Source organism: Mobula birostris, chromosome 26 (genome assembly GCF_030028105.1).
Source record: "Mobula birostris isolate sMobBir1 chromosome 26, sMobBir1.hap1, whole genome shotgun sequence".
In the NCBI taxonomy this organism is placed as follows: domain Eukaryota; kingdom Metazoa; phylum Chordata; class Chondrichthyes; order Myliobatiformes; family Myliobatidae; genus Mobula; species Mobula birostris.
The window spans coordinates 33,254,714-33,378,994 of NC_092395.1; the positions used below are offsets into that span (position 1 = coordinate 33,254,714).

The window sequence follows — 124,281 nt, forward strand, 5'->3', positions numbered from 1 at the left end:
AACGCATCTGGCGCAGATATGGCTGTCCAGGAAGCTGGGAGTCTCCCGGACTTCCCACATCTGACACCGAGCACAGAACACCAGCCTCACACACATCTTGTCTGTAATCTACATAGATAACTTACCTCGCCTCGACGCTGTTATTGCCGAAGCCCCGTTGAGCCAAAGCCTTTCTACTGTCTCCCTCTACTCTGTCACCCGCTCTAAAAAGCTGCCTCCTTTTAAATTCTTTTTGCTGTTCTCACTAGCTGATGTCCACACGCTTGCGCAGTTCTGCCCCGATCAAACCGCTGAAGAAATAACCATCTCCTTTTAAACTCTTCTTGCTTTTAAATTCTTCTCGTATTTAACACTTTCAATACTGACAGCTTTGGCAGATGGAGAGCAGAGACAAACTAATCTTGCGTAGGAAGTCAACCTGGTAAAGTTCTCCTCAGAAACATCAGATGACTGATGTATACATTGGGAAAGCTGCCCCTCATATGACTCAAGCAACAGGTGATACAGTCAAACTTACAGAATCACTCCTCTAGACAATATAGATTCCTCCATCACTATCTTAAGTACATCTTGCCCCACAGGCAGGAAGGAATAGCTCATTATGGACTCTATATCCATGAGGTTGCACAGCATCTGGTCAAACGTGTGCATGAAAATGTCCACCTGATTTTCATAAATTATGTTCACTTTATGTTGAATACTTCAAAAAGCACTGAAAGTAGCAGGGGCACAGAATGTACTCTGGGTGAGTGGCTTTACTGACATTGCCAGGAAGGTCTGAGAGCATGACAAATGACTGAACACCACGAGACAGATATACCTGCCTAAATAAGTCTGCAATATGCAGCAAGCGAATCAAAATGAAGGTTAAACCTACTTGATCTTGTCCTCAATAACTTATCTTCAGTTTATATATCTATCTACTGAAGTATTAGTAGAAGAGACCACTATACATACCTTGTGCCGACTTCACATAGAGGATATCTTCATTGAGTCAATCTGCTAAAAGAATACAAAGCTCAGCTCCTTAATAAACAACTAAGCTGAGTCAATAGACACTGGCAAAAATTAAGTTTTAGTTGAATGCAGCTGCATTGATCTTTTGAGCTTAGCTTATTATTAATTCTATCCAGAGCTTGATCTGCAGTAGCTTGAAGACAGTGTTGGTTGTATTTCAATAGCTCAAAAAAATAATGAAAAACATTTTTCATTTCGTAAATGTGTTGCATGCATTTTAAAAATAATTCACAAGTGTATTCAGATCTCATTTATTTTAATATATACAAAGACTGAAACTCTTACATTACACTTAAATACAATATAGTAACCGAAAAATCTATCAGAATCAGTTCCAAATTAGTTAGGTTTAAAGTTTATTAGAAACTACTGGAATTTCTACATTAGTATCATTCAAATTTCTTCTGTATGTAGGCACCAGTTCAAGAACCAAGACTTGAAAGTCTTTCAGGTAATAAGACCTTGCAGAATTGAATCAATACACATCAAATTATTGCACTGTGGAAGCAACTTACATATATGCTGTGAGTTCAAAGGAACAAGCATCTTCTATCGCCATTCCCACACTTGCCTTTTTTTTGGGTAACCAGCTGTGAGTTCTTTCTTTTTGGTGGTCTTTCTCTGTCTTTATAGACTGATAGTATTTCATTGCACTTATGTAATAGTTAAGCACACAGCTGTGCTGAAGATTAGGGACAGGGTGACTGATTGGAGGAGTTATCGTTCCAACTGAGCTCAGACCACTAATGCTCACTGAACAGGATGCTGCTCCTTGCCCTCCATTTGTTTTGGAAACCAATTGAAAGCCGAGGGATATTTTGCTTTTACAAATGAAAACGCTTGATGTAATAGTATATCCCTCACACTTATTGATACATTTTTTGTGAACATTTTAAAAGGGCTTTCTGATAATAAACTGCCAGACTGAACAGCAAAAGAAGTTAGGAGGTTCACGAAATGCTGTGATCATTTCTCTCTGTGTCTGAACTATTTGAAATATTAGACAGGTGTTCACGGTCCATTTCTGATTGGTCAAAACTAACATCACTAGCACGCAGAGATGAATGCACATAGGTCTTACTGTCTTGTGTGGGACACAAGTCCTGGTGGTCAGTTTTAATGAGAACTGCCTCTTGGTTCTCAGTTGCACAAGAATTAATTGTGCTGAGGTCCTCTATTGTTTGAAGATCATCACTGTGTGAAGGCACAGCTTTACTTTCTTCAGAACTTAAACTAGGTTGAGCATGTTCAACGGTACTAGAAGCATTTGGGACATTTGAACCATCACTGCTTAATGTTTCATTCATATTGTTGGAGCTCCGGGCAGAAGTATTCCTTTCTGGAGCTGCAATGCCTTCTGATATGATAGCTGCTGTTTCTGCCACCCAATTCAGATCACCACTTAATGGGGTCACCTCAAGGCTTGCATTCTGCATACGAACAGGCTGAATGCTATCTGCTAGGCTGGGAGCATCGTTTAACTGGGCTGGACCAGGAGTAGATTCAAGAAGATTGCCTGGATCCATGGGGTTCTGTTGAACACTTTCCGTGGCAGTGTTGTTGTTGAGGTTATCCTGGAGAGTTGTCTGGTTGGCTTGGCCAGCCTGTTGGTTCTGTAGTAACATCTCTTGAATGCGAATCTGTTGAAGGATGGCAGGCAACTCATAGTGATGGAAAAAGTATATCATTGAATGCTGGAAAAGAAAACAGCATCTAATTAAAGACTTGCAACAATGGAAAAGGCAAGTAACAGTTTATTCAAGCCACCCCCTTGTGCAGATCATAATCACAAAACAATTAAAATGCAAAAAAAAGCATATAAATTTTGTAACTTGATCTATGGTTGACAGCAAGCCTTGCTTGGCTTCAAGGAAAGAATTATATCCTGCAAGCGAGCATCAACTGCTTTATCTGTGGCTTTTTAAACAAAGAGTTGTCACAGCATCATGGTAGTGTAGCGGTTATTGTTATGCTATTACAGCTCAGCACATTCCGGAGTTCAGAGATCAATTCTGCTGCTGTCTGTAAGGAGTTTGTATGTTCTCCCAGTGAGTTTCCTCTGGGTGCTCCGGTTTCCTCCCACAGTCCAAAGATGTACTGGCTGGAAGGTTAAGCGGTCAATGTAAATTGTCCTGTGATTAGGCTAGTGTTAAATAGGTGCGTTGCTGGGCAGTACGGCTCGTTGGGCCAAAAGGATCTGTTCTGCGCTGTATCTCTAAATAAACAAACAAACAGGACTGAGTGTACTGGCTGGTCTACTAGTTCTCTCCTTTAGTAGGTTATTCAGCACCGTTAAAAACTTCATACTGAAACAATTCAGCTGTCATTTCTATTTTAAAACAATGCCTTCACGTTTTCTGCATTTTGTATTTTACTTTATTTTAAATATTTATCTTTTTTAAAAATTTAAATGTGAGGAAAGGTTCGTCAGAGAAATAAACATCCTAAAAACTGCCAGAGCTTAACCCAGTGCAAAAGAATACACAAAATTGACAATCACCTAACTTGAACGCCCCAGATTTCCAATGTCCAACAACAAAATAATCTCTTCAGCTTTTGGTTCTAAAACCAAGGTGCATCAACAAGTTTGAAATAGACAATAAATTAGCAGAGGTATTAAGATCTGTACTCACAAAAATGACATCAATGGAATTGTTTTTTTTAATTAATCTAATGGAAATTCCTGGAAACCTCCAGTACAAAAAACATAATTGAACTGTCCTGTACAGAAGGCAATGTCTACTCTAAACTGACACATCAGCACCATATACATAACATGCCATCATCCTCCAAAGTCTCTCCATTTCCATTGAGCTGTGCAGAACTCACGCACCTGATTCTGTCATAGTCAGAGAATTAACCAGCCATGGCTTTTCTTCCTTCATTCACTAGTTCTGGTTAACTCCAAGGTTATATCCTTGGACACAAGATTCAATTCATCAGCTCCCAACAGAACAATCTCATCAATCCTATTCCCAGCTCCTTATTTCCCTAACATTGTATTTCCTCAGATATTTCTTTTAAATCGACTTCTTTGACGAACCCTTCTGTAATCTGCTCGGCATTGCCTTATGTGACTTTACATTAAATTTTACATGATGCTGAAGATTTGAGTTGCATCAGAAAATATTATATCAATGACATTACAAAGACAGTTCAATGGAAAATGAATCAAGTTGCCAAATCAGATGGAGCAATTGTAGGAAATGATTTAGTGATCTGGCATTAAATAGGAGGGCTGAGCGCTGTTCAAAAGTGATCACTTTTCAGTAGGTTAGCAGATTCAGCAGCACTGCTTTCCACATTACAAGGTCCAGGTTCACCAGTGAAGAATGATATATATATATATATATAAAATACTTGCTTATACCTGTATAAACAGCCAAGACGTTACCAAAGCCAAACTGCTGTACTGGCCATTGAAACGATAATGATATGCATAAAAGGCAAAGTGGTACAGGTAAAAGAATCTGCAAAACACACAAACATTCATTTTTAAATGATTGACAGGAATACATTAAATATAATTATTACAATGTAAAATGAGGCCATTTGAACTATAAAGTACACAGAAGCTCAGCTGAACAATTCCATCAGTCTAAACCCACCCCCCACACACTGTGTCCTATTTCCATGTAACATTACAATTTATTCTTTGTCACATGTCAAAACATCGACTGTTTGTTCATTTCCATAGATGCTGCCAGGCCTACTGAGATTCTCCAGCATTTTGTGTGTGTTGCTTTGGATTTCCAGCATCTGCAGAATGTTTCATGTTTATAATTTCCTCTTTTTGATCCTTCTGCAACTTACCTATACTATGGGTAACTTACTGAAGCCAATTAATTGACCAGCTTGTCTTTGGGATATGGGAGTAAACTGGCTCATATGGAAATCCACACATTCAGGAATAAACATGCACACAGACAGCACCCAGATCAGGAAAGATCCGGGTTTTTGGAGCAGTGTGTTAGCAGCTCTACTTGCTGAGTCACATCCAACCTTCCTCTGGGGCAAAGATTGGGATAAAACTTGAAAGGACATAAGAAATACCAATGAATTTAGTTGAATAAAGAATATATGGAAACCTAGTTTACAAGTTCTGAAATATTGCTTTGTGTAGCAATCTGACAAATAATATTAAAAACTAACAGCTTTATTATCTAGGGCCCCAGCATGCAGACGTCACTTTTACTGCATCAAGGTTGCCTGCCAATTTACTCTCTTCAGCTTGGCTATGGATGAGGAAATTAACCAATGTTCTTGATTTCATCACTGTCAGAAACATGTCCCAGCGTTTGCATTTGGGGTGAAGCATGGTTTATTGTCTATCACAATTAAACTAATCATGCTTCTATAAAGGAATAGATATATAGAAATACATGAGTTAAGACTACCATTTGATTTTTAATACCCAAGATCTCTTTAAAGAACCGCCATTTCTCTAGCCCAAGTCTCCAACTGTTTCAACGCAGCTTTTCTGGAACATAAAACTGCTAGTTTTTCTTTGAACATTTGGGCTAGGTATATAGGGATACAGTGCGGAATAAGCCCTTCCAGCCTTCTGGGGTGTGTTGCCCAGCAATCTCCTATTTTATTCTAGCCTACTAACCAGTACGCCTTTGGACTGTGGGAGTAAACTGAAGCTCCCAGAGAAAACCCAAGCATTCCACAGGAAAGACATACAGAGGACACCAGAACTGAGTTCTGAACTCTAATGCCTCAAGTTGTTGTAGTTGCACTGGCCACTATGTTACTGTGGCAAAATTAACGACAAACGGGATACACAAAAATACAATCAAAATTTTCCTTATAACATGACGAATCTGTACTCATCATTATGGTTGCATTTCTAAATTTATAAACAACACACACACCTGAGCCAATGTCGTTTGCCTGTGTTAGTGTGACAGCAAATTGCATCATACTGGTCTGCCAGCCAGACAATTAAAATAATATAAAATGCTGTGGTTGTGTCATTGAAGAATTCTGACATGATGGCTTCCATCCCTGGAGGAAGAAAAAACAATCAAACATTTAAAAGGATTTCATAAAAATAAAAACAAGAAATAAACCTGCATAAAATTCCACAATTATAAATTGTTACAAGCAAAATTAGATAGATACGTCATGTGATATAAAAGTATCTCCCCATAATTGCATTTCCTAATTCAGAATCAGGCCATATACATGAGTTCAGTGGCCACTTTATTAGGTACATCTGCTCGTTAATGCAAATATCTAATCAGCCACTCAATGCATAAAAGCAGACAGACATGATTAAGAGGTTCTGTTGTTGTTCACACCAAACATCAGAATAGGGAAGAAATGCGATCTAAGTGATTTTGACCATGGAATGATTGTTGGTGCCAGATGGGATGGTTTGAGTATCTCAGAAACTGCTGATCTCCTGGGATTTTCATGCACAACAGTCTCTAGAGTTTACAGAGAAAGGTGCAAGAAACAAAAAACATCCAGTGAGAGGCAGTTCTGTGGGTGAAAACACCTTGTTAATGAGAGAGGTCAAAGGAAAATGGCCAGATTTATTCAAGCTGACGGGAGGGCAACAGTAACAGTGGTATGAAGTAGAGCATCTTTGAATACACAACAGGTCAAACCTTGAAGTGGATGGGCTACAGCAGCAGAAGACCATGAACATACATGCAGTAGTCACTTAATTAGGTACACTCTTTAAGAAAGGAGGGAGGCAGAAGAAAGGAAATTATAGACTAGTTAGCCTGACTTCAGTGGTTGGGAAAGTGTTGGGAGTCTATTACTAAGGATAAGATTTTGGGGTACTTGGGGGCACGTGATAAAATAGGCCAAAGTCAGCACGGTTTCTTTCAGGGGAAATCGGGGACATCTTGCCTGACAAATCTTTGACACTTTTTGAGGAATTCACAAGCAGGAAAGGAGAGACAGTGGATGTTGCTTACTTCAGAAGGCCTTTGAAAAAGTGCTACACAAAAGGGTACTTAACAAGATGAGCACCCATGGTATTACAGGAAAGACTTGCTGACTGGCAGGACGCAAAGAGTGGGAATAAAGGAGGCCTTTTCTGGTTGGCTGCCAGTGGCTAGTGGTGTTCCACAAGGGTTGATGTTAGGTCCACTTCTTTTCACGTTATATGCCAATGATTTGGATGATGGAATTGATGGCTTTGTCCAAGTTTGTAGGCAAACTAGCAGAGATAGGTGGAGAGACAGCTAGCGTTGAGGAAATAAAGAGTCTGCAGAATCACTGAGACAGACTGGGAAAGTGGAATAAAGTGTAGGGAAGTGTATGGTCATGCACTTTGATTGGAGGACAAAGGTGTAGACCATTTTCTAAGTGGGGGAGGACATTAAAAAAAATCAGAGGTGCAAAGAGATTTGGGAGTGCAGTATTTCCTAAAGGTCAATTTGCAGGTTGAGTCTGTGATAAGGAAAGCAAATGCAATGTTAGCATTCATTTCAAAAGTACCAGAGTACAAAAGCAAGAATGTAATGCTGAGATCTTATAAGGCATTGGAGTACCGTGAGCAGTTTTGGGCCCCTTACCTAAGAAAAGATGTGCTGGCATTGAAGAGAGTTCAGTGAAGGTTCATGAGAATAATTCTGGGAAAGAGTTAATATATGAGGAGTGGTTGATGGCTCTGGGCCTGTACTCACCAGAATTTAGAAGAATGAGGGAGCAATCTCATTAAAACCTATCAAATCTTGAAAGGTGTAGATAAAGTGGATATGGAGAGGTTGTTTCTTATAGTTGGGGTGTCTAGGAATAAATGGCAAGGCTCAGAATAGAGGGACGTCCATTTAGAACAGAGATGAAGAGGAATTTCTTTAGCCAGAGGATGATGAATCTGTGGAATTCACTGCCACAGATGACTGTGGAGGCCAAGTCATTGGATATTTTTAAAGCGAGGTTCTTGATTAGTCAGGGCATCAAAGGTTGTGAGAAGGCAGGAGGATAGAATTGAGAAGGACAATAAATCAGCTATAATGGAATAGCAGAACAGACTTGATGGGCTGAATGGCCTAATTCTGTTCCAATGTCTTATATTCTTATAGGAGGTACCTAATAAAATGGCCACTGAGTATATTTTTTTCCACTGGAGTTTTTGAATTTTCAGAGACTTGCCAAGACACCAGATGTCTTGTTTTATCTTTTGGTACCCGATGTCGTTTCATTGAAAGTTAATGGTCAATAGGAAACCTACAATAAAGACAAAAATTACAACACACTTTATTTGAGAAGGAAAAATATTGCCCTAAAGCAAAATTACGTAATGAGATAGTGAATAGAATAGAAAATGCAATGAAGAAAAACAGGTCTGCTTGGAAACCATGCGGACAGAGAGCAGGTGATCCAAGCAAATGCCAAGCAAGAAACATCTTCCTGTAAATCTTGTAGAAATCTTTCCATTGTTATTAAAGGCATGCAGAAATCATGTAAAAGAACTGTGCTTCCCACACTCTTTTAGGAAGAGTTCCAAAGACTCAAGACACACAGAAAAAAAGAACCTTTCCTTCTTAAATGAGGAACTCCAGTATTTTTTAACAGTGAATCTGATTGCTAGATAGTCCCTCCCCAGAAGAGGAAGCACTTTCTCGATTTTGTATGTTTCAACAAGTGCCCTCTCACTTTTCTAAGCTCTAGCATAGGGGTCGCCAACCTATCAATCGCGATCCACCGGTCGATCTTTGAGACTTTCCCAGTAGATCCCAAAAAAAATCAAAAATAAATACACAAATACTGTTGTAATGTGAGCGTTATAAAAACAAGTAATACTAATTAGGATCATGGTCATATAGCAACATTTTTGCTACAAAGCTGTTTGTAAAGAGAGATTGTTTCTGGGTTGCGGGGTATTAGTTCTGTTCTTTCTGCCCAGCGCGCATGTGTGTAGCACCCCCGCCATGAACTGCGTTTTCACCGTAGCTTGTGCTGCATCAAAGTGACCAATTAAATTAGATACGCCATTGCCGACTGCGTCACCTCTGATCTGGGCCGACATTTATGTGCCAGGCGGCACCTAATTAATTAGCTTGTTTATTTCGGCCTTTTTTCTTAAAGGTATGCTGGGTGCGTTCCGGCCACCACTGTACCGCTGCATTCTTCGCGGCCTGGAGGTTGGGGACTACAAGAGTACAGACTGTCACAAACATCAATATACGGCACTCGCTCGTGATATCCTGATAGCATGGCTGAGGCTCCACGAAAGAAGGCAATAACGTACAAATGGGAAGAGGGATTTCTATTTACCTTAGTGAAAGACAAGTGTGTATGTATGTTGTGCCACCAAACACAAGCACTGACTAAAAGAGGGAATCTGGAGCGGCACCACAACACCAACCACCATAAATTTAAAGACACCGACCTCCCAAAGAGAGCAATTCGTGCCAAGAAAGTTGAGGAGCTGAAATCAGGGTTGAAGGCCCAGCAATCGTTTTTCACAAAACATGCTGCTCAAAATAAGGCTGCTATTGAAGCATCAGTTCATGTAAGTCACCTTTTGGCTAAACACAAGAAGCCTTTTATAGATGGCGATTTATTCAAGGAATGGCCATTACCGCAGAGACTGTTTTTAATGATTTTAAAAACAAAAACGACACCACAACCGCAATACATAATATATTGCTTGGCCCTGCAACAGTGACAAGGAGGGTAGAGTTACTGTCAGAGGACGTGGATATTTTTCATTACAATTCGATGAATCCCTGGATGTAATGCAAACAGCTCAGCTTGTTGTATTTGTCAGAATGGCTTTCCACGATTTTACAACAAAGGAGGACTTCCTCACTCTTTTGCAATTAAAGGACAGAACGAGAGGTGAGGATATTTACAATGAGTTTAAAAAATATGTCCCTGAAAATGACAACCCCATTCATAAACTGGTGGCAATTACTACTGATGGGGCCCCAGCAAGGCACAGTGTGCACGCTGGTTTTATAGCACTAAAAGTCAGTGCCTACTTCGGGTCAACTTATCTATGTGAAATTGCGTTTTCACAGATGAAAAATTATTAAATCTAAGTACAGGAGCTGTCTTACTGACAGGCATCTCACAGACTGTCTCAGACTGGCTGTCTGTAGTTATGAACCAAATTTCAAGGAACCAGCAATAAGTATTCAGTCCCAGTCATCACACTGAGTGCAACAGTCAATTTTTATTCATTTATTTTTCGTGTTGAAATAAAATTAAATAATGAAACTTAGAATTAAAGGTGTGAAGTATTATAATATTCTTAAAGAAAGATATGCTAGTTACAGTGTTTTCTTGTTTGAATTAATTTGAAAGTTTGACAAAAGTATTTTGTGTACAGGTGTCCCCCGCTTTTCCAACGTTCGCTTTACGAAACCTCACTGTTATGAAAGACCTACATTAGTACCGTTTTCACTTTCAGAAGGTGTTTTCACTGTTACGAAAAAAAAGCGTGCGATAAAAAATCAGTGTGCGAAAAATTCAGCAGGCGATAAAAGGCAGCACGCATCCTGAGCAGCTGCTCTCCCCCGGATTCGGTACGGCACTCTAGCCAGCATTGCTTAAACACGAGCCTGTGAGTAGCCGTTTGCAAGATGAGTTCTAAGGTATCAGAAAAGCCTGAAAGAGCTCGTAAGGGTGTTACACTTAGCATAAAACTAGACATAATTAAGAGTTTTGATCGTGGTGAACGAAGTAAGGACAACGTGAGTTTGGCTTGTGGAAGCTGACGAACATGATGTTGAAGAGGTTTTGGCATCCCATGACCAAGAACTGACAGATGAAGGGCTGATGCAATTGGAAGAAAAAAGGATAACAATCGAAAGCGAATGAGTAATGATAAAGTACGACTTTAATTTTTAAAGGGTACGTCGGTTTAGGAGATACTTACAGGATGGTTTGAGTCCTTACAAAGAACTGTGTGATAGAAAAATGCGCGAGGCTCAGCAGTCAAGCAAGCCTTCCACATCAACCACAGCAGACGACGAACCTCAACCTTCGACATCGAGGCGGGCAGTCATAGGAGAAGATGAGCTGCCTGCTCTAATGGAAACAGACGACGAGATGACACCCCAGAGTCCCACCACCCCAACTCCCAGGCCGCGGACAGATACTGTACCGATTCACGGAGAATGCAACGGTAGTCGGGAGGCACACAGCACATCGTTAAGAAAAAAGTTGAAATATACATGCTAATTAATTAGGTGCCGCCGACACGTAATTGTCAGCCCAAATCAGAGACGAGGCAATCGGAAATTGGCACTGATCTGGGCCGACAATTACATGTCGGGCAGCACCTGATTAATTAGCTTGTTTATTTCGGTTTTTTTCTTAAAGATGTGCTGTGTGCCTCCCGGCTACCGCTGCATTCCTGCATGCTTTGCAGCAATGTATCGCTCGGCGGCCTGGAGGGTAGGGACCACTAACCACTGCAGCCTGCGACGACTCAGTCTAACACACCATCATCAGTGTGCTCGGCAAACTATCTTCCCGATTCCCGTAAGTGATACGACACTGTACATACACTATTTCTACTTTATATTGGCTGTGTATTTTTACGTGTTATTTGGTATGATTAGGCAGCTTCATAGCTTAAAGGTTACTGGAGAGAGTGTTCTTGTCAACAGTGCTTGCGTGAGGTTTTCTGCCGACAGCACTTGCGTGAGATTTTCGCTACGGAGAACAGTTCAGTAATGATTGTGGAAAAGTATTTCTACTTTATATAGGCCATGTATTTATCATATCATTCCTGCTTTTACTATATGTTACTGTTATTTTAGGCTTTGTGTGTTATTTGGCATGATTTGGTAGGCTATTTTTGGGTCTGCGAACGCTCACAAAATTTTCCCATATAAATAAATGATAATTGCTTCTTCGCTTTACAACATTTCGGCTTACGAACCGTTTCATAGGAGCGCTCTACCTTCGGATGGCGGGGGAAACCTCTAATTCAAATACAATTAGCCCAAATAAAAAGCCTCAAATTGGCAGTACAATCTGAGCTGTTTTTTCTTTAAACGATTTAGTAGGTAGATCTTGCCTTTCACTAAGGTCGAGGTATGGGATCTTGGGCTTAAAAAGGTTGGTGACCACTACTCTAGCACAGACAAGCCTAAATGTCCAAACTTTCCTCATAAATCAACACAAAGTTGCCTGGTAAACCGTATCTAAATTGCTTCAAACAATAAAAATCTAAATAAGGAGACTAACACTGTATATAGCATTCAAAGTGTGGCCTCACAAGTGTTCTACAAAATGGAAGTACAAACTCCCTACCTTGTCTTCAACTCTCTTTATAATAAGTTCAAAGTAAACTTATTATCAAAGTTTCTATACCATATACAAGCTTGAGATTCATTTTCTTGCAGGTATCCAGAGAAACGTAAAGAAATACAACAGATTCCATGAAAATCCATACATAACCAAGTCAAGAGTCCCTGACTGGAAGTCTATAAGCTGTGGAATCAGTCCAGCACTAAGGCAAGTGAAGCCATCCAGCCCAGTCTAGGAGCACGATGATTATACAGCAACAAATGTTCCTAAATCTGGCGGTGCAGGACCCAAGATCTCTGCACCTCCTGCCTGATGGTAGTTGTGAGTAGAGATTGAGAGTAGCGATATTATCAGTCTCTGTGATTGATTAAAGCAACACACACAAAAGTTGCTGGTGAACGCAGCAGGCCAGGCAGCATCTCTAGGAAGAGGTACAGTTGACGTTTTGGGCCGAGACCCTTCGTCAGGGCTAACTGAAAGAAGAGCTAGTAAGAGATCAAAAATTGATTAAAGCAACTGATTAAATCAAAGATTGATTAAAGCAATCTTGGTTGGCACGGAATAGTGGTGTTGAATACCTGCTTGTTTTCTGCTCTTGGGCCTGAACACTCTAATCTGACCTAAAGTTCACCCCAGTACTTACTAGCAGAACCAGATCCCCTAGCATCTCAGAGATTCATAACATTTCATCATTTCAAAATTATGCTTTCTTAAATAAATTCTTTCTGCCAAAATGGAATACCCTGTAGTAGCTAAGGTTTTAAAAACTGGACATATTCTACACCAGGCATCTAGTAATTCAGAAACAATGGAACAAATTGAAGGGCTATGTGGCCAGTTAACAATTATAAAACTCTACAAGAGTGATCAGGGATAAACCCACATGCTCACACATTTATCTTTTTGATACATGTCATATGGTAAATATACAGTGGGCAGTACAGAAGCATAGTGGTTAGCGCAATGCTTTCCGGTCCAGACAATCTGGGTTCAATTCCCGCCACGATCTGTAAGGAGTTTGTATGTTCTTCCGGTGATCCCGTGGGTTTCTTCCTGTTGGTAGGTTAATTGGTCACTGTAAATTGTCCTGTGATTAGGCTTGGATTAAATCAGGGGATTGATGGGCCACACAACCTGAAGGGCTGGGAGGGCCTCTTCCGTGCTGTATCCCAATAAATAAATAAATTTATTAGGTACAGTAAAAATGCCTTGCTACTGAGAGGGGTCAGAGGAGAATGGTCAGACTGGTTCAAGCAGACAGGAAGGCAACAGTGGTGTGTAGAAGAGTACCTCTGAATGTACATCATGTTGTACCTTGAAGTAGGTGGGCTGCAACAGCAGAAGACCACACTGGAGTCCATTCCTGTACCAAATAAAGTGGCCACTGAGCACACATACCAGCTACATATTTGATATGTCAGTTACAGTATCCTAAATATCTAACATCATTTAAAACTAAGGTCTTCTTCCTCTTTTAATTGTAAAAACTCAGTAAAAATGGTGACCTTGCAAATTACATTATATATTTTGAGATGTATAAGTTTTATGAGTGACAAAAAAGTGTTTATTTATAAAATACCCCTATGGATAAAATGCCTCCAAAAATACATCGCTGTTGAGAGCCCCCTGCACCTTAGAAGGGAAGTATTCAAAACTGATAAAAGGTGGTACTCAACTTTTCCAAAATGGTCATTATTGGCAAAGTCACCATTATTTATCCTTAACTGCCTCTGGGAAGGTGAATGAGCCAATTCCTTGAATTCTTTCTGACTGGCTTTGGGCAAGCATTTCTGGAATTTAGACCCGGTGATGATGAAAGAACAATGACTACTTCTTATTTATGAAGGTATGTTATCTGGAGAGGAAGCTGTAGATGGTATTTTCACGTGCTTGCTGCTCTTTATCCTTCTTGGTGCTGGACGTTGTGAATTTGAGTGTCACTGTCAGAATGGCCTAAGTAACAGATGTACTATTTGTGATGGCAATAGTGGGAGTGGCCATTTAGGATTATAAATGAATTGCTGATCGAGTAGGCTATGCTGTCTTCGATATAGCCCTTACGAAGTCTACTAGAGCTACATTTGATCAGGTCAACAGTGAGCATTCCATTATATCCCCAACTTGCACCTTATATACTTGAACTATTAGAAACCGTGAACAACAGGAATTCTGCAGATGCTGGAAATTCAAGCAACACACATCAAAGTTGTTGGTGAATGCAGCAGGCCAGGCAGCATCTCTAGGAAGAGGTACAGTCGATGTTTCAGGCCGAGACCCTTCGTCAAGACTAACTGAAGGAAGAGTTAGTAAGAGATTTGAAAGTGGGAGGGGGAGAGATTTGAAAGTGGGAGGGGGAGGGGGAGAGATTTGAAAGTGGGAGGGGAGGGGGAGGGGCTCCATCCCTCCCCCTCCTGTCTTCTCCTATCATTTTGAAAAAGCCTCCGGGCTCAACATATTATTCTCCGTAACTTCTGCCACCTCCAACGGGATCCCACCACTAAGCACATCTTTCCCTCCCCCTCTCTCTCTGCTTTCCGCAGGGAGCGCTCCCTACGCGACTCCCTTGTCTATTCGTCCCCCCCATCCCTCCCACTGATCTCCCTCCGGGCACTTATCCTTGTAAGCGGAACAAGTGCTACACATGCCCTTACACTTCCTCCCTTACCACGATTCAGGGCCCTAGACAGTCCTTCCAGGTGAGGCGACACTTCACCTGTGAGTCGGCTGGGGTGATATACTACGTCCGGTGCTCCCGATGTGGCCTTCTATATATTGGTGAGACCCGACGCAGACTGGGAGACCGCTTTGCTGAACACCTACACTCTGACCGCCAGGGAAAGCAGGATCTCCCAGTGGCCACACATTTTAATTCCACAACCCATTCCCATTCTGACGTGTCTATCCACAGCCTCCTCTACTGTAAAGATGAAGCCACACTCAGGTTGGAGGAACAACACCTTATATTCCGTCTGGGTAGCCTCCAACCTGATGGCATGAACATCGACTTCTCTAACTTCCACTAGTGCCCCACCTCCCCCTCATACCCCATCTGTTATTTATTTTTATACACATATTCTTTCTCTCACTCTCCTTTTTCTCCCTCTGTCCCTCTGACTATACCCCTTGCCCATCCTCTGGTTCCCCCCCCCCTTGTCTTTCTCCCCGGACCTCCTGTCCCATGATCCTCTCATATCCCCTTTGCCAATCACCTGTCCAGCTCTTGGCTCCATCCCTCCTCCTCCTGTCTTCTCCTATCATTTTGGATCTCCCTCTCCCCCCCCACTTTCAAATCTCTTACTAATTCTTCTTTCAGTTAGTCCTGACGAAGGGTCTCAGCCTGAAACGTCGACTGTACCTCTTCCTAGAGATGCTGCCTGGCCTGCTGCGTTCACCAGCAACTTTGATGTGTGTTATTAGAAACCATGGTGTAGTTGTTATAAAGTCCCAATTTCTGACCTGTTCTTGTAGGCATATTACTTGCAACAGTTTCAGTTGAGTTCAGATGATACTATCATACACAAAAGTAGGTAGTTACATTCTTGCTGTTGCAGTTCGCTAACTCGTACTTGTGTATCACAAGGAGTTTCAAATCAGCAAACGTCTTCACTTCCTACTGCGAGGAGGCTATTATTGATAAAGCAGCTATATATATGAAGACATTGACACCACCTTAAGAAACTCTTGCAATGGCTTCTGGGGGACCTCCAACAACCACAATCATCTTCCATATTATGTGGCAAGATTCCAGCCACTGTAGTGTTTTCTCCTTGATGCCAGCACTATTTATTGCTAGTCAGTCAAATACTACCTACATATAAGTGACAAGGACTAACCTTCTGGTCTAACCCAAGGTTAAAATGAAGTTTGTAGCTCAGGAAACTGCAAAATCTAAACTGAACATTTGCATTTCCTAATAATGCATGAGGCCATTCATGAATCCAGCATGGATTTTTTGAAGGGAATGCTCTATTTGACAAACTTATTGTGTACTTTTGAGGATATAATGAGCGCAGTGGATAGAGGGGAACAGGTGGATGTTGTGCACCTGGACTGCAGCATGCTGTTGTGCAGGGGACTCTGGAGTGCTTGTGCAAGAATCACAAAAAAGCCTGCAGATACAACAGGTTATAAAAAAGGCAAATGGAATGTCGGCCTTCATTGCTAGAGGGACTGAATTTGAGAGTTGGGAGGTTATGCTCCAACTGTACAGGGTACTGGTGAGGCTGCTACTGGAGTACTGCATGCAGTTCTCATCTCCTCCTTGAGGAAAAATATGCTGGCTTTGGAGGTGGTGCAGAGGAGATTTATCAGGTTGAATCCAGAGAGGGGTTAGCTATGAGGAGAGATGGATAGAGTTGCCAAGGCCTATACTTGCTGGACTTCAGAAGAATCAGGAGATCTTAAAGAAACATATTAAACTGTGATCTAATCACAAGCAAGGGGAAATCTGCAGATGCTGGAAATTCAAGCAACACACACAAAATGCTGGAGGAAATCAGCAAGTCAGGCAGTATCGATGACAAAGAGTACAATCGACGTTTCAGGTCCTGCTGAAGGATCTCAACCCGAAATATCGACTGTATTCTTTTCCATAGATGGTGCCAGGCCTGCTGAGTTCCTCCAGCATTTTGTGTATATTAAACTGTGAAATGAATAGATAAGACAGAGGCATACCTGGTGAGACTGGAACTAAGAGGCATAGCCTCAAGATTCTGCGGAACAGATTTAGGACGGAGATGAAGAAAAACTGATTTTCCCAGACTGTGATAAATCTGTGCAATTCTCTGCACAGAGAAGTAGTAGAGGCCACTTCATTAAATATATTTAAGGTACAGTTAGGTAGATTTTTGCATAGCAGGAGAATTAAGGATTATGTGGAAAAGGGAACTCGGTGGAACTGAGTCCACGGCCTAATCAGCCACGATCTTATTAAATGGCAGAGCAGATCCTAATCTAGGTGCCCAACCCTGACACTCTTTCTTATGTTCTTATTCAGCTCATTAACTATGCTGGTTTAGAGCATATATTTCCCACTAATTTACCCTGTGTCTGTTTTTTCCTGTATTGTTATCAACTCTTCCAAAATTTGACCATTCACCTACACACTAGGAGCAATTTTTACAATGGCCTATTAACCTATCAATTTGTATAACTTTAGAATACGGGAGATGACCATAGCCTCTAAGAGAAATACACATGAATTAGGGAACTTTTGACTTACAAATTCCACACTGCCAGATTTGGAGATCAGGATTGAAATGAGATCATTGGAGTTGTAAAACTACATGATGATGCTGTCAACTACAATTTCCAATACTTTGCTTTAGACTCAAAGTATATTGACTGGGCAGTAATTAGTTTCATTGAAATTCCTTGATTTTTTACGGACAGGGTGTAGCCTAGACTATTTTCCACATCCCTGGTTTCTATCAGCGCTTTTACTGAAACAGCTTGACTGGGAGTGCAGCTAGTTTTGGAGTGCACTTAGGCTGTTGTTTATTCCCATTCTGCTGTTTCATGATATAATTTGAAATAAATCAAAGAGGATAAAGACCGATTACTGTGATGGTAAAGATTTCAGGAACAAGATAAGCAATCCATGACGTGCTTTAGGTGTGCCTGGCACCAATTCTGACATGTCATACTACACTTATGGAACTAAGTTTCCTGGTTTAAGTGAGACATTTGTTGAGTCAGGAGGTTACAGACTGTGGTGGACTACCATTCTGATGCTGATGGCAAACAATGCTTCACGAACGCAGGCTTCTGAGACACTGGATCACTGTTGTGCTTATCCCATTTGGTATGGCAATGCCACACAATTCCATAGCAGGGGCCTTTGCTGGGTCTATACAAGGTCTATACAATGGTCATGCCTACCGATATTGCCATGAAGAGGTGAATCTGCAACAGGTAAGTTGTTGAGGGCAAGGTCAAGCAGGTTTGGCCCTTGTATCTATTCTTTCACTTCCTGTCAGATTCAGCTTAGAAATATTGTCTTTCAGAATTCAACTACATCAGTCAGCAGTGATGTTACCAAGCAACAACTCTTGGTGATGAACATCTGGTAATCTTTACTGTACCTTTGTTACTTATTTTAGCTGCTGGAGTATTGTTTCATTTGCTAAAGATCAATTGGTAATGAATAGGAAGAGTCTTACTTGTCCGTGTTGATCTGAAACTGCAAGAACTCCCGGGGCTTTGAGTCAACGTCAGACTTTCAGGGCCACTCTTTCTCACTTGCATGCCATTATTCTACTACTTCTGGTGGGTCTGCCCAGCCAGTGGTTTAGGATATAAAATACAACTATCTTCCATAGTAACAGAATTGTAATATGGGCTGCAAAATCTGTGAAAGTCTCAATCACTGAAGTTTAAGTGTTTCCTCTGAATAAGATGGAGTCAACTGAAATGTAAACGACGTGGCAGCATAACAAGATGCTACAGTGATTCATCCACTTGCAGTAGAATTAGTCAGCCACAAACCCTGAAAGTAAAGGGATTACCTTGCTTTATTTCTGAAGGAATCATCAGGTAAAAGGTGTCAACACCCATATATATATAATAATTCCTATAATATTTGATGCACGTAGCATACTAAACAGATCCAAAAATACATGAAGAATGTACAGTAAACACAAAAGTGGTGGACAATCTTATTTAGAGTTATATATCACATTAAACTGAATAGAAACAATTATTGCTCAGTACTTCCTCTTTCTTAATTTATTATCCATATTAATGCTACGTATGTCTTTGAATATAGCCATCCTATCAAGAAAACTTTTTTTTTTATGAGGATGAGACTCAAGTTAATGAAAGTTGACACTTTTTACATAATGATTCACTATTTCTAATACAATGCATTTTCGGTAACTTTAATGACACAAGTAGAGTAAGGAGCAGGCTGGCATCCAAATCAGAGCACTACTTTTCAGTCTACTGTGGACATTACAGCAACATGGTGTCAACCTCATTTTCCGATTCTAATTCCCTACGTCATAACCAGGTTACCAACCAAACTATTAACCAGCCTTCCTCTTTTCAATAAGCTGCTATGTATTTTCAGCATATTCTATCTTAAATTTATTTTGTTACCTTTGATACTTCAGACATGTTTCTTTTCCACCAACTGTGTACCAGATAACACTGATAACAGTTTCAGGGAATTGTGAAGGATAAGGTGACCTGTACACAGTCATTCTGTACTGCAGCAACTTTCTAAAGATCATTTAATGAACCATTCTATCTACAGCAAACTCATACCAGTAACCAATCAGGTATATTCCATCAAAAATAAATGGTAAACAGCTAATATTAAAAAGTGAGACAGCGTGTTTTTTTTTCTTGTGGAGTCATAAGGAGTACCCTTATCAAACATTTTAGCCAATCTTTTCTTTTGGAAAGGAAAATGAATGAAAACTTTCACTTGAGCACCAAGATATTTCCTGCTATCAAACATGCTGGTTTCTATGTTTATATCAGGTTCTGAAAAGACAGCAATATCAACTAAAAACACAACTAATGACAAAACATTCTTACCAACTAATGCGAGTATCACTGTAAGTAAGGGAGCTGCAGGAAATGCAATGGTCATGTTCATCTCCAGCATCTGCAACAAATCAACTGTAAGAAAAATTACATTAATTGAAAATATGCCAGGAACATCTTTCAGGTTTTAAATTAATCTTCACTGCTCCCTTTAGATAAATTTTCCCTAACTTATAATGTACATCACTCACTACTTTTGGAACTAGATTACATATTGTGGTAAATATAATTTTGAGGTGTATTTTAAGATTCTGCCTATATTCATTATGCTTTCTTTGCAACTTTAATTATACTTCAAAAATGCTTAGTTCTTTGTTGTATAAATACAAGGCTGCCTTCTGACTCTAAAACTGTTAGGGAAAGGATTTATCATATACACCCATGAAAAACATGTAATAAATTTAGAAATAACATGAACTGGCATATAAAAATGCACATTTATGAACAGAAATAATACCAAATCCCCCAGACATAAAAAATTAGTAGACATGTGTCCAGTCACATCTAGTACATATTAGTGCCTTAGCAAAAATGAAAATAATTCAATATTTGGGCTTCATCTCATTTCTAGGAACCCTACTTGATTGATAAATTAACGAGTAACGACAATCATTTTTGATATAAGATTTTAGAGCCAAAATTGTCCGTTGTACCGGTCAACTAGTCCTCTTTTGTACCACTTATTTTGTAACTTGTATAGTCATTTTTATATAACAAATTTCATGATGTACAGTATGTCAGTGATAATAAACCTGACTGATTCAACTGTACAATACCACACAATAATGATTATTGTATTACAAAAGATAGAATTAAGACCAAGAGAACTGTACGGGTTGTTACTGCACATCCTATCAGTCTGTGGAGGGAGATAATGGACATGCAGTGAATATACAACTCAAAATATACCCAAAAAATTTAGAATCAACAAACAGAACAAAATTTTCTATAAATATTGTAACAGGAAGGGATGAGAGGAGAAAGAACAACAACATTCTTGAAGGAAGAGTGTAAACAAAAATACTGGAAAATGAACTTGGAATACATCTTTGATTTCAATTCAAGGAAGTCACATATTCAAACTTTCCCAAACGGCAACATATAAGTGCCTGAAATCGCACTGAAGTTGAAGCAGTAATAGCATTCCTGACATTTCTTCCCCCATTATTTAAATAGGAATATATTTTACATTGGTCACTTACCAATAAAGACAAAGATCTGATGATGAGAGTAACGTAACAGCATAGAAACTGACAATGTCTGAAGAAAAAGAAAGAAAAAGTCAAGCCAGCTCCATAAAGTGGAGATTAATTGAAAATTTCATTTTTTAATTATTTCTATATCCCTCTTCCAGGTCTGTGGCACCCTGAAATGTTACAATGAAGCTCAAAGCAAACTAAAGGAAGAGGCCTCATACTTCAACTAGTCAGACTACAGCCTGCAGAATCAAATTTGAGATAACTTGTTCCTTCTTTCTATTTGTACAGTAACTGGCCATATTTGTCTACAACCGTTATTCGTTTTACTTCTTTTCTATGGACTGGCCTGCTGGATATGCCCCAAAAGATCAGACCATACAATATTAGCAAAGTATTACACAGACAAAAAAGCTTAATCTACTACCCTTTTCTGCCACATTATTTCACCCTATTGGACAAGATTCCCTTTGTTCCACCCATTGCCCTGCTCCATATTCACCGCTACACTGACTAACTCATTCCTATCTTAGTTCTACGCTGGAGTGGAAGTGCTGCCCCGCCCATTGTGACATAAGACGGGAATTAGCAGAACTGCGAATGTGTGTTTCTTGTAGAAATGCAATTGCTGTATTTAACTGTTTGAGATGTGTGAACACCTTCCTTCTTTTAACAGGGAGATTCAGCCCCTTGACATTCCAGCTCACAAGGTTTAACCATGATCCTTTAAAAGAGATACAGGTTGATAGGCATAAGTGGTGTCAAAATTTTGGGTATCAGCTCTGAGGCAAAAATGTAAAACAAAGAGAAACAGGGCAGAAATAAATCCTGTATAACAAGGACTTCTAAGGGTTCTTAAAACAGTACTGGCATTGGAGTACCCTCCCCCCATCCCCCCAACTCAGAACAAGACAGCTGCCAGAGAGCATAGCAGCAAGCTCTTAAGAACAAAAATCATCCAACAGTACAACTTCCTTTCACTCGTAGCGTCATCTTCAACTCCGTTATTGTTATTTAAAGGAAACATTAAGGATTCAACACTCCTAAACTGACATTGTGCTTAGTGAGAGATAAAACAATTCCCCCAGTTTATTAAACATGGCTCTGAAAAATTAATCATAAAACAGAAATATAAACTGGTATTTGAAAAAAAATAAACAGACTTTACCCAGTGCTCTTCCCACAAAAGTTTGTAGAGTTCACTAAATTGGAGGTAAAAGGAAATACTCTCTCTCGAGACCAGTCTGAGTGAATATTATTCCACCAATCATGGTAATCACTACCTAACCCGGCCATCTTCCTTTGACCTCTCTCATTAACAAAGCGTTTTTGTCCACAGAACTGCTGTTCACTGGATGACTTTCGTTTCTCGCTCCATTCTCTGTAAACTCTAGAGACTGTTATGTGTGAAAATCCCTGGAGATCAGCAGTTTCTGAGATACTCAAACCACCCTGCCTGGCACCAACAATCATTCCATGGTCAAAATAACTTGGATCACATTTGTTCCCCATTTTGATGTTTGGTCTGAACATCAACTGAATCTCTTGACCTTGTATGCATGCAAGGTATGTACTGAGCTGCTGCCACATGATTGACTGATTAGATATTTGCATTAACGAGCAGGCATAAAGGTGTAATGAAATGGCCACTGAGTATATATAGGTAGGTGTTCCATCATTAATCAATCAACAAATCTTATTCTCCTGTACCTTGTCTCAGCCAGACAGATAAAAATAAATTATCTTGAATATTCAACATCACTTCATATGAAATTTCCAAACCATTATCCATTTTGTCCCCTCCTATGACAGAGGCAACAAATATTTCATATTCTGGAGAGACTTGTCATGATTTAGTTCCGTTTTTTTTTAAGGAATTCAAATAGGATGCCATTCATTATCTCTGTATATTTTTCTCCATGGATTGTGTGTTAGAACATGATCTACATCTAGCACCTAAAGCAAATTTTCATAATTTTGTTTGTCTTGCTGATATGATAGTGAAACGATTAATATTTATTAACATACTTACAAATATGACCATGATGACAAAAGCTGCAAGGTAGGAGGTTCTGGCCATCCACATACTGACAAAACGATAGTGTTCTCCTGATACAACATTGCGCAAAAACCCTAGTTTAAAAAAAAACATTTGAGACATTTAAGACTGTCAAAATTAAGCAAAATTTTAACATTTTAATTCTGACCATTTTAAAACTTCTGAAATAGATCAATTACAATCATCTATGTCAGATTACTCATTTGGAAGAGGGCACACAAAAGAAGTCGAGCTGACATTTGATCTTTGTATAACATGGAAAACTCAGCAGAAATAGTCTGAGTTCTCAAATTCCTGAAAAACTTAAAAGTCAACCTTACACCATTACGCTTCTGCAACTATTGTGAATAACTGGAGTCAATTATCAAAATTATGCTCTAATGATCACAGCACAAATAAAAATAAAAAGAACTGCAAATGATGGAAATAAGGGATTAAAGCAGAAAATGCTAGAAACACTCAGCAGGACAGATAGCGAGGAAAATGAGACAGTATTAACTTTTCAGATCAATAGCTCTTTATCAGAACTGAAAAGAGTAAATTAGCCTTAAGTTGCAGAGAAGGTGCTTTGCAAAGTGGTTAGTAAATCTGTTTGGTTTCTACAGTGCAGAAGATACCACATCATGAGCACTGAAAATAATATACTGGATTGGAAGAAGTGCGAGTAAATTGCTACTTCATCTGGAAGGACTACCTTTTGTCTGCGTAATGGGAAGGGAACGGGTAAAAGGTGAGATACTGCACGCTCTCTAGTTGCATGGAAAGTGATTGGTGAAGATGGAAGAGCTGTCAGTGGAATTGTGATGGGAATGACTATTCCTATAGATTTACAATTTCCATTTGCTTTAATCAATAAAATATCTATGTTTATCTATTAAAGCCTGCAATATCTTTCAAAGGCTGTCTATTCTGTTGATTTTTTTGTATGTTTATCTTATGTAATAATTGAGCACCAAGATGTTAAGAAATATATACAGTTCAACTCTGATCATCCACCATCTAATTTATCAGAAATCCCAGCAGTTTGGTATCCCGCTTCTCATACTTCGCTCAACACCACAGGGCCTAGTGTTCCTGTGCTCCCTTTAAGTTTATCAAATTCACTGTAAAATTAATTATTATACTATGTAACATTTTAAAGGAAATAATTAAAAGCGATTTTGTGTATTAATTGGAATAACATAGTCCAGAAGATCTAGCAGTCTGGTACCAAAGTCTGGAGCACGATAATGAAAGGAATTTTACTCTAGCTACATCTGGGATGGCATAATGATTGACTGCTTCATTTTTAAGAGATGATTACTGGATTACTACATGTTCAATAGTCTATTCCTGATCACATACTGGTGAAGGTCTAAATTTTCATCTGCATATCAATTATCTACATCTGCCATGTTTTCTATGATATGGATAACTATGACCCCTTAAAAGGGAATGAAACGCAGGGTGTTTTATTTAGTTTTCCCAAACCACAGCAGGGCTGAAACTGCTTTTTGCAAAACAACCTTCAATATTTGAATTACTTGAACTCACCTTTATTTTCTTCATTTTCAGCCAATGCTTTCACACTGGACATCAGTATGTCATCATAACCCAAAAATTCATCCAAAAGAAACCGACTAAAACCATCTCCAAAACAGAGATCTTTTGTTGGATCTGTAAACAAAATAGAATAATATTAAGTTCTTGTAGTACATAAGATGTGCTAACTGGAGATGTGTTATTAGGACAGCACGAAAGAGATTTCCAACTTTTACAAAAATAAATCCTAGATTATTAACGAAGAAATATTATTGATAAATGGTATGTGCACCCAGAGCAGAGCAAAAAAAAACTATTTCAAAGATGTAACTGATGGTTAAATTATACAGTAAATTTCAAATTCATTTAAAAAGTATCCAGGTAATCAAAGCACAGCTTTTAAATAATGAAATGTTGCTATACTTTTCTGTTCATTAATGGAATATTTTATCATTCAAATTTCCACAGTAGGGAGTTGTACAATAAATGAATTTTAACCACATTTCTAACATTATTCACAGAAAGTCACCAGTTTTACAAAGTTGTTAATTTCACAAACCACCAACTTGCAATGAAAAAGGTAAATGAATATAGATTACAAAGCAAGTGAATTTTAATTATAACCTCAAGGATGCAACTATACTCTCCCTCACAAGCTATGCTCCAATCTCAACTCAACACCAGAGCACTGTTCCTGGCTATGTGTAGTCCATATCATCTCAGGATTGCTATCCGTGCCATATGCTACTGAGGCCAGAACGAGGAAGAATATACAATTTAATATGTAGCTAAGGAGTTGGTGTAGGAGGGAGGGCATAAGATTTTTGGATCATTGGGCTCTCTTCTAGGGGAGGTGGGACTTGTACAGAAGGGACAATTTACACTTGAACTGGAAGGGAACAGAAATCCTAAAGAGAAGTTTTGTTAATGCTGCATGGTGGGGTTTAAACTATAGGAACCAGAGTGGCAGAACAGTTAGTGGAGAGGTTATGGAGGCAGATGTTGATAAGACCACAGATGAAGTTAGGAATCAAAAGGTTCAGAATGGTGCGACTAGTTTCCTGAACTGCATATATTTTAATGCAAGTGTCATAGCAAAAGTGGATGATAGTACTGAAGATGGAGGTTGCTGGTTTATAAAAAGAGGCAATGTGTAGAGAAGGTAGAGAGGAAAGGTTGTCAACAAGATGAGTTGCAACGTGATAGGCGAACAAAATCAAAAAAAGTGAATACAATATGTCATCCCTCCCCCCTCCTGTCTTCTCCTATCATTTTGGATCTCCCACTCCCCCTTTCAAATCTCTTACTAGCTCTTCTTTCAGTTAGTCCTGACGAAGGGTCTCGGCCTGAAACGTTGACTGTACCTCTTCCTAGAGATGCTGCCTGGCCTGCTGCATTCACCAGCAACTTTGATGTGTGTTGCTTGTGTGATAAGAATACACATAGATTAAGATGTTAGCTGTCCTGTGTGATCAGCAGTTGGTCTGCCACCTGTCTTCAGGAGAGAGAGAGATAAGGAAAACAATGGAGCAGCATTTGGAGATGTGTAATGAAGGGACGGGAGAGAGAGTAACAGAAGGAGGGGGGCTGTCAAGAGCGGCTCCTCCTTTGAACCCTGAACTGTTTGAAGTGATGGACAGGCGATACCCCAGCAGGGGGATAAAAAGGGACAGGTTCGCTAAGGCGACACACACGACACCCGAGGTAATGAGACCCTGGAAGCGGTGCGCCTCTCACAAGTCGGTGGGAAGCTTTTGGACGGCTGATCGCGGGATCAAGCCATAGACACTCAGGGTGGAAAGGCATGATCGGTGGGAACCTGGTGTGTGTCCACCCTTGCCTGGGTGCCAAGTTCACCGCAGGGAAACGATTCATATCTGGAAACGGAGGGGTCACGGTCAGTGACCTCAGATGACATCACAAAGGACTCGCCCAACAGCTGACTGCGAAGGTCTGTGTGTGGAAGCCGTTTGAATATTCATTCGTTTTTGCTCTCTCTCTCCTTCCCCCACACTGTCCATCTCCCACGGCAGCGGTTACTGCGAACTGAACTGAACTTTGCGTCACTTTGAAACTGGTCATTTGCCCCTAGACAACGATAGAGCTTGTTTGATTCTGTTATCTGAATTCTGTGTACATGTATGTTTATCATTGCTGAACTGTTGCATTTATTATCCTTTTGATTAGAGTACTGTGTTGCTTGTTTCTTTAATAAAACTTTCTTAGTTCTAGCAATCCAGACTCCAACTGAGTGATCCATTTCTGCTGGTTTGGCAACCCAGTTACGGGGTACGTAACACTTGAATTTCCAGCATCTGCAGAATTCCTCGTGTTTGTGTTTTTAAATACAATAAGTAAGTAGATTGGGAAAAACAGGTTGGTGCTGGATTCTGTGGGGGTTGGGTGGGGGGGGGGAAGAGGCAGATTTCTAGAATGCCTACGAGATGGCTTTTTAGAGTAGCTCATGGATGAGCCCACGAGGGGATCAGCTATTCTGGATTGGGAGTTGTGCAACAAACCAGAATTGATTAGAGCGCTTAAAGTAAAGGAACTCTTAGGGGCAAGTGATCATAATATGATCCAATTTGCCCTGAAATCTGAGGAGAAGCTGAGTCAGATGTATCAGTATTACTGTGGAGTAAAGGGAATTACAGAGGATGAGAGAGGAGTTGGCCAGAGTTGACTGGAAAAGAACACTGGCAATGACGGCAGAGCAGCAATGGCTGGAGTTTCTGGAAGCAATTCAGAAGGCACAGAGAAAAGAAGAGCAAGAAGTATTCTAAAGGCTAGATGACACAAGTGTGGCTAACTTGAGGAGTCAAAGCCAACATAAAAGCTAAAGAGAGGGCATAAAATAGAGCAAAACTTAGTGGGAAGTTAGGGGATTGGGAAGCTTTTTAAAAACCAACAGAAGGCAACTAGAAAAGTCATTAAGAAACCAAAGATGGAATATGAAAGTAAGCTAGCCAATAGCATTAAAGAGGATACCAATAGCTTCTTCAGATACATAAAGCGTGAATGAGCGGTGAGAGTGGATATCGGACCATTGGAAAACTATGCTGGAGAGGTAGTAATGGGGGATAATGAAATGGCGGATGAACTGAATAAAGTACTTTGCATCAGTCTTCAGTGTGGAAGACACTAGCAGAGTAGTGGAAGTTCCAGGTGACAGGATCATGAAGTGTGTTAAGTTACCATTACTAGAGAGAAGGTTCTTGGGAAATAGAAAGGTCTGAAGGTAGTTAAGTCAGCTGGACAGGATGGTGTACACCCCAGGGTTCGAAAAGAGGTGGCTGAAGAGATCTTGAAAGCAATAGTAATGAACTTTAAACAATCACTAGATTCTGGAATGGTTCCGAAAGACAGGAGAATTGCAAATGTCACTTCACTCTTCAAGAATGGAGAGGGGCAGAAAAATGGAAACTATAGGCCAGTTAGTCTGACCTCAGTGATTGAGAAGATGATGGAGCCGATTACTGAGCATGAGATCTCAGGGCACCTAGAGGCACATGATAAAATAGGCTGTAGTCAGCATGGTTTCCTCAAGGGAAAATCTTGCCTGACAAATTTGTTGGAATTCTTTGAAGAAATAACAAGCAGGATAGACAAAGGAGAATCGGTTGATGTGTTTGTGCTTGGATTTTCAGAAGGCCTTTGACATGTGCCACAAATGAGGCTGCTTAACAAGCTGTTATTACATGGTACTACAGGAAAGGATTCTAGCATGGATAAAGCAGTGGCTGATTGGCAGGAGGCAAAGAGTGGGAATAAAGGGAGTCTTTTTGAGCTGGCTGCCAGTGATTAGCGGTGTTCCATAGGGGTCTATGTTGGGACCAATTCTTTTTACGTTATATGTCAATGATTTAGATGATGGAATTGATGAATTTGTTGCAAAGTTTGCAGACAATATGAAGACAGGTGGAGGGGGAGGTAGTTTGAAGAAGCAGAGAGGCTACAGAAGGACTTAGATTCTGAGAATGGGTAAAGAAGTGTCAGATAGAATACAGGGTTAGGAAGTGTGTGGTCATGCACTTAGCTAGATGAAACGAAAGGTTAAACTATTTTCTAATCTAAATGGAGAGAAAGTACAAAAAACTGAGGACAAAGGATCTTGGGAGTTGTTGTGCAAGATTCCCTAAAGGCTAATTTGTGGGTTGAATCTGTGGTGAGGAAGGTAAATGCAATGCTAGCATTCACTTCAAGTGGACTAGAATATAAAAGCAAGGATGTAAAGTTGAGATTTTATAAAGCACTGGTGAGCCTCACTTCGAATGTTAAGAGCAGCTTTGGGCCCCTTATCTAAGAAAGGATGCACTGAAACTGGAGAGGGTTCAAAGTAGGTTCACGAAAATGATTCCAGAATGAAATGGCTTGCCATATGAACTGCATTTGATGGCTCTGGGCCTGTATTCACTGGAATTCAGAAGAATGAGAGGTGACCTCATTGAAACCTATCGAATGGAAGAGCAATGTCCTGTGGTTCCAAATTAGTTTCATACTGTTAGATATAGTTCTTAATTCTCCAAATGCCCATCCAGAACATGCAGGGTCTTTTTAAAAAAACAGAAATATATTCCTTAGTGGTTTCTAACAGACCTCTCCTCTCTTTAATTTATAGGTTGAATTTCTCGCACCTTTTATACAACAGAACTTGTTCTATGATACCAATTCCTGTTTCTAGAAATGTGGATGTCCACAACCATTGCGATCAAAACATACTGCAGCTCTGGGAACAGAATTGGAAACATCCTGCACAGCCATCATCATAGCCTAGGGAAGAGTCATTTCACACATATTTTTATGAGGTAGGTTGGTGCCTCTTACCCAATGTAACTACCATAACTGGGATGTTTAGGCGCTGCCTGGTGCTCTGAGATAGACGGAGGAATCCATATTCCAATGAGTATTCAACTATGTACTCCTCTTGTGGCCAAACTGTAATATTGAAAAACATTGAACATCAGCCATTTCTCTGAAATGACAAAACACATAATTTACAAAGACTTCTTAAACAGAGAATTTAAGAACAACACAAAAAACCACAACTAGAAATTGCAGAGTCACTATTTTAAAATAGTAAAAATAGTATAATTTCATAATATAGTTTTTAAAAATTGCATAAAAGATGAAATAGGTCTTTTCCTTTAAATGTAATCTCCAATTTTTTTGGTTTCACTTTATCCTCAAAATCTTCCTCTCATGCTTGCTCACTTTACTCCATTAACCTTTCATTCTTTTATTCCTCAACAACTTTCCCTTTCAAATATATTTGTGCTATTTTGTACACTCCATTTGGAAACACATACATGCATTCCAATATAAATAATTAGAATATCTGTAGAATGATTCAAGTCTTTGATAAAAGAAAGTGTAGATAAGCTATTTTGATGGACAGAAAGAAACAAGAGGACAAAGTTAAGGCAAGTGGAGAAACAACTGAAATGTGGATACATTTTTGTGCAAAAAGTAATGATGTGGTGTCCATTGCCTGGGAAGGGTAATGGAGGTTATTCAGTAACTTTCAGTAGGAAACCAGACACATACTTGGAGGGGGGATTCTTCTAAAAGTCTGAGGAAAGAATGAGAGTGTAAGCTAATTAGATAGTTCTTTCCATTACTTATTTTGTGTAAAGCAAAATTATTAGGTATAGCAAATACAACCAAACTGTTAAAACTTAAAGAAGGTACCTTTACTTTTTCCTTAATCAACTGTCTAATGTTTTCAGTACTACATTATGCAAAACAGATTTCATTTCATTGATGCTAGTAATTAGAAAAGCATTCATTACTTCTGGCATTATGCTACACATTGTTTACTTTTTAGTCGAGATTTTGTGTGTTCAATATTCTGAAACTGCAGGTCTTTTCACTACAAGATACTGTGTTGAATCCCAAGCCAAATTTATCATAAACTATTATTAGTGAATATTTTCCTCTGTCAGCATCAACCATCCTCAAATCTGTCCCCACAATTTCTACCAGATGCATTGCATTGTCACGTATTAAAGCAACATAATAAACATATTCTTCTCCCTTCAGAATCACTAGTGCTGATGCCACTACAAATTTGCATATCAGAAAAAGAGGAACAAGGCAAAGCCCGCTTCTACTAAATCATTCACTCATAAAAGTGGATCATTTCTTTTTTATTATACCATTGAGAAAGTATTCCATGTTTTCACAGTAAATGACAAGATGTTTATGAGTACTAAATGCAATTACTCATGGAATTTCATCAACTGCTTGAGAAATGACTCCTGCTAATGAGCTTGCTTGTCATGAATTTGGTTAGTATCCTTTCAAATGATAACATTAATGGTTAATGGGTAGAGGTATTTTAATTTCCTGACTTTAAAGCTCTAGTGTTATTATGCACATCAAAAATGATCATGACTAAAAATGAACTTTCACTCAGTTCCCAACAAACATTCCAACTGAAATCGCAGCTTGGATGCTATTTCTTTTCCATCAATTAATTTATTTTTTCACAAATCCGTTCACAGCCTATTTTCTGACAGATTATACTGTGTGTGTGTGTGGGGGGGGGGGGGAACAAACTCATTTTCAGTACACAGGCTCTGAAAGCCTGAAAATTTTTTTTCTGTCTTTGTGTTTTTTTTTCTGGATCTGGGCTTCACTGGTAAACCTGCATTTATTTTTCATCCCTAATTATCCCCAAGATAGTAGGGTACCTTGAATCGCATGAGCAGGTAAGTGCTATGCATTCTGGGTAAAGGTCGGTCGTCAATATTATTAGGAAGGGAATTCCAGCATTTAGACTTATTGGTGAAGAAAAGGAGGCAACACATTTTCAGGGTGGGTTGCCAATTGGAGGTGATTTCCTAATGCATCTTTTACTCTTGTCATTTTTGGTAGTAGAGGTTACGTTTTTGGGAAATGAATAACTGCAGTGCAATTTGTAGATCGTGCCCACTGTAACCGAGTATGCTAGTTTCACACTGACAAGCAATTAATGAACTCTGAACTAGCATTTTTTTTAAAGCAACATTTTCCATAGCATTTTTTAAATTAATAGTTTGTTCACATAGCAATGTGAGGCAGTTTTCTTCTCAGCTCAAAGAACAATACATTATCAGGGGTTACAATACCAAAGTGAAAGCTTTGCTAACAGTTAGATCTATCTCTGATCTCATGCAGTGGGGGCTCTTTGCAAGAGAAGAACTCAAATGAATCTGAAAGCAGGTTGGAAAGAAAAGGGAAAAAAAAACAGCTATGGTTTGAATCACTAAAATTTTACCTGCTCTTGTCAGCATCTCAAACTCAGAGACTGTTTCCTGGAGAGGCTGCATACCTTTACTAGGTGCCTCTGTGAATGAAAGCCCCTGGCTATCATTTTGTACCACCTGTGTCACGACGTCTGCTTTATTTCCAAGTGAAGGCTGTAAAAACACTTTAGGCTCAATGTCCAGCTCAAACTGCGAAAAGGAGTAGAGAATGCAAAAGAAAGTCACCATAAATTTGCTACAAAAAATAATGGAGACATGCATAAATTGCATTGCAGGTTGGTAGCACCTGAAAAAGAAAACTAGGTTAAGAATTTGGAGGGATAAGGGAAAGAGTTGGAAATCATCAATTCTGACCCACAAGAAAACTACTTTGGGAAATACGAGATTATTGTTATTTATTGATGACACTGTTTTCAGGTGTCAGCACCATTCTAGTTTGCAAAACACTGAATGATATTGCATTTATTATGGTCATGTGAGTATATTTGAGATTGTGCAAGTATGTTTTTAATTTAGTCCTCCTATACTGCAGCTGGAATTTATCCAATTATACCCATGCCCAAACCTCAGCCACAATAATCCAATCAATCCACAGAAGCCCTTTTCCTGGAGCTCTGCACTCTTCCTTGAAACATGCCTTAACAAATCTCTGCAACAAAAACAATTGGTGCTTCAACAACATGCTGTTAAAGAAATAGTGCCAAATTCTTCCCTTACCTTATTCCTTTTGACAACATCAAGCTGTCAACCAGTAGCAATACATAGATCCATCACTCCCAACTCTTCTTCAATACAAGCAAATCTCACTGAACCCTAATGCTTTTGCTGTTTGCCCATGTAAAGAAAGAGTTAAATGTGATTGGTATATGCTAAAATAACATGGAAGTCTGTAAAACAAAATGGTGTTAGCTTGGAGTGGGATTGTTTTGGGAAAGTACAAGAGAACCAATCCACAGCAATGTTTTAAAGTCAAGGAAGTACAAGTCTACAGCCATAATAGTGCAGAGTGGTGAAAAACATATTCGTCTGAGCTGAAGGTTGTAAGAGATAAGGAGTGTAGCTGGTACCACCAAGGGTATAAAAAGGGGCACTTTCTTTGTGTAAGGGGGAAGAACACGACTGGTGCTAGTGCTAAGACAGGGAAGAGTAAATCGAGACAGAGTTAGAGTCAGGAGACAGAGAGACAGGCTGCATGAAAGATTGCTGGATCGGTGGCTCCCCTCCGATATTGCAGAGATTAGCTTGTTTAGTGGATGTTATTTTGATTTCTATATTGCTACTAGTGTAGACATTTGCTTTTCTTTCTGTATTGCATTTGTCCTAGTTCTAATAAAGTGTTTTCTGATGGTTTATCACTGTGAAGTGTCTCCTTTGCATGCAAATGTATATGCAAACACCCAGAGCTCAATAAGAACACACAAAAAAATTGAAGTAATTTTCCTTACAGTCCATTAACCAACTTTGCATCCATGCTCCTGCATATGTTCCTCCTCATACATAATGATCTATATTAGAAGTTTTTTAGAAACTCAGAATGAAAAGTTCAAAGATGCTACATTACTTCTACATTCTCATTATGTTAATTTAATTATAACAAAAACTTAAATATTCTGCCAAATACTGCCAGGCCCCTTACTTTTTTGAGTATTTTAATAACCCAAACTTAAACACCTGATTAAATTTGCCAAAAATATAATACTTTTCCCTATGATTAACCATACATAGTGAAGTTATAGACTGTAGGGAAGGAGATGGGCAGAGTGTCAAATGGAATTTAAACCCAAGGTAATAAACTTCAGAGTCATAATAGAGAGTACTGTATTAATTAAGGGTAATGATATCACAATCAGTACCTGTTGAGAGTTATTTAATTCGAACCAGTATAGAATAATGGGCTGAATGGCTTCCTCTAGTGCTATAACAATTGCATGACCCTACTAAATAAAAACATGCAAATAAAGAGAATCTATATTCAGATTGTGCAGAAGTGTATCCAATTATGTGGCACTTCTATTTGAAGTATATCTTGCCTGTTACTTGTGTTTAGTCCATTCATGAAAGCTGTTCACCTTGTCTTTGTCCTTTCTTAAAATCCTTGAGGCATACTTTAGTATTGAGGCCTAAATTGTTTAAATTTAAAGCAAAGTACATTGCTCCATGCACTTGATCACTATAAAAAAAGTGGGGAAAGTTAATATTTCTAAAACAATTAAGACTTTACAACATAAGTTTACACAATGGAAATGTGGAGGCTGTTTACTGAGGGGATCTTTACAGGTTTAGCCCACTGAGGTACAGAAAGGATGGTAGGGTGATGGAACCATGGTTGATCTGAGATGTGGAACATCTAGTCAAGCGGAAGAAAGAAGCTTACTTAAAGTTAGGAAGCAGACAGGTCTCTAGAATTACAAGGTAGCCAGGAACCAGCTTAAGAATATACGTTGCAAAGCTAGGAGGGGGAATGAGAAGGCTTTGTGAGTATAATTAAGGAAAACCTCAAGACATTCTACATGTATGTGAACAGGAGGTTGACTAGTGTAAGGATAGGACCTATCAGGACAGAAAATGAAACATCTGCCCAGAGTGTGAGAAGGTAGAGGTCTTTAATGAATACTTTACTTCAGTCTTCACCAGTGAGAAGTACCCTGATGTTTCTGAGGACTGTGTAAAACAATCTGGTATGCTAGAACATGTCAAAGAGGATGTGCTAGAACTTTTGAAAAACATTAGGATAGGCAAATCCTTGGGGCCAGATGAGATATATCCCAGCATACTACAAGAAGTGAGGGAAGAGATTGCTGTGCCTTTGGCAGTGATCTTTGCATCTTTACTGGCCACAGAAATAGTATCAGATGATCAGAAGGTAGCAAATGTTATTTCCTTTTCCAACAACAAAGTGAGCACAGATAACACTGGGAATTATAGACCAGTGAGTCTTACTTCAGTGCTAGGCAAACAATTGGAGAAGTTTGTTAGAGACAGGATTCACGAACATTTGGAGAAGCATAGTCTGATGAAGGAGCTTGACTGAATTCTTTGAGGATGTGACAAAACATATTGATAAAGGTAGAGCAGTGGTTGTGACGCTTACAGTATGGATTTTATGAAGGTGTTTGATAAGGTTCCTCACGGTAGGCTCTTTCAGAAAGTCAGGAGGTCTAGGATCCAGGAAAATTTGATTGTATGGATTCATAATTAGCTTCCCTATAGAAGGCAGATGGTGGTTGTAGATGGAGTGTATTCTGCCTGTAGTTCCATGACCAGTGATGTTCCACAAGGATTTATTCTGGGGCACCTGCTCTTAGTGATTTTTATAAACGATTTGAATGAAGAGGTGGAAGGGTGGGTTAGTAAGTCTGCAGATGGCACAAAGGTTGGTGGTATTGTGGAGAGTGTAGAAGGTCATCAATGGTTACAAGGGGACATTGATAGGATGCAGAGCTGGGTTAACAAATGGCAGGTGGAGTTCAATCCGGAAACGTGTGAACAGGTTCACTTTGAAAAGTAAAATTGGAAGGCAGATTACAGGGTAATGGCAGGATTCTTAGCAGTGTGGAGAAAGAGGGATCTTGGCGTCCACATTCATAGATCCCTCAAAGTTGCCACATAACTTGACAGGGTTGTAAGAAAGACATATAGTGTGCTGGCCTTCATTAGACAAGGGATTGAGTTCGAAAGCCATGAAGTAGTGTTGCAGCTCGATAAAACCCTGGTTAGGTTGCCTTATCTTAGAAAGCCGTGGAAGCTTTAGACAGCATGTCTTATGAGGATGGGCTGAGCGAGCTGGGTTTTTCTCTTTGGAGCATAGGAGGATTAGAGGTGACCTGAAAGAAGTGTACAAAATGATGACAGACACTTTCCAAGCCAGAAATGGCTAAAACAAGGGGGCATAATTTTAAGGTCATTTGAAGGAAAGTAGAGGGGAGTATCAGAGACAAGTTCCTTTTTAAGAAAATAAACAAGAGTACTGGGTACATGCTGCCAGGATTGGTGGTAGAGGCAAATACATAAGGGACATTTAAGACTCTTAGATAGGCACATGGACGATAGAAAAGGGCATGCTTTGTGGAAGGTAAGGGTTAGATTGATCATAAGAGTCGGTTTAAAGTTCAGCACAATGCCATGGGCCAAAGGGCCTATACTGTTCAGTAATGTTCTAACCTTTGAGCTTGCATATCAGTCTTGGCCGCAAGATTTGAATTAAAGATTAGAGTTTTAACTTTTTAACCAATCAGGGACTGGTGTTTTAACTGAAGCAAAAAATTCACTTTGTATTTGATAAAACTGCAAATAAAATAGATTCTTCTTGGCATAGACCCCATCTTAGGTCACATGTCATCTTGCTCAGGTATCTAAATTCAGTACACTAAATAGAAAAAGATTTTCTATACACAGATTCAAGCCTTTTATCAAGCTGAAGCTACACCAATATCTGGTTTTGGTTCCTGTCCCAGAATCAATGTTATCCTTTAAAAACAGCTTCATTTCTTCAATCCTGGGCCAAAGTGGCATAAAACCTCTTGGTTTCTTCCCCTTCCACACTGCCTGCTTTTATGAGTGATTACAGGAAAAAAGAGAATGCTTTGCTCCAGTACTGAGAGTTAACTGAATTTCATGCCATGATTACCAAGTGTTGGAGCGAGAATTGGGAATTGAAAAGTAGACACCTAGGCAACAATAAAAGACTTTGAATGTACAGGTATAATCATTATGGAAATCAAGGGTTAATGCATTTGTCTAAATATATTTTAATAATCAAAGGAAGACAGCATCTCCAGCTGAATTTAAAAGAAACAATTCACTGTCAAGTATAGTTTTTAAAAGCTATAGATAGAATGATAGCGTACAGTTGTCTTTTTGCATTGAGAACCTATTCTGTTTCTAGTAAAGAATACTTAATAGTCACTGCAGCAAAGATAAAATCCCACATTACATTTGCAAAGATTCCGGACGAACACCTGATGTGCTTTTACTTATAAACTCACAAGACAAAAATCTGGTAAATTGGGATTAACCTGAATAACTCTTTTGCAACCAGCAAGGACATGAAGTGTAAATGTCAATCATTCAAAGTATCAATGTTGACCACTCTCATTTATCCTTTGTCTTTCTAACTTGTTCATAACAAGACTCTAAGGATTTAAAAGAAATTTATTTAAAGATAAGGAACAGGACTGAATGTTCCAAAGAACTGAAGAAAATTTTAAAGCTAGACAAAAAGGCAATAAATACAAATATTAATGGAGTTGAAAGTTAGAAGAATGGAGGAAAGTAAATGTAGCTAAGGTGTTACAAGTACTTCAGTAGGTTTGGATTTTAGCCCTCAACTTATCTGTAAAGTTCTTGTTGAGTTGGAAGTTTCTTAAATGAGTTGCTCATGTAAATAATTGAAATTTCTCATGTGTGACAATTACCACATTGCAAAAACACCAAGTTTTTTTAAGAATGCTTTCAGTATGAACATAAACAAGTAATTTACAGCAATTTTGTGTCTTTGCACTACACTGCTGCTGCAAAACAACACATTACATAAGACAGTGATAATAAACTTGATTCTAATCTGTAGAAGCGTATTCAGAGGCACAAACCTCTGAATACGCTTCTACAGATTAGAATCAAGTTTATTATCACTGTCTTATGTAATGTGTTGTTTTGCAGCAGCAGTGTAGTGCAAATTAACCACACAAACATGACATGAAAAACCAGAGATTTGGGAACAAACTGAAATGTGATGATCTGGGATAAGATGGAAATTTTTGGGTGCAGCTTTTTGCTAAATTCCTTTAAATCAAATTCATAGAATCATACAGTATAAAAAAAGTCCTACCAGAATTTGACCACCCAAAGTGCATTACTTCACATATGTTGGGATTAAGTTCCTTCTGCCATTGATCCACTCAACTTTGCAGTTTATCAATATTCTGTGTATCCTTAAACTTTCTTCACTATCTGTGACTGCACTAATTTTCATATCATCTGCAAACTTACCAATCAGATCATCTATGTTCTCATCCGTTATTTTTGTATATATTTCAAACAACAAGGGTTCTGGCACTGTTCCCTGTAGTGCACCACCTGTTACACAGTTCCAGTTAGAAAAGCACCCATACATCACTACTGTCTGCCTTCCATTACCAGGACTAATTGATAAACTCAGATGTACATTAAGTACAGAAGTAGGCTAGAAAATTAAGTAATACATTCCTGAAAATTGTGCTTGCATGTTAAAAACAATACCTCAGAGCTATTTACATCCTCCTTCCTGCTCACAACCTCAGTTTGGTCTGTATCATCAGTAAGCTTAGAACTATGATATTTCATTCCCACATTAATGGAGATTATGAATAGCCAGGGTCCTGCAGAACCCCCTATCAACTCAATAAATATCTATTTAATCCCTTTCTTTTTGTTTGATAACCCTTCCAGCTACTCTAATTTTGTTGTCCAAACTCCTGTATGGAACCTTATCAAAACGCCAGTGACAATCCAAATTCAGCTCATCCACTGGTTACCTATTCTACATCCTCAAAGTAGATTAGTCATGATTTTCCTTTCAAAAATTCAAGCTAGATCTGCTTAAACTTGTTCTGCTGTTATGTCCATTGTATGAATTTTATTCTTTTTCCTACTACTGATAATAGGTCAGCAGTGTCCCATTTTCTTGCTCAGTAAATGTGCTTAGGATAGTAAAGTTATGTCTGTTAGACGACCAGCCATGATCTTGTCAAATGGTGGAACAGTACCAAGGGGCTGTACAGTCTACTGCTCCTATTTCTTTTATTCTTATGACAAAGACAGTGGTCCAGCAGAGAGAAAAATGAATGAAGCTCATTATACAAGAGGTATAAGGATAATATTCTTCAGAAACCACTGCAACAAATGCACTAAACAAACCTAGCAATTATGCCAACGATTCAAATATTGACAATAACCTGCTGATTCAGCATCAGAATAGATTATCTCATAAACCTTGTCTATTCCTCACCCAATGCTAAAACAAAAATTAAGAATTTTAATGGCATTTCAGTTATCATGAAAAACACTTCTGTGCAACTGTATTGTCCTTCCTTATAAGCTACACTGAACAGCTTAATAGAAGTTTCTGATTAGGTTGTATTTAATAGGCTGCTTTTGGCTAATTTTGTCTCTATCTGCACACTTCAGCAGTTTTAGCATGTATTCCAGGCAACAGGAAATTTCTGAACAACATTCCTTTATATAATTAGACATTTATTCAATTTATTCAAAGATTGAGATTGAGAATGTTGTAATGAGGTGAAGCTCCTCTCTTTCTAGAATCCAGCTGAAAATTTTAAGTAACATTAATGGATGGGTTTCCAAGTTTCTTGTCTATACAGTGTATATAATTAATTCTTGAGATTCAAAGATAAACAAATCCATGCCATCAATTTTCACCAACCTTTGGTGCTGACACAAAAATATGTGCTGCTCTCCAATGAGACTACTGCATAGAAAAGGACAGAGAACCTCCAGTTCCAGAAAATTCAAGCAAAGAAATAACTAATAGATGAACAAATGAATTTTATTTAGAGAAATGGGGCCCAAGTTGCCCATCCTCCTTTATTTTCTTCCATGGTCTACTGTCCGCTACTATCAGATTCCTCCTTCTTTAGCCCTTTACTTCTTCCATCTATCACCTCCCTTCTTACTTCATTCCTCATTCCCCTTCACCTGGTTTAACTTATTACCTGCCAGCTTGTACTCCTTCCCTTCTCCTACTTTCTTATTCTGGCTTCTTCCTCCTTCCTTTTCAGTCCTGAAGGGTCACGAGCTGAAACGTTGACTGCTTATTCCTCTCTATAGATGGTGCCTGACCTGCTGAGATCCTCCAGTAGTTTGTGTATGTTACTCAAGATTTCTAGCATCTGCAGAATCTCTTCTATTTACAATGGCATATATAATTCACAACTCCAGCCCAACAATCTTTCTTTATACCCTTTACTGTACACTTTTCTCCTCAAATTGGGTAGGAGCACTAGCACAGTCCAGCTATGCTGAAAAGATTTTTTTTTAAGGCTCTCCCCACTTTTTGACTCAAAAATCTTCCCCAAATTCCTAATTATGTATTTGCTGCATGAGCATTTCAAATAACATTCTGATAATAACAGAACTTTAAATTATATTTTTGTGTAAACCAAATCTACCAAAGTATTTTTCTCATATTTTATATTTGGATTGCAATGTTCTGAACAATGATCACACCTGTATAGAGCTGTTGTCAAACATTTCTACGGTCAGTTCTTCTTCATCTTCTGCTGGCTCTTTCACCATGCCAGCAAAATTATCTGATTCGTAGAATTGAAGAAAAATGGGAGCACGGGTAGAATTACGTTGGATTTCCACACGGAGGATTCCATCCCGTGGCCACTTCTCACGGATGTGCTCCAAGCAATTGATTGGAGAACGTGAAAAGGCAATGTGAATGTAAGCCAAAATAAAAAGTACAAAGAGAGCCTGCAAAGGAAAGAGAAAAAAATTAATATTTCCTTAAAAATTACATAGTGAAAGGAATTTTGTAGAATATATTAAAATCTTACATCTATCCCACAACATGAGGGAGTAAAAATCTTTGCGTTACAACTCTGTCGCAATGTAAAGACATGTAAATTTTAATTTATTTTGGGGGTGTGTGTGTGTTTGTGTATATATACACACAAATATTCACATATTTTGCGTGTAATGTATAGGTAAAACTAACTTATCCACATTATAATGTAACCACAACTGAGAATATGAACAACAGGAATTCTGCAGATGCTGGAAATTCAAGCAACACACATCAAAGTTGCTGGTGAACGCAGCAGGCCAGGCAGCATCTCTAGGAAGAGGTGCAGTCGACGTTTCAGGCCAAGACCCTTCGTCAGGACTAACTGAAGGAAGAGTGAGTAAGGGATTTGAAAGTTGGAGGGGGAGGGAGAGATCCAAAATGATAGGAGAAGACAGGAGGGGGAGGGATGGAGCCAAGAGCTGGACAGGTGATTGGCAAAAGGGGATACGAGAGGATCATGGGACAGGAGGTCCGGGAAGAAAGACGGGGGGGGGGGGGGACCCAGAGGATGGGCAAGAGGTATATTCAGAGGGACAGAGGGAGAAAAAGGAGAGTGAGAGAAAGAATGTGTGCATAAAAAAGAGTAACAGATGGGATACGAGGGGGAGGTGGGGCCTAGCGGAAGTTAGAGAAGTCGATGTTCATGCCATCAGGTTGGAGGCTACCCAGACGGAATATAAGGTGTTGTTCCTCCAACCTGAGTGTGACTTCATCTTTACAGTAGAGGAGGCCATGGATGGACATGTCAGAATGGGAATGGGATGTGGAATTAAAATGTGTGGCCACTGGGAGATCCTGCTTTCTCTGGCGGACAGAGCGTAGATGTTCAGCAAAGCGGTCTCCCAGTCTGCGTCGGGTCTCGCCAATATATAAAAGGCCACATCGGGAGCACTGGACGCAGTATATCACCCCAGTCGACTCACAGGTGAAGTGTTGCCTCACCTGGAAGGACTGTTTGGGGCCCTGAATGGTGGTAAGGGAGGAAGTGTAAGGGCATGTGTAGTACTTGTTCCGCTTACATGGATAAGTGCCAGGAGGGAGATCAGTGGGGAGGGATGGGGGGGACAAATGGACAAGGGAGTTGCGTAGGGAGCGATCCCTGCGGAATGCGGGGGGAGGGAGGGAAAGATGTGCTTAGTGGTGGGATCCCGTTGGAGGTGGCGGAAGTTACAGCGAATAATATGTTGGACCCAGAGGCTGGTGGGGTGGTAGGTGAGGACCAGGGGAACCCTATCCTAGTGGGGTGGCGGGAGGATGGAGTGAGAGCAGATGTACGTGAAATGGGGGAGATGCGTTTAAGAGCAGAGTTGATAGTGGAGGAAGGGAAGCCCCTTTCTTTAAAAAAGGAAGACACCTCCCTCATCCTAGAATGAAAAGCCTCATCCTGAGAGCAGATGCGGTGGAGACAGAGGAATTGCGAGAAGGGGATGGCGTTTTTGCAAGAGACAGGGTGAGAAGAGGAATAGTCCAGATAGCTGTGAGAGTCAGTAGGCTTATAGTAGACATCAGTGGATAAGCTGTCTCCAGAGACAGAGACAGAAAGATCTAGAAGGGGGTGGGAGGTGTCGAAAATGGACCAGGTAAACTTGAGGGCAGGGTGAAAGTTGGAGGCAAAGTTAATAAAGTTAACGAGTTCTGCATGCGTGTAGGAAGCAGCGCCAATGCAGTCATCGATGTAGCGAAGGAAAAGTGGGGGACAGATACCAGAATAGGCACGGAACGTAGATTGTTCCACAAACCCAACAAAAAGGCAGGCATAGCTAGGACCCATACGGGTGCCCATAGCTACACCTTTAGTTTGGAGGAAGTGGGAGGAGCCAAAGGAGAAATTATTAAGAGTAAGGACTAATTCCGCTAGACGGAGCAGAGTGGTGGTAGAGGGGAAAATAAAGCGGTGGGGGCCAGGGAACTTAAAATCATCGAAAAGTTTAAGAGCGTGAGAAGTGTCACGAACATAGGTCGGAAGGGACTGAACAAGGGGTGATAAAACAGTGTCGAGGTATGCAGAGATGAGTTCGGTGGGGCAGGAGCAAGCTGAGACAATAGGTTGGCCAGGACAGGCAGGTTTGTGGATCTTGGGTAGGAGGTAGAAACGGGAAGTGCGGGGTGTGGGAACTATAAGGTTGGTAGCAGTGGATGGGAGATCCCCTGAGCGGATAAAGTCGGTGATGGTGTGGGAGACAATGGCCTGGTGCTCTTTAGTGGGGTCACGATCGAGGGGTAAATAAGAGGAGGTATCCGCGAGTTGTCGCTGTGCCTCGGCAAGGTAGAGGTCAGTACGCCAGACTACAACAGCACCCCCTTTATCGGCGGGTTTAATAATAAGGTTAGGATTAGTGCGGAGGGAGTGGAGAGCAGAGCGTTCGGAAGGAGTGAGGTTGGAATGGGGACAAGGTGCGGTGAAGTCGAGACGGTTGATGTCCCGTCTGCAATTAGCGATAAAGAGATCCAGAGCAGGCAGAAGACCAGAGCAGGGTGTCCATGAAGAAGAGGAGGGTTGAAGACGGGAGCAGGGGTCATCGGTGGGGGTGGAAGAGTCCTTGCCGAAGAAGTAGGCTCGGAGACGGAGACGGCGGAAGAAAAGTTCCACATCGTGGCGAACACGGAACTCGCTGAGGTGTGGGCAAAGGGGGACAAACGTGAGGCCCTTACTGAGAACAGAGCGTTCTGCCTCCGACAGCTGAAGGTTGGAGGGGATGGTAAAGACCCGCACGGATGACAGCTGGGGTCAGAGGGGGGAGGGGGGAGGCTGGGGGTGTCAGTGGAGAGGGGAGGGTTGGAGTGAGAGGAAGATGGAGCCTCCGAGGGCCCAGGAGTTGACGGTGGAATCTGAGGAAGACGGGGCTGCGGAGTGGGGGTGGGGGAGAATATGAAGTTTCTTTTTGTATTGCCCTTTATCCAACTCCAGACCAGACAATGTGGTTGACTCCTAAATACTTTATGAAAACAATATTCAAGGAAGTCCTATGAAGTTGGCCTTGCAAATGATGCCCAGATCTCAAATATAAGAATAAAACAAAATAATGTCCTTATATTAGATTTCAGAATTGGAATTCCCTGCATATTTATTTAGAGATACAGCGTGGAACAGGCCCTTCCAGCCCAATGAACTGCACCACCTCGCAACCTGCCTGTTATCACTAGCCCAATCACAGGACAATTTATAATGACCAATTAACCTACTAACAGTCTTTGGACTGTGGGAGGAAACTGGAGCACTGGAGGAAACCCATGTGTATGAATGTACAAACTTCCTTACAGAGGATGCTGGAATTGAACTGACCAGAAATGGCTGGCTACATTGGGAAGACTGATGCATTTGATTGCACAACAGTTGACTGGATATTGTTCACTTTGTGAATTGAGTAGTATTTTGAAGCAAATGAAATAAAAGAAATGAGAATTGAGTGCCAGCTTCATTGAGTGCATTGGATGGAAAAGCATACAGCTTGCTCTCACCAAACCAGCCGAAATGAGCTTTGCTGATGTTTTATTTTTATTTCTATTTCATTGAGATACAGCGCAGAGGAAGCCTTATCAGCTCTTCGAACCATGCCACCCAGCAGCCTCCAGTTTAACTCTAGCCCAATCACAGAACAATTTACAATGACATCTTTGACTATGGGAGGACACTGAAGCACCTAAAGGAAACCCATGCAGTTACAGGGAGAATGTACAAACTCCTTAGAAGCCTACTTTCAGATGGAGATGGAAGAAGAGTCCAAAGTATTTCTCACCATGAACACTCACGAGGGCTTATCTCTAAAATAGACTTATCTTTGGAGTAGCTTCTGCACCTGCATGCTGGCAGAAAGCTATGAACCAGGTGCTGCAAGACTGTCCAGCCACTCAGTGTTACCTGGATGATATCATTGTTACCAGTAAGGACAACAAGGAACATCTCCAAAATCTCAAGATAAATGCTAAAAAGATTAGAAGATTATGGGCTCAGAACATGAGGCAACAAGTGTGAATTATTTAAACCTGCTCTGAACTGAGGCTGTGGACGCAATTTTGTGAACTTCAGTTTTGAATGTTATTTGCTTACTTTTATTTTGTGTATTTTTTTACTGCAGGTTGCGCATTTGCTTGTCTTTTTTTATAATGGTTCTATTGGGTTTCTTTTATTTTGTAGCTGCCTGTAAGGAGACAAATCTCAAGGTTGTATATAGTATACATACTTTGATAATTAATGTACTTTTAACTTTGAACACTTACTGTGGTCACACTATGGACACATAATGATTACACAAATGCGTAAAGAAAGTTCAAGCAGTGGTGGATGCCACAAGCCAAAGGATGAGTCACAGTTGCAATCATTTTTAGGATTTGTCAATTACTCTTACAGGTTCCTGCCAAGCCTGACTACTGTGTTCCACCCCTTGAACATTATGACAAATCAGGAAGAAATGGCAATGGACAAAGCAGTGTGAGGTTTCTTCCCAAATGACAAAGGAAATGGTGACACCAGACACTGTACACACATTATGATCCACATCGTCCAGTAAAGCTTGCCTGTATTGCCTCGCTTGCTGGTACAGGTACAATCATGGCACATATTATGAGTGATGGAAGTGAATGCCCCATAGTCTTTGCATCACTGCAGAGAAAAATTATGCACATTGACAGGGAGGCCTCAAGTCTGATTTGGGGTATAGAACATTTCAACCAGTACTTGTAAGGGAAAGAGTTTCGCCTCATTACTGATCATCAACCACTAGCGTCCATTTTCAATCCACAGAAGGGTGTTCCACTAACAGCAGCAGCATGAATGCAGTGATGTGCTCTATATCTTGGAGGACTCAATTACAAGAGGATAACTAATGATGGAAATGCTGATGGATTGTCCTGTTTACCCTGAGAAACGGAAATTCCTGAAAAATTTACGATAGAAGACATTCCACTAGACATACTCACCCTAATGCAAACCGGAAAGTGTCCCTATTACAGCAAAGATTATCTAAAGGGAAAGCAAGAAAGACAGGAAAAATCCCATACTGTCTCAGGTCTACATGGCCACTCAAAATGGCTGGAATGTGCAGCAAAAACTGCATTTTCCCTATTTTTACCAGCACCGGGATAACCATGCCCTTGATGGGGTTGCCTTATGTGGGATTGAGAGTGTTACACCGAGAGCTAAAGTGTTGAGTAGCAACATGCTGGTCATCTAGGCATGGTCAAGATGACAGTGTTGGCTGAAAGCTTTGTCTGGTGGCCTGAGATAGATCAGCAGATCAAGCAGTTTGCATTACACTGTACGGGATGCCAACACGTCCAGAAGATGCCAACAGCAATGCCTCCCAATCCCTGGAATAGCCTGCATTGCCCTGGCAGAGTGACCCATCCCCTTGTCAGAAAAGACATTATCCCACAAGTGTAAGAAATTTTCCACAACAATTAAACATTCAGGTCTGAATGGGATAATTTTAAATGTATTGTCCTGTGGATATCTGTATAGTATAATCAGAATCAGATTTAATATCACCGGCATATATTGTGAAATTTGTTAACTTTACAGTAGCAGTACAAAAAAAATGACAAATAAATATAGAGGGAAAAAAACGGAGTCACATTAAGTATATATAATCGTTAAGTTAAAACAAGTAGTGCAAAATAGCAGAAATAAAACAGTAGTGATGTAGTATTCAAGGTTTAATGTCCATTAAGAAGTTGCATGGCGGAGGGGAAGAAGCTGTTTCTGAATTGCTGAGTGTGTGCTTTCAGGCTTCTGTACCTCCTTCCCGATGGGACCAGTGCGAGGAGGGCATGACCTAGGTGGTGGGGATTCTAAATAATGGACGCTGCCTTCCTAAGGCACCGCTCCTTGAAGATATCTTGGATACTATGGAGGCTAGTATTCATGACAGAGCTGACAAATTTTACAAGTTTCTGCAACCTATTTCAGTATTTCAATCTTGTACAGTAGCATTCGACCCCCCCCCCCAACCAGACGGTGATGCAGCCAGTCAGAATGCTTTCCACGGTACATTTGTAGAAGTTTCAGTGTTTTCGATGCAGCTTCATGCACCTCAACAATTCATCTTCTAAGGTCCTATGAAAGTTGTTTTGGTCGAGGCATGGTGCACATAAATAGATCTTTCTTGAGAAAAGCAGGCTCTGGCAGTAATATGACTTATTGTGTCTTTTTTTTAAGTAGGGCAACTCACCTCTACAGCCCACACATCCAATCTCATCTCATTGATCGGAACACCTAATTCCAAATAGTTTTGGTAAAAGGCATTACCCCAAAGGTTCACATTCTTTTTTTGAACTTAGACTGTGATTGTTTAAATGCTGTACTCAGTATCGACAAGAAGTAGTACATTTGTTTGTATGTTATTAGTTTAGGCTGATTGTGCTTATCTACTATTGTGACTGAGATGAAGACTAGACCACATTTTATGAGCAATTAATGCAAAAAATCTAGGAAATTGCAAAGGGTTCACAAACTTGTTCTGGTAACTGCATATACTGTAAGTTGAGAAGAATTCTATATTGAGTTGGAGTTCACAGCTAAGCAGGTAGTTGTGTATTTAATATTTGTATAATATTGTAAATACATTGTTTAAGCATTCCATGTTGTTTACATAATGCACGGCAGATTATACGTAAGAGTACATGAATGGCATACGTCATCAGACCACTATGACAGAAGTATGTCTCTTGCTTAAATTAAAAACGAAACTAAGGCACATTATTCCTAACTGTGCTTTTTTGCTTTCAATTAATTAGCTGTTTTGGAGTTACAAAACATAACACTATCGTCCTGCATCAGGACCATAATCCTTTCATCCATGCACTGTACCTATCTGAATTCCTCTTAAACGTTGAAATCAACTCCGCATTCACCTTTTGCACTGGCAGCTCATTCCACACTCTCACCATACTCTGAGTGAAGAAGTTCACATCATGTTCCGCTTAAAAGTTTCATCTTTCACCATTACTCATGACGTCTAGTTGTAGTCGCCCCCCAACCTCAATGGAAAAAGCCTGCTTGCATTTACCCTATCTATACCCATATACTGTAATTTTGTATACCTCTATCCAATCTCTCCTCAATCTTCTACATTGTAGGGAATAATGTGCTAACCTATTCAACCTTTCCCTATAACTCAGTTTTAACTGAGGTGATTTCATCTCTTTACAGTGAAAATTCAGATCATCATGTCACATTAGTGAAAATCTTAGCACATGAAATGACTTTATTCTTTTCATTAATGCAAGAGGCAGTATGATTATAGATCTCAAGTGGTGAAGACAAATTTGCTAACAGTACATCTGTAATTCAATTACAAATGTATCTTGTGAATGAAGTACATGCTAATAACATGCCACCTAATTATACTATATATCTATATATGACAAGCTATCTGAGGAAATAGAGAAAACAGATTTTAAAACACAATAGGTCATATTTATTGCTTTGTCGTAATACAATTGGAACCCTCTCACCGGGCTTGTATACAAACTTGGCTCATCAGCTAGCTCTGCTAGCAGCCATGTAACTCAGTGGTAAGGGGCCTTTCATAAACAATACATGTCTGGGGTCTATATGATTTGGGGTTAAACTGAACAGGAATATCATGATGTTCCAATTAAAGAAACCCCGAATTGAGCTAATGTTGCCCATGCAGAATTGTCAGTCGGCCAGAAATAACAGATCATATACCATATAAAATTATAAAGAAAGTACATGTACAAATTTCAGCTTTATCAAACAGTTAATACGAAAAAGAAAATAAAAGGGCCTATTATTATCAAATATGATGTCAGAATATAGTATTAATGGTAAGACTCTTGGCAGTGTGGAGGATCAGAGGGATCTTGGGGTCCGAGTCCATAGGACACTCAAAGCAGCTGCAATGAAATCTGCAGATGCTGGAAATTCAAGCAACACACATCAAATTTGCTGGTGAACGGAGCAGGCCAGGCAGCATCTCTAGGAAGAGGTACAGTCGACATTTCGGGCCGAGACCCTTCATCAGGACGCGCAGGTTGACTCTGTGGTTAAGAATGATTATGGTGTACTGGCCTTCATCAATCGTGGAATTGAATTTAGGAGCCGAGAGGTAATGTTGCAGCTATACAGGACCCTGGTCAGACCACACTTGGAGTACTGTGCTCAGTTCTGGTGGCCTCACTACAGGAAGGATGTGGAAGCCACAGAAAGGGTGCAGAGGAGATTTACAAGGATGTTGCCTGGATTGGGGAGCTTGCCTTATGAGAACAGGTTGAGTGAACTTGGCCTTTTCTCCTTGGAGCGACGGAGGATAAGAGGCGACCTGATAGAAGTGTATAAGATGATGAGAGGCATTGATCGTGTGGATAGTCAGAGGCTTTTTCCCAGGGCTGAGATGGTTGCCACAAGAGGACACAGGTTTAAGGTGCTGGGGAGTAGGTATAGTATGTCGGGGTAAGTTTTTATACTCAGAGAGTAGTGAGTGTGTGGAATGGGCTGCCGGCAATGGTGGTGGAGGTGGATACGGTAGGGTCTTTTAAGAGACTTTTAGATAGGTACATGGAGCTTAGTAAAATAGAGGGCTATAGGTAAGCCTAGGTAATTTCTAAGGTAGGGACATGTTCGGCACAACTCTGTGGGCGAAAGGGCCTGTATTGTGCTGCAGGTTTTCTATGTTTCTATTACAGTTAAATCAATCCAATATGCACAAGACTGTTGGAGCTCATACTGGAGTCGTCTTTCACTCAAGCGCTAGACGCACAGTCTGTGTGAAAGCACACATATCTCAAACTTCCCCTGAAGCCCTTGAACAAACTATTCAAAGTGTTCAAAGGAACATCTAAACAAGCCTGATGCATTTTGGAAATAAGTCCTGTGGACTGATGAAGTTAAAACAGAACTTTTTGGCCGCAATGAGCAAAGGTATGTTTGGAGAAAAAAGGGTGCAGAATCACATGAAAAGAACACCTCTCCAACTGTTAAGCACGGGGGTAGATCGATCATGCTTTGGGCTTGTGTTGCAGCCAGTGGCACAGGGAACATTTACTGGTAGAGGGAAGAACGAATTCAATCAAATACCAGCAAATTCTGGAAGGAAACATCACACCGTCTGTAAAAAAGCCAAAGATGAAAAGAGGATGGCTTCTACAACAGGATAATGATCCTAAGCACACCTCAAAATCCACAATGGACTACCTCAAGAGGCGCAAGCTGAAGGTTTTGCCATGGCCCTCACAGTCCCCCGACCTAAACATCATCGAGAATCTGTGGATAGACCTCAAAAGAGCAGTGCATGCAAGACCGCCCAAGAATCTCACAGAACTAGAAGCCTCTTACAAGGAAGAACAGGCGAAAATCCCTCAAACAAGAACTGAAAGACTCTTAGCTGGCTACAAAAGGCGTTTACAAGCCGTAATACTTGCCAAAGGGGGTGTTACTATGTACTGCCATGTAGGGTGCCCAAACTTTTGCTTCGGGCCCTTTTCCTTTATTGTTATTTTGAAACTGTAAACGAAGGAAATAAAAAAGTTTTCTTGCTTAAAATATTAAAGAGATTTGTCATCTTTAACTTTATGCCTTTTGGAAATTAGTTCATATTTTACTCGCTTAGCTATTCACAGAAACAGAAATTTTGACCAGGGGTGCCCAAACGTTTGCATGCCACTGTACATCTTCTTCTCATGAATAACAATCAAAAAATAAACTGTAATCAAAGATTTAGATTTAGAAGAACTGCTCCTTACATTGTGGCTTAATGAGTTGCACACTTAATTAAAATAAATATTCTCCTAAATATGCAGTGTTTCATGATTCCACCCAGTTGTTACCTCCTCAGTGTGAAAGACTGAATGGGAAGAAACAATTTGTTTAATGATGAAGAATTTAATGGATCACAGATACAGAACCATAATCAGCTTTATTCAGAATCTTGTGGAACTATGGATTTAATTCTCACTCCAAACATAGCAGATACCCCACATAAAAACAAAGTGTTTTGGAGATACTCAGCAGATCAGGATACTTTTCTGTCAGACAGAAACAGAGTTAATGTTTCAGTACTCTGATCAAAGGTCATCAGCTTGAAATATTAACACACTATCTCTCTCCACACATGCAGGTGTACGTTTATTGTAGTACTGTTTTTCATAATCACTCAAGCATGCAGATACAGAATTCAGTCCCATTTCTAAAATACAAATCTTCATTTATTAAAACACTAAGTAGAAGTTTTAAATCTTCCAATACCACTACACGCCACTCCACTGCTATAGTTCAGGTTTGCAACCAATCCTACTGCACACAACAATAATAGATAACTGTTCATGGCAAGTGAAAATCCAAGTGATATCAAGAAAAAATCAGTCAGACAAATTTCTAAGGCTTCTCCAAGTGTCAAAGCCAATGGATTGTGGAAAATAAAAGCAATGCGTTTATAAATTACAAGGAAGACAAAGACAAATGATGATGGAGACAGCAGCCAGAGAACAGGAAATGAATTCCAATGAATTGATCCAGTTGATCCGAAACAGGAATGCGTAGGCCATGACAGTCAAAGCTCAAACTGGGCACGGCACCTGATGATGATGATGATGATATAAGTTACACAGCAATTGTTAAAAAAAATCTAAATAAAGATTAAAATGCAAACTGAAAAGTGAGAGAATTCAAGGCAAATCAGGACACCGCTTAAGAAAACAAAGTAAATTTAAGAAGTACTTAGATGAGGTGCAGCAAGTAATTGCTCTGACTTCAGCTGCTGCACAGCACAATGTTAGGACCATTTCACTTGGATTCAGAAGTTAACGTTTGTAAGTGACACAAACCTACAATGAGTGGCATCAAACATTTAGAGAGAAAAGGGTAAGCTAAAGTTAAAGTGGGTTGCTTACAGATGGAAACTGGGAATAATAAAACTGCAGAGAAATTAAACAATTATTTTGCATACTGCTTCATGGAAAGAATAGAAAATAGTCAGCAAATATGTAAGACCAGAGGTCTAGAGTGAAGGAGGAGCTAAAAGAAATTAATATTATCCATAAAAATTTAGTTTATTTATCTATCACATGTACGTTGAACCATACAGCAAAATGGGTCATTTGCGTTAACAACCAACACAACCAAAGGATGTGCTGAAGGTACCTCAAAAATGTTGCTACACATTCTGGGGCCAACAGCACACATCCACAATGTTTAGCAGAACAACACAAGCAATAATAACAACACAACAGCAAAACAAACCCTTACTTATGCATTCACACACAGACTAGCCTCCAACCGCCAGACGCAAGCCCGGACTCCTTCGACTTCCGGACATGCTGATCCAGGAGCTTTGACCATCAGGCTTTGGTCATCAAATTTGCTGACAATACTGGTGCTGTCCTAGTTCAATGAACTAATCTCTACCTGAAGGCTGAATAACAGCTCTCAGGAACTTCCACATAGTTTCCACTGTACCATGACCCCACTATCGTATAATCAATACATTGTCTCCCAGTCACTGACCTCATTTACTCAGGAAATCTTCCGTCCACAGCCTCACCTTACTCCACAAAGTTTGGTTCTACCTTCTCTTCAAGATTCACAAGCAGGACTACCCTTAATAGATACACTGTTTCAGTTTGTTCTTGCCCCACAGAAATTAATGCTTGGCTGCTTTCTTCCTTTATTCAATCTGTTTCATTTACACATGTATCACTTCTGACAGTTTCCTAGTCCCTTTACAACGGATGTCTAATCCTTCTAAACTTTTATCACAAAAGGATGGTCTGAAAGCTCTTCACCTTTTTCTACAGGTTCAACCAATCTCCCCACTGAGACAGTTGTTCTTTTAATTTCTCTCATTTTCTCCAAATTAATGGTGTAGCAATGGCAACTTGCACATTCCTGGGATGCAATGAACAGTCTTCATTTTAATGACTGCATTGGTACCTCTTTTTGCATTTTTTACATTTGCTGTCAAGTTTCACCCTGCTCACACTTTCTCATCTCACCCTTCCCTTTCTTGACCTTTCCAGCTCAACTTCAGAAGATATACAAACAATGAATATGTAGTTGATTTTCACTACCACCTCAACTCCACCTCTTCCTAATCTGTGTGCTATGCTTGTTTGTATTAGTTGAAGCTACAGTATTTTGCAGAAGTCTTAGGCATCCTAGATTTTTTATATAATTTTTGTTCTTGACATTTGTTTTATGTCTTCTGCATCAAGTCAACTCAATCATTTTCTTATCTCATGATTGACTAAAGGATTTGGCGACCAGGTAGGCACCCCATGTTCAAGACGTCAAAGGTTCATCACCATGGCTGAAAGCGTGGTAGGGAGGGGGGTAGGGGGTACTCCAAGCCAGGCTGAAACACAGAGGAATGAGTGCAATTGCTGGAGAACAAAATTGAGGACCTGAGGGCAAGACTTCTGTATTGGATAGAACTAGCCATTTTATCCTTGATTGAAAGGTAGCTTTCTCCAGGCACACCAGATACAGTGATTAAACCCGAGGCTTCTCAATTTACAGAATGGATCGAACTGCTGATTCAGGAAAGGCAAAAGGAGGAGGTGTGTATTTTATGATAAACTCTTGTTGGTGTTCTGACGTGGCGGTTTTGTCAAACTCGTGTTCCCCTGACTTGGAATACCTGATGGTCAAACGCCATCCATTCTATTTACCTAGGGAGTTCGCTTCTGTAATCCTGACCAGTTCACATACCACCAGTGGCTGACTATAATCAAGTGCTCGTGATACTACATAATGCCGTCTCCAAAAAAGCAGTTCATCCTGACTCATTTCAAATCATAGTCGGAGACTTCAACCAAACTGGTTTGAAGAAAACCCTAACAACAGGAATTCTGCAGATGCTGGAAATTCAAGCAACACACATAAAAGTTGCTGGTGAACACAGCAGGCCAGGCAGCATCTCTAGGAAGAGGTGCAGTCGACGTTTCAGGCCCAGACCCTTCATCAGGACTAACTGAAGGAAGAGTGAGTAAGGGATTTGAAAGTTGGAGGGGGAGGGGGAGATCCAAAATGATAGGAGAAGACAGGAGGGGGAGGGATGGAGCCAAGAGCTGGACAGGTGATAGGCAAAAGGGATACGAGAGGATCATGGGACAGGAGGTCCGGGAAGAAAGACACGGGGGGGGGGGGAACCTAGAGGATGGGCAAGGGGTATATTCAGAGGGACAGAGGGAGAAAAAGGAGAGTGAGAGAAAGAATGTGTGTATAAAAATAAGTAACAGATGGGGTACAAGGGGGAGGTGGGGCATTAGCGGAAGTTAGAGAAGTCGATGTTCATGCCATCAGGTTGGAGGCTACCCAGACGGAATATAAGGTGTTGTTCCTCCAACCTGAGTGTGGCTTCATCTTTACAGTAGAGGAGGCCGTGGATAGACATGTCAGAATGGGAATGGGATGTGGAATTAAAATGTGTGGCCACTGGGAGATCCTGCTTTCTCTGGCGGACAGAGCGTAGATGTTCAGCAAAGCGGTCTCCCAGTCTGCGTTGGGTCTCGCCAATATATAAAAGGCCACATCGGGAGCACTGGACGCAGTATATCACCCCAGCCGACTCACAGGTGAAGTGTTCCTTCACCTGGAAGGACTGTTTGGGGCCCTGAATGGTGTTAAGGGAGGAAGTGTAAGGGCATGTGTAGCACTTGTTCCGCTTACATGGATAAGTGCCAGGAGGGAGATCAGTGGGGAGGGATGGGGGGGACGAATGGACAAGGGAGTTGCGTAGGGAGCGATCCCTGCGGAATGCGGGGGGAGGGAGGGAAAGATGTGCTTAGTGGTGGGATCCCGTTGGAGGTGGCGGAAGTTACGGCGAATAATATGTTGGACCCAGAGGCTGGTGGGGTGGTAGGTGAGGACCAGGGGAACCCTATTCCTAGTGGGGTGGCGGGAGGATGGAGTGAGAGCAGATGTACGTGAAATGGGGGAGATGTGTTTAAGAGCAGAGTTGATAGTGGAGGAAGGGAAGCCCCTTTCTTTAAAAAAGGAAGACATCTCCCTCATCCTAGAATGAAAAGCCTCATCCTGAGAGCAGATGCGGTGGAGACGGAGGAATTGCGAGAAGGGGATGGCGTTTTTGCAAGAGACAGGGTGAGAAGAGGAATAGTCCAGACAGCTGTGAGAGTCAGTAGACTTATAGCAGACATCAGTGGATAAGCTGTCTCCAGAGACAGCGACAGAAAGATCCAGAAAGGGAAGGGAGGTGTCGGAAATGGATCAGGTAAACTTGAGGGCAGGGTGAAAGTTGGAGGCAAAGTTAATAAAGTCAACGAGCTCTGCATGCGTGCAGGAAGCAGCGCCAATGCAGTCATTGATGTAGCGAAGGAAAAGTGGGGGACAGATACCAGAATAGGCACGGAACATAGATTGTTCCACAAAGCCAACAAAAAGGCAGGCATAGCTAGGGCCCATACGGGTGCCCATAGCTACACCTTTAGTTTGGAGGAAGTGGGAGGAGCCAAAGGAGAAATTATTAAGAGTAAGGACTAATTCCGCTATTAAGAGTAAGGACTAATTCCGCTAATTAAGAGTAAGGACTAATTCCGCTACTGTAAAGATGAAGCCACACTCAGGTTGGAGGAACACCACCTTATATTCCGTCTGGATAGCCTCCAACCTGATGGCATGAACATTGACTTCTCTAACTTCCGCTAATGCCCCACCTCCCCCTCGTACCCCATCTGTTACTTATTTTTATACACACATTCTTTCTCTCACTCTCCTTTTTCTCCCTCTGTCCCTCTGAATATACCCCTTGCCCATCCTCTAGGTTCCCCCCACCCTCCCGTCTTTCTTCCCAGACCTCCTGTCCCATGATCCTCTCGTATCCCTTTTGCCTATCACCTGTCCAGCTCTTGGCTCCATCCCTCCCCATCCTGTCTTCTCCTATCATTTTGGATCTCCCCCTCCCCCTCCAACTTTCAAATCTCTTACTCACTCTTCCTTCAGTTAGTCCTGACGAAGGGTCTCGGCCTGAAACGTCGACTGCACCTCTTCCTAGAGATGCTGCCTGGCCTGCTGCGTTGAAGAAAACCCTGCCCAATTACCATCAGCATATAACCTATAGCACATACTAAACCACTGTTATACTAAGAGAAGGAATGCCTACCGTTCCCTGCCCAGACCACATTTTGGTAAATTGGATCACTTGGCTGTACTTCTCCTAACTGCTTACAGGCAGAGGCTAAGATTAGGCTCCAGGGATTAGAACAACAAAGAGGTGGTCGTGGGCAGCAGAAGAGCTTACGGGATTGCTTTGAGTCAGTGGACTGGGCTGCATTCAAGTATTCATCTATTGATCTGAATGAATACACCACGGTTGTAACAGACTTAATTAAAACAGCTGTCGACAAGTGCGTCCCCACAAAACCATTCAGAGTCTTCCCCAATCAGAAGCCCTGAATGAACCTATCACCTCCTATAAAGTTAAATCAAGCCACATGTGAGACAGCATGGCTTCACTTCTGGATGAGCTCAATGCCTTCTAAGTTCCCTTTGACCGATAAAACATGGAGGATCCATCACAAACTCCCACATCCCTTGATAATCCTATGGTTTCTTTCTCTAAAGCAGATGGGTGAGCTGTCTTTGGGCGGGTGAACCCACGAAAAGCATCTGGCCTCAAGGGGATACCCAGACACGTACTAAAGACGGATCAACTGGCTGGTGTGTTCACTGAGATCTTTAACCTCTTGCTTCAGCAGTGCGAGGTACCCACCTGCTTCAAGCAGGCTTCAATAATACCAGTGCCCTAGAAGAGTGCGGTTGCACTTACATCCACAGTGATGAAGTGTTAGTGATGAAACATATCAACTCCTGCCTGAGAGGCAACTTAGATCTGCTCCACTTTGCCTACCAGAGCAACAGGTCCACGGCAGATGCCATCTCATTGGCTCTTCACTCAACCCTTGAACATCTAGACAGCAAAGGTACTCTTTATCAACTACAGCTCCACATTCAATACCATCATCCCCTCAAAACTAATCAGTAAGTTCCAAGACATTGGCTTCAATAACTCCTTGCTCAATTGGTTTCTGGATTTCCGCACCTGAAGACCCCAGTCTGTTGGGATTGGCAACAGTATTTCCTCCATGATCTCTATCAGTTTCAGGTGCATCACAAGGCTGTGTGCTCAGCTTCCTCCTCTACTTGCTTTACAATATAACTGTGTGGCTAAGCACAGCTCCATTGACTTATTTAAGTTTACTGATGACACCACTGTCATGGGCCAAATCAAAGCTGGTGATGAATCAGCATACAGGTGGCAGACTGAAAATTTGGCTGAGTGATACCACTACAACAACCACTTACTCAATGTCAGTAAGTCCAAGGAGAGGATTTTAGACTTCAGGAGAAGGAAACCGGAGGTCCATGAACCAGACCTCATTGGAGGATCAGAGGCAGAGGGGGTAAGCAAATTTAAATTCCCAGGTGTTACATTTTGGATGACCTGTCCTGGACCCAGCACAAAGTAAAATTAAGAAGAAAGCACAGCAGTGCCTCTAGTTCCTAGGAGATTTGGCATGACATTTCTAACTGACAAATTTCTACAGATGTGCTGCGGGGAGTATATTGACTAGATGCATCACAGCCTGGTATGGAAACACCAATACCCTTGAATGGAAAATACTACAAAAAGTAGTGGATGTGGCCCAGTCCATCATGGGTAAAGCCCTCCCAACCATTGAGCACATCTACATGCAACTCTGTTGTAGGAAAGCAGCATCCATCATCAGGAATTCCCACCACCCAGGATACGCTCTCTTTTCATTACTGCCATCAGGAAGAAGGTACAGGAGCCTTAGGACTCACACTACCAGGTTTAGGAAAAGTTACTATCCCTCAACCATCAGGCTCTTGAACAAAAGGGGATAACTTCACTTGCCCCATCATTAAAATGTTCCGACAACCAATGGACTCACTTCCAAGGATACTTCATCTCACGTTTTCGGTATTTATTGCTTATTTATTTATACTTGCATTTGCACAACTTGATGTCCTCTGCACTCTGGCTGAACGCCCTACTTGGGCAGACTTTCATTGATTCTGTTATAGTTACTATTAAATAGATTTGTGGAGTATGTCCAGAAGAAAATGAATCTCAAGGTTGCATATGCTAACATATATGTACTTTGATAATAACATTTACTTTGTATTTCCTGTCAGTACAAAATAGCAAATTTTATATTTCCAAACACCCATTTTCCAAAAAAACTAAATGTTAGAGAATTTTTTTGTATTTCCTTGATGAGAGAATATACTTTTCAAATAAAATCTTGATTACTTTGTAGGCATACATCCCAGTGCATGATTAAATAAAGGTAACAAATGGGTGCTAATGATCAATGACATAATGAGTTGAATGAAATAAACTGATTAACTGAAACAGAAACCGATGTAGAAAGAATCAAACTGGTTGAAGGACAATCAAACTAAAAGGTGTGGCAGCTTAATCTTCAAATCATCAATTCTTACGTCATGGCAAGAGTAAGCACAGCAATAGGACACAAGGTGGTCATCCTCCATCAGCAAGGTCTCTCCCAAGGAGAAATTTCATGGCAGAAAGGAGTTTCAAGATATGCTATCTTAGGTACATTGTCATGCAGTTTTATAAGAAAATCGGCTGGTAGAGGAAGCACAAGGAAATGGGTAAGGTTGAGGACCAGAACACAGTGGTCAGCCATGGAAACTAAGCGCAGCAGACAAGAGATACATCAAACTGATGTCCCTTCTAAATTGGAAAAAGTCCAGCACTGTATTAGCTCTGAACTCACGGGAACTACTGGAACCCAAGTACACCCCTGTACTGTCCAGAGAAATCTTATCAGAAGTAGTCTTCATTGAAGAGTTATCTTCAGTGAAAAGAAGAACAAGGAATTCTGCAACAGATGGTTTGACCTCCACAGAGTCCCAATTTCAATATCATCAAAGCTATCTGGAATTACCTGGAGAGACTAAAGTAAGTGAGGTGGTCAAAGTCTGCAGAACTGTGATAAGTTCTCTAGGATGCCTTGAACCACCTACCAGCAGATTTTCTTATAAAACTGCATTGGGCGAAACTCAGGAGGATGTTGGTGCCTAACAGCAACTCCTTTGCTTGCATCTTCGGAAACAGCTCTATTTCTATGTTTAATATCTCTTTCTTTCCTTTTTAGGGTTATTTTGAAGAACCTGACCTGGAGCTAAACGCTGACTTCAGTTCTTTGTGGAAATGGGACCAGCTCTTGGGGCCCCAATACTGGCCGCTTTTTGATATGCCAAGCATGCAACCTAGAAGACTTGCGCACCTTTAGGGTGCCAGATTTTCGTGGCTCTGGAGGCAAGCGGACTCGAGGTCAGTGCCACCGCTTGGTGCATTGTGGAAGACGGAGATCGAAAGCAGCGAGCTGGCTGCTGGCTATGTTCCCAGAGACTCGAGTTCTTTGGGCACAGAGCTCAGAAAAAGCTGTGCAACAGACTTTTAACACCATAAATCGACGATTTGTTTGTTATGTCTCCCCTCTCGCTGTGAAACGGGGACACCGCTTTTTCCCTTATTAGGGAGACAGCCTGTGGTATGTCGAATTACTGGATGAACGAGTAGTCTTTGGGATACTGCAAGTCTGTGCCTTTATTGATGTTATGCTGCATGCTTGAGTGCTTGGTGGAGGATGCTGATGCTTTTTTGCTGGTGGGGGAGAGGGGTGGTCATTGCTTTGCTGCTGCTTATGTGTGAGGGGGGACCTGGGAGGGGCTTTGTGGTTCTAACATTTTACTGTCATTCATTCTTTGGGCACTCCTCTGTTTTTGTGGATGTTTGCCAAGAAAAAGAATTGCAGGATTTATATTGTATACATTTCTCTGACACTAAATGTACCTATTGACAATGTACCTAAGACAATTAGTGCAGTTGATGAATTGAGCCAAAGGATGGTCGCACGAAATATTTTTTTTAATTATTGAGATAGAGCTCAGCACAGGCCCTTCCAGCTCTATGAGCTGCACTGCCCTGAAATCCCTGATTTAGCCCTAGCCTAATTAGGAGACAATTTGCAATGACCAATTAACCTTCCAGTTTAAGATGGTCTGGTGAAGACCAGTGACCTACTGGTGACAAATAAAACAAAGAATACAGCTAAATACTTTATTAATAAACTTCTTTTTGCAAAATATATGATAGACAATCAGAACAACGGAGTCAAGTTGCGGGTCAGTGTCAAGGTGAGATCAAGACATACTCAAGCTAAGTCTGGGCAAGTGGAGCGGAGGAGAGGCAAATTCAAGGCCTGTCCACCTACGCTGGGCCTGAGGTTTAATCGATCTAAGTGCCAGGCCAATTTGGAAAGGTCAGAGTCCAGGTTTACAGCGAATTGATGTGACAGGGCTCAGGTTCTAGTGTGAGAAAAGACCCGATGTTTGGAAGATTTAAATGCTGGGCCAGATGGATTGATAAGGCAGGGCATCAAAACAAAAGGCGAAGGTTGGGCTGCTGAGCTGAGGCAGTGGCCTGCTCTAGACTTCATGTCTATGGACTCACTTTTCTTCTGAATGTTATTTGCTTATTTTTATTGTTTGTACAATTTTTTCTCTCTCTGTGCATTGGGTGTTTGACATTTTATTTAATGGGTTCTTTCGGGTTTCTTTGTTTTGTGGCTGCCTGCAAAGAAACGAATCTCAAGGTTGGATAATTTATACATACTTTGATGATAAATGTACTTTGAACTTCACCAATATTGATTTACTTCTACTGCTCATTACAGTACTTTTTGATATTTATTTAGAAACTTATCATTTCATTATTTTTGAAAGCATCTTCACTTCACAGAATTTTTTTACATGCACACTTTTGCATAGTACTGTATGCACCAACATACTCTGTTTTTATTGGTTCCAAGAAGAACCTATAGGCCAAAACAGATTTGCTATTCCACTGCATTTGCTATGTACTATAATAGAAATAATATTTTACATAATGACTCTAGATCAGCAAGTTCACCAATTTCAAGAGATCTTCACATTATAATACAACACAGTTTTACATCAGTAAAAATCAATGATATTACTAACATGGGATTCCTACAAGGGTAACACAATGAACTCAGGTGGACCAGAGGAGAATGGATATTTCCAGTTTTAGGTACTGCTAATATTTTATTAGTACTGTTATACTAAATCAAATCTTAGTCAGGGATGTTAAAAATGGTTTTATTGCAATATGAGCCACAAATGGAGTTTAAAAAATGGGAAGAACTTCCTTTCTGAGCTGCAAACTAGTAAGATAGAAAGTACACACGCAAGTTGATTTGCATCTGCTTCAATAGCCTTACGGAACTCAGGGATGAATAGCGCATAGCCTATAATTAAACAGGATTTCAGACGATTCAAACTAATATTTTTAGAATGGAAGTTTTCCTCAGGAGCCATGTGCTTGAAGGATCCAACCCTAAATAGGAAACAGTTTCAGGTTAAAGAACAATATGGCTACAATTTCACGGAGAAGGATGGAAGTTGAATCAACTGAAAGAAATAAAGGAAATTACAGCTTTTTTAAAAAACTGAGCTCCCTGTCCAGGTTTGATCCCGTTTTCACTTGCACATTCTTTCTTTAACTATTGAGGTTTTCCCAAGGTGCTTTGATTTCCTCCCACTTCCCAAAGATATACAGCTTTGTGGATTAATTGTATATTGTAAATGTTAGAATCTGGGGTGGGGTTGTTAATGGGAATGTAGGGAGAATGAATTATAGGGAAAATAAGCAGATAAATGGAATTACTCCATAGATTTAATGAGCCAAAATAGTCTGTTTGTCATTAGCAACAAAGTAACGTATGAAGCTGGTTGCAATATCCAGAAAAGCAGTAGGATATTATTTAACTGCAAGCTCCACAGCATTTGAATTGTGTAAAATGCTAAAGTTTCTTTGGTGGGAGGCTGAGATCAAGTGAGCAGAAATTATTTGAATTCCAGGTCAATAACAAATCAATAAGGTCAATGTGAAATAAAACATTAACCAATATGGATACCAATGTTTCCACACAAATATTTATATTTGTTTCCAGACAAAATGAGTCAATGGATAACTAAGAATAGGAAAGAACGGTAGGCCAATGTTTCAGTGTAAGCCTTAAGCTGAACAAAGGAATGTGGTTAAAATTTTTGCTAGCTACAGAGCATTGTGGCAGAAGGACTTTCTTGTTTTATTCTAGAATTTAAAGTATTTTTAAAAATTTTGTAAGTTAGAGTACAAAAAGGGTACTTGTCCTGTTCATCATTTTATGAACAGGATAAATTTCATTTTTCTTGTAGTGACTTCTAACCTTCCTGGAAGCTCTGAGTCATGCTGAAGATTTGGAGATTGAAAAATACCATCCATTCCCCCAATGATAACTAGATCACCACTGACAAGTGGCCAGAACGATAAGCCCACATATGCCCTTCAAACTCCAGAATATTCTGCGGGTACTTAATTGTGTGTTGCCTTTCAGCCGTTTACTGAAATCTTAGATGGTTTATAGATAACTGCTGTTTCCCATGGATCTGAATACTAATTAATTGTGGTTTGGTGGTATATTTTAATTTTACTGACTTTTTTTCTGCTTCTTTATTGATTATTTGCATAATTTTTGTATGACTTCGTGAAATCTAAGTGTTAATGAAATAACCTTGTGTGATCAATTTAATTCAACACTGCGTATTTCTTACATCTCGTTCCCCGACAATACAATCTGCTGTTGCATGTAAATTAACCAAATACAAAATAACAAAATGCTGGATATTGCAGACTGAGTAAATTAGTGGCAATATCAAATTAATGTGTGTTTTGTTTAGGCATTTCTAGAGAATTTTCTATTAGATAAGCAAGAAAGGGAGGGGAGGGGGAGGGAATGGAAATTGTTAACAGAACTGGCAGTCTCCCAACCCACCAATACAATTTAGTAGGAAGCTACTAAACCCAAGGAACCAAAACCAGATTATTTCACTTAACTCTTGATTGTCGGGAATATGGTTTCATCACCATATCAAGTATACTTATTTATGGAATGCTTGAGCAATTTGATTAGCAAGCAATTTTGCCCTCTGAAATGCAGTCAAAACAACATAATCAAGCACCTCGAAATGATACACATGATGAAAGGTTCACCTACTGATATTTTAGGTGGGGTCCTACCAGACTTTGACTCAATTACAAAAAAGGAATGCTGAGAAATCTTTAAAGCTACCTATGGATGCTGATATTGTCATGCAACTGCTATGTGACTTCGAAGGAAGTGTCATGCTGGTTCCCATGTTTTTTGAGTAAAGGTCACCAGAGATCAACTGCACATGAACTCCTATTCCTCTGGTTAGAAAATTCAGAATGCAAAACCTCTGACCTAACCCACAGTACTTATGCGCAGATCCATAAACTAACCTTGTCACCACCTCACCAGGATGTTGAACTCCACAATGGTAGTGCTGTTGCATGTTACGGAAAAGTACTTGAATCTCTCTTACTGGAATTGGTTACTGGCTGGCACTTCTGTGCAGTAAATATTGCTTGCCATTCATTAAGCCAATCACAACCTTGTTTCATTACAAATTGGGAGAGAATACTTCATTATCTGAGAATTCAAGGACAGAATTGCGCATGTACCTCTGGCTTCTAGTAGTCCTACTTCAACTCGTGTCCAGTTGGACACAATGACCTCTTGCCTAGACATCTAAATAGCAATCAGACTCTGGATATTTGCAGCTTGTTTTTTGCTTAGTTATTCTTAAAATAATAATCCTTTTATATAATTAAATATTTTGCTCCAACCTTTACCTGCAATCTACATAAAGAAAACTAGGTGGTTTCATAAACTTTACTGTGCTTCTAACCATATAAAACATTTACAATGAAAATAATATTGAAATATTTAATAGAAACTTAAGCATTAAGCCATAAAAATAGGCTTAATGGAATGCTTGGAGTGTAAATTTTAAAATATGTAGTCAGTGAAATTTAACGCAGAGGAAGCATTTGTTTCCGTCTGCAATACTTGTAATTTGAGGTAGTGCTTAATAATTTCATTCTTTTAATGACTATTGCCAGACACTGAAATGAAAAGCTTAAAGCAGGTTATTATATGAATAATAAACTAAGGCAAAAAAAGGTCACAAATTTGAATTGGAGACATTCCACTTTGGCTATGGTGAGAATGCCTTGAGGGAATACATTTGTAGCAAAGGCTTCACTTTGAATATTTGCCTCAGTCAATGACTAGTGTTCTAAGTTGGATACTCTGCCACATCAAAGAGTACCCAAGATCACCAAAACATCATGAGCAAATGGCTTGTTCAGTGCTGAACTGTTCTATCCTAAAACACAAAGAAAGAATCTGGGATAAACGAGTAGCTGGCAGTTTGCAGAAATTGATCATGTGCACGATAAGATGACCAGACCGGCTTGGACAGGCACCTAGTGTATAGAATAAAAATACACTGAAATGTTGCTAATCAGTTGCTGTCTGTGGAAAAAGAAAGAAAAATCAGAAACAGGCAAAAGACTGACAGTCACAGCAACAAACAAATTGCTAGAGGAACTCGGTGGGTCAAGCAGCACCTGTGGAGGGAAATGGACTGTTAACCTTTCAGGTCCAGACCACTCATCTGGCCAAATAATGGTAGTGGAGACAAGCAAGCTCTCCAAAATGGAATTTTATTAGGAAGCATGAGTCTGCAGGGAACTCAATAATTAGTTTGGAGACTGATAAAATTCATTTCAGGCAAATTACATACGAAAAGCTGCTTTTCTGTTGGCTAGGTTACATACATCTCTAACCAAGCTTGAAAAGATATGGAGGAGAGGATGGGGAATCCTGTCATTATCATGCACCAACTCAGGATGTGCTGACTGGTCTGTACAATATGGTAGAATCTGGTAAGTACTACAGTCAAGATTTATAATCACTGATTATGTCTGCCATGTACAAATTTGCAAAATCATAAACAAATGGGGGGGGAGGATGCGCAGTGGTAAGAAGCAATGCCATGATGGAAAGTCTGCAACAAAATCTTTTAATGGAGTACAAGAGGAAATACAGAAGATAGGAACCAAAGTAATATTAATAATTACTCAAAAGCAATCAAAGAGATCATAATAATATTTATAAATTGTGCATTAGGATCTTCAACTAACATTTGAAAACAAAGATTTTGCTTCCTGATTACTTTTGGCTGTATCTTACGGATTTTGAACTGCTGATCATGAAAATCACCATGGAATTTTCATATCACGCAACAGTTTAAAAAAAACTACAGTATATTTATTATTTCAATTCACAATTCAAGTTAGAATAACTGATACCAAGACCAAAGAAGGTATGTTTGGTAGTCTACAAATCAAACAGGTGAATGACAGACCATTTGAAGAACTTCTAGTAGGATCGGAGAAAATAGCATGGAAGGCATTCAAGGATGTTGATGGAAATTTTCTTGGTAACTATAGAGCACCAAACTACGTGTAGCTGGTTGACAACATGCTTCAAGCGTACAAAACTATTAAGTACAAAATGTCACTAAAGGTGCATTTTCTGCATTCTGGTTTAGACTTCCTCCCTGCAAATCTTGGCACTGTCAGTGACAACCATGGTAAAAGGTTTCACCAGGACATTGCACAATGGTCATGGAGAAACGGTATCAGGGCAACTGGCATCCATCAATGCTGGTTAATTATTGTTGAACACTTAAGCGAGAAGCCTCATTCAGTACAAACAAAAAGCATAACAAAACATTTTTAGCTTAGTTGAACTACTACAAAAGTCAGCTCTGTTATGCAATTAAATGAATTATATTCAATAAAAGTTAATTTCTTGTTTCTCTAGATTCCTGTGTGATACAAATGACCTGAAATTATATTCGTGTTCAGCTTCAAGCACTCTATCATGAACAAAAAAAAAATTCTGAGGCAGCAACACTTTCAAGAAAATTTGTTGTCCAGTGTAATGGATATATTTAATAATATAAACCTAGAAAGATAAATAAGAGATATACAAATAAAACAGTGGGTCAAAAAAAAACCAGGTTAGAGAATGTGGCCCCCAACAAGCATTCTTCATAAGGACCATGGATGTTAATTAAACATACCATAATCGTTAAAGAGACAAAAAAATTCAAATTATAAACTCTACAAAGAAAGGAGCAGAAATAATTCCAGTAATTTAGGGAAAAAAACTACATTAATAACGTCAAGATTTCATGACAGCTAAGTTGGCAGTGGAAAATAAGAGGTAGAGTTAAGAAATGGAAAAAGATTAACACCATTTTAGAAGCTGTGTACATGTAGCCTAGGAATAGCTGTGTAATGGTGGAATGTATAAGTACAGATTACTAGCCAAGCATGAAGCAAAAGAAGACAGTTTTAACAAAGAATTTTAATTTTCATGTAAATTAAGATAGCTGATGTCTATAGGATTAGGAATATCTTGAACTTGTTCACTACAGACTTCTACAATAAATTGCTGGTAGGTCAGGTGATATTAAATTTAGTAATGAATACTAAGACATTTTACAGCTCAGTAGTGTATAAGTAAGCAACTAAAAGTTATTATAGTACAATTAAGTAAAGTTATTATAGTACAATTAAGTTCAATATAGTGATAAAACAGTAACATGATGCAACAATCCTAGATTTGGGTAAGGCTTACCTTGGTGTGATGAGATAGATAACCTAAAGTAGACTAGGTAAACTTATTAATGGGTAAAACAACAGAAACTCACTGGGTAATTTTGAAGAATATACTGCAATACACCGTTTTTTCAGTTTGACCATGATGTATGAAGTTGAGCAATCCCACTGCCTACAAAAGTGGCAAAAGCTCAATTTGCAAAATCGGGCAACTAAAATTGTATGAGTAAGCAAACCTACAGCAGCACTGAAAATAACAATCTACCAATGGATTCTGGTAATTGGGAGTGATACAAAAAACAAAAAGGAAGCAAATCGCAAAAGTTGAGAAGAAACTTGCAAGGGATTTAAAAATCAACAAATTTTTACCATTGTATTGTGAAATTGAGCATAGTCAGGAGTCCAGATGACATCACAGTGATTGGATTAATTATAAATAACAATGAAACAGCATACAGAGAGAAGGTGCAGAAACTGTCTGAATGGTGCAAGAAACATAACCTTTCACTCAAAAGAAAGCAAAGAAATTATTATTGATTTCAGGAAATCAAAAAAGTATGAACTAACTCCACTACTCAACAATGAAGCAGTGGAGAAGATCTCCAGCTTTTAGTTCTTGGGAGGGAACATTACAGAGGAGTCTCTTGGACCAACACCTTCTTGACAGTAGGAAAAGCTCAGCAGTCTCTGCACTATCTTAGACTAAAGAAAGAAAATCTGCCCCAAAAGCTGCTAGTAAACCTTTGTCAACGTGTAATTGAGAGCATGTTGACCTACCGCATAACAGTATGGTACACTATCTAAAAGATCGACCATAAAGCACTTCAGCGAGTGGTAAGGACTGCACAGAATATCACTGGGGCACAACTACCAGATATGGGAATCATCCACAACTCATGATGCCTACAGCAAGCTCACAACATCGTGATGGACTCATCCCATCCCAGTAATCACCTGTTGAATCTCCTACCATTCGGAAGGAGATACAGAAACATCTCTGCATGGACAGCCAGACCATGCTGTCCCACAGCTTTTTCCCACAGGGCTGTCATGCAACTAAACAATGTTCCATTTTAGAGTTGTTTGTTTTTTAATTCAGTTGTAGCTTAGATGTCACTCTAAATAACTCAGAACTTATTTTAAATTTAGTCATTGTGTTTTCAGTAACTGAATTGCCAGTATGTTGTTTTAAACTGAATAAAGTAGCAGGGCAATCTCATTGTCTTATAGCAATGACAATAAAGCCCTAACTAACATATAAATACAATGGCTGCATGAGCAGGTCGAACTGGGAAGCTTTTACCATCTAATAATAATGGAATATTTGCCACAATATGGACAAAGGCAGCTCCAACAATACTCAAGCCATTCAAAACTACTCAAAACAAAACAGCTGATTTGAATAGCACCGCATCCGCTATTCCAAACATATACTCGACCTATCTACTTCCACACAGTGGCTGCAGCGTGTACCAACTCAAAACAATGCAATTAGCCACACCGTCCTCTGGTAGTGCCCACAAAACCTGCTACTTCAACCACCAACAGGGACCAGGTCTGCAGGTTACACTGTAAGTCACACAACTTCATGATTTGCAAATGTACTGCAACAGTGTGGACACTTACACCCTTGCTTGAATAATAGAGCAAGTTTTGAGCATAATCCTCCAGATAGGGACTAACCAATGCTGAAGCCATATTCCCCCTATTTACTGTAGTCTATTTCCCTTACAATAAATTATAACATTCTGTGAGTTTTCCTAATTATTTGCCTTGCCTGCACACATTTTTGCCTTACATCTGTTACCTTCAAATCTGTGAGAACTGAACTAGAATCTGCAGAATTTTGGAAAGAAACAACTAATATCTCATTGCCAGCACCTTCAAAACCATAAGATACAAGCCATCAAATTTTGAGAATTAATGTTATAGGATTAATGTTAATATATTTTGTGTTCCTCATTCATTCTACCACTTCCAGAAAATGGTTTATATCTTCTTCTATGAAGGAAGCAGAATAGCTATTTACTTTCTCTGTCATAGTTATTAAAAAACTATGACATTACAAACAAGAGAAAATCTGCAGATTCTGGAAATCCAAGCAACAGACACAAAATGCTGGAGGAAATCAGCATTTCCCTAAAAGCTCCTTAATTCCCATAATTTCATTATTAGACAATATGGTCCAAAATGGACTACCTGCTGTTTTTTATACACTGAATTAGAAAGCCATCTCAACTACATTCCACACTATCATTGCTCTGGTCTATATTCAGAGAATAGTCCACATGATTCCCCTTGTTATAAGAAGCACTGATTTTCTGATTCCCACTCTGCATCCCACTACTTGGGAGCCTATAAATAAGGGGGCGAACACAGTGCCAGACATTGTATTCTCTGCTTGATCAAAACTGATCCCACTTCTTAATTTTCTGAACTGAGATCTCTCCACTCCACCATTTTCCATTTTTACACCATGTTTCAAATCAGGGCTGTTACTCCTCTCATTTACTTGTATTTTCTAAAAATTAAGTATTCTGAAATATTTAGATCCTAAGCATGATCACTGCAGCCGTATTTACAGGACTGTACCCATTTACCTCTACTTGTCTTATTAATTTACTTGTTACAAACTCATTTTTTAAAAATAGAACATTTTACAATTTATTTACAGTAAGAGTCCATAAAAACTAATTACACCAATGGCCAGTAAATCCATTTTTTTGTGCTAATGTAAGAACATCCTTCAGGAGGGTGAATACATAGAAAACAACAGGACCAGACAATGTACCTGGCTGAGTACTGAAGACCTGCGCTAATAAACTGGCTGGACTGTTTACGAACATCTTTAATCTCCTGCTTTGGCAATCTAAGGAATCCACCTGCTTCAATATACCAGCACCCACGAAGAACGTGGTAATCTAACTTGGATCTGCTCCAATTTGCCCACCGTCACAAAATGTCAATAGCCGATACCATTCTATTGGCTCTTCACTCAGCTCTGGAAGATCTGGACAGTGAAGGTGCATACATCAGGATGCTCTTCACTGAGTACAGCTCATCATTCAACATTATCATCCCCTCAGAAATGACCTATAAGCTACAGGACCAAAGTACCACACCAGGTTCAGGAACAGTTATTACCTTTCAACCATCAGGCTCCTGAACCAGTGTGAATCAACCACTCTCAACAGCTTCTTCCCTTCTGCCATCAGAGCTTTGAACAGACAGTGAACCAGCCCATGAACACCAGCTTTCTATTCTTGCTCTCTTTTTGCACTAATTATTTTTAATATATATTTCTTATTATAATTTAGTTTTTTGTACACTGTACGGCGGCTGCAAAACAACAAATTTCACGATGTTTCAGTGATAATAAACTTGATTCTTACAACAAAAAGTCAAACTTCATGATTGAAAATTTCATTCAGACAATGAGAAACTGGAATTGCACAGTACCCACACTAAAAGCAATAACAGCAGAAAATTGACAGACCTTTGAGTAACAGTGTCGCTCAATAAACTGTACTTGAAAGTTGACTATTTGTTAATGAGTCTAGACATTACTCTGTTACACGTAACTATATATCAAGAGCCAAGAGACCATCAAACTGAAAAACTATAGATAAACGGAGTGCAGAATGCAACACAATAGAGAGTGGAAGGACAGCTATTCACCACTGCAGTAAAGTCTGAAAAGCCAACTTCAAAGGTAGAGACAGAATAAGGCACATTAGATTAGAAACAGTCTCACTTACATTTCAAAGTGTCATTGTTACACAGGTATGACAAGAGGTAAGCTACCTGGGATGTAATCGAGGAACAAGTTATTTTATTCTAAGAGTGACTGCAATGTTAAATATTCCACTGTTGAAATTTAAGTACTTTGGGTTCCTCAGTAGTAACATCACAAGCAACTTTTCTGGCTAAGACAGGCAGGATCTATAGCAATACCAGTAGCTGCCATACCAGTATCACTTATCCCTGCACAATAAAAGATACTATTTTCCAGTGTTTTTAGAATCATTCATAACAGGAATTAATACCAAAATCAGAAATCATAACGGTCAGTAATATCAGTACCATTTGTATGTCGCCACATTTAACGTGTTTTGAAGCCAATGCTACATCACAGTATCCCTTGTGCAGCTTTTAAAAGCTAATCCCTTTCACTTGGAGATAACACAGATGCCATAACTCACAAGAAGCTCTCGTCATGAAATATCATCTTCACATTTCATCCCAAATGCAATTAAGGGAGAAATTGGAACACCTGACAAATGGGCAGGGATGAATATATCGTCTGAGAGGCAAATGTAGGAGATTTGACATCCTTGCCAAGCAGGATATCGATGGTCTGAGCCTGCCTACCAGACCACCTCTGAGGGGACGAGATAGAAAGCAGAGCAATTCGTTAGCATTCAAACCTCTCTATCATTGTTTGATGCTCAGATCTGGAGCTGATGCAGTGAACAGACCCAAACCCTGCACCCGCCTCCCAAAACAATTTAGTTTAAATCCTTATCTACAGTCCAAATTATTCAATTCCCAAGTACTTAATCCAGCCAAATTCATGGTAAGATTGTCCTGACGGAAGGGCTCTCACTTACCCAGTGTCCCACAAATTGAAACCTATTTCGCTGCATCATAAGACCATAAGACAAAGGAGCAGAAGTAGGCCATTCGACCCATCGAGTCTGCTCCGCCATTTTATCATGAGCTGATCCATTTTCTCCTATTTAGTCCCACTCCCCTGCCTTCTCACCATAACCTTTGATGTCCTGGCTACTCAGATACCTATCAATCTCTGCCTTAAATACACCCAATGACTTGGCCTCCACTGCTGCCCATGGCAACAAATTCCATAGATTCACCACCCTCTGACTAAAAAAATTTCTTCGCATTTCTGTTCTGAAAGGGCGCCCTTCAATCCTTAAGTCATGCCCTCTCATACTAGACTCCCCCATCATGGGAAACAACTTTGCCACATCCACTCTGTCCATGCCTTTTAACATTCGAAATGTTTCTATGAGGTCTCCCCTCATTCTTCTAAACTCCAAGGAATACAGTCCAAGAGCGGACAAACGTTCCTCATATGTTAACCCTCTCATTCCCGGAATCATTCTAGTGAATTTTCTCTGTACCCTCTTCAACGTCAGCACATCCTTTCTTAAATAAGGAGACCAAAACTGCCCACAGTACTCCAAGTGAGGTCTCACCAGCGCCTTATACAGCCTCAACATCACATCCCTGCTCCTAGACTCTATTCCTCTAGAAATGAATGCCAACATTGCATTCGCCTTCTTCACTACTGACTCAACCTGGAGGTTAACTTTAAGGGTATCCTGTACGAGGACTCCCAAGTCCCGTTGCATCTCAGAACTTTAAATTCTTTCCCCATTTAAATAATAGTCTGCCCGTTTATTTTTTCTGCCAAAGTGCATAACCATACACTTTCCAACATTGTACTTCATTTGCCACTTCTCTGCCCATTCTTCCAATCTATCCAAGTCTCTCTGCGGACTCTCCGTTTCCTCAGCACTTCCGGCCCCTCCACCTATCTTCACATCATCAGCAAACTTGGCCACAAAGCCATCTATTCCATAATCTAAATCGTTGATGTACAATATAAAAAGAAGCGGCCCCAACACTGATCCCTGCGGAATACCACTGGTAACCGGCAGCCAACCAGAATAGGATTCCTTTATTCCCACTCTCTGTTTCCTGCCAATCAGCCAACGCTCTATCCACGTATGTAACTTTCCTGTAATTCCATGGGCTCTTATCTTGTTAAGTAGTCTCATGTGTGGCACCTCATCAAAGGCCTTCTGAAAATCCAAATATACAACATCCACTGCATCTCCCTTGTCTAGCCTACTGGTAATTTCCTCAAAAAATTGTAATACGTTTGTCAGCTCCAGATAAGAGGATCAATCAACGATACTGAGGTTTGAGTGCCAGAGCACTGAACTACTTTCTGTCTAGTTCCCGAATAAGTTGTCCAGTAGGTAGGCTAAACCTTATCCATTTCATAGATTTTATACTCCCCGTGCAAACTCATGTGATTCAAATGGTAATCCAGAAAGATCTGTGTTTTGCTTTTAATTTGGATGTTTATCAAACATTTTCCTACTAACAACTTCTTTTGTCCTATGCAGCTTTGAGCAGACCACAAATGGATCATTCCCCTCTTTTCCAAGAATCTGCCCAGACTGGATATGCTTAGTTCTAGCACAAAGCAAAAAAAACACTGGTACTGCAGCAAAGCATTCCAAATGAAGAACAGGCATGAGAGTACTTCCTAAATGATAAAAAGTCAGTAGCAGTGGATCTTCAAAGATACTTTGCAATCCACATAGATCAATGAAATGTCACAGGCATAAACAGAAAAATAATCATAGGGTGATGCTAGCTATTACATTTAAAATACTAGATCCAAGCTAATTTATAGCAATGTAAAACACTGGTTAGAGCTAGCATATAGACTGGGCTACCTCATCTCTGAGGAGTTAATAATAAGCTTCAAGACCACTTCAATACCTCCTTGTGCAATTGGATCCAAGATTTCCTCACTTGCAGATCCCAGTCAATTCAGATTGACAACAACATCTCCATCAGCACAGGTACACCACACGGCTGTGAGCTTAGCCACCTGCTCTACTTGCTTTACACTCATGATTGTGTGGATAAGCACAGCTCCAATGCCACATTCAGGTTTGTTGATGACACTACTAATGAACCAGCATATAGGAGGGAGATTGAAAATCTGACTGTGTGGTGTCTTAATAACAACCTCTTACTCAATGTTAGCAAGACCAAGGAGCTGATTATAGATTTCAGGAGAGGAAAACCAGAGGTCCATGAGCCAGCCCTCATCAGAGGACCAGAGGTGGAGAGGGTTAGCAACTTTAAATTCCTGGGTTTTATTATTTTGGAGGATCTGTCCTGGGCCTAGCACACAAGTGCAATTACGAAGAAAGTAGTGGCTCTACTTCCTTAGGAGTTTGTGGAGATTCAGCATGGCATCAAAAACTTTGACACACTTCTATCAGTGTGTGGTGGAGAGAATAATGACTGGCTGCATCACCAATGCCCTTGAATGGAAAATCCTACAAAAAGTAGTGGATAAGGCTGAGTCCATCTCACGTAAAGCTCTCCCAACCATTGAGCGCAGCTACATGAAATGCTTTCACAAGAAAGCAGCATCCAGGGAACCCCACCACCCAGGACATGCTCTCTTCTTGTTGCTGCCATCAGCAAGAAAATACAGGAGCCTCAGGATTTAAGAACAGCTACTACCCTTCAACCACCAGGCTCCTGAACCAAAGGGAATAACTTCAGTCAACTTCACTTGCCCCATTATTGAAATGATCCCACAACGAAAGGACTCACTTTCAAGGATGCTTTATCTCAGGTTCTTGCCATTTATTGCTTATTTATTATTATTTTTTCTTTTTGTATTTGCACAGTTTGTTGTCTTCTGCACTCTGGTTGAGGCCCTAGTTGGGCAGCCTTTCATTGATTATGGTCATTATTCTATAGATTTAGTGAGTATACTCACAAGAAAATGAATCTCAGGGTTGTATATGGTGACATATATGTACTTTCATAATAAATTTACTTTGCACTTTGGAGTATAGCCTTATCAAAAGGAAAGCAATTCAAGAGTTAAATTGCAAAGAGTAACTAAAGAAACTAGAGGAGCACTGAGGGTTAAAGAGTGATCCAATTTAAGTAGTCAATTACTAAAAGCTTGATAGAAGTACACACAAATAATGATTTCCACGCGTTGAAAGGGACATGGTTCAAAAATGAGAACTAGTCTTTACGGTTTTAAGTTAAACAGTCATTTCCATACTCGCTGTGAAGAAGTTTGTAATGTCCTTCCACAAATGCAAATTGATACCAGGTCACATGTTAATTTTACATCAGAGATCGATAGACGTGTATAAAGTATAAATGAGGCAAAAGAAAACAGGTTAGGTCAGAGACCCTAATGTCCGGATAAATTCGGGGCAAATGGCCTACTGTACAAAGTGCGCGCATGCGTATAAAGCACAGGCCTCTTCACCCCGACGACCCTGCACATTCCCGGGGAGTGGGGGTTACCCACCCCCTTCCCATGTCACCACAACCTCCGGCAATCACATTGAAATACTAACCTTCAGGAGAACGAAGAACTCAAACATTCTGCGGAAGGATGGGGGAAACACTCTGGCGTATGTCACGGCCATCTTGAAGAAGAGTGCGTGGAAGAGCCGGTCTCGGACATTGATGAGCGGGTTCGGGTTCAGGTTGTTGTTCCTCACCCGGTTCGGGTTATTCGGTTGATTTTCCGACATTTTTCTCAAATTGCCCCGATGATCAGATTTTGTTTTTTCTTGTCTGATCCACAATCAATACTTAATGAGTTACTACTACGATGGTCTAATGTCAGAACAGAAAACAAAACACACTTCTAAACCAATTTAATCTTTACAGTTTCTTTCCCCCCGCCCCTTCCAGCCGCGCTCCACAGTCTCCGGACCTGTCGCATCCCACACTGCAACACGTACACTGTCCCACGCCAACTCCCAAGCGTCGCGCCCCCCGCAGGCCGGGACGAGTTACTACACGCACAGGCCCCGTCCCCACCGGCCGAAGGACGCGTCGCGTATCAGAAACTACGCCTCCCACCTTCTCGGAGGAGTTACTGCATCGTAGGCATGCATCGCGTATTGAAGCTTCCGATGGCTGAGGACTTACCACGCCGCTTATAATTGCTTTAGAAGTATTAAATCCAGAATATCTCAGGATATTCTCAAAAAGATGTTATAATTTTGTAACCTTTCTATTAGGAAATAGCTTGGTAAACTATAAGCTAAAACATTAAACAGGAAACAAAATAATTTTTCAGCTTTCGGAAATTGAACAGAGTAATTTCAGACATTATCAAACACCTAAATTTGAGATTAATGTTCACTTTAAAAGAGTTAAAGTATGCAGGAGCTGATGATTCTATAAATTTGCTGACGATACAACCACTGTTGGTAGAATCTCCGGTGGTGACGAGAGGGCGTACAGGAGGGAGATATGCCAACTGGTGGAGTGGTGCCGCAGCAACAAACCTGGCATCAACGTCAGTAACACAAAAGAGCTGATTGTGGACTTCAGGAAGGGTAAGACAAAGGAGCACATACCAATCCTCATAGAGGGATCAGAAGTGGAGAGAGTGAGCAGCTACAAGTTCCTGGGTGTCAAGATCTCTGAGGATCTAACCTGGTCCCAACATATCGATGTAGTTATAAAGAAAGCAAGACAGCGTCTATACTTTTTTAGGCGTTTGAAGAGATTTGACATGTCGACAAATACACTCAAAAACTTCTATAGTTGTACCGTGGAAAGCATGCTGGCAGGCTGCATCACTGTCTGGTATGGAGGGGCTACTGCACAGGACTGAAAGAAGCTGCAGAAGGTTGTAAATCTAGTCGGCTCCATCTTGGGCACTGGTTTACAAAGTACCCAGGACATCTTTAGGGAGAGGTGTCTCAGAAAGGTAGCGTCCATTACTAAGGACCTCCAGCAACCAGGGCATGCCCTTTTCTCACTGTTACCATCATGTAAGAGGTACAGAAGCCTGAAAGCACACACTCAGCAATTCAGGAACAGCTTCTTCCCCTCTGCCATCCGATTCCTAAATGGACATTGAAGCTTTGGCTACTACTTCACTTTTTTAATATATAGTTTTTGCACATTTAGAAAAAATCTATTCAATATACATAATTGATTTACTTGTTTATTTATTATTAGTTTTTATTTTATTATTTTTTCTCTCTCTGCTAGATTATGTATTGCATTGAACTGTTGCTGCTAAATTAACAAATTTCATGTCACATGTCAGTGATAATAAACCTGATTCTGATTCTGATTCTGTTAATGCCTCAGATTCTTCAGCTGTAGTGGCAGCTTATCAAAAGTTTAGCCAGAAAACATGGTTTTAAGCCATATCCCCCCCAAAAATCTTAAATTGCCCTGAAATCCAGATCAATTTTTAATTATGCATCCAGGATAGCAAAATAAGCAACCTTTCCATTTCAACTAAACAAAATAAGTAGCTCTGTAGTAACTCCTTCCAATTTTTGATAAGTAACAGATCATCTAATGTCAAATCTTGTTTCAGGTCTAATCTGTTAAACAAATTTATTTAACAAAAGGATAAATAATTTAATATATTTAGTATAGTATGTACTGTATATTTAGAGCAAATTTATGTCATAGCTTAATAAAAGGTATAATTTACTAAATTTGTAGGAAATAGTTATACACCTAGTTTGCTTACACAATGTATAATTTGAGAATATGAAATCTCTGGCTTGACACGTCATCTAAAAAGCAATAAGTAAAGATATTCATTATCCCTCATGACCCTTTTTCAAGGTCTGAGTGTTTTATTCAATATATATTTTATGGGACTTTTATATCTCTTCTGTGGCTTTGGCAATCTGCTGCAGGACAATATCAAATTTAAATACAGTAAATAGATTTGAAGATGAGGTAATTTTATCACACTTGTTTACTATTCATGAGATAATCTCATTTTCTATTATTATGTCCTCGAATTTTAGGTAGTGTTGTCCCTCTCAACAATCTCTAGTGATATGATTATGGCGTTCTGAAAGAGGTGGCTGACAAGATTGCAAAGGCATTAGTAATGATCTTTAAAGAATCAATTGATTCTAGCATGGTTTTGGAGCACTGGAAAATTGCCATTGTCACTCCACTCTTCAAGAAGGGAGAGAACAGGAGAAAGGAAATTATAGGCCAGTTAGTCTGACCTCAGTGGTTGGGAAGATGTTGGAGTCGATTGATGAGTATAAGGTTTTGGGGTACTTGGAGGCACATGACAAAATAGGCCCTCGTCACCATGGTTTCCTTAAGGAAAAATCTTGCCTGACAGATCTGTTGGAATTCTTTGAAGAAATAACAAGGAGGGTAGACAAAGAATCGGTGGATATTGTGCACTTGGAATTTCAGAAGGCTTTTGGAAAGGAGCCACACATGAGGCAGTTTAACAAGTTAAGAGTCCATGGTACTACAGGAAAGATTCTAGCATGGATTGAACATTTGCTAACTGACAGGAGGCAAAGAGTGGGAATAAAGGGAGCTTTTTCTGGTTGGCTGCCAGTGACTAGTGGTGTTCCACAGGTATCAGTGTTAGGACCGCTCATTTTTGTGTTATATGTCAATGATTTGGATGATGGAATTGCTGGCTTTCTGGCTGAGATTGTGGATGATACAAAGACAGTTGGAGGGGCAGGTAGTTTTAAGGAAGCAGAGAGGCTACAGAGGGACTTAGACAGATTAGGAGAATGGGCAAAAGGTAGCAGATGGAATATAGTGTCAGGAAGTGTAAGGTCAAGTACTTCGGTAGAAGACATGAAAAGGTTGACCATTTTCTAAATGGAGAGAAAATGCAAAAATCTGAGGTGCAAAGAGATTTGGGGCTCCTCTTGTAGGAATCCCTAAAGGTTAATTTGTGGTTAACCTTTAAGATTAGTCAGTGGTGAGGAAGGGTATTGTTGCGTTAGCGTTCATTTTGAGAGGACTAGAATATAAATGCAAGGATGTCATCTCTCATCCTCCGTCACTCCAAGGAGAAAAGGCTAAGTTCACTCAACCTATTCTCATAAGGCATGTTCCCTAATCCAGGCAACATCCTTGTAAATCTCCTCTGCACCCTTTCTACAGTTTCCACATCCTTCCTGTAGTGAGGTGACCAGAACTGAGCACAGTACTCCAAGTGGGGGTCTGACCAGGGTCCTATACAGCTGTAACATTTCCTCTCAGCTCTTGAACTCAGTCCCGCGGTTGATGAAGGCCAATGCTCCGTATGCCTTCTTAACCACACAGTCAACCTGTGCAGCCAAGGTTGGAGATTGTGGCTGAGAAGGAAACGGATCAGTCATGATGAAATGGCAGAACGGATCCAAGTGGCCCAATTCTGCTCCTATATCTTATAGTCTTATGGTTTAAAGAGATATTGGATCTTACTTATGAAAACAGTACCTATGGTTTGCAATTGTTCTACTTATAGGCAAGTCTTAGACCCTTGCAGGGATCTCAAAGGTATGGTTAGAGGTTAGTTATCATGTAACAAGGCTTCAGTAACAGCAAGTGGCACAGGCTATGGCTTTTGAAGTGAACAACTTTTGAAATTTCAAAGTAAATTCATGATCAAAGTACATGCATGTTATCATATGCTACTTTGGGATTTAATTTCTTGCAGGTATTTACAGGAAAAATATAGAAATACAAAAGAATTGACAAAAACAAACTATATATAAAAAGATAAAGACTAAAAATAACCAATATGCAAATGAAGACAAACGGTACAAATAAAAGTAATTCTGAGAACAAGGAATCCTTGAAAGTGAGCCTGTAGGTCATAGAATCAGTTAGGTGGTGAATGAAGTAATCCACACTGTTTGTAGGGTAAGAAACATTCCTACACCTGGTGGTGTGGAACCTAAGTCTTCTGTCCTTCCTGCCCAATGGTACTAGTGAGAAAAGAGCATGGTCTGGGTGATGGAGGTCTGTAATAATGGATGCTGCTTTCTTGTGGCAGCACTCCATGTAAATGTACTCAATGGTGGGGAGTGCTTTTTCTGTGATCGACTGGGCTGTATCCATAACTTTCTGCAGTCTTTCGCAAAGTTCAAAGTAAATTTATCATCGTCGTGTCCGTCGATGACAGGAGACCTGTGTGGGAGACTTCTTAAAGTGGAAAAGCCATTGCACTGAAGGGCGTCCACTCTCTTGACCTCAGAAGTCTGACTCCAGTGGTACAAACAAGCGTCACAAACCGGGGTCCTACTTGGTTGCAGTGGACGACCATGACGACCTCTGCCCCTTGCCGTGTTCTTTGCTCTCCACGGAGCATTGCAGAGCCACCTTCCTAGCCACTTCATCTCACTGTAGATCTCACCCGCCCAGCGCTCCAGAGCTGGCTTTGCATGCTGGGACAGGCATGTCCCTATCTCTCCGGAGTCTGAGGCTGCCGGCAACCCTCACCTGGTTTAGCCCGCCTGCCGAAGCAGTGTACTGGGATTGGTCACTGTCGCAGGCGAACAGGTACTTAGTGTCACAGGTGAGAGCTGAGTGTCCGGTGGGGACCAAAGGTGAGTGAGCTGCCCTGGAATGGATACAACAAGCCCCGTCACCAGAGGTGCTACCCGTTCCTGAACACCCCATATACCCTAATAACCATAATAGAATCAATGAAAGACCTCACCAACATGGGTGTTCAAACAGTGCGAAAAAAGGCAACAAACGGTGCAACTACAAAAAGAAAGAAATAATAATTAATAAGTAAGCAATAAATATCGAGAACATGAGATGAAGAGTCCTTGTAAGTGAGTCTATAGGCAGTGGGAACGTTTCAGTGATGGGGCAACTGAAATTGATTAGATTAGATTAGATTAGATTCAACTTTATTGTCATTGTGCCGAGTACAGATACAAAGCCAAGGAAATGCATTTAGCATCTGACCAGAAATGCAAAGATTAGACTATGAAGACACGTAGTCCTCTTTTATTGTCATTTAGTAATGCATGCATTAAGAAATGAAACAATATTTCCTCCGGTGTGATATCACAAAACACAGGACAGACCAAGACTGAAAAAACTGACAAAACCACATAACGATAGCATATAATTACAACAGTGCAAAACAATATCATAACTTGATGAAGAAGTCCATGAGCACAGTAAAGTTCAAAGTCTCTCAAATGTCCCACATCTCACACAGACGGGAGAAGGAAGAAAAGCTCTCCTTGCCATGCCGACCACAATCCGACTCTGAGTCATCCGAAAACTTCGAGCTCTGATCAGCTCTCCGACACCAAGTACTGAGCGCCATCTCTGTCCGAACGATTCGACCTCAACCTCGGTCGCCACCAGCAGGCAAAGCCGGGGATTTTGAGGCCTACCCTCCGAAAGATTCCCAACCACGCAGTAACAACAGCAGCGAACGAGAGTTTCAGAAATTTCTCCAGATGTTCCTCTGTGCTTTCACGTCCATTCTTCATCAAATCAGAATTGTCCACGGCTCCTATTTAACAGATACAATATCATTTTCACCGGAGGGCTGCGCACGCACGCGGTGCGCTGCCTCTCTCCTCCCTCCTTACAAAATAACTGCGAATAAAAAAAGTGCTACAGCACAAAGAAGTATAAAGCATTAAGCTACAGCATAAAAGTACTGAGACAGTACAATATGGATGCAATACTGCTTTGTGCTGTGATGAGAGGTTCAGCAGTGTCACAGCCTCAGGGAAGAAGCTCTCCCTGTGCCTGTTGGTGTGGGAGTGGAGGCTCCTGTAGCACCTACCGGATGGGAGGAGAGTAAAAAGTCCATGGTTAGGGTGAGATGCATCCCTGATAATGCTTTTCGCCCTGTCCAGGCAGTGATTGAGTGAATCTATCCCCTTTGGTTCAAGAACCTGATGGTTGAGGGGTAATGACTGTTCCTGAACCTGGTGGTGTGAGTCCTGAGGCTCCTGTACCTTCATCCTGAGGGCAGCAGTGTGAAAGGAAGCATAGCCTGGGAGGTAGGCGTCCCTGAACATGGATGCTGCTTTCCCGTGACAATGCTCCTTGTAGATGTGCTCAGTGGTAGGGGGCGGGTGCTTTTCACGTGATGGATTGGGCCATATCTGCCACTTTTTACAGGATTTTCTGTTCAAGGGCATTTGTGTTTTCATACCAGGCTGTGATGCTGCCAGTCAATATACTCTCCACCACACATCTATAAAAGTTTGTTCAAGTTTCAGATGCCATGCCGGACCTTGGCAAACTCCTAAAGAAGCAGAGGCTTCATAATTATGTTTACATGCTAGGCCCGGGACCTGGGATAGATCCTCTGAAATTATGACAAAGAAGAATTTAAAGTTGCTGACCCTGTCCACCTTTGATCCTTGGATGAGGACTGGCTCATGAACTTCTGGGTTCCTCCTCCTGAAGTCAATAATCAGCTCCTTAGTCTTGCTGACGTTGAGTAAGAGGTTGTTGTTGTGGCACCACTCAGCCAGATTTTCATTCTCCCTCCTACATGCAGGTTCGTCTTGGCCTACAACAGTGGTGTCTCCAGCAAACTGGAATATGACATTGGGGCTGTGCTTAGCCACACAGTCATAGGTATAAAGTGCGTAGAGTGGAATGGTTTTAGGGTAATGTAATAGGGTGATATGTACATAATTCACAACCACTGACATTGAGATGGGGTTTCACTTTAAAAGACTAATCTGACATGATGACATTATTATGTAAAAGGTTTTTAGAGCATTTTGTGGTGTAGGTTTTGGAGTTCAATAAAATGTGTTATGGGTTTCGTTAAACATAAAACGGCTCACTTTGTTTTATTTGCAGAAACCTACATTGGTGACTCTGATGCTCTGGGACGATTCTGGTGTTATTGAAAACGTTGGCCAATGCAGTCGCTTTGAAACTGCTGGAGGTTTGGGAGCAAAATGCCATCGCTTTGTTCGTACAAGCTGAAGCCCAGTTCGCCCTGTGAAAAATCTCTGCCGACAACACCAAGTATATGGTAGCATCACTCAGCAATTCCACAGCGGCGAGAGTGGTGGGTCTGCTTGAGCACCTGACTGAACGCAATAAATACTGATCGCTGAAAACGCACCTTTTACAGACTTTTGGACTATTGAAGTCTGAGCACGCCAAGCAGTTGCTCTCTTTACCTGGTCTCGGCCATGGTAAGCCCGTGGAGCTAATGGTCCACATGCTGTCTCTCCTGGGAAATTAATATCCTTGTTTTATTTTTGAAGAACTCTTCATGCAGGAAATTCCTGGTCCAGTTTGCATAGCCCTTGCTAATGTACCCGTGATGGACTATAGGGAGCTTGCTGAGTTAGCTGATAGTTTACGCTCAGCCAGGCACTGATGCACCATTCCTCCTCGTTTCTGTACCTCAATTAGCCTGGTTGACAAGACCCTTGACATACGGACACCCATGGCTGTGAAACAGACAACGCTGGGCCTGTGCTTTTACCATGCTTGCTTTGGTAAGAATGTGAGGAAACTTCAACAGTGCCAGCATATTGGGATAACATTGGTCTGTGAACACTATGGGTTTGCCTACTGTTCATTACAGAGCCCCTTTCAGGGCGATGCCTCTTGTGTGACACAGGTGCTCAAGTAAGTGTGCGCCAACATTGCCTATTGATGAGAAGGCAAAGAGCGATGAAACCTCACTGGAGGCCACCAACGGCAACAAAATTCAGACGTATGGGACATGATGGGTGATGCTCTGCTTTGGTGGGCGACTTTACACATGGGACTTTATCTTTACTAAAGTGGCTAGACCTCTGCTTGGTGCAGGTTTCCTGTGTGTCCAGGACTGTTACTCAATCTTAGGAACTGCTGGCTTATGTATGTCAAGTACTTTACCCTGCTCCCCCAGTAAGTTCCCCACAATAACTTTGTCAAACACTTGCACCACCACATGTGAGTTTACTCAACTGCTGGACGAATCCCAGACCTCACCAAGCCCATGGTCACAAAACATGGGGTTGTGCACCATACTCCCACAACTAGCCCACCAGTCAATAACTGCATGCATAGGCTGGACCCAGAAAAGCTGGCATATGCGAAGGCTGAGCTTGCCAACGTGGAAAGACTTGGAACTGTACACTGGTCGAAAAGCCACTAGGCTTCACCACTCCATGTGGTCCCCGTCCAATGGTGGTTGCCTCCCATGTGGTGATTAATGATGCTTTAATGAGGTCACCATCCCACCCCCCCACCCCCGATTGTTAGCCGGTATCACACATTCAGACTTATTGGCATGCTTAGCTGGAAAGTTACTTTTTTCCAAAGTTGATCTAGTTGGGGGCTACAATCAGGTGCCTGTGTGCTCGGAGGACATTCCCAAAACAGCTGTGATAACCCCATTTGGCTGTTTTGTGTTCTGTGCATGTCATTTGGACAGGAAAATGTAGCACAGCCTTTCCAATGGCTGATGGACTCTGCTCTGTTAATACAGAGTATTTTTCTGTATACCTAGATGACATACTTGCCGCCAGTACATCCAAATCCAACACTTATCTCATCTCTGCAACTGTTCGAGCACTTAAGCCAACACGGGTTGATTATTAACCCTGTTAAATGCCAGTCTGGATTGTCAACTGTTGACTTTCTCGGCCATCACATCTCCGCAGAAGGTGCGAAACCCCTCCCATCAAAGGTAGCTGCTATTGTGGATTTTCCACCGCGACTCACTACCAAAAAAAACGACAGGAGTTTTTAGGTGTGGTGGATTTCCATCGCTGCTTCATTCCGCAAGCTGCTGAACTTATGCTCCCCTGTATAGCGCACTTAAAGGCAATACCCCTAATCAAGTGTTTGACTGGTCAGTGAACTTGATCAGAGCATTTGATGATACCAAACAAGCTCTTTCAAATGCGACCCTACTGATGAGCCCGCTCCCCAACAGACCCGGAGCCATTACAACTGATGCGTCAGACTGTGCTGTGGGTGCTGTACACAAACAGCTGGTTGGAGGTTTGTGGCAGCCTCTTGCCTTTCTTAGTCAGCAGCTCCATCCCCCCGAAAGGAAGTACAGGGCACATTTGACTGTGAGCTTCTCGGTCACTATCTGGCTGTCCACCATTTTCATTTCCTTCTCGCAGGCCGTCGTTTCACAGTATTTGTTGACTACAAACCCCTTGTGCATGTGATGGCCAAAATATCAGACCCTTGGTCTGCATGGTAGGAATATCAACTGGCGTACATATCCGAGTTCACAACTGATATAGAACATATCAAGGGGAAAAATAATGTCGTGACTGATTGCCTCTCATGACCAATCGTTGAGGCTGTACACGTAAGGTTTGATTATCTCGGCATGGCAGCGACCAAGTTACTGACCCAGAGATTCAAGCTTACTGAACAGCAGTCACAGGCCTGTGATTAGCTGACATTAAGGTTGGGGAATCTGGGGTTTCCTTCTTGTGTGATGTCTCAACCAGTCCATTGTGCCTGCAAACCAGAGACGGACTGTTTACAACTCCATACATGGCTTCTCGCATCCGGGCCAGGAGGCCTCACAGAAACTGTTTGCACTACAGTTTGTGTGGCACGGCCTCGGAAAGGACGTGAATGATTTGATTGCAGCCCGTGTGGAGTGCCAGTGGGCAAAAGTTAACCGTCATGTTCAGGCACCACTGGCACCTTTTGAGGTCCCTGAGTGACGGTTTGACCATATCAATGTGGGCCTTGTTGGTCCTCTTCCCTACCGCAGTTTCACGCAACATCTTACCATGGTAGACCGTACCACCAGGTGGACAGATGTCCCTCCAGCATCGACGACGACCGCAGATGTAGCTCGGCCATTCCTCAGCACTTACGTTGCTCAGTTTAGCACTCCATCTGATATTTCCTCTGACCACGGTCCCCGATTCATTTCAGACCTCTGGCCCAGAACCTTGGCATTAGGATATACTACACCATGGCGTATCACCTGCAGTCCAATGGCCTATGTGAGCAGTTTCACTGCTTCTTAAAGGCAGCTCTGAGGGCTTCCCTGACTGACGAGTGTTGGCATGATCGGCTCCTATGGGTCCTGCTGGGGCTCAGAACTGCTCCAAAGGACGACTTCCAGTTGTCCACGGCTGGGCTGATATATGAACAGTCGTTACGAGTGCCAGATGTTGTCATTCCTGTTGCCACTACCACCTAGTCGGCCTCTCAGCAGCTTTCTTCCCTCCTCAGCAAATTCAATTCCTTTTCATCTATTCCTACCTCCCATTATGGCGTACAGTACTCTTGGGTTCCTGTTGACCTACATTCTGCCTCGTTTATTTTCGTCCGCCAAGGCGCTCACCAACATCCCCTTAGGCCCCCTTATGATGGCCTGTACTATGTTTTGGAATGGGGAGAAAAGACTTTTATCACAGATAAGAGGGGTAAACCTGAATGTACTTCGGTAGATCGCCCTAAAGCAACCCACCAAGATTTGGAGTATCCTGCTGTCGTGCTCCTGGAACAACATGACCATAAGCATGTCAACGCAGCTGTGGCCCAGCCAGAGGCACCTGTGGTTCCTGCACCCATGGAACACAGGACCTAAGCCGGATGGCTTGTTCGAGCTCCAGGCAGGCTCACAATGACAGCTTTAGTGAATTTCAGGGGGAGCCTGCGTAGGGTAACGTAATTTGGAGAAACGTACGTATATAATTCACAACCACTGACTTTGAGTTTTTGTTTCACTTTAAGAGGCTGGTCTAACGTGATAACATTAACATGTAAAAGGTTTTTAGCATGTTTGTGGTGTAGATTTTGAAGTTCAATAAAATGTGTTATGGGTTTATTTATAATTTCCCAGCTGTCAGCAAGTATATAATTTGAAAGCACACAGCTTGCTTCAGACCCTTGTACTTACCTCCCTATCTGGTTGTAGCAGTTACTTAAAAACAAACCAAAACTGCTGAGAGAATAAGCCAAGAGATCATCACTGTATGACAGACTTCCAAATAATGAAGTTTCAAGGCTGTAAAAGGTACATTCGGTCCTTTCTTATAAAACCAGCAAAGATGTAGTGATGAAAAACTAGTGAAACTAGATTAGTGATATATCAATCTTAGCATTCAAATCAGTGTAACTAAGTTTTCCAATTAGCAATATCAGAATTAGCATTCTATATGTGTTTAAGCATTCCAATTAACAATTGAATTGCGGTCAACATAAAATATAGTTCCGGTGGCACACCCCCTCTCCACTAACAACTAACTAACCCAAAGCATGAATATGCAACTGTACTCATTTGTTTCTACCACATCCCAACCCACATGACAGATTACCATAATAAATGCACCACAAAATGCCATACAGGCAGAGAATAGATCCTTTGCTCCAATGGACAGAAAGTAGAGCTCCTACACCCCAGCCCCTTAATTATTAATTATAATAATTACAACTACATACGACTAAAATAGGAGACCTGAAATCTTCAAGGACAAATAACTTAACATTTATTCAAATGACCTCTTTCTGCTTTCTTCTTCCTGTCAAGTCATGTAGCTGTCATCTATTCCAGAAGTTACCTGCACTTAGCCCAGTACAGAGCAATCTTTACCACCACTCTCTGTCAAGTCAAAGCCATGAAGCTTCTGGAACTGTAGCTCCTCAAACCCCTGCCTTCTGTAGAAGAGAGATCTTAGTTATAGGCCGACCCAGACAACAGGTCTTGGTCTTGATCCGCACCTGCCGCACAAATCCTCTTCTGTCTGAATGACTCTTCCCACCGTCCATGAGTTTCGAGGTGCAGTATCAACTATATGCACAATGTCTCCTGGGAGGAAATTGCATCTTATACCTGATCATTTCTGATGTTCCTGTAACTGTGGTAAATACTCCTTGTCCCACTGTTTCCAAAACAAGTTTGACATTTATTGGACCTGCTTCCATCTACAATGACTGTAAATGTCTTCCTTTTGGAACTCTCCTGGTGGTTAGGAAGGTGAGGTCTTCAGAAGGAGCAGATGGTTAGGTGTTAGTGCTTCCAAATCATTGGGATTGGAGGATGCTCTAGTAATTGGACGGCCATTTATAATAGCCTCAACTTCACAGAGGACTGCGTGGAAATCCTGTTCATTAAGATTCTGTACCTTCATGGTGGTATGGAGGATATTTGCATAGAGCTGATCAATCTCTTCCACATTCATCCATGGCGGGGGTGGGGGGGGAATTAAAAATCGACTTAATAACTTTTTGCAGAAGAACATCACTGATCTATGAATTATTTTACTTCTCAATGGCTATCCTCAATTCACACTCAGCTCTAACAAAGTTTGTCATATTATCGGAGCGTAGACTACAAACCCGTCCTTGCCTTGCTATAAAGCATCAGAGCATTAACAAAGGAAGCTGTGACTGATAAAAGTGCCACTTCAATGTGAACAACTTGTATAGTTAGACAGGTAAATGTGACCTTATACCTCTTCAATGTACTCCTGCTTTTCACCTCCTCTAAAGGTCCAAAGTAGTCCGCTCCTACACATGTAAATGCAGTTTCATCTGGACAGACTCTGTCCAAGGGAAGATCTCCATGTACTGGCATCCTGGATCTATGTGCAACCATTGAGAAACAACACCTTTAGACAGGGTTCTTCTTATAGATGTACTAGCACTGGGAATCCAATATTCTTGGTGCAACCTGAAAAACGTGGTTATGGCCACCATGTCCCATGTCTTGATGTACATGCTTCAGAATGATGTCTGAGATATGGAGATCCTTTGCCAGTAAAACAGGATGTTTAGACTCTTCAGGCATTGCTGCCCTACTAAGCTGTCCACCAACTCTCAAGACACCTTCAAGTACTAGATTGTGCTTGAAAATATGACTGCTCCTTTTCCACTTTCTCCCCTTTGCAAACTCGAGAATTCATCTGGAAACCTCTATTTGGCAAAACCAAATTATCTCCATTTCAGCCTTTCAGAGGTCCTCCACTGAGAGACAAAGTTGGCCGATCTGACCTTTGGCTTCCACAATCTCTCTCTCTCTCCCTTGTTGCTTTTTCATCCAAGTCAGACTGAGCAAGAGCAATGTTCACTTGCTTCCTCTTCTGACAAAGAAACAGGAACAGTTTCTTAAATCTAAGAATATAGGCCACTGTCTTCCTCAAATGGGTCCAAGATGAGAAGTGATGGATTATACGTATTACCACATCCACCTCCTCTTCAGTTTGCATGGCATTCATTGTAACACTCCTCTTGACGCTCCTCTTGACTTCTGGATCATCTAGCAGAAGTTCTCCAGAATAATCAGGATTAACAGGCCATTCGCTTTCAGGCTGAAGGAGATACTGAGGCCTTGACACCCATGCCTCATTCTTCTATAATGGTTTCACCTTCAACCCTCTAGAGACCACATCTGCTGGGTTGCATGAAGTGTTTACTTAGCTCCATTGAGATGCTTGAGGGGCCATGAGAATTTCTGAAACTCTGTTTGCAATGACGGTTCAGAACCTGGAAGTTTCATTCTTTATATACATCAGCACAGAATTACTAACAGTCTAAAAAACTGAGTCATGAAGCTGCATGTGCAATTTGTTCCTCCACAATGTGTTCTACAGCTTGGCATCATCGCAGCGATGAGCTCCATATGAGGGATGGAAACTGACTTCAACAGAGCTACGCTATATTTTCCCATGATAAAAGCACAGTGCTCCTAAGACCATATTGTCTAGGTAGGTCAATGCTCCATAACCATTTTTGCCTGTATCAGTAAAGTGGTGTAATTGTGCAGCAGTAAATTCTCCAAAATCCTGGGGTTTCAAACACTTAATAACCTTGAAGTCTTCCAATTGGCAGAGTTCCTCCAACCAGCTTGTCTACTCATGAGTAACTGATGTTGGTATAGTGTCATCCCAGTCAAGCCCTTTCTTACATAGATCTTGTAGGATCTTTTTAGCAGACTGCACTGCCGGACTCAAGAGTCCTAAAGGATCATAGGTGGAACTAACTGGAGAGGATCCTCCTTCTAGCGAGTGGATGATCTTGGATAGTAATCTTAAACTTGAAAATATCAGACTGAATACACCATTGCACACCCAGAACTCTCTCCACTGAAGGTGTACCTTGATCAAGTCCAAATCCTTAATGTTTTTTGCTCTTTGATCTTCTCGTATCACAGCTATCACACGATGTCTGTTGCTTATTCACTTTGTGAGTCCTTAAGCACAAATAGATAAAAGGTCATGATACAGACACCACTTCTTCCTCAGAGGACACTGACACAAGGCCGTCATCAACATAGAAGCAAGGCAAAGCCTTATCCTCTGTCACATGATGGACTGTTCTGCATCGTCTTTCTGCGCATTTCTTAAGAGTGAAGTTGGCACAGCTCCGTGATGAAGCTGCTCCAGAGAGATGTACCACCATTCTAAAGTCCACCTTATCTTGGCTGAGGTCACTAGAGAAATCTCAGCAGATATGTACCTTCCACTGGTACCTTAACCTGATGAAACATTGATTCAATATCTGCCATGATCACCACTGGTTCTTTTCTGAATCTGGTTATGACTCCAGTCAGTGAGCTAGGAAGGTCTGATCCTTGTAAGAGATGAGCATTAAGTGATGTTCCTTGAAGAGTCACTTCATAGTCAAACACAACACCTAATTTCCCTTTTCTGGGGTGATTAACACCATGATGTGGAATATACCAGACTTTCCCATCACTGCGTTCCAGATCCTCTGCTGGCACTCTTTCGGCATAACCTTTGGAGATGACGTCCTTCATGAAAGCAGAGCAGTTAGTATGAAATGACAAATTCTTCTTAAACCTCTTCCTTACATCTAGAACATGCTGTTCAGCAATCTTCCTATTATTTGGCATGTTAACTTCTTTCTTTCTCAAAGGTAAACTAATCTGGTGGTGGCTATCAGCAGTTTTGTAGAATTCGTAACCAGCTCCATGAACTTGCAATCTTCTCTTGACAAACCAGGTTGTTCATCCTGACTGCATTCAGGAAAGTCTGCCTTGAACTGCTGCCGCCAAAGCTCATCCAAGTTCAAAACTGAGATCCTGTTAACTGTCAGCTCTGACTGTGCACAGTCTCTCCCATCACCGTGGTTTCCTTTCGGTGGTCCATTCACAGTCCAACCCAACATTGTTTTAATTGCATAAAGTCCATTATTAACACTGTGAATCATTTGCAACATCTAATGCTTTAGGCACATTTGTTGATACCAGTTATTCAACTTCTGAATTAATCTCTGGCAAATGGACATGTTTCAGATGAGACCATCACTGGAAAACCCTCTGTCATGGAATATTCCATTTCTGGATAGGCATACTTTCCTGCGTATAGATGTTAGGTAGTTCACAATAGTTTTTACTATCTAAGCCAGCCACTTCCAATCCTCAAACAATGTAGCTACTCACAATCTTCTCTTGACCCATGGTGTGTAAAAGAGTATGTGTCCTTTTTCCCTTGAAGTTGAGCTTTTTTGCTGTGCAGAACATAAGAAATAGGAGTTGGCCATCTGGTCCATTGAGCCTGCTCCACCATCAATAAGATCATTGCTGATCTGGCCATGGACTCATCTCCACCTACCTGCCTTTTCCCCATAACCCTTAATTCCCCTTCTATGCAAAAATCTATCCAACCTTGTCTTAAATATATTTACTAAGGTAGCCTCCACTGCTTCATTGGGCAGACAAATCCACAGATTCACCACTATCTGGGAAAAGCAGTTCCTCCTCATCTCCATCCTAAATCTACTTCCTCAAATCCTGAGGCTATATCCCCTAGTTCTAGTCTCACCTACCAGCAGAACCAATTTTCCTGCCTCTATGTATCTATCCTTTCATAATTTTATATGTTTCTATAAGTTCTCCTCTCATTCTTCTGAATTCCTGTGACTACAGTCCCGGATGACTCAATCTCTCCTCATAGTCTAATCCCCTCATCTCTAGAATCAAGGTGGTGAACCTCCTTTGCACCATCTCCAAAGGCAGCAAATCCTTCCTCAAGTAAGGAGAGCAGAACTGCACGCAGTACTCCAGGTGTGACCTCACCAGTACCCTGTACAATTGTAGTATAACCTCCCTGCTCTTAAACTCAATCCCTCTAGCAATGAAGGCCAACATTCCATCTGCCATCTTGATAGCCTGCTGCACCTGCAAACCAACCTTTTGTGATTCATGCACAAGCACTCCCAAGTCCCTCTGCACAGCAGCATGCTGCAATTTTTTACTATTTAAATAATAATCTGTTCTTTCATTTTTCCTTCCAAAGTGGATGACCTCACATTTACCAACATTGTACTCCATTTGCCAGACCCCTTCCCACTCACTTAACCTATCTATATCTCTCTGCAGACTCTCTGTATCTTCTGTACAAGTTGCTTTTCCACTCAATTTGGTATCATCGGCAAACTTAGATACACTACACTCGGTCTCTTCCAGATCGTTAATGTATATCGTGAACAGTTGCAGGCCCAGCACCGACCCCTGCAGCACACCACTCACCACTGATTGCCAATCGGAGTAACACCCATGTATCCCAACTCTCTGCTTTCTATTAGCTAACCAGTCCTCTATCCATGCAAGTAAATGTTCTCCTCTATCCACTGTGCTCATTATATCCTCAAAGAATTCCAGTAAGTTTGTCAAACAGGACCTGCCCTTGCTGAATCCATGCTGCGTCTGCCTGATGGATTCATTTCTTTCCAGATGCCTTGCTATTTCTTCTTTAATGATAGCTTCGAGCATTTTTCCAACTACAGATGTTAAACTAACTGGCCTATATTTACCTGCCTTTTGCCTACATGTTTTTTTGAATAGTGGCATGACACTTGCCATCTTCCAATCTGCTGGGACCTGCCTAGAAACCAGAGAATTTTTGTAAATTATCACCAACGCCTCTACTATAATTTCTGCCATTTCTTTCAGTACCCTGGGATGCATTCTATCAGGACCAGGGGACTTATCTATCTTCAGGCCCACAAGTTTGCACAGCACTACCTGTTTAGTGATAGCTATTGTATCGAGCTCCTCACCTCCTATCACAACCATAACATCTCTCTTTGGCATATTCGATGTGTCCTTCACTATGAAGACCAACACAAAATAGTTATTCAAAGCCTCGGTCATTTCCTCATTACCCAATATCAATTCCCCCTTCTCGTCCTCCAAAGGACCTACATTCACTTTAGTCACCCTTTTCCGCTTTATATAATTATAAAAACTTTTACTATCCGTTTTTATATTTTGCAGTACCTTATTTTCACAATCTAGCTTCCCTTTCTTTATTACTTGCCTAGTGGTTCTTTGTTGCTTTTTAAAGTTTTCCCAATCTCCCAGTTTCCCACTACTCCAGATGACTTTGTATGCACGAGCTTTTGTTTGATGACCTCTTTTATTTCCTTAGTTATCCAAGGCTGTCTCTCCCCACCCTTACTGTCCTTGCTTTTAACCAGAATATACTTCTGTTGAGCACTGTGAAAAATCTCTTTGAAAGTTTTCCACTGTTCCTCAACCATCCAAGCATATATCCTGTGCTCCCAGTCTACACTAGCCAAATCCTCCCTCATCCCATTGTTTAGGCATAACACATTGGCTTTAGTTCAAACTATTGCACCCTCCATTTGTGTGAGAAACTCAAACATACAGTGATCACTCTTCTCAAGAGAATCCCTAACTACAAGATCACTAATTTTACCTGTCTCATTGCACAGGACCATACTTAAGATAGCACGTTCCCTTGTAGGTTCAGTAACATGTTGTTCAAGAAAGCCATCATGGATGCATTCTCTGAACTCCTTCTCAAGACTGCCTCAACCAACTTGATTCACCCAATCTATGGGCAAATCAAAGTCCCCCATGATAACTACTGTTCCATTCTTACATGCCTCAGATATTTTTCTGTTCATTGCTGGTGCCACTGTAATCTTATTTTTCGGTGGCTGATAGATAACTCCCACCAGTGATTTTCTTTCCCTTTACTATTCCTAATCTCTACCCAGATGGATTCAACATTCTGCTCCTTATATTTTCTATTGTCTTTCACTATTGCCCTGATCTCATCTTTAATTAAGAGCTCCATCCACTTCCCTTGCCTTTTTGCTTATCCTTCCATATTACTTGATATCCTTGGATATTTCATTTCCACTCCTCTCTATCCTGCAACTATGTCTCTGTAATGGCCAGTATATCATACTGATTTGTGCTACAAGTTCACTGACCTTGTTTCAAATGCTATGGGCATTCAAATAAAGTGCCCTTACACTCATTGTGCTTTTAAAATCTTGTAATCTTTTACCCTTTTGCACTTGACTTTTTTTCACACACTCTTATTTTTCTCTTTTTTATCTTTTGTTTTTTTCTTTATCTTTATCCACACTTTTCTTTTTTACTTTATCCATACTTCTCCAATCTGTTGAACCCAGTGCAGAATACTGTTGTACTGCCTTGATCTAGGAAAGCATAAGTAACCAATCCTTTCTGATGAGTCCTGTACATGAACAGCCAAAACAGACACCATTTTCCTTTGGAAAGGCAATCTTCTCACCAGGAGCCCTTTTCTCCAGCTAAGGGCAAAAATCCAATGTGTGTTCATTCTTGTAGAACAGGCAAACCCTTCCATTAGTTCCAGGTTTAGTTTTAGCATTACTTCTCACAATGACCACAATAGAGGCAAAGCTGTTTCCTTTAGCCTTAGAACAAAATTGTGACTTAGTTCTTTTTTAACACCTTTTCTTATTGCCAGTTATGTATATTTCTTGCCTTTCTATAAAATCAACAATAGCAGTGAAAATAATCTTAAGATTGTGCCTTTCTTGCAGTTTACAGATCACTGTTCTCCATTTATCCCAAAGCACATAGTGTCATTTTCCGGTCCGTGAAGTCCGCATTTCAGTTCACAGTCCGGTCCATCGACCCTTGCTCCAGGTTTTCCTGTCTACCCTGTTTCTGTTCCTGTTGAGCACTAATTGAGGCAGCTGATTCTCATTGGAGCTGGCTGCATAAATACCTCCAGAGTCCAGGGCGTGGCTGCTGGAAAGTTCTTGTCCTTACTCCTTGTATCCCTTCTCCTGCCTTCTGTTTCCTTGCCTGAAGCCTTGCCTTGTCTTGCCGGTAACTCTCACCTCGCCTGAAGTCCTTGTCTCACCTTGCATTGCCTGAAGCCTTGCCTTGTCTTGCCAGTAACTCTCGCCTCGCCTGAAGTTCTTGTCTCGCCTTGCATTACCTGAAGCCTTGCCTTGTCTTGCCAGTAACTCTCGCCTCGCCTGAAGTTCTTGTCTCGCCTTGCATTGCCTGAAGCCTTGCCTTGTCTTGCTGGTAACCCTTGCCTCGTCTCGCCTGAAGTCTTGTCTTGGAGCCACCCTGAACCTAGCTCCCTTCCTATCCCTTGCCTCCACTGGGTAAGCTAGGCCAGACTGCCGTTACCCTGTAGTTGGTACTGTCCCTTCCTGTCCCTTGCTTCCGTCGAGTAAGCCAGACCAGATTGCCATTACCCTGCGGTGGGTCCTGTCCCTTTCTGTCCCTTGCGTCTGTCGGGTAAGTCAGGCCAGACTGCCGTTACCCTGCGGTTGGTTCTGTCCTTTCCTGTCCCTTGCCTCCGTCGGGTAAGCCAGGCTAGATTGACGTTACCCTGCGGTGGGTTCTGTCCCTTGCCTCCATCGGGTGGAGATCCGTGCCCTGCCCAGGAGGAGCTTCAAGCCCTCAAGTCTCTAGCTGAGACTCGCCCCAAGCCAAGCTTCAAGACCCTAAGCCTCAAGCTTCTGGTCTCCAGCCTTGCCTCAAGTCTCTGGTCTCAAGCCTCATCCTGCCTGCCAGCCAAGTGACATCCTTGTCTAGTTCTGGGGTCTGAGCCGGAGGCAAGACCCAGGTTCTGGGTCCTTGTCTAGTCTCTGGCTCGGAGTCCAAGCCCTGGCACTTGGCTCTCTTGTCCAGTCCTGTTCTTGGTTCCCGGTTTTTGTGTCCATGTCCTAGCCCTCAACCTGTATTCTAGTCCTGTGCCTAGTACTTCCGTGTCTGTGTCTTGCACTTGGGTCCGTTCCCAGCCCCCCCCCCCCCGTTATGACAGAACAATCCAGCCAACCATAGACTCAGCGACACAGACACTGTCATTTTCCTCTTGCCACCCGAGGTTCCTTTCTGTTAAATACCCTCCCACCCGCCTGGGTCATCCATAATCTGGATAGCCTGCTTGGTCGCCAGGAGGCTCCCGTAAAAGGAGGTGGGTACTGTCATGGTCCGGTCCGTGAAGTCCGCATTCCAGTTCACCGTCCGGTCCATTGACCCTTGCTCCAGGTTTTCCTGTCTACCCTGTTTCTGTTCCTGTTGAGCACTAATTGAGGCAGCTGATTCTCGTTGGGTCTGGCTGCATAAATACCTCCAGAGACCAGGGCATGGCTGCTGGATTGTTCTTGTCCTTACTCCTTGTATCCCTTCCCCTGCCTTCTGTTTCCTCGCCTGAAACCTTGCCTTGGCTTGCTGGTAACTCTCAGCTCACCTGAAGTTCTTGTCTCGCCTTCCATTGCCTGAAGCCTTGCCTTGTCTTGCCGGTAACTCTCGCCTCGTCTCACATGAAGTCTTGACTTGGAGCCACCCTCTACCTAGCTCCCTTCCTGTCCCTTGCCTCCGCCGGGTAAGTCAGGCCAGATTGCCGTTACCCTGCAGTGGGTCCTGTCCCTTCCTGTCCCTTGCCCTCCGTTGGGTAAGTCAGGCCAGATTGCTGTTACTCTACAGTGGGTTGTGTCCCTTCCTGTCCCTTGCCTCTGTCGGGTGGAGATCCGCGCCCTAACCAGGAGGAGCTTCAAGCCTTCAAGTCTCTAGCCGAGCCTTGCCCCAAGCCAAGCTTCAAGACCCCAAGCCTCAAGGCTCTGGTCTCCAGCCTCGCCTCAAGGCTCTGGTCTCAAGCCTTGCCTCAAGTCTGAAGACTCCAGCCTCATCCTGCCTGCCAGCCAAGTCATGTCCTTGTCTAGTTCTGGGGTCCGAGCCAGAGGCAAGACCCAGGTTCTGGGTCCTTGTCCGGTCTCTGGCTTGGAGTCCAAGCCCTGGCTCCTAGCTCTCTTGTCTAGTCCTGTTCCAGGTTCCTGGTTTTCATGTCCATCTCCTAGCCCTCACCCTGTATCCTAGTTCTGTCCCTAGTACTTCAGTGTCTGTGACTTGCACTTGGGTCCATTCCCAGCCCCCCCCCCACCCCCTTATGACATATAGGGCAATTACTTCACAACAATCAACATATTAGCAGGCATGTCCAGCTCCCACATGTACTGCACTTCTTCCATAGCATTACACCAGTCTCTAAGAAAAAGACAACAGCCTTGAAGAGCTGTCATAGAAACATAGAAAACCTACAGCACAATACCAGCCCTTCGGCCCACAATGCTGTACCAAACAAATACTTACTTTAGAAACTACCCAGGGTTACCCATAGCCCTCTATTTTTCTGAGCTCCAGGTATCTATCCAGGAGTCTTTCAAAAGGCCCTGTTGCATCTGCCCCCACCGCCGTCACCAGCAGCCCATTTCACACATTCACCACTCTCTACATAAAAAACTTACCCATGACATCTCCTCTGTACCTACTTCCAAGCACCTTAAAACTGTGCCCTCTCATGCTAGCCATTTCAGCCCTGGGAAAAAGCCTCTGACTATCCACACGATCAATGCCTCTCATCATCTTATACACCTCTATCAGGTCACCTCTCATCCTCTGTTGCTCCAAGAAGAAAAGGCTGAGTTCGCTCAACCTATCACATAAGGCATGCTCCCCAATCCAGGCAACATCCTTGTTAATCTCCTCTGCACCATTTCTATAGTTTTCACATCCTTCCTGAGGTGAGGTGACCAGAACTGAGCACAGTACTCCAAGTGCGGTCCAACCAGGGTCCTATATAGCTGTAACATTACCTCTCGGCTCTTAAACTCAATCCAATGGTTGATGAAGGCCAGTGCACCATATGCTTTCTTAACCACAGAGTCAACCTGCGTCGTAGCTTTGAGCGTTCTATGTACTCGGACCCCAAGATCCCTCTGATCCTCCACGCTGCCAAGAGTCTTACCATTCATACTGTATTCCATCATCATATTTGACCTAAAAAAAATGAACCACCTCACATTTATCTGGGTTGAACTGGATCTGCCACTTCTCAGCCCCGTTTTGCATCCTATCAGTGTCCCGCTGTAACCTCTGACAGCCCTCCACACTATCCACAACACCCCCAACCTTCGTGTCATCAGCAAATTTACTAACCCATCCCTCCACTTCCTCATCCAGGTCATTTATAAAAATCACAAAGGCGTCCCAGAACAGATCCCTCAGGCATACCACTGGTCACCGACCTCCATGCGAAATATGGCCTGTGTACAAACACTTTGCCTTCTGTGAGCAAGCCAGTTCTGGATCCACAAAGCAAGGTCCCCTTGGATCCCATGCCTCCTTACTTTCTCAATAAGCTTTGCATGGGGTACCTTATCAAATGCTTTGCCGGAATCCATATACATTTCATCTACTGCTCTACCTTCATCAACATGTTTAGTCACATCCTCAAAAAATTCAATCAGGCTCATAAGGTTTGGCCTGCCTTTGACAAAGCCATGCTGATTACTACTTATCATATTATGCCTCTCCAAATGTTCATAAATCCTGCCTTTCAGGATCTTTTCCATCAACTTACCAACCACTTAAGTAAGACTCACTGGTCTATAATTTCCTGGGCTATATCGACTTCCTTTCTTGAATAAGGGAAAACATCTGCAACCCTCCAATCCTCTGGAACCTCTCCTGTCCCCATTGATGATCCAAAGATCATTGCCAGAGGCTCAGCAGTCTCCTCCCTCACCCCCCACAGTAGCCTGGGGTATATCTCATCCAGTCCCAAAGACTTATCCAACTTGATGCTTTCCAAAAGCTGAAGCACATCCTCTTTCTTCATGTTGATATGCTAAAGTTTTCATATTCATTAAGTTTCTCTGGTATCTCCTCTGGTTCCATACACACTTTTCCACTGTCACACTTGATTGATCCTATTCTCTCACATCTTATCCTGTTGCTCTTTACATACTTGTAGAATACCTTGGGGTTTTTGTTAATCCTGCTCGCCAAGGCCTTATTAGTTCAGACTGAGAGTAAACACACTGTACTATCTCTTGGAGTTTTGTTCATGTATCCCAAACGCTTGACGAACAAAAGAATCAACATTGACATTGAGTTTTTTTGTTTTTCTCTGTGCCTTTTCAATACAGGAACTCACACCATAGGAATGTCCTGCTGAAGCACTTTTAGAACTCACCACACTTGAAGCTCTTATCTTTAGCCATATGTGTGGCAATTTCTTCCTCCAGCTTAAGCTGTTCCTTCCTTTTCCATCGTTGTCCCTCTTGCTCTTCCAGCACGTTTGTCCTTCAACAATTGTTGATGTGTATTTAATTCAGCTAAATAAGCCTCTGTTTTAATGAATGCAGTAAGATATAGAAAATTTTCTTCCCGAGCTTCGAGTGTTGACATTTGACCCACTGTTGTTCAGTTTCCCAACACCTTGTGGGTTATCTGCTATATGCGTAATCAAAATATGCCTTGGAATTTGAGAAACATTTTCTGATGGAAGGTGAGACACATATTCACTTATTGCAGCAACTTGCCCTTCAATATAACATGTCTGGGTCAACCATTGTTTCGTATCCTCTATGAATGCACTGCAATAGCGATCAATGTTTGAAAAACACCCATCTTGTCTAACTTACTTGACCTTGGAAAGTAATGAGAGATTTTAGATGTGATACTGCTTAGCAACAGCTTCACAGACATTAGTCAAGCCCTCAAGACGAGATTCCACTTCTGAGGCATTTTCTTTAATTTTCATAAGTTCATTAATTGGTGGTATTAAACCTTTAATTTTGTTCAGGTTTGCTTCATACTCTTTTTGAAGAATTTCAATTTAATTAGCCTTAGCTTTAGCTTAATTCTTCATTTGCAAGCCCCAACTGCAGGGTCATTGGTGCCAATTCAATACAGTCATGTTAGTCTCTCTAGTTGTGCATCTTGCGATTTACTCTTTGTTCACCAGCAGTGCTGGTGATATTCAATTCAATAAATGTAGTCAACAAACAAACTACTGTATCCGCACGTCCACAGTTTAAACCAAACTGAACAAGTAGCCTTCAATTCAAATGTCAGCAATTGGAATACTTCAGCACTTGAATTGACTTGATTATTTACATCCTTCACATACATGAGGAGTGAAAATCTTTATGTTACGTCTCCATCTAGATGTGCAATATGCAATTTATGGCAATTCGTAATAAATAGTATGTTCAACAAGACAGTCAATATAACATAGAAATACAATTGTATCAGCATGAATTAATCAGTCTGATGGCCTGGTGGAAGAAGCTGTCCCGGAGCCTATTGGTCCTGGCTTTTATGCTGTGGTACTGTGTCCGGAATGTAGCAGCTGAAACAGATTGTGGTTGGGGTGTCTCAGGTTCCCAATGACCCTTCAGGTCCTTTTTACACACCTGACTCTGTAAGTGTCCTGAATAGTGGGAAGTTCACATCTACAGATGCACTGGGCTGTCCACACCACTCTCTGCAGAGTCTTGTGATTGAGGGAAGTACAGTTCCCATACCAGGCAGTGATGCAGCCAGTCAGGATGCTCTCAATTATGTGCCTGTAGAAAGTCCTTAGGATTTGGGGGCCCATACCAAACTTCTTCAACAGTCTGAGGTGAAAGAGGCACTGTTGTGCTTTTTTCACCACACAGCCAGTATGTATAGACCACGTGAGATCCTTGGTGATGTGTATGCCAAGGAACTTAAAGTTGTTCACCCTCTCAACCCCAAATCCATTGATGTCAATAGGGGTTAGTCTGTCTCCATTCCTCCTGAATTCTACAACCAGCTCCTTTGTTTTTGTGACATTGAGGGAGATGTTGTTTTCTTGACACCACTGTGTCAGGGTGATGAATTCTTCTTTGTAGGCTGCCTTATTATTATTTGAGATAGGCCAATCAATGTAGTATCATCAGCAAATTTAATTAGCAGATTGGAGTTGTGTGTGCCGACATAGTCATGGGTATACAGAGAGTAAAGGAGGGGGCTCAGGACACAGCCCTAAGGGGCAATTGTGTTGAGGGGCAGAGGTTAGGGAGCCCACTCTTACCATCTGCCGGCGATCTGACAGCAAGTCCAGGATTCAGTTGCACAAGGCAGAGTGAAGGCCGAGGTCTCTGAGCTTCTTGTCAGGTCTGGAGGGAATTATGGTGTTGAATGCTGAACTGTAGTCTAAGAACAGCATTCTCACATAAGCAATTTAAGTTCACTTATTTTGCCACTTTTCCAATTCTGATGAAAGGTTATTAGTTTGTGTCTCCCTCTCTCTTTACGCACACATGCAGCCTCACCGAATGAGCATCTTCTGCTTTAATTTTCAGATTTCCAGCATCTGCATAAGCATTCAGTAAAACAAATCAATGAACTCTTAGGCAAACATTACACAATCAAGCCACAGTCCCCAATGGATGGGCAGTGTTGACAATTCAAACTATGTTCAAACTACAAACACACAGCACGAATCAACAAAAGGTTGCAGATAATCCTCGCATAAGCTTCTTGACTTCCTGATACGTTGTCCTCAGTGTTGTGATTCTAATTTTGCCAACCGGTCCCAGGCAATCTTTTACTGTATTCTGGTGTTTGTTTGGTATAACTATTTTATTTTGTTGAGAAAATGTAGCAATTACTTTGAAACAAACCAAAACTGTGGCGTGTCTAAGGCAGGAGCTCAACACTCTGTGATGTGCTTCCAAATAACAAAGTTCCAAAGTTGAAAAAGGTACATTCGATCCTTTATTATGAAACCAGTAAAGATGATTGACCTTGTAGCAATTTAAAACAAACTAACAAAACTAACTAAGTGATATAGCGATCTTAACATCCAAATCAGTGTAACTAAGCGTTCTATCTAGTAATGTCAGAATTAGCGTTCTATACGTATTTAAGCATTTTAATTAATGATCGAATTGCAATCAACAAAAAAAATAATTCCCATGGCTCACTCCCTCTCCACTAACAACTAACTAACCCAAAATGTGAATATGTAACTATATTCATTTGCTTTTACCATTCCCCAACCCATGTGACAGATTACCATAATAAACACACCCCAAAATACAATACAACAGAAAATTGATGCTTGGCCCAAATGGAAAGAAAATGGCTCCTACAATGGTTAAACTAACTTCTGTAATTTCCTTTTGAAATAATATTTTCTAATTGTACTCTGGAAAGACTTTGTGGAATTGTCATGCCAGGCACAATAGACAAAGAAGGAAGAAAGGGAAAATGTCATCTGTTCAGTATAGAGACAGAGAACGAGAACAAGGTGGAAAATGAAATATGGCTTGGATCATTCTTGCTAATTGATGATAAGCATACACTTGTTTGTGACCATGCCTGTATTTTGAGTTTGATCAAGAGGCTGGATGCCATTGACTTGGTGCTGAGCTGGATATCCACTATCTTTTATTGACAATGGTGAAACAACATCTGACATCATTACAGATCTAACCATTCACACACCTAGTTCAAGTTGAGCAATTTGTACAATGGAATAACTTCAAAACTTCAAATCAAAGGCACGCTTATATCAATACCATTTGATATTTTGAACTTTAACCGAGTAGAACGTTGTGAGTAAAGTTTTTTAAAAATGCAGATGCTGGACATCTGAAAATTAAAGGGAAGATGCTCATTTGGTGAGGTTGCATTTGTGCATAGAGAGAGGGAGAGACACAAACTGATAACCTTTCATCAGAATTGGAAAAGTGGCAAAATAAGTGAATTTAAATTGCAGAGAGGAAAGGACATGTCTATAATAGGGTAGAGACCAAGATCATACAAGTGACACAAATGCACTTGTTAATGATAACATAGATAGAAAATAGAACCATTAGAAAGAGAAAATTATGCTGCTGGAACTGAGATTCAGAGCAGTTAATACTAACACAAAGTGCACCGCAGTTACCTACACAAGTGAGTCAGATCGTGTCCCTGAAACACATGACTATTACCATTAAGAAGGACAAGGACAGCACCTCCTGAGGGTTTCCTCCCAGTTACACATGGAACCTGAGTTAGAAAATACATCACCTGTCTATCGACATATATGGGTCTAGATTCTGGAACTCCCCATCCAGCGACACAGTGAGTCCACCTTCACCAGAAGGACTACAGCTGTTTAAGAAGATGTCTCAACATCATCATCTTCTCTGAGTCATTTACAGTTGGGCAACAAATGCTGGCTTAGCCAATAACACCATAAACTGAAAAATAAATGAAAAAGACCATCCAGTACCCAAGTGTCCACTGTGAATAGGGGCAATAAAAATTAACCTGGCATTCTACCCCGGAAAACATATTGTACAGCCTCATCTTGGCCTTCCATTGAATCCATAAATGCATTTCCAGTAGGGCAGTAATGAACAGGTGTGTTGACTGATGTACATTCTTTTTCAAAAGCATGCTGTCCAGAGGGCAGATTATGGCCCATCACAGTCAGTATAACAAAATGGAGGCTAAAATCTGCTCTCTTCTTGATAGCTAGAGTTCAGTGCCATTCTATTATTTGTAATAGCTAAACTTCTGGAGGCGATTACATGGGATAAAATCAATATATCCAAGTAAATATGAAACATTAATATTAAGACAATAAGACCAGAGGATATAGCAGACATCCCACCCTGCAAAAACTCATTTCAGGGAGGTAGCACCATCAATTTGCGGGAGACTTCCGGGAGAGGTGGGATATCTGCAATAGAGTAACTCCTTAGCAGCCAGCCAGCTAGTTTAAATAAAGTTAGCTATGCTAATGAACGAATGACACCTGTTAAACTCACCTCAACACGTCTTTTACAGTCTTAACCCACCATGGACAATAGAAAAGTCACTGTTGCAAACAGTGCAGCGAGCAACACTGTCATTATTTTGACCCCTATTAGGCAGGGGTACACTTTAGTGTAGTCTGGGGTGAAGTACGTTTCATATTTTTTTTGGGAACACTGCCATGGCCCGCTCTCTCAAGCACTCTCGCTTGCTTTCTCTCTCGCTCACTCGTGCTCTTGCTTGCTTTCTCTCTTGCTCTCTCGCGCTCTCCCTCTCTCTCACTCGCTTGCTTGCTCTCACTCTCTCTCTCGCGCGCGCTCTCTCTCGTGGTCACTCTTGCGCTCTCTCTTGCTCTCTCTCGCTCGCTCGCTCGCTCTCAAAAAAATTGATTTCCGTGATATTGTATATAATTTGCGGGCATCAGGGAGCGACTATTCAAATGCGGGAGACTCCCGGAACTTCCAGGAGAGGTGGGATATCTGATATTGGAGCAGAATTAGGCCTTTTGGCCCAGAGAGTCTGCTCCACTATTTCAACATAGCTGATCCATTGGCCTCCACAGATGCCTGTGGCAATGAATTCCACAGATTCACCACTCTCTGGCTAAAGAAATTCCTCTTCATCTCTGTTCTAAAAGGATGCCCCTCTATTCTGAGGCTGTGTCCTCTGGTCTTAGGCTCTCCCAGCATAGGAAACATCCTCTACACATCCACTCTATCAAGACATTTCACCTTTCAATTAGGTCACCCCTCATTATTCTGAATTCTAGGGAATACAGGCCCAGAGACAACAAACGTTCTGCATATGACAAGTCGTTTAATCCTGGAATCATTTTTGTGAATGTCCTTTGAACCCTCTCCAGTTTCAGCACATCCTTTCTAAGATAATGGGTCCAAGACTGCTCACAATACTCCAAGTGAAGCCTCATGAGTGGTTTATAAAGTCTCAACATTACATCCTTGCTTTATATTCCAGTCCTCTTGAAATGAATCCTAACATCACATTTGCCTTCCTCACCACAGACCAAGCCTGCAAATTAACCTTTAGCAAATCCCACATCGGGACTTCCAAGTCCCTTTGTGCCTCAGTTTTTTTTTGTATTCTCTATCCATTGGAAAATAGTCAACCAAATTGCTTCTACCAAAGTGCATGACCGTACACTTCCTAACATTGTATTCCATCTGCCACCTCTTTGCCCATTCTCCTAAGTCCTTCTGTAGCCTCTCTACTTCCTCAAAATTACCTGCCCCTCCACCTATCACTTGCAAATGTTGCAAGAAAGCCATCAATTCCATCATACAAATCATTGACATATTATGTAAAAAGAAATGGTCCCAACACAGACCTCTGTGGAACACCACTAGTCACCGGCAGCTGACCAGAAAAAGACCCCTTTGTTCCCACGCTTTGCCTCCTGCCAATCAGCCACTGTTTTCTCCAAGCTAGAATCTTTCCTGTAATACCATGGGATCATAGCATGTTATGCAGACTCATGTGTGTCACCTTGTCGAAGGCCTTCTGAAAATTCAAGTACATAACATCAGCCAATTCTCCTTTGCCTATCCTGTTTGTTAGTTCTTCAAAGAATTCCAACTGATTTGTCAGACAAAATTTCCTTTGAGGAAACCATGCTGACTATGGCCTATTTTATCACGTGCCTCCAAGTACCCCAAAACCACGTCCTCAACAATCAACTCCAACATCTTCCCAGCCACTGAAGTCCCACCAACTGGCCTATAATTTCCTTTCTTCTGCCTCCCTCCCTTTTTAATGAGTGAAGTGACATCTGCAAATTTCCAGTCTTCTAGAACCATTCCAGAATCTAATGATTCTTGAAAGACCATTACTACTGCCTCCATAACTTCAGCACCTCTTTCAGAACCCTGGGGATACACCATCTGGTCCAGGTGACCTATCTATCTACAGACTTTTCAGTTTCTCAAGAACCTTCTCCTTAGTAGTGGTAACTTCACACATTCCATGACCCCTGACACCTGGATCTGTCTTCCACAGTGAAAGCAGATGCAAAATACTTATTCAGTTCATCCGCCATTTCCTTGTCCCTCATTACTACCTCTCCAGCATTGTTTTCCAGCCGTCTGATATCCACTCTCATCTCTCTTTTACATTTTATGAAACTGAAGAAGCTTTTGGTATCCTCTTTAATATTATTGGCTAGCCTACTTTCATTCTATCTTTACCTTCTTAATGACTTTTTTAGTTGCCTTCTGTTGGTATTTAAAACCTTCCCAATCCTTTAACTTCTGATTAATTTTTGCTCTAGTCTGTGCCCTCTCTTTGGGTTTTATGTTGGCTTTGACTTCCCTTGTTAGCAATGGTTATGTCTTCTTGCCTTTAGAGTATTTCTTCCATTTTGGGATGTATATATCCTGTGCCTTCCGAATCACTTCCAGAAACTGCAGCCACTGTTGCTCTGCCGTCATCCCTGCCAGTGTTCTTTTCCCGTCAATTCTGGCCAACTCCTCTCTCATCCCTCTGTAGTTCCCTTTACTCCACTGTAATACTGATACATCAGACTTCAGCTCACTTTTTCAAATTTCAGGGTGAATTAGATTATATTATGATCACTTTCCTCAAAGGGTTTCTTTACCTTAAACTCTCTAATCAATTCCAGCTCATTTCACAACACCCAATCCAGAATAGCTGATCCCCCAGTGGGCTCAATCCCGAGCTGCTCTAAAAAGCCATCTTGTAGGCATTTTAGATATCTCCCTCTTGGAATCCAGCACCAACCTGATTTTCCAGTCTACTGCATGTTGAAATCCCCCTTGATTATTGTAACATCGTCCTTTTGGCATGCACTTTCTATCTCCCAGTGTTACTTGTAGACCACATCCCTACTACTGTTTGAGGGTCTGTATATAACTCCCATCAGGGTCTTTTTTATCCTTGCAGTTCTTTAGCTTTATCCACAACGATTCAAAACCTTCTGACCCGACGTCACCTCCTTCTAATGATTTAATTTCATTTTTCACAACAGAGCCGCGCCACCCCTTTGACTTTCCTGCCTGTCCTTTTGATACCATGTTAACTGTTTCTCCTCTCAAACGTGTGACCTGGCCTATTGACTACTTTCACTACTTTCTGATTTAATTTTGAAACTGATGCATAGGAAGATGTGGGTTAATTGATGACAGCCTGATGAAGTCTACTAATATTATTAGGGGAAAAATAGTCGTGGTGTGGAAATTGCTGTAGATTATTTTCAAATGGTATTTGATAAAGTGCCACATCAGAAGTTTAATAAAATTAGGAACCTACTCTAACGGTACTATTACTGAATACATAGGAGATAACACAATAAAAGTAATGGTTGGTATGAGTATTTTGGACTATCAATAATAAAAAATGGCATTCCCAGAGCTCAATTTTAGAACTGAAGCTATACCAATAATAATTAGTCTGGCAGTTTTTATATAAGAGAAACTATCAGCATTAGACAATGACACAAAAACTATGCAATGTGATGTAAAACCATATAATATTACAATGACAGATTTTTAGATACTGTACTACATGAAAATTTTGGGAGGAAGTTAAAGATTTGTCTTCCCCATGGTCTTGGCATCTTTCTCAAGGGCCAAATCTGGATCTAATATTTGTTGAAATTTCTAAGATATGATTCATATAGAATGAGTTAACCATACACCTTTGTATTTTAATCTCACCTTCAAAAAAACCCAGAATTTCCTTATTTTAAAAGTACTCTAGTTTTTCTTTGTTCATTTTCTTCCTTCCGAGGCTTTGAAAATTATACACTGTTTTTACAAGTTATTTTGTTGACTGGATTCTTTGGTTGATTTGACCTCTGCTGTTGCATAATTATTTCTGAGGTATTTGTTCTTGAAACTTCAGGATCTAGTAACTTGTAACATATAAAGCAATAACAGTTATTAAACAAAAGTGAACATCCACATATTAATGTCAAGAATAGATACTTCATTGTGTGTGTCTGTCTTTTGCTGTGATTATTTGCTTTATATTGTCTTTTCTGGTTTGACCTTGGATGCAAACTGAATCCTTTTTCAAACTATAGTTTGAAATTACTTCACCAAGCTCACATCGCTGTGTTTTACACTTGTTCTCTGACCTGATTAATCTAAATCACTTGTGAAATTGTGTTTCACTTCTTGCCTCTTTTGTTCTTTCCATTAAACCTGTTCTGAGATCAGTCACATGTGAAAATGATGATTATATTAAGTGCTATATTATTATATATTATAAACCAGTGATAGTATGCAGAGTTGTTCGGTACTTTAAATATGTGAGTTATTGCAAAGCTAGTGTAATTTGCTTCTTTGGGTTGTCTTTTAGTACAGAGAAGCAAAGTAATAGGAAGGAATCAATGGATGTTTGTTGTTACTGTGCATACTAATCTTGAATAAATGTGAAGTGAACTACAGTCCACTGTCAGACATTAATTCCGTCAGTACGATATATGTAGCAAAGATCCATTTAGTTCTTTAGTTATCCATTTTTGTACAACTACCTGCAAGTCTGACTTCAATCCATTTTCACTGTGCAGCAGTGAGCACAAGGAAATGATCATTCCCATATTGACTGAAGTTAATTTGTGGGAATGATTGACTGAAACATTTCCATGATCCAAATAGGTGGTATTCCTCCACACTGCTGACAAGCTGTACAGACCGACACAACTTTCTCTAGCTCTGTATCAATGTTTAGCCAATAAACAGAACACTTGTGCATGGCCTTCATATTAACAACTTCAGTGTGTTCAGCCACAATCCTGTATTTCATGGGAACACTTAGAAGGAATGATTATTGATGTCTCCATTTTAAATATTCTTGAAGGGCTGTTAATATAAAAATCCATGATAATAGAGTGGCTGTAATGCTTCGTTTTGACATTTGTCCTGGCTGGTCAATCTTCTCACAGATTTGTTTTAGTACCATATAGAGAAGCTACTATCATAACTACTGTGTCTTGCTGATCAGTCTTACTGACTAAATGAAAAACCCTTGTCTGCAAACTGCAGTGTGGAAATCAAACTCTTGCTGCCAACATCTAAAAGCTCCTTTGGTGAACTGGCTGGAGCATTCGTTTCGGAAGTTAAAGCTTTTGCCCAATCCCAATCTTTGCCTATGATATCTGATCATTCAATTATCCATTTTAATTGTGGATAACTTGAAACTCTGGCCATCATAGCATGTCATGTAATATTGTGCAGATATTATATAAATGACTTTTTAAAAGAAGCTCATTCTGTTTTTGCTAATGGTGCATTTAAGACCATAATTCTGTCTGCTGTCTTCCGTTTTGCACGCTGCTACCACTTGTCCTATTTCTTAAACAAATATTTCTTAAAAGAACAGTGGCATGGGGTACATGTTCACCAGTTCCTGAAAGCCAGTACTTTTCCATCTGCGACTTGCAGCCCACCAATGCAGTCTCATGGTGCTGTCCTTGTTACTAGACCAAATCTTGTAAGCTACCATTACAGCAGTGACAAACACAGGGCAGAATTCTCTGGCACTCTTGCTGCTCTTTCCATGGAAGCTGTAATCCAACACACCAGGTCAAATGTAGGGCACCTTTGCTAAAGCACTCCCTGCTTTTTTAAAATCTTAGGCCTTATATAAACCTGGCTCCCTGATAACATGTCTCCAGAGTTGCAATACCTTGATTGATGTTTGAGTGCTGCAATACAATCATTCTTGTCTTCCCCTAGGTTTTGATTGTATGCTCTTAACCTATAGCTGTCTAGTATCTCAAGTGGCTGTGAAGTATCCTTTCAAACACTGTGCTACATCTGGAATCAAAGTTTACTACACTCAGCTGCACCATTTAATGCTTATATGTTTTCCAGCTCAACAGATTTTTTTGCCCTTGAGAACATCTCTATGTAGGATGTGAATGATTCCTCTGTCTTGCTACATAACTTCAGGTTTCCCATGAAAGATAGAAATATAGAAAAACTACAGCCCAATACAGGCCCTTTGGCCCACAATGCTGTGCCAAACATGCACTTACCTTAGAAATTACCTAGTTTTACCCATAGCCCTCTATTTTTCTAAGCTCCATGTACCTATCCAGGAGTCTCTTAAAACACTCTATCGAATCCGCCTCTACCACAATGGCCATCAGCCCATTCCACGCACTCACCACTCTCTGCATAAAAAACTTACCCCTGATATCTCTTCTGTACCTGCTTCCAAGCACCTTCGAACTGTGCCCTCTCGTGATAGCCATATTAGACCTGGGAAAAAGCCTCTCATCATCTTATATAGCTCTATCAGGTCACCTCTCATCCTCCGCTTCTCCAAGGAGAAAAGGCCGAGTTCACTCAACCTATTCTCATAAGGCATGCTCCCCAATCCAGGCAACATCCTTGTAAATCTCCTCTGCACCCTTTCTATAGCTTCACCATCATTCTTGTAGTGAGGTGACCAGAACTGAACACAGTACTCTAAGTGGGGTCTAACCAGGGTCCTATATAGCTGCAACATTACCTCTCGGCTCTTAAACTCAATCCCACGGTGGATGAAGGCCAATGCACCATATGCCTTCTTAACCACAGAGTCAACCTGTGCAGCAGCTTTGAGTGTCCTGTGGATTTGGACCACAAGATCCCTCTGATCCTCCACACTGCCAAGAGTCTGACCATTAATACTATATTCTGGCATCATATGTGACCTACCAAAATGAACCACCTCACACTTATCTGGTTTGAACTCCATCTGCCACTTCTCAGCCCAGTTTTGCATCCTATTGATGTCCTGCTGTAACCTCTGACAGCCCTCCACACTATCCACAACACCCCCAACCTTTGTGTCATCAGCAAATTTACTAACCCATCCCTGCCGGAACAGTTCCCTGATGTACACCACTGGTCACCGACCTCCATGCAGAATATGACCAGTCTACAACCACTCTTTGCCTTCTGTGGGCAAGCCAGTTCTGGATCCACAAAGCAATGTCCCCTTGGATCCCATGCCTCCTTACTTTCTCAATAAGCCTTGCATGGGGTACCTTATCAAATGCCTTGCTGAAATCCATATACTGAACCCTGCATCTACTGCTCTACCTTCATCAATGTGTTTAGTCACATCCTCAATAAATTCAATCAGGCTTGTAAGGCACGACCTGCCTTTGACAAAGCCATGCTGACTATTCCTCATCATACTATGCCTATCCAAATGTTCATAAATCCTGCATCTCAGGATCTTTACCATCAACTAACCAACCACTGAAGTAAGGCTCACCAGTCTATAATTTCCTTGACTATCTCTACTTCCTTTCTTGAATAAGGGAACAACATCTGCAACCCTCCAACCTCCAGGACCTCCCCTGTCCCCATTGATGATGCAAATATATTGCCAGAGGCTCAGCAATCTCCTCGCTCATCTCCCACAGTAGCCTGGGGTACATCTCATCCGGTCCCGGAGACTTATCCAACTTCATGCTTTCCAAAAGCTCCAGCATATCCTCTTTCTTAATGTCTATATGCTCAAGCTTTTCAATCCGCTGTAAGTCATCCCTACAATCACCAAGATCCTTTTCTGTAGTGAATACTGAAGCAAAGTATTCATTAAGTACGTCTGCTATCTCCTTTGGTTCCATAAACACTTTTCCACTGTCACACTTGATTAGTCCTATTCTCTCATGTCTTATCCTCTTGCTCTTCACATACTTGTAAAGTGTCTTGGGGTTTTAGATAATAGATAATAGACAATAGGTGCAGGAGTAGGCCATTTGGCCCTCCGAGCCAGCATCGCTATCCACTGTGATCATGGCTGATCATCCACAATCAGTACCCTGTTCCTGCCTTCTTCCCATATCCCTTGACCCCGCTATCATTAAGAGCTCTATCTAACTCTTTCTTGAAAGCATCCAGAGAATTGGCCTCCACTGCCTTCTGACGCAGAGCATTCCACAGGTCCACAACTCTCTGGGTGAAAAAGTTTTTCCTCAACTCCATTCTAAATGGCGTACCCCTTATTCTCAAATTGTGGCCTCTGGTTCTGAGTCCCCCAACATCGGGAACGTTTCCTGCCTCTAGCATGTCCAATCCCTTGATAATCTTGTATGTTTCAATCAGATCCCCTCTCATCCTTCTAAATTCCAGTGTATACAAGCCCAGTCGCCCCAATCTTTCAACATATGACAGTCCTGCCATCCCGGGAATTAACCTCGTGAACCTCCGCTGCACTCCCTCAATAGCAAGAATGTCCTTCCTCAAATTTGGAGACCAAAACTGTACACAATACTCCAGTTGTGGTCTCACCAGGGCCCTGTACAACTGCAGAAGGACCTCTTTGCTCCTATACTCAACTCCCCTTGTTATGAAGGCCAACATGCCATTAGCTTTCTTCACTGCCTGCTGTACCTGCATGCTTACTTTCAGTGACTGATGAACAAGGACACCTAGATCTCGTTGTACTTCCCCTTTTCCTAACTTGACACCATTCAAATAGTAATCTGCCTTCCCGTTCTTGCCACCAAAGTGGATAACCTCACATTTATCCACATTAAACTGCAACTGCCATGCATCTGCCCACTCACCCAACCTGTCCAAGTCATCATGCATTATCTCAATATCCTCCGCACATTTCACACTGCCACCCAGCTTTGTGTCATCTGCAAATTTGCTAATGTTACTTTTAATCCCTTCATCTAAATCATTAATATATATTTCTTTTATCCTGCTCGCCAAGGCCTTCTTATGGCCCCTTCTGGCTCTCCTAATTTTATTCTTAAACTCCTTCCTGCTAGCCTTATAATCTTCTATATCTCTATCATTACCTAGTTTTTTGAACCTTTCGTAAGCTTTTCCTTTCTTCTTGACTAAATTTTCAACAGCCCTTGTACACCACGGTTCCTGTACCCTACCATCCTTTATTTCTCTGTATGCCAAATGCCATGCAAATCTCCCCTGAACATTTGCCACATTTCTGCCATACATTTCCCTGAGAACATCTGTCCCCAATTTAAGCTTCCAAGTTCCTGCCTGATTGCCTCATAATTCCCCTTACTCCAATTAAACACTTTCCTAACTTGTCTGCTCCTATACCTCTTGAATGCTATGGTAAAGGAGATAGAATTATGATCACTATCTCCCACTGAGACACCTGACACCTGACCAGGTTCATTTCCCAATACCAGCTCAAGTACAGCATCTCCTCTCGTAAGCTTATCTACAAATTGTGTCAGAAAACCTTCCTGAACACACCTAACATACTCCACCCCATCTAAACCCCTTGCTCTAGGAAATGCCAATCAATATTTGGGAAATTAAGATCTCCCACCATGACAACCCTGTTATTATTACACCTTTCCAGAATCTGTCTCCCTATCTGCTCCTCGATGTCCCTGTTACTATTGGGTGGTCTATAAAAAACACCCAGTAGTGTTATTAACCCTTTCCTGTTTCTAACTTCAACCCACAGAGACTCAGTAGACAATCCCTCCATAACTCCCTCCTTTTCTGCAGCTGTGACACTATCTCTGATCAGCTGTGCCACGCCCCTACCTCTTTTGCCTCCCTCCCTGTCCTTTCTGGAACATCTAAAGCCTGGCACTCTAGGCAACCATTCCTGCCCCTGAGCCATCCAAGTTTCTGTAATGGCCACAACATCATAGCTCCAAGTGCTGATCCATTCTCTAAGCTCATCAGCTTTGTTCATGATGCTTCTTGAATTAAAATAGACACATCTCAAACCAGTGATCTGAGCGCATCCCTTTTCTATTACCTGCCTATTCTCCCTCTCGCACTGTCTCCAAGCTCTCTCTATATGTGAACCAACCGCCCCTTCCTCCATCTCTTCAGTTTGGTTCCCACCCCCCAGCAATTCTAGTTTAAACTCTCCCCAATAGCCTTAGCAAACCTCCCTGCCAGGACATTGGTCCCCTTTGGATCAAGTACATTCTGTCCTTTTTGTACATGTCACGCCTGCCCCAAAAGAGGACCCAATGATCCAGAGATCTGAATCCCTGCCCCCTGACTCCAATCCCTCAGCCACGCGTTTATCCTGTCCCTCATTTTATTCCTATACTCACTGTCACGTGGCACAGGCAGTGATCCTGAGATTACTACCTATGTGGTCCCGCTTCTCAACCTCATCCCTAACTCCCTGTAGTCTGTTTTCAGGACCTCTTCCCTTTTCCTACCTTTGTCATTAGTACCAATATGTACCATGACCTCTGGCTGTTCACCTTCCCACTTCAGGATATCATGGACGCAATCAGAAACATCTCAGACCCTGGCACCTGGGAGGCAAGCTACCATCTGTGTTTCTTTCCTGCGTCCACCAAATTGACTGTCTGACCCCCTAACTATAGAGTCCCCTCTTACTGCTGCCTTCTTCCTTTCCCTACCCTTCTGAGCCACAGGGCCAGACTCTGTTTCAGAGGTGCGGCCACTGTTGCTTCCCCCAGCTAGGTCGTCCCCCCCCAAACAGTACTCAAGCGGGAGTAGTTATTGTTAGGGGGGACAGCCACAGGGGTGCTCTCTAGTATCTGGCTCTTGCCTTCCCCCTCCTGACTGTTACCCACTTATCATCTCCCAAAGCCCTGGTGTGACTACTTGCCTATAGTTCCTCTCTATCACCCCCTCACTTTCCATGACCAGTCGAAGGTCGTCGAGTTGTATCTCCAGTTCCCTAACCCGATCCCTAAGGAGCTGCATCTGGTGCAGATGTTGCCGTCCTGGAGACTGGGATTCTCCCAGACTTCCCACATCTGACACCCAGTGATGTTGGCTAATGTTTGAGCCATTGTTTTCTTTCTCTTCCCACCAAAATGCTGTTGCAATATTTAAGCCTCCTGAGTATTTACAATCTTACCATCAGCTTGTTCCACTGACTACCCAGATTATATAGTCAAAAGCCACTGTTTGAATTTCTGTGTCTCCTTTTGATCTGACTGGCAAGACTGGTGTGAAAGGGGTACTGAGCCTTAAGTCAGGAATATGAAATTGTGAGCCCTGCTGCTTTTCTTTCCATTTTTGTTTGAATTTTAAGAGTCCTCAAGGTACAACACTAATTTTTTTGTCTTTTTTTAACATCACATCTCTGTTGATAATTTTAATGTATCCTTGGGTTAACCTAGGCCAATGCTAGAATACTCACCATAACAATTACAGCGCTCAGGAGTGTCAAATAGGTTGTCTGCTTTGTTCTGTCGAATAGGAAGGAATTCACTGCATGCGGTACTTCCAATTTTATACCCTCAATAACTCACTAAACTCTCGATCACACAATGGATACAAATCTACTAGGGAATGGAGGATTTCACTGTAAGATGTAACTGGAGAAACTATGGCTTTTACTTCAGTCCAGATAGATAAGAGATCAGACGTATGTATTCAGAATTATGAAATGTAAAAATTTTATGATGTGCTATGATTTCATATGAATTGAAGTGAAATGCTAGAAATCAGCCAGCATCTGTTGAATCTACATTTTGTTAAGAGCCAAGGCTTTTAGGAAAGTAGAGGCAGCAACTGAATATTGAGGAAGAGGGGGGAGTTAGAAATGATTTGCTTTCAACTTTTGTGTTACATCTTCTTTATCAAAACTGTGATTCCATTAGCTCTAATTCAGAAATAAATACTTCCATTTTTATGCAGGTTGGATTAGCTTCCACCAGCTGGTATCCCATGTCCAAATATAACACAGATGAAAAAGCTGAAACTATATTTGCATACCAATCTATTGCAGGCACTTATCGTTCTCTTTCCAGGTACTGTACTTGGATGGGGAGTGTACAGTAGTAACTCAGCACTTTCTGTTGGTCTTGTTGTGTTTGTGTTTCTTAGGGTGTGTGCCCTGTAATTTCTAAAGAACCTTACAAATTATCTGTCCTCGTGCCAATAGTACCTGTTTCACTTGCCATTTACCCAAGTTAATCAGGTTTCTGGAAAGACATGGCTTGTTGTAATCTGACACTATGATAGTCAACAGACGGAAGATGTATACAATGAAATTGTTTCAACAATGCATAAAGCACACAAGAAACTATGTAAATTCCCTGCAAGCTATGTCAAAAACTGTTAGGCAATAATGATGTTTACTACGGATTACTTAGTGACCTAGGAAACATACCAGACGTCCTCTATTTGTTGGGCGTTGCTTGTGAATGGGTAGCATGCTCACCTCTGAGTGGGAAAGGTCTGGGCTGAAATCTCACACCAGAGAACTGGAAAAATATACAGACTGGCACCACAGTGTAATAGGATTATTACAGTGCAGGAGATGACATCTTTCAGATGAGATATTAAACTGAGGAACCACTTGCTCTTTTTGGAAGATTCCATGGCATTATCTGAGGAAGAGAAGTGGAGGTTCCCATAGGATTTAATCAATGTTTACCTCCTAGTCAAGATCACCAAATACCTTAGCTGATTACTAATGCTGCCCTGTCAGCTAATGCACAAATTAGCTGATTTAATTCCTACCTTACTGTGAGTATTCTTTAAAAGTACGTCATTTACTGTAAAATGCTTTGAAAAGTGGCAGATAAATATGCCTTTTTATTTTTGTGTATGTTTGCATGGTGTTATAGAGCCAATATTAAACACTGTTTATCCTTTCTCCTTTATTTGTGCTGCTCAGTCTTGTGCATGGTTACTGCTAGTTTCCAGCTCTGAAAAACTCTAGTAGAAGTTATTAATCTTTTAATATTTCAGATCTGGAATCAGAGATTTTCAGGAGGTTGACTCTTAACATTGATCACCATAGTACCCGTTCCCAGCTTTTTGAGTCTCTGCTCTGAGCTCCTTCAGGAACTATGTGAAACAGAACTTAATCTTCCTTTGCATCTCCTCCATCAAGCCTACCTCTGAAGCATTTGAAAATCATGGCAGCTTCTATTTCCCACTTTGAGTTACCCTGTACTCTCAAAATTTTTCCAATCAGTTTCAGTGCCTGCACAACTACGCACTTGCTTCTGCACAATTCAAGTCCATCTTAAGAGTTGCAGGCTTTCTATATACTAGCTTTAACTGACTCTGGCCTTGACAGTAATCCCTTCACCCCCGTCCCCATTTGATATGTGTAGGAGATCCACAATGTGTTAGCACTGGCTGAGCATTAGAATTGGGAGCAAGAGTGGATTATTCAGCCCCTTGAGACTACACTGCCATTCTGCCTGATCTTCTACCCCCAACACCTGCCCTATCCCTATGTCCACTGTGGACTCAATGCACTGAGAGGTCTGCTTCTGTGCTGTACATCTCCTTGTGACTCTATATAAAAACCATACTTTACCCAACACTCAGAGGTTCATTACAAATATGCCATACCTCAGATAATTCAGTTTGCTGTTTTTCAACATTTTGTTTGTGTTGTTGTATGAATGAAATCGCCGGAGAAATTTACTGGTAGATACAAAGCAGCTTCTTTATTCGACAAAGCAAGGTGCAGCAGGCATCATATGGAGGCGCTTTCGGTGGAAAGGTCTGCTGGCCCAACGTGGGGCTTGATATTTATGTGCTAAACACAAAGGACAATTCCATATTTACAAAGTATATACAATGCTTTCTTTTGAAACTACATCCAAACTTCACACCTCCTGATTCGCATCCATCCCACAGACGCCAGCATCGTCTGGACTGGGATTCACAGCTTTCAGAAATGCACTGTTCCAAATTAAATCCACAATACATTTTCAAGGAACAGAAGACTGGTATCCAAAGCCACTTGCTAAATGTAAATGACCCAAACCTGAAAATCACTCTAACAGTTTGTTTTATCTTTAATAACTGGTGTTCCAATTTGATGATGAAACTGATTACTTTTGTACACATTTAAGATTAAACCTGCAACTTTCCTGGTGATTCATCTACTGACAGGTATACTTTTAGGCATAGGGTCTTACAAAATATAAACCAGTCCCTTTGTGCAAAAACTCCACTATCAAACTCCCATTTATTTACACTAATCTTTCATGGATCCCATTTTAATCCCCCTCACATTCCCATCAACTCCCCCAGATTCTACCACTTACCCACACGTGTAACCCGCATCCTGTACAGTTTTACAATGTGTGAAGAAAATGGAGCATGAAGAAGAAATCCACATGTAAAATAGACTGGTATAGCATTGAGTTCAGAGTCAGAGCAGTCAGCTGAGGCTGTATATGTTCTTAGGTGTGAGCATGCACTGAGGGAATGTTCATTATCATGTTCAACAGGTGAAAAAACATATGAATAAGTCATCAACATTCTGTTCAGATCTAGAAGCCAGGAACCTGCCCCAGAATTATTTTGGTGTCATTGACATGACATACTGTGGTCTTAGATGCATTAGGGTCAGATTGAATGGTAACTCACTGGGTAATCATAAGACACAGGAGCAGAATTTGTCCATTCAGCCCATCGAGTCTGCTCAACCATTCCATCATGGCTGATCCTGGATTCCCCTCAGCCCCTAAACCTGACTTCTCACCATATCCTTTGATACCCTGACCAATCAGGAAATGATCAACTTCCGCCTTCAATATACGCATGGACCTGACCTCCACCGTAGTCTGTGGCAGAGCATTCCACAAATTACCATGATTCTCTGGCTAAAAAAATTCCTCCTTACCTCTGTTCTAAAGGGTCACACCTCAATTTTGAGGCTGTGCCCTCTAGTTTGGATACCCCCACCATAGGAAACACCATCTCCTCATCCACCCTATCCAGTCCTTTCAACATTCAGTAGGTTTCAATGAGATCCACCTGCATTCTTCTAAGTTTCAGTGAGTACAGGCCCAAAGCTGCTAAATGCTCCTCATATGTTGACCCCTTCATTCCCGGAATCATCCTCATGAACCTCCTGTGGACTCTCTCCAATGACAACACATCCTTTCTGGGATATGGGGCCCAAAACTGTTTACAATACCCTAAGTGCGGCCTGTCTAGTGCCTTATAAAGGCTCAGCATGAAGGAATTTGTTACTATTAGAATGAGTGAATGAGATTTCTGCCAAATGGAGTCAAAAACTGGCCTTTATTATCAGTGCAAAAGAAAAAGAAGTTCCACATATTGTGCCTTCACCGAGTGGAGGGGCTCCTGACTTTTTTGGGTCAGGGTGCCAAGATGATTAATTCATCTGCTGGCTATGCACACTCACGCTGCCTCCCGCCTTTTATCTTCCTTTGATGAATGTGCACAAGTTGACCTCTGCTGGATCAGTTAAGAAATTAACTGCCTGGTTCAGAACGGAGGTAGGCAGCTGGAAATTTCGAAGTCCCTCTCCCACACGGTATATTGCAGTTTGTCTCCGAACTAAGGAACGCGGCAAAAGCAGAGCTTGTCCCGGGGTTATCCTGGCCCCATCACACATGTACTGTATGCACGGTAGAAAAGGACTACAGTTTGCCTGCAATATCTTTGATAGTCAAAAACTGTCGACATTTATTACCTTGATAGGTATAGAACAGCAGCCTAAAGAACTGTTCTTGAAAAGTCAGGGGATGAAGCAAGATGTTTTAAATAGATTTTTTGTTTCTTCAAACTTACAGTGCAGAACTGGTTTCCTTTATAACACTTAAGAATAATGTACTGTGTGTTTTCTTAAAATACAGATATGTCAGATTTTGTCACTCAAAAAGCCCCTGAAATTTGACCACAGGCTTGGAGGTTGCCAGTGCTTCCTATCTCCACCCCGGGGCCACCTTGATGTCGATCACGATGCCAAGCGTCAGTCTGTACCAGAGCCGGGGAAAGGTCGAGCGGATTCCGTGCCCACAACCATTGAATGTCAACCTGATGGTGGGCCGCTGTCTCGGCATCGGGCCAGGGTCATCAGTGAAACGCCCAGTCGCCACAGTGGCCAAAACCAGGAGTAAATGGAGAGCCAGCTTGCAGCATTCCACCTTACCAGCCATCAAATCTCCCCCAAACTCTCAGCTATCAGAAGTGAGGTGCGGTGGTGGACTCGGTAACTCGGAAACACAACGTGTCTTTCCACAACATCTGCCTCCCAGCAACGTGCAGAGAATCACCGTTGACCTTCGATCAGCTTTAGCTAGGGTCCATGAGCCCTGTGAGCACACAGATGAGACCTTGGGCGAACGCACCGTGTCGGAAGAGGTGGGCAGGGACGTTTCACCTAACTCTGGAGACGCGTCGGCATTTGACAGGATGCATCCGGCAGACACCGGTAAATGGAAACCGAATCCACGCCCAAAGCCTAGAAGAAGTCGGAGTAACAAAAGTTCCTTTGAACGTTTGAAAATCAGAATGTCTTTGCCACCCATAGCGAACCGTCCCAGTGAACGGGAGCCGGCTCCCAGGGGCTCTCTCACTTCCTCGGTCGGCCTCCTCCAAGTCACTAAAGATGGTATACTGGCAAACCCAGACCATGACTTTCATTCCGTGAGGCGCCAAAGTAACCAATTAGTCCCACTCCCGAAGATATTTCTAACAACTAGTCCGTTCAATCCCTCGGCGGGTGCTGAATGTGCATCGAGGCGAGAGGTGAGATACATTTTACTGTTTTTCGTCCTGTCCGTGTAAGTAGACTTGGCTTGGTTCTGCTAGCCACCGGAAGGGTTCGGCTGGGTGTTCGTGTTGTTTTACTGTCTCTCCACTTTGCTACGTGCTTCGTAATTCGGGCTAGTGGCTTGTAACTATAGCCTCGGAATATTCACGCTAATTTGTCTTTAACTTTCCATTAACGGGGACGTGCACATCACCTGTTGCGTTGGCTAGAGTGGTTGGACTGGAAGCTGGCTGTGTTTTGCTTGATGCGTGAGTGTGTTTTGGAACCTGTTGAGGGAAAGAGAGTGGGGAAGGAACGGAAATTGCTGGGAGGGGGTCGTGTGGGTCCGGTAATGGCGGACAAGAGGCGGGGTTGAGGGAAAGAAAGTGGAGAAGGAGAGGGATAGAGACTTGGGACCAGAGGTAGGCAGCTGGGGAGAGGTGGATTATTGTGAAGGGAGAAATAAAGGGAATGAGGAGGTAGTGAGGGGTCGGATGAATAAAAACCAAGACAAAGGGAATAAAAGAATAAGAAATGATAGTGGAGAAAGCTCTGAAAGTGAGGAAGATGAACAAGCTCAGAGAGGAGGTGTTGTCATAATTAGGTTTAATGAGAAGGCTCCCGGATATATGAAGAAAATTAACCCGTTTGTGCTAACAACAACTCTGACAAATAAGGTAGGGGAAATAGTATTTGCAAAAGTCCTTAATGATGGCAACTTATTGGTAAGATGTGCGAATGAGGAACAACTTGAGAAAGCACTCAAGCTAAAAGAGATAGGAAAATGCAAGGTGGAATACACTGGGAGGGTGGGAGCACAAAACAGTGGTTGTAAAGGAGTGATCACGGGGGTACCAATGAGTATAAATATGGAGGAGTTAAAGAGGAATATCAAAGGAGGGAAAGTAATGAATGTTCAAAGACTGAAAACAACAAAGGAGGGAGTGAAAAAGGAAAGTGAATCTGTATTGATTGAATTTGAAGAAGAAAGAGTGCCAAGGAAGGTGTTCCTGGGTTTCATGAGTTACCCAGTAAGGGTGTATGTGCCAAAGCCACTGAGGTGCTATAATTGTCAAAGGTTTGGACATGTGGCTAAAAACTGTAAAAGGCAGAGGAGATGTGCTAGATGTGGGGGTGATCATGAATATGGAAAGTGCGGAACAGGAGTTCAACCAAAATGCTGCAATTGTGGAGGAGCTCATAATGTTGCATATAGTGGGTGTGCGGTTGTGAGACCGAGACTAAAATTCAAGAAATAAGAGTGAAAAGAAAGATCACTTATGCAGAAGCTGTAAGAATGTCAAGAGAACAGAATAATGTTCCTAATGAACAGGGAGCAATAGGGATACGAGAGATGCAACAAAGAACAAATGACAGGATTTATGTAGACAAAAAGGCTCTAGTAACATTCATTGCAGGAGTGATTAATAGTACTGCTGAGGTAAAGTCAAAAAGTGACAAAATTCAGCTGGTGGTAAAAGCAGCAGTAAACCATTTAGGGTTAGTAGGACTGACATGGGAGGAAGTGATGGAGAACCTCAGTAATCAGTCAAGCCAGGAAGTGTCATGTGTTGGTTAATACTAATTATGGTGATTGTTTTACAATGGAATGCAAGGAGCCAATAGCCAGGAATTCAAGCACTTTATTAAAGAAATGGTTGTAAAACCGGATGTAGTGTGTATTCAGGAAACTTGGTTGAAACCAACTTTAGACTTTGTGGTATATGGGTATACAATGATAAGGAAAGATAGAAATCTAGGGGGAGGAGGGGGTTGTGCTATGTTAATCAAGCAAGGTATACCATATAGGGTACTGGAAAAAGGAGATGATCAGGAATACATAGCGGTGGAAGTGTGGGAGAGAGGGGAGGGAGTGGTTATAATTAACTACTACAATCCATGTAAAAGGTTGGATTTGGACAGCCTATTAAAGCTACAAGGACAAAACAGACATAAAGTAGTGTGGTGTGCAGATTTCAATGCTCATAGCAAAATATGGGGGGATCAGATTACAGATCCAAATGAAAAGGTAATTGAAGATTTGATGGAAGAAAGGGATTTGGTGTGTATGAATGATGGTAGCGGCACAAGGATAGATATAACAACAGGAACTGAGTCAGTGTTAGATATTATGTTAGTGTCTAATACCTTGGCTGGCATTAGTAACTGGGGAGTTTGGACTGCTTCAACAGTAGGCAGTGATCACTACCCAGTTTTGTGTTCAGTGGGTGAAAGAGCTGAAGTAAGACCAGGTGGCGGAACCCCAAAGTGGGTGTTTGAAAAAGCTGATTGGGGTAAGTTCCAGAAGTTGAGTGAAGAAGGGTTGACAAAGATTGATATTTCTGGAAATGTAGATGAATTAAACAGTCAGGTGACTTCAGCAATTATCATGGCAGCAGAAGGATCTATACCTAGGAGTAAAAATAGGATGAATAGAAAACTGGTACCATGGTGGACAGAGGAATGTTGTCAGGCTGTAAAAAACAGAAATAGAGCATTCAGGCTAGTTAAAAGAACCCATAATATGCAGCATTTGGTTCAATATAAGAAAGCACAGGCAGTGGTGAGAAGAACTATACGTCAAGCTAAAAGGGCAAGTTGGAGGAGTTTTTGCGACAAGGTAGGAAGAACAACACCTGTGGGAGAGATATGGGGAATGATTAAGAGGATGGGAGGAGATAGAAGGGAATGGGAATATCCAGTAATGATATCTGAGGAGGAAACTGCAGTCTCCAGTAGGGATAAGGCTGAGATCATGGCCAAGTCATTCGTACTGATACACAGTTCAGAAAATTTGTCTGAAGAAGGGAGAAGAAGAAGGGAAAGAATAATGAACAATAATAAGAATAATAAAGAAGAATGAAGGTGTGTTAAGCAGGAGGGAAGGAACAGATGATATAATTGATGATCCATTTACATTAGCAGAAATGGTGAGAGCAATAAAGAGATCGAGACCAACCTCCCCAGGGAAAGATCTGATATGCTCTGTGATGCTAAAAAATCTAGGAGAAGGAGCGCTCTTGAAGTTGCTGCATTTTTATAACAGAGTGTGGGAGGAGGGAAGATTACCAAGTGCATGGAAAGAAGCAGTAGTTATTCCAATAAGGAAGCCTGGCAAGGATCTGTCAAAACCCACTAGCTACAGACCAATTGCATTAACATCAAGTATATGTAAGATAATGGAAAGGATGATAACAGAAAGGTTATCATATGAGCTTGAGAAAAGGGGAATGCTGGCAAGTTATCAGAGTGGTTTTAGAAAGGGAAGGAATTCCATGGACTCAGTGATTATGTTAGAGACTGAAATAAGGAAGGCCCAGGCAAATAGAGAGTCAGTAGTGGCAGTGTTCTTTGACATTGAAAAAGCCTATGATATGATGTGGAAGGAAGGATTATTAATTAAACTGCACAAGATGGGGGTTGGTGGGAGAGTTTTAAATTGGATTAAAGATTTTTTGTTTGGTAGAAAAATTCAAGTTCGGATTGGATCAGAATTATCAAAACAGTACATAGTGGAAAATGGCACACCTCAAGGTAATGTGATTAGCCCATTACTTTTCATGATTATGATCAATGATGTCTTCACAAAGGTACCAGTGGACATAGGTAGGTCACTGTTTGCGGATAATGGGGCCTTGTGGAAAAGAGGCAGGAACATGGACCATATAATCAGGAAACTACAAGAAGCAATTGATGAAGTGGTGGAGTGGGGTTATGATTGGGGATGTAGATTTTCAGTAGACAAAACTCAATCTGTATTTTTTACCAGGAAAAGGGTTGAGGTAGGGAAGAAGTTAAGGATGTATGGGGTTGAATTAGAAAGGGTTGCATCATTTAAATTTCTGGGAGTTATATTTGATTCACGATTAACATGGGCAGACCATATCAGGAAAGTTGAGGAGAAATGTAAAAAAGTAATAAATGTGATGAGATGTTTGACTGGTAGGGAATGGGGAGCAAGTTGTTCAGTTGTGAAGAGAAGTATGTGGCTTTAGTAAGATCTGTATTGGATTATGGAAATATAGTATATGGATCAGCAGCTAGGTCTCTTATAAGGAAACTGGATGTGATTCAGGCTCAGGCCTTGAGAGTGTGCAGTGGGGCTTTTAAAACGTCACCAGTGTCAGCCCTACAGGTAGAAATGGGAATGATGCCTTTGGAACTAAGAAGGATGCAACTGATGGCAAACTACTGGGCTAACTTGCAGGGGCACAATGATTCTCACCCTACTAAAGGAGTGTTGCAGGAGTGCTGGGAAAATGGGAGGTTTCAGAGGGATACCTTTAGTCGGGTAGGGAATGATATCGCGAAAGAATGTGGAGTATTTGATCTGAGGATAAGTCCTTCAGTAGTTTATCCGGTTGTAGCTCCATGGAAGCTTGTATGGCCTGACATAGACTGGCATTTGTTAGAGGTAAAAAGGAAAGAAAGATATAAAACAGATTTGGTAAATGCATTTAACTGTCATGTGATGGAAAAGTATAGTGATTATACTCACATTTATACGGATGGTGCGAAGGAACCTGCAACAGGAGTGACAGGGTTTGGGGTGGTCATACCAGCAAAAGAAATTGGAATCAGCAGAAGAACATCTAATAAGTTAGGAGTGTTTACAGTGGAGATGCTGGCAGTGTTGGTTGCGTTGCAATGGGTGCAGAAAGCCAGACAAGTCAAAGCATTGATATGTTCAGATTCATCCTCCGTTCTAGCAAGTTTAAGGTCTTTTCACACAAACAGTGGGCAAGATGTACTTTATGAAGTCCTTCAGTTAGTTACAAGGATTGCAAATCAGGGAGGTCAGGTAAAATTTCTATGGGTTCCAGCACATGTAGGGGTGAAGGGAAATGAGAGGGTGGATGAGTTGGCAAAGAGGGCGTTAAAGAAAGAAAATGTGGAAATGCACATTAGTATCAGTAAAGCAGAGGGTAAGTGTGTAATCTGGGAAAAAGTCAACCGAATGTGGCAAGAAAGATGGGACAGGGAGGGGAAAGGGAGGCATTTATATCAAATACAAAAGAGTGTTGCAGTTACTAGGGTAGGTAATGGAAACAGAAGAGAGGAAATTGTGTGGACTAGGTTAAGGCTGGGGCATTGTGCATTAAACAAAACATTGAAAATGATAGGGAAACACCAGACAGGATTGTGTGAGGAATGCCAGGAAGAGGAGTCAGTAGAACATGTAGTTCTGAGTTTCAGGAAGTATGGGATACAGAGAGAGATGATGAGAAATAAATTAAGGGAGTTGGGGATGCAGGAATTCACATTAAAAGGGCTGCTGGGCATGGGTGCGAGAGCAAGTCCGGGTATTTTTAGCATTTTTAAGGAGTACAGGGGTTTTTTATAGAATATGACGAATAAACAGGAATAGGATACTAGGATGGTCAAAGATGGGAGGGTGAAGTGTAGGGGTGTGTGTGTGATTGGGTGAAGGGATTTAGAATGTATGTCTAGTGC

General features: G+C 41.3%; 1 protein-coding gene across 2 annotated transcripts; it reads right to left on the reverse strand.

Moving 5' to 3' along the window:
* Window positions 1-1,268: 1,268 nt before the first annotated feature.
* Window positions 1,269-74,545, reverse strand: tmem259 (transmembrane protein 259). Of its 2 annotated transcripts, none has more exons than XM_072244130.1 (11): window positions 74,150-74,545; window positions 40,050-40,301; window positions 31,892-32,015; window positions 29,404-29,514; window positions 24,592-24,714; window positions 23,032-23,132; window positions 21,006-21,063; window positions 19,795-19,878; window positions 5,895-6,027; window positions 4,388-4,487; window positions 1,269-2,711 (listed from the first exon to the last, which is right to left on the reverse strand). In XM_072244130.1, exons 1-11 carry the CDS (start codon window positions 74,327-74,329, stop codon window positions 1,968-1,970), a joined length of 2,010 nt encoding a protein of 669 aa, XP_072100231.1. In that variant the 5' UTR covers window positions 74,330-74,545; the 3' UTR covers window positions 1,269-1,967. The 2 variants fall into 2 exon arrangements, with proteins under 2 accessions (XP_072100231.1, XP_072100230.1); XM_072244129.1 differs by having other exon boundaries at window positions 31,838-32,015.
* Window positions 74,546-124,281: the final 49,736 nt, after the last annotated feature.

Bases quoted from the DNA above. Each gene is read 5' to 3' on its own strand.
- tmem259 (XM_072244129.1), bottom strand. From the start codon at position 74,329: ATGTCGGAAAATCAACCGAATAACCCGAACCGGGTGAGGAACAACAAC. The intron at 32,016-40,049 runs GTGTGATCATTG...TCCTTTTCGCAG, and splicing joins TTGACAACAGCTCTATACAG to TTTGAGCTGGACATTGAGCC. The intron at 4,488-5,894 runs GTGTGTGTGTTG...TGTGTTTTGCAG, and splicing joins GGCAAACGACATTGGCTCAG to ATTCTTTTACCTGTACCACT.